General features: G+C 46.0%; 5 protein-coding genes across 9 annotated transcripts in view; 2 read left to right on the forward strand and 3 right to left on the reverse strand.

Moving 5' to 3' along the window:
- Positions 550–42,031, reverse strand: TMEM253 (transmembrane protein 253). 3 transcript variants are annotated; one of them, XR_002345950.1, is made up of 9 exons: positions 41,304–42,031; positions 41,068–41,184; positions 40,562–40,672; positions 40,427–40,483; positions 40,052–40,162; positions 39,792–39,938; positions 38,402–39,453; positions 28,999–29,109; positions 550–1,864 (listed from the first exon to the last, which is right to left on the reverse strand). XR_002345950.1 is itself a non-coding variant. In XM_003362095.3 (7 exons), exons 2-7 carry the CDS (start codon positions 41,146–41,148, stop codon positions 39,373–39,375), a joined length of 588 nt encoding a protein of 195 aa, XP_003362143.2. In that variant the 5' UTR covers positions 41,149–41,184; positions 41,304–42,031; the 3' UTR covers positions 36,037–39,372. The 3 variants fall into 3 exon arrangements, 1 of the variants encoding a protein (XP_003362143.2); XR_002345949.1 differs by lacking the exon at positions 550–1,864 and having other exon boundaries at positions 28,483–29,109; XM_003362095.3 differs by lacking the exons at positions 550–1,864; positions 28,999–29,109 and having other exon boundaries at positions 36,037–39,453.
- LOC110261607 (olfactory receptor 5AU1) lies at positions 1,846–6,947 on the forward strand. Its single transcript, XM_021099311.1, is given in 2 exon segments — positions 1,846–5,596; positions 5,598–6,947. Coding segments are annotated over 2 exon segments (1,212 nt in total). The 5' UTR covers positions 1,846–5,390; the 3' UTR covers positions 6,604–6,947.
- On the forward strand, positions 37,445–52,376 carry ZNF219 (zinc finger protein 219). Of its 3 annotated transcripts, none has more exons than XM_021099309.1 (5): positions 37,445–37,765; positions 48,798–48,889; positions 49,173–50,580; positions 50,889–51,020; positions 51,289–52,376. In XM_021099309.1, exons 2-5 carry the CDS (start codon positions 48,884–48,886, stop codon positions 51,891–51,893), a joined length of 2,151 nt encoding a protein of 716 aa, XP_020954968.1. In that variant the 5' UTR covers positions 37,445–37,765; positions 48,798–48,883; the 3' UTR covers positions 51,894–52,376. The 3 variants fall into 3 exon arrangements, with proteins under 3 accessions (XP_020954968.1, XP_020954969.1, XP_020954967.1); XM_021099310.1 differs by lacking the exon at positions 37,445–37,765 and adding an exon at positions 43,541–43,667; XM_021099308.1 differs by lacking the exon at positions 37,445–37,765 and adding an exon at positions 44,104–44,173.
- On the reverse strand, positions 52,880–76,431 carry ARHGEF40 (Rho guanine nucleotide exchange factor 40). Its single transcript, XM_021099307.1, is given in 26 exon segments — positions 52,880–53,613; positions 54,034–54,164; positions 54,674–54,817; positions 55,058–55,162; positions 55,900–56,077; positions 57,434–57,604; positions 58,302–58,517; positions 59,645–59,731; positions 60,094–60,328; positions 60,459–60,669; positions 60,672–60,776; positions 60,779–61,067; positions 61,813–61,956; positions 62,061–62,183; positions 64,156–64,282; positions 64,983–65,025; positions 65,028–65,097; positions 65,189–65,284; positions 69,943–70,059; positions 70,189–70,269; positions 70,400–70,496; positions 71,111–71,231; positions 71,368–71,535; positions 71,683–72,928; positions 73,552–73,749; positions 76,311–76,431. Coding segments are annotated over 26 exon segments (4,548 nt in total). The 5' UTR covers positions 76,314–76,431; the 3' UTR covers positions 52,880–53,571.
- Positions 101,541–103,572, reverse strand: part of LOC100626020 (ribonuclease 7) — a 3,438-nt gene continuing 1,406 nt past the window's right edge. Inside the window, exon 1 of the mRNA XM_021099313.1 lies at positions 101,541–103,572. This exon is cut by the window's right edge and continues 1,406 nt beyond it. Coding sequence (XP_020954972.1) covers positions 102,599–103,069 — 471 coding nt within the window. The 5' untranslated portion in view covers positions 103,070–103,572 and the 3' untranslated portion in view covers positions 101,541–102,598.

Genomic DNA, 103,572 nt, shown 5'->3' on the forward strand with positions numbered 1-103,572 from the left:
GATTTAAACTCCTAAATTTTGAGATAATTTCTTGTGTGGCAATGGATAACTAAGCTAGTGACCAATTAATTTAGCTACCACTATGAACTTGTGGAATTAAATATATATGATAGACTTTGTTAAATTAAATATTAAGTGTTTAAGGATAGCTACTAATAGAAATAGAGGAACCAGCAATGGGGGAAAACATAAATTGAAAAACAAAGAAAATTTAATCCAAAAGGAAATAGAAATAAGGTCAGAAGGTGGGGGAGGGATGTAAATAGGAAAAATATGATAAATGGAAAAATCAAAGTGAGAAATCAAAACAAATTCAATATACCAGAAATCCCCCAAAGTTATTTTTTTTATTTATTTTATTTTATTTTTTATTTTTTTTGTTTCTTGGGCTGCTCCCACGGCATATGGAGGTTCCCAGGCTAGGGGTCAAATCGGAGCTGTAGCCACCGGCCTACGCCAGAGCCACAGCAATGCGGGATCCGAGCCGCATCTGCAACCTACACCACAGCTCACGGCAACGCTGGATCATCAACCCACTGAGCAAGGGCAGGGACCGAACCCACAACCTCATGGTTCCTAGTCGGATTCGTTAACCACTGCACCACGACAGGAACTCCAAAGTTATTTTTTTAAAAGAAAGAAAAGCAAAAATCCAATGCCCCCAAATATCACCTATATAAAAACAGAAGTACTCTCTGATTGATTAAAAGAGAATATTCTAGATAGATGCTGCTTATAAAAGCCACACACACCTGAAATTTTGACTGTTGGTTTACCAAAGTGATTTTAATGTGAAACAAGCCAAGAGACAGAAATAAAGGGCACAAATTCCTCTACTGTAAGTAAAGGATATGTGAAATCAATGGAATAAAGATGCTGCATAGAAAAGACACAGCATCACTCTATTAATGGGACAATTATTTCTGACTTTCAGGACTACACAACAGCATTCAGCTGCCTATGATACCATCTAATTGGGGTGAGGATCCCATCCCATCCTTTGCAAAGTTGCCTTTCATGGGGTTGGTTTGATTTCCTGCCTAGCCCATACCAGCTCTTCTGATAAAGTCCTCAAATATTCCTGAATGTTCACTTTGAATGAAGTTACATCTGAAATCAATTTTCCAGGCATATTATCATCCTAGAAGACTAGGATTTCAGATCTGCTTGGGGAAATTCTGCAAACATAATTGTGCAGAGAAGTTGAGAGTAAAGGGTTAACAGTAAAGAGATGAAAAAAGATGTACCATGGTAAAGCAATCAAAATAAAATGGTAGTGAAAGTATTAATTTCAGAAAAGTATATTTCAGATCAAAATATTAGCAGGCCTAAAGAAAGTAATTTTATAATGATAAATGAGGAAATGTATCAAGAGGATATAGCAATTTAAATGTTTATGCACCTCATAACAGACTTCAGATACATGAAGCAAAACTGAAAAAACAGCAGGAAAAATAAATTCACAATTACAGTTAGAGATTTCAATGTATTCCCCTTTCAATTCTTTATAGAACAAGTAGGCAGAAAATTAGAAAGGATATAGTTGACCTGGGTAACACTATCAAGCAACATGACCTAATCCACAATTATAGACTACGTGAATATATATTCTTTGGTCATGGAACATTCACCAAGATACACCATATTCTGGACCATAAACAAGTCTCAATAAATTCAAAAGCATTCAAGTCATACAAAGTATGTTCTCTGATCACATGCTATTAAATTAGAAATCAATAACTGAACGATCCCTAGAAAATCCCCAAGTATTTGGGAAGTAAGTCACATACCTCTAATTTTATTATGATCTTGATGGGCAGAGAGGACCTCAGCTGTAATCCAGGTCACAGTGTACACTGGGAAACTGGCATAAAAGAAAGAAAGACTATAAAAGCTTGGTTTTCCAGCATAGAAAAAATATAGATAACAATTACACAAAAGTTTGGGGGTGAGGCAGAGAAGTCCTTTGGGGCTAATAATCAGTGTATTGGCAGAGATCTGGTATGGATCCAACCTCTTCATCCACAGTTTCCCAATCATCTTATTCCTCAAGGGTAGAGACTCTTGGAGATGCCAGTAGCTTTGCAAACTCAGTAATGGGTCTACATGGGGCCAATTATTCTCACTTCTTCACCTGCCTGATTAGCCCTCATCAGTGAACCCAACATCCTCCCAGCTGACAGCTGATGGGCCACCCAGGGAAAAAGATGGCTCTGCGATGTCTCTCTTCAGCACGGGATCAGTTGTGAGTGCCTCTCAGGGAGGGGGCTGCCTCACTCCCCTCACCACGTGAGAGGTTAAAATCAGTAGCAGGCTCTGATCCCCAGATTCAATCTATGGATCCAATGAGCCTGGTTTTGTCTTAACTGTTTTTCTAGTGAAACTTTGCTCTGATCACCAGAGCAGCACTCTGCCACCAAGTCACTTGCCTTATTGGAATCATGGTTTGCTTAAGAACATCTCAAGCAACCTCAAAGGAGGAAATTCACTGGTGTTTGATTATCATCAGGTAATACTCAGATTTCTGGGAAGTGTTAACTACTGATATATAATCTGTAAGGAAGGGAATGTCCAAGACAGCAATCCTACCCATAGGCTGATTTGCCAAGACATGGAGAATTCTAGTAACTTAGAAAAGGATATTTGTGGCTCAGGAGGAAGATCTGTTTGCTCCTGAAGGTACCCGATGGTTTAGTGTTTTTCAAAGTACTCAGAGACCAGCAATTTCAGATTCACTAGATATGGGGTCTGGCTGTAGACTTACTAGACCACATTTTCTCAGGTTGGGACCTGGAATCTGCACATGCAACAAGCTTCTCCAGTGAACCTTCAGCAGGGCACCTTAATGTTTAAGAACCATTGTTTGGGATCACTCTTGCTCAGAGATACTGGCTGCTCTCTTTGGTTGTAGCTGTACTTCATTGTACTCCCACTCTGCTATCCTAAGGAGGAGAGCAAAGAGGCAGGCAAAAACAAGCCACTTGACTACTCATTCCTCATCTACAGGCCCCAGGCACCTGCTCTCACTCCTAGACTCTCCACAAGCTGTTTTCTTATGATAGGACTACTCAAGTTTTCTTCCTAGTTTTCATTCACAGGTACAGACTGCAGCCAACAGATCTAGTGGTTACTCCAGCATCCTTTGAAAGACTGTCAGAGATGTTGGTTTTTCCATAATCCCTTGCTTCACTAACGCTCTATAGTTTGAATAGTTTTGAGTTTAGTGCAGACCGGAAAAGTGAGACGAAAGGGGAGGAGAAGAGACAGAGAGAATGGATTTAAAGCAAGTAATGAACCTGGAGGCTTTGCTCAAATACCCATTGTGTTATCCATCACCCTACCCTATACCATCCCATGTCCGCACCTGAGTGTTGGCCCTATTCCTACTCTTCTCTGTTTTTGTCCATTCTTCTAATTAGAGAGATCCTTAAAGACCTTTTACCCACGCTGAAATGGTCTATTGAAAGAAGATGTGAAGCTGGATCTAAAGAAGTTCTACTTTACTTCTACCATTCCCGAACTTCCTTGAAGTTCCTGTAAATTATTGCATCCTGGGATTTGTACAGTCAATTCTTAAAAGTTCTTATAATTTGCCTTGAAGCTGAGTTTGCTTTTGACACCAATAGGGCCAATGATATTTGCAACCCAAATCTAGGGCTATCCACATTCTTGCACTGATGGGATTTGTTATAAACTAGCAGCTGTTGGGTTAAGAATGGCTGACTGTTACATCTCAGTGTTACCAAATAAATCACTTATGCTCTATGTGCTCTAAAAGAAGTTACCAATGCTCTGTGTTCAGATTTGCTCTCTCATATTTTAAGTGTCTCACCTTCATTAGGGCAGATTACCTCTTTGAGCATTTAGTGCTTTCTTCTTGTCATTATTCACAGTGTTCTATCAACAGCCACAGCACATTCACTACCTACTTGACAGCTAAATTTAGTTATCCATATGTCCAGAGTCTTTTATCTGACAGTTTGCTGATTCTGGAAACTGCCAGTAGGATAAACCAGAATCTTTGCCTGTTTGATACAGCTCTTTCCTCTCTGGAATCCTCCCAACACTTTTCACAGCTATGTTATTCATTTACTCTCCTGAGGGCAGGAGAAGGGGGCTCAATTTCGTCCTTTTCTATCTCACCCCAATCACATCTGCTGGTTTCAAAGTCTTCACAACATAGAGTTCCCGCCGTGGCTCAGCAGACTGACATCATTGAGGATGCAGGTTCGATCCCTGGCCTCACTCAGTGGGTTAGGGATCTGGCATTGCTGTGGTCTGTGGTGCACGTCTCAGATCCCATGTTGCTGTGGCTGTGGTGTAGGCCATCAGCTACAGCTCCAATTTTATCCCTAGCCTGGGAATCTCTATATACTGCAGGTATATCCCTAAAGAGACCAAAAAAAAGAAAAAAAGAAAAAAAGAAAAAAAAAAAAAGAAAAAAGTCTTCACAACAGAAGATCCTTGCCAAAGAGCACAGGGTATTTAACAGACTCCAGAGCCCAAAAGTAATTCAGCAACAGAGCAGCCAATGGAGCAGAAGGGAGTGTGGTGTTTAATTGACGCATCCATGGTTTTGTTCATTATCTCAGTAGAAAAGGATTTTTACACAGCCCTAGTCCTGGGGAGGGGCTGTTCCTTCCCCGCTGTCCCCAACAGCCTTTGAGAATAAAGAGAATCCATTCACTAGAAATGATGGTGTCTTCATGAAGGATGGATGACATTTTCCCCTTGGTTGATGCTCCCAAGTGCAAGATCGCAGTCTGCTGTGTACAGCCTCATACCATTCCCATCTCTCCACATTCCAACCCCCATGACCTTTAGAGCCGACAGTAGTGCCTGGCTTGTGCCAAGTTCAGAGAAACAATTTTATAGCTGAGCCAATGAACCATCTTCAACTCCTCTAGAACATTCAGGATCCTCTGAAGGCCTGTTTAGTCACTCTTGTTTAGTACACCTGTCTCTGTCAGATATACTAAATTGTTTAGTGGTAGGTTGCTAGCCAAATTTTGTCATTGTTTCATTTATTTATTTTATCATTGTTTCATTTTGTGTTGTCTATCTCTCCGACAAGAGCAATCAAAGCTAACATTCTTAATGTGTCATGCTTTGTTCAAGTGCTTTATGTGAATCAACTCATTACAGTTTTACAATCTTTTGAGATGAGCGCTATTATCCCTATTTTGCAGATGTGAAAACTGAAAATGAGAGAGGTTAAGTAATATTTCAGGTTACACAGCTAGTTAGTGATGAGGCTTGGAACCTTGATGGTCTGATGCCATAACATATGTGCCTAAATACAAAATATACTGTCTCTAGAATACAAACTTTCTGAGGTCAAACACTCTTGAATTCCTGACGCAGAGAACACAGAGCTAAGCCTATGGAAGATGGTCAATAAATATTTGGTAAGTAACTATTTCATTATTCAGAAATTTTTAAGATCCTTAAAAGACCAAAATGTGTATATTTCCCATTGCTGCCAAGTAATGTTTCCTAATGAATCAACCAGCCAAGCAGAGGAGACCTTCTTTATGACAGAGTTCCATCAACAAAGCCAGACTTCCTCAATGAGAACAATCTTCAGCTGAAGATTGAAGAGCCCCTGGGAGTTTCACCTTATTTTCTGTGGTCCCTTCTCTCCACATCGCGGAGCACTGGAGAAATATGGAAGGGGCAAACCTGAGCCAAGAGATTGAGTTTGAGCTGTTGGGACTCACCAGTAACCCCTGGCTCCAGACGCTGCTCTTTGTGATGTTCCTGGGCATGTACATCATCACCCTGGTGGGGAATCTTATTATGTTCCTTCTGATCCATGTGAGTGCCACCCTGCACACCCCCATGTACTCCCTCCTGAAGAGTCTCTCCTTCTTGGACTTCTGCTACTCCTCCACAGTTGTCCCCCAGACGCTGCTGAACTTCTTGGCCAAGAGGAAAGTGATCTCCTATCTTGGCTGCATGGCTCAGATGTTTTTCTATGCAGGTTTTGCCACCAGTGAGTGCTATCTCATTGCTGCCATGGCCTATGACCGTTATTCTGCCATTTGTAACCCCCTCCTCTACCCAATCTCCATGTCTCCCGAGGTCTGTGTCTCTCTGATTGTGGGCTCCTACAGTGGGGGATTTCTCAATTCTCTAATCCATACCAGCTGTATCTTTAGTCTGAAATTCTGTGGTGCTCACGTGGTCACTCACTTCTTCTGTGATGGACCTCCCATCCTATCTCTGTCTTGTGTGGACACCTCACTGTGTGAAATCCTGCTCTTCATTTTTGCTGGTTTCAACCTTTTGAGCTGTACCCTCACCATCTTGGTCTCCTACCTCTTGATTCTCATCACCATCCTGAGAATGAACTCAGCTCAGGGCAGGTTCAAGGCCTTTTCCACCTGTGCTTCCCACTTCACTGCTGTGTGCCTCTTCTATGGCACAACTCTTTTCATGTACCTGCGCCCCAGGTCCAGCTACTCCTTGACCCAAGACCGCACAGTTGCTGTGATTTACACAGTGGTGATCCCAATGCTGAACCCCCTTATCTACTCTTTGAGAAACAAGGATGTAAAAGAAGCTTTAAGAAAGGTCTGGGGTAGGAAAATAATGGAATGATCTCAATTCAACACCATATATCTTTAGAAAGCTGAGGGAAATTTATATAGGGTCAACCTGAACACAGTCCCATGGTTGCCTGTTTATAGGGAGTACTCTTGGGTCTGTGGATGCTTCTGCATCTACCTGCCACAGGAAGAACTGATGGCATCACAGAGACTAAAAAGAAGAGAGGACTATCTTCTTGTTGCATAATTGGGCCATTGGCAATATTTACTCACAACTTTGTTCAGAAGTTTCATTTGTATTTCCAAGTTTGTGAATATTTTATTACTACAAATTGACATATATACACACACACACACACATATATACATACATACATGCACACACACACACACACATATGCTTTTTAGGGCCGCACCCTAGGCACGTGGAAGTTCCCAGGCTAGGGGTCGGATTGGAGCTACAGCTGCCAGCCTATGCTGTAGCCACAGTAATGCAGGATCCGAGCCTCATCTTCAACCTACACCACAGCTCATAGCAACGCCGGATCCTTAACCCACTGAGTGAGGCCGGGGATCGAACCTGCAACCTCATGGATAATAGTCAGATTCGTTTCCGCTGCACCACAATGGGAACTCCACATTTATATTCTTTATAATGAAGTTCTCCCCTTAACTAATTTGAAGACCTTCACTGCTTGGAGGAATCCTCCCCATTCTGTACAATCTTCTCTTTGTAAAAACCGACTCCTTAAAAATGTTTTTTGATTGTCTAATTTTTTGAATGATACTGTAGCAACAATTGCAAGAGCTTACATGATGTTCTATTATCTTTATTGACCTTTTTTCCTGGCCAATAGCTGCTTAGTTGCTTGCAAACTGGATAAACTTGGGCAAGTTACTTAGCTTTGCTGAGCCACAGATATCTCATTTATTAACTGGTGTGAGTTTTTTTTTCTTTTTATAGCCACACCTGAGGCACATGGAAGTTCCCAGGCCAGAGATCAGCAGCACAAGTTGCTGCAGTGACAACACAGGACACGTAACCCTCTGTGCCACAAGAAAACATCAGGAATATCTGTTCTTTACAAATTACATATACGCAGCTATAAAGCCACCTGAGACTGTTTTTTATTTATTTTTTATTTTTTTTAACTCTCTCTATCTTTTTTTTGTTTTGTTTTGTTTTAGGGCCACACATGTGGCATAGGGAAGTTCTGAGCTAGGGGTCAAATCAAAGCTGCAGCTGGAGCCTTGCCACCGCAATGACAGATCTGAGCCACATTCGAGAACTACGCTGCAGCTTATGGCGACCCTGGAGCCTTAATCTCCTGAGCAAGGCCAGGGTGGAACCCGCATCCTCACAGACACTGTGTCAGGTTGTTAACCCGCTGAACCACAATGGGAACTAGTGCATTTTAAAAGGTAGATCTTGGAGTTCCTTTGTGGCACAGTAGGCTAAGGATCCTGAGTTGTCATTGCAATGGTATGGGTTTGGTCCCTGGCCTGAGAACTTCCATAAGCCACGGGCATGGCCAAAAATTTTTAAAAATAAAAAATAAAAGGTAAATCTTTAGTTACTCTTCCAATTTCATATATGATTATTGGTTTCAGTTGAGGTTTTTCCCTGCTTAGTAAATAAGTCAGTTTGGTCATTTGTATTTTGCTCAGAAATTATTTCCTCTTCTAGATTTTCAAATTTACTGCCATGAGTTGCACATAGCATTCTCTTATAATTTTTGTATTTGTTCTCTAGGTCAGCACCATCTATACTTACTCCTGTAAGTCTCTCCAGAGAGTTTGTTCCATTTTTTAGGACAACCCCCCAAAATATCCTCTACCATAAAATGAGAGAAACGGATTAAGTAGTCTGTAAGGATCTTCTGGGCTCTAATATTTTATGAGATAAACATTTGAGGAAAGACAATGTGGAGGAATGATTAAACATGCCTAGATTCCAATCCCAGCTTTGTCACTCACAGGCAATGTAAACTTCAGGAAGTTCTTTTACCTCTCTGTGCTAAGTTTTTTTATTTGGGAAATAGGGATAACAATAAAATCTATCTCATGTATAAAACTCCTGTGAAAATTAAATGGCACAATACTTATCCTTGGGAAAATTAAATGACACAATAATTAGAACAGTGTCTGAATCCTCATAAGTCTGTACTAGCTACTTTTTTTTGTCTTTTTTTTTTTAGGGTCACACCTGTGGCATATGGAAGTCCAGGCTAAGGGTCGAATCCGAGCTGTAGCCAATGGCCTACACCACAGCCACAGCAATGCCATATCTGTGGCCTACACCACAGCTAACGGCAATGCTGGATCCTTAACCCACTAAGTGAGGCCAGAGAGGCCAGGGGTTGAACTTGCATTCTCGTGGATACTAGTCAGATTCGTTTCTGCTGAGCCACAATGGCTGAGCCACAGTGGGAACTCCTGTTACTTCTTTTGTTTCTATGGTTATATACCTGATGCATTTTTCATTATTTTCCTTAATACTGCTCAACAGAGGCCTTTTTTTCCCTGCTTTTTAGGGCCTCGAGGCATATGGAAGTTCCAAGGCTGGGGCAGATCGGAGTTACAGCTGCTGGCCTATGCCACAGGAGAAACAATGCCAGATCTGAGCCACATGTGCGACCTACACCACAGCTCAGGCAACACTGGATATTTAACCCACTGAGCAAGGCCAGGGATCAAACCCGTGTCCTCATGGTTCCTAGTCAGGTTCATTAACCACTGAGCCACAAAGGGAACTGCTTTAACAGAAGATTTTATCAAACTTTTAAAACATTCTGTTTTGGTTTTTTCTTCTTATTTCTACAATGTATCAGTTCCTCATTTTACTAATGTCAGATTTTTATTAAATCTTTTTTGTTTTCTTTTCATTTATTTTTGTCAAGTTATTAAATACTGAAAATCTACAAAACTTTTATTTTTTATATAAAAATATTTTAAACATTTTATGTCTATCTAACAAATAATGATTAAAAATAAAATGCAATACTCACAATCAGTCTACCTAAAGAGATAATATTACCAGTGCACTAGGAACTATTCTTGCTTTATATTCTAGGGGGTGCTTATTCATAGTCATCTTTTTTTTGGTTTGGTTTGGTTTTTGGTTTTTCTGTATGCTGAAAGCTAATCTTTTGTTGATTAAATGTATGACATGTATCTTCACCTAGTTATGTCTTTTTAAAATGTAATTCATTTTTACTTTCTTTATGATGTGTTGATTAACAGAAAGTCTTAATTTTAACATGAGCAGATTTAGCAATCCTTTCCTTTCTGGTTTGAATTATAAACTATAATTCAAAAACTATAAAACTATAACACTTTTAAGAGAAAACCTTTGTGACCTTGGAGTAGCCAAAAATTTATTAAATATGACACAAAAAGCACAAATTATAAAAGAATAAATGATAAGTGGGGTCTCATCCAAACTAAGACACATTAAAAGACACTTAAGAGAGTGAATAAGACAAGCCACGGGATGGGGGAAATATTTTCAGACACATATGTGATACATCACTTGTATGAAGAATATACAAAGAACCCTCAAATCGCAATTAAAAAAACAACAACCCAATAAGAAAAATGACCAAAGATTTTAACAGACACCTCACCAAAGAATATATACAGCAGGCCAAAAAAGCTTGAAAAGATGTTAAGCATAATTAGCTATTAAGGAATGCAAATTAAAAATCACAATGAGATACCTCTAGATAGCTAATGAAATAGATAAAATTAACAAAATTGACCTTACCAAGTGTTGGCAAGAATGTGCAGCAACTGGAACTCTTTTTTTTTTTTTTTTTTTTCCTTTTAGGGCATATGGAGGTTCCCAGGCTAGATAGAAAAGGAGTTGTAGCTGCTGGCCTATGCCCCAGCCACAGCAACCCAGGATCTGATCTGAGTCTTCCACCTACACCACAGCTCATGGCAATGCCAGATCCTTAACTCACTGAGCGAAGCCAGGGATCAAACCTGCAGCCTCGTGGTTACTAGTGGGATTCATTTCCACTGTGCCACAAAGGGAACTCCAGCAACTGGAGCTCTTATACACTACTGATGGGAATGTAAAACCACACTGGAAAACACTTTGGTAGTTTCACAAAATTCTAAATATATACCTACAATTGCTTTGTTTAAGAAAGTGTTGCTTAGGAGTTCCTGTTGTGGCGCAGCAGAAATGAATCCAACTAGGAACCATGAGATTGCAGGTTCCATCCCTGGCCTCACTCAGTGGGTTAAGGATCTGGCATTGCCGTGAGCTGTGGTGTAGGTCACAGACATGGCTTGGATCCCACGTTGCTGTGGTGTAGGCCAACGGCTGTAGCTCCTATTCAGCCCCTAGCCTGGGAACCTCCATATGCTGAGGGTGCAACCCTAAAAAGCAAAAAAAAAAAAAAAAAAAAAGAGTGTTGTTTAATTCCCACATATTTGTGAGTTTCTCAAATTTTTTTTGTTATTTATTTTTAATTTTATTCCATTTTGGTTGGAAAACATACTGTGCATTAATTATATCCTTTTACATTTAATGAGGTTTGTTTTATGACCTAGCATGTCATCTACCCTTAAGAATGTTCCCTATGCACTTGAGAAGAATGTATATTCCAAAGTTGTTGGAGTGTTGCATAGATGTCTGTTAGGTCTAGTTGACGATAATCTTCTATTTCTTTGTTGGTCTTCTGCTTAGTTGTTCTATTATTGAAAATGGGGTATTTAAGTCCTCAACTATTGTTTCTCTTTTTTTTCAGTATAATTCATCTTCTGGGAAAGAGACACACAGATTGTATGGTAACATATCTAATACCCAAAATATTACGTACCCTTGAGAAAGGAAAAAGCATTATATGGTGGTGTTGGAGAGTCTGCCTTAATGACAATTTAATTATCTTTCAGATTCCTGTATTTTTACTTTTTATTTTATTTTAATTTTATTTTTTGGCCACATCTGTGGCATATGGAAGTTTCTGGTCCAGGGATCGAATCTAAGCTGCAGCTGTGATCTATGCCTCAGCTGCAGCAATGCTGGATCCTTAACCCACTGTGCCAGGCCAGTGATTGAACCAGCATCATTGCAGAGACAACACTGGATCCTTAAGATGCTGTGCCACAGGGGAACTCTCTACTTTTACTTTTTAAAAGTAAAATGTTGTTAAGGACAAAAGGAGAAGAAATGTGCATTTATACTGCCTCTTATAATTACATAATTACTTTTACTGGTGATCTCTGTGCTTTCATGTGGATTTGAATTCCTGTCCAGGGTCACTTGCTTTCATTCTGAAATTCTCCTTTATCTTTCTTGTAGGCAGGTCAACAAGCAACAAATTCTCTCAGTTTTTGTTTCTCTGGGAATGTCTTTGTCTTGATTTGACTTTTGAAAGATTGTTGTGTTAGATATAATATCCTTAGTTTATAACTTTTTTCCTTTTGGTATTTTGCATAGGTCACCTGCTACCTCCTGGCCTCTTTTTTTTTTTTCCCTGATAGCAAGTCAGCTGTTAATCTTATTGGGGTTCCCTTGATTGTGATGATTTCTTTTTCTCTTGCTGCTTTCCATATTTTCTCTCTGTCTTTGTCTTTCAACAGCTTTATTATGATGTGTCTGTTTGTGAATTTCTTTGCTCTTATCCTAGTTGGAATTTTATTAAGCTTCTTGGGTGAATAGATTAATATTTTCATCAAATTTGAGAATTTAAAAATCATTATGTATTTGAATATTTTTTCTTCTCCATTCTCTCTTCTCCTCTGTTTGTACTCCAAATATGCATATGCTGGTGCCCTTAAGTATGGCTTGGGCTTCTCTAGTAAATTTTTTATTTCAGTTATTTTACTTACCAACTTCAGAATTTCCACTTGGTTCTTTTCTGTAATTTCTATTTATTTATATTCTCTATTTGATGAGAGACTATCATCCTATAATCCTTTACTTCTTTAATCATGGTTTCCTTTGGTTCTTTGAATATATTTATAAAAGCTGCTACTAAAACTGTGGTTGCTATGCCCTCTATTTGGGTCCTCTCATAGGTAGTTTCCGTTGCCTCCCTCCATCTCACCCCCTGTGTAGGAGTCACATTTTCCTTTTTTTTTTTTTTAAGCATTTCTCATAATTTTGTTGTTTTGTTGAAAACTGGACATTTGAGATGATAAGTAATTTTGGATACTAATTTCACCCTCCTCATCCAAGATTTGTTGTTGTTTATTTATTTAGAGATTTGGCTGGATTATTTTAAGGATGCCTATATTCTCCATAGCATGCAGTCTTGAAGGTTCACTCCTTGAAGGTACAGACTTAGGAAGGTGTATAATCACTCTGGGAGTTTTTAGCCGGGCTCTTTTTGACAGTCTCTCTATTAAGCTGTCTGCCTCTGTATGTATCACACCCAGCTCTTAGGATTCACTAATTGGTGGCTAATTGCTTTATTGTTTTTGACAATACCCCAGGGCATAAATTTTTCTAGTCAATTAAGTTCAGGCCTCTTGTATAGGTGGTTTTGAGGCCAGTCTTTGGGTTTGTTTTCAAGACTCTTCACAGCTGTCTCTTTCTTTGATTCTCTCTGGTAAACTAACTGGCCTACAGTTTACTTTCTTCCTTTCATTTCCTCTTAATGGCTTACAATTTAAACCTCCCTTGTTTTTGACCCTCAGCCTTGAAATCCTTCCCATTATTTTTGATGCTATTGTGAATGGGATCATTTTCTGTATTTCTTTTTCAGATGATTCATTATTAGTGCACAGAAATGCTACTGACTTTTGCATGTTTCTTTTATATCCTGAAACTTTATTAAATTTGTTGATTACCTCTAACAGTTTTTTTTTTTTTTTTGGTGGAATCTTTAGGAGTCTCTCTCTCTAAAATCATATCATCTGCAAATAGGGACGCATTTACTTCTTTCCAGTTCCGATAATTTTTATTTCTTCTTCTTGCTCAATTGCTCTAGCTAGAACATCCGGAACTATGTTGAACAGGAGTAGTGAGAGTGGGCACTTTTGTCTCATTCCTGACCTTAGAGGAGAAGTTTTCAACATTTCACCACTAAGTATGATGTTACCTGTGGACCTGTCATATGTGGCTACCACACTCCTTTCAATTAAAATCAATTCACCTGGGGAAAGCTGTAGAGTTCTGTTCTTAAGAACCAACTCTGGGGAAATGGGATTAAGATGGAGGAATATAAGGACTGGAGCTCAACTTCTCTCCTAAAAACAACAAAATTCACAACTAAAGGCTGAGCAATCTTCACCCAAATGGACTGGAAACCTTAAAAAAGATATCCTACTCCAGAAGAAAATGAGGAGGACACATCAAGAGGTAGGAGGGGTGATTTTGTGATATAAACAACCCATACCTCCTGGGTGGGAAGCCTCACAGACTGGAAACCAACTAGTTCACAGACACTCACCTACAGGAGTGAGAGTTCTGACCTCCAAATCAAACTCTCATGTGTGGGGATCTGGCACTGGGAGAAAGAGCCCCTGGAGCATCTGGCATTGAAGGCCACTGGGGCTTGTGTGCAGGAGCTCCACGGGACTGGGGGAAATGGACAGCCCATTCTTAAAAGGCACACACAGACTTTCACGTGCACTGGGTCCCAGGGCAAAGCAAAGTCTCCATAGGAATCTGGGTCAAACCTGACTGCAGCTCTTGGAGGACATCCTGGGAACACAGGGGTGAATGTGGCTTGCTGTGAGGGAAGGACATTGAAAGCAAAGCTCTTGGGAATATTCAGCAGTGTGCCTTTCTCTGGAGGTGGCCATTTTGGGAACAGTCAGTCAGCACTGAGAAGCCCCAAGGCAAACAACAATCCAGGTGGGATCACAGCCCCACCCCTCAGTAAACAGGCTACTTAAAGACCCTCAGGCACACAGCTGCCTCTAATCTCATCCAGAGACTAAGCCCCACCCACCAGAGGGATTAGAATCAGCTCCACCTACCAGGGGGCAGGCATCAGCCCCTCCCATCAGGAAGCCTACAGCAAGCCCCCCATACTGACTTCAGCTATAGGGGGGCAGACACCAGAAGTAAGAGGGGTTACAACTCTATTATCTGTAAAAAGGCCACCACATCAAAAGCTTATAAAAATGAAGAGACAGAGAACTATAACTCAGATGAGGGAGAAAGGAAAAACCCCAGAAAATCAGCTAAGTGATGAGGAGATTCTTAGCCTCCAGGAAAAAGACTTTAGACTGTTGATGCTGAAGATGATGCAAGACATTGGAAATAAACTGGAGGCAAAGATGGATAATTTACAGGAAACACTGAGCAAAGAGATACAAGATATCAAACTTAAACAAGAAAAGGTGCAAAATACAATAACTGAAATAAAAAATTCATTAGAAGACGCCAACAACAGAATATAGGAGGCAGAAGAATGAATAAGCGAGGTGGAGGACAGATTAGTGGAAATCATAGATGTGGAACAGAAAAGAGAAAAAAGATTGAAAACAAATGAAGAAAGTCCCAGAGAATTCTGGGACAACATTAAACGCAGCAACATCTGTATTATAGGGGTGCCAGAAGGAGAAGAGAGAAAGAAGGGGACAGAAAAAATATTCCAAGAGATAATAGCTGAAAACTTCCCTAACAAGGGAGAGGAACCACTCACTCAAATCCAGGAAGTACAACGAGTACCATATAAAATAAACCCAAGGAGGAATACACTGAGACACATATTAATCAAACTGAACAAAATTAAAGACAAACAGAAAATCTTGAAAGCAGCAAGGGAAAAGAAACAAATAACATACAAAGGAAATCCAATAAGGTTATTGGCAGATTTTTCAGCAGAAACTCTGCAGGCCAGAAGGGAGTGGCATGATATACTTAATGGGATGAAAGGAAAAAACCTCCAACCAAGATTACTTTATCCAGCAAGGCTCTCATTCAGATTTGAAGGAGAAATCAAAACCTTCACAGATAAGCAACAGCTGAGAGAATTCAGCAACACTAAACCAGCCTTACAACAAATACTAAAGGAACTTCTCCAGGCAGAAAAGAACAAGAGAAGAAGGAAAGAAAAAAGAGCAACAAAAACAAACCCAAAGCAATGAATAAAATGGCAATAAAAACATACATATCAATAATTACCTTAAATGTTAATGGACTAAATCCCCAACCAAAATACATAGACTGGCTGAATGGATACAAAAACAAGACCCATATATTAGCTGTCTTCAAGAGACCCACTTCACTTCTAGGGACACATACAAATTGAAAGTGAGAGGATGGGAGAAATATTTCATGCAAAGAGGATCAAAAGAAAGCTGGAGTAGCAATACTCATATCAGACAAAACAGACTTTAAAATGAAGAATATTTTAAGGGACAAAGAAGGACATTACATAATGATCAAAGGATCAATCCAAGGAGAAGATATAACAATTTTAAATATCTACGCACCCAACATAGGTTCACCACAATATATAAGGCAACTGCTAACAACCTTAAAAGGACAAATCAACAATAACACAATAATAGTGGGGGACTTTAACACCCCACTCACAGCAATAGACAGATCAACCAGACAGAAAATCAGTAAGGAAACACAGGCCCTGAATGATGCATTAAACCAGATGGACTTAATAGAAATTTATAGGACATTCCATCCAAAAGCAACAGAATACACATTCTTCTCAAGTGCACATGGAACATTCTCTAAGACTGATCACATCGTGGGCTACAAATCCAACCTTGGTAACTTTAAGAAAATTGAAATCATATCAAGCACCTTTTCCAACCACACACTATTTGGCTGGAAATCAACAACAAGAAAAAAACTGCAAAAAAACACAAACATGTGGAGACTAAACAACATGCTACTAAACAACCAATGGATCACTGAAGAAATTAAAGAGGAGATTAAAAAATACCTAGCAGCAAATAACAACGAAGATATGACACTCCAAAATCTATGGGATGTAGCAAAAGCCATTTTAAGAGGAAAGTTTATAGCAATACAAGCCCACCTCAGGAACCAAGAAAAAGCTCAAATAAACAACCTAACTTTACATCTAAAGCAGCTGGAGAGAGAAGAACAGACAAGACCTAAAGTTAGTGGAAGGAAAGAAACCATAAAGATCAGAGCAGAAATCAATGAAATAGAAACAAAGAAAACCATAGAAAAGATCAATGAAACAAAAAGCTGGTTCTTTGAAAAAATCAACAAAATTGATAAACCCCTAGCCAGACTTACCAAGCAAAAAAGAGAGAAGACTCAAATCAATAAAATTAGAAATGAAAAAAGAAGTAACAACAGACATCAGAGAAATACAAAGGATCATAAGAGACTACTATATGCAACTATATGCCAATAAAACAGAAAACCTAGAAGAAATGGACAAATTCTTAGAAAAGTACAATCTTCCAAGACTAAACCAAGATGAAATAGAAAAGAGGAATGGACCAATCACAAGAACTGAAATTGAAACTGTGATTAAAAAACTTCCAACAAACAAAAGTCCAGGACCAGATGGCTTCACAGGCAAATTCTATCAAACATTTAGCGAAGAGCTAACACCTATCCTTCTGAAACTATTTCAAAAAATTGCAGAGGAAGGGATACTCCCAAACTCATTCTATGAGGCCACCATCACCCTTATACCAAAACTAGACAAAGATACCTCAAAAAAAGAAAACTACAGGCCAATTTCACTGATGAACATTGATGCAAAAATCCCCAACAAAATACCAGCAAACTGCATCCAACAATACATTAAAAGGATTGTACATCATGATCAAGTGGGATTTATCCCAGGGATGCAAGGGTTCTTCAATATCTGCAAATCCATCAGTGTGATACACCACATTAAAAAACTGAAGAATAAAAACCATATGATCCTCTTAATAGACGCAGAAAAAGCCTTTGACAAAATCCAGCATCCATTTCTGATAAAAAACCCTTCAGAAAGTGGGCATAGCGGGAACCTACTTCAACATGATAAAGGCCATATATGACAAACCCACAGCTAACATCATTCTCAATGGTGAAAAGCTGAAAGAATTCCCACTGAGATCAGGAACAAGACAAGGATGTCCACTCTCGCCACTACTCTTCAACATAGTTTTGGAAGTCTGAGCCACGGCAATCAGAGAAGTAAAAGAAATAAAATGTATCCAAATTGGAAAGGAAGAAGTAAAACTATCGCTATTTGCAGATGACATGATACTATACCTAGAGAATCCTAAAGACTCTACCAGAAAACTCTTAGAGGAGTTCCCGTCATGGCGCAGTGGTTAACGAATCCGACTAGGAACCATGAGGTTGCGGGTTCGATCCCTGCCCTTGCTTAGTGGGTTAACGATCCGGCGTTGCCGTGAGCTGTGGTGCAGGTTGCAGACGCGGCTCGGATCCCGCGTTGCTGTGGCTCTGGCGTAGGCCGGTGGCTACAGCTCCAATTCAACCCCTAGCCTGGGAACCTCCATATGCTGCGGGAGCGGCCCAAGAAATAGCAAAAACAACAACAACAGACAAAAGACAAAAAAAAAAAAAAGAAAAGAAAAGAAAAGAAAACTCTTAGAGCTTATCCATGACTTTGGCAAAGTCTCAGGATACAAAATTAATACACAGAAATCAATGGCATTTCTATACACTAACAATGAAAGAGCAGAAAAAGAAATTAGGGAAGCAACCCCATTACCATCACATCTAAAAGAATAAAATACCTAGGAGTAAACCTACCTAAAGAGACAAAACACCTGTACTCTGAAAACTATAAGACACTGATTAAAGAATTCAAAGATGACACAAATAGATGGAAAGACATACTATGCTCTTGGATTGGAAGAGTTAATACTATCAAAATGACTATACTACCTAAGGCAATCTACAGATTCAATGCAATCCCTATCAAATTACCAAAGATATTTTTACAGAACTTGAACATAATATTTTAAAAATTTTTTGGAAGCACAAAAGACCCAGAATAGCCAAAGACATCCTGAAAAAGAAAAATGGAGCTGGAGGAATCAGGCACCCGGACTTCAGACCATACTACAAAGCAACAATCATTAAAACTGTATGGTACTGGCACAAAGACAGAAATATAGATCAGTGGAACAGGATAGAAAGCCCAGAATTAAACCCATGCACCTACAGCCAACTAATCTATGACAAAGGAGGAAAGGATATACAATGGAGAAAGGACAGCCCCTTCAATAAGTGGTGCTGCGAAAACTGGACAGCCACATGGAAAAGAATGAGATTAGAACACTCCCTAACACCATACACAAAAATAAACTCCAAATGGATTAAAGACCTAGATATAAGACCAGACACTATAAAACTCTTAGAGGAAAACATAGGCCAAACACTCTCTGACATAAACCACAGCAACATCTTCTCAGGTCCACCTCTTAGAGTATTGACAATAAAACAAAAATAAACAAATGGGACCTACTCAAACTTCAAAGTTTCTGCACAACAAAGGAAACCCTAAACAAAACGAAAAGACAACCCACAGAATGGGAAAAAATCTTTGCAAATGAATCAACTGACAAGGGATTAATCTCCAAAATTTAGAAACACCTTCTGCAGCTCCATACCAAAAAAACAAACAACCCCATCAAAAAATGGGCAGAAGATCTAAACAGACAGTTCTCCAAAGAAGACATACAGATAGCCAAAAAACACATGAAAAGATGTTCAACATCACTGATTATTAGAGAAATGCAAATCAAAACTATGATGAGGTACCACCTTACACCGCCAGAATGGCCATCATCCAAAAGTCTACAAACAATAAGTGCTGGAGAGAGTGTGGAGAAAAAGGAACCCTAGTACACTGTTGGTGGGATTTTAAATTGGTGCAACCACTGTGGAAAGCAGTATGGTGATTCCTCAGAAAACTAAACATAGAACTACCATTTGATCCAGCAATCCCACTCCTGGGCATCTATCCAGAGAAAACCATGAACATGTACTCCAATATTCATTTCAGCACTATTTACAATAGCCAAAACATGGAAACAACCTAAATGTCCATTGGCAGAGGAGTGGATCAAGATGTGGTACATATTCACAATGGAATATTACTCGGCCATTAAAAAGAACGAAATACTGACATTTTTAGCAACATGGATGGACCTAGAAATTATCGTGCTAAGTGAAGTCAGTCAGACAATGAGACACCAACATCAAATGCTTTCACTGACATGTGGAATCTGAAAAAAGGACAGACTGAACTTCTTTGCAGAACAGATGCTGACTCAGAGACATTGAAAAACTTATCGTCTCCGGAGGAGACAGTTTGGGGGGTGGGGGGATGTGCTTGGGCTGTGGGATGGAAATCCTGTGAAATTAGATTGTTATGATCATTATACAACTAAAAAAAAAAAAAAAGAACCAACTCTGCCACTGAGAAAAATCTCAGCATCAGCTTCAGAACTTGGGTGGAGATAGTAGCCTGCTTCTCTTGGGAAGAATCCCCTGCTTTGTGAGCGGTGTCAGTAGGGCAGTAATCTCTGGTTTTCTTGGCTTGCCTCTCTTGGTATGGAATTCCATCCTAACACAACCTTTTGAGCACACTGGGGTAAGGGTAATTGGGACCCCAGTATTCTCAGCCTGCCATGCCTTAGGTAGAACCTCTGCTCAATGAGTGGCAACTAGGTGGAAGAAGGGAGACTTTGATGTCTTGGCCACATTTGCCTCAAATTTAGCCTCCACAACATGGAATTTGGAGAGATGAGAACTGCTGATGGCCTGCTTCCCAGAGAGATATTATAGCTCTTGGCTGGGATCTGGGGGTAGATGGTGCTTTGTCTTACCAGAAAAACCTGCTTGGAATGGACTTTCCATCATACTGAGCTGGGGGTTTAGGGAGAGAAATTCATGGCTCTGTGTGTTTTTTGTTGTTGTTGAGCTGTATGTGTTTTTTATGTTTTGAATATTAACCCTTTATCAGATATTTGAGTTGCAAATGTCTTCTCCCCTTCAGTTAGACTGCCTTTGTTTTGCTGATGGTTTCCTTTGCTGTGCAGAAGCTCTTTAGTTTGATGCAGTCCCATTTGTTTATTTTTAAGTTTGTTTACCTTGCCTGAGAAGACATATCCAAAAAAATATTACTAAGACCAATGTTAAAGAGCATTTTGCCCATGTTTTCTTTTAGGAGTTTTATGATTTCAGGTCTTACATTCAAGTCTTTAATCCATTTTGAGTTAATTTTGGGGTATGGTGTAAGAGGGTGGTCTAATTTCACTCTTTTTCATGTGACCGTGTGGTTTTTCCCAACACCATTTATCGAAGAGACTTTCCTTTCTCCATTGTATGTTCTTGGCTTCTTTGTCATAAATCAGTTGTCCATACACATGTGGGTTTATTTCTAGGTTCTCAATTCTGTTCCATTGATCCATATGTCTGTTTCTCTGCCAGTACCATGCTGTTTTGATTACTCTAGCTTTGTAGTATAATATGAAATAGAGAGTATGATACCTCCAGCTTTGTTCTTTTTTCTCAGTATTGCTTTGGCTATTTGAGGCTTTTTGTGATGCTATATAAATTTTAGAATTTTTTGTTCTATTTCTGTGAAAAATGTCATTGGGATTTTTGAAAGGGTTGCATTGAATCTGTAGATATCTGGGGGTTTTTTTTGTTTGTTTTTTGGTTTTGGGTTTTTTTTTTTTTTTTTTTTTTGGTCTTTTTGCTATTTCTTTGGGCCTCTTTCATGGCATATGGAGGTTCCCAGGCTAGGGGTCTAATTGGAGCTGTAGCTGCTGGCCTACGCCAGAGCCACAGCAACGTGGGATCCGAACCACGTCTGCAACCTACACCACAGCCCACGGCAACGCCGGATTGTTAACCCACCGGGCAAGGGCAGGGACCGAACCTGCAACCTCATGGTTCCTAGTCGGATTCGTTAACCACTGGGCCACAACGGGAACTCCTGTAGATATCTGTTTTAGGTAATATGAGCATTTAAACAATGTTAGTTCTTCAATCCATGAGTAGTTTCCATTTCTTTGTGTCTGTTTCAGTTTCAGTTTCAAAAATGTCCTAGGCTGTCAGTGTACAGATTTTTCACCTCCTTGGTTGAATTTATTCCTATGTATCATTCTTTTTGTTGTAATTGTAAATGTGATTGTTTTCTTAATTTCTTTTTCTAATAATTCATTGTTAGTGTATAGAAATGGAGCTCATTTTTGTATTTTGTCTTTGTACCCTGCAATTTTACTGTGTTCATTCATTATTTTACTAGTTTTTGATGGAATCTTTAGGATTTCTATATATAAAATCACGTCATTTGTTAACAGTGACAGTTTTATTTCTTCCTTTCCAATTTGAATACTTTTTTATTTCTCCTTCTTGTAAAACTGCTCTGGCTACGACTTACAATGATACTTTGAATAAAAATGGTTGTATCCTTGTCTTTTTCCTGATCTTAGAGGACTAGCTTTGAGTTTTTCACTGTTGAGTATGATATTAGCTGTGGGCTTGTCATAAATGACCTTTATTATGTTGAGGTGTGTTCCCTCTGCACCCATGTGATTGAGAGTTTTTTAATCATAAATGGGATGTTGAATCTTGTAGAATGCTTTTTCTACATCTATTGAGATGATCATATGATTTTTATCCTACATTTTATTAAAGTGGTTATCACATTGATTGATTTGCAGATGTTGAGCCATCCTTACCTACCTGGAATAAACCCTAATTGATCATCTTTATGATCCTTTAAATGTAGTATTGTATTTGGTTTGCTAATGTTTTGTTGAGGATTTTTATATCTATATTCATCAATGATATTGGCCTAGAATTTTCTTTTTTGTGTTGCCCTTGTCCACTTTTGGTATCAGCATAATGGCCTCATAAAATAAGTTAGGAAGTATTGCCTCTTCTTCAATTTTTTGGAATAGTTTGAGAAGGACTGGTATTAAATCACCTTTGAATGTTTGGTAGAATTCACCAGAGAGGCCATCTTGCCCTGGACCTTTTTTTTTTTTTTTTTTCTTTTGGGGGTCTTTTTGCCTTTTGTAGGGCCGCTCCCTTGGCATACAGAGGTTCCCAGGCTGGGGTTTAATTAGAGCTGTAGCTGCTGGCCTACGCCACAGGCACAGAAACGCCAGATCCTAACTGTGTCTGCAACCTACACCACAGCTCACAGCAATGCCAGATCCTTAACCCACTGAGTGAAGCCAGGGATCGAACCTGCAACCTCATGGTTCCTAGTCGGATTCGTTAACCACTGCGCCACGACGGGAACTCCCTTTCCTGTGTTTTCTTGTAGCTTGTTGAGTTTCTTCACGGCAGCTATTTTGAGTTCTCTAACAGATTACAATCTTCTGTGACTTTAGTTTCTGTACAATTGTCATTTTCTTTTTGTGATACTGGGTTACCATTTTTTAAATGGTGCTTGATGATTTGGTCTCTACTAGTGCATTTAAAGTAGTGAACACCTTGCTTATTTAGGTAAAGCTTTGTTTACTTCGATTTTAACAATTTAACAGATTGATCACTAGAAGACCTTTCTTTTATTTTTCAGTAGGTGGAGCTATAGTACAAGTTTTTGGTTTCTCTTACCTGAGCTGCTGTGGCTATATTTAAGAATCAGCACCTTCCATCCTCCACTGCCTCTGCTAGAGGTATCATTTGAGACCTTGTTATATAGCGGATTGCATTCCTGGGATTATTGGTGCCTTGCTGCTGCTTGTGATGCTGCTGTTGCTAGAGTAGCCAGCAGGGGCCCTGGGATGGTGGGCACCTTTGCCATATCCAAGGTTGCCTGGGTTGCAGGCATTGTCACTGCAGTGAGGGGAGGGAATGGGTTGGGGCAGCTAGGGTCATGGGCACCTCCACCATGTCTGGCTTTGTATGGCTTGAAGGCTCTGCTACGGTGGATGAACTGGGGAAGAGTGTTGTGGGTACCACCACAGTTAGAGGTTCTGAAGTCTTGGTCACATCAGTGCAGCTGGCCAGTTTCCTATGCCCATAGATACTGATGTGGCCAGGAGGCTGAAGTCATGTCTGCTGCTTCTCCTCCTGCCACTGGGCTCTCTGGAATTCCAAGTTTAGCTGCTGCAGCTAGGGGGCTAGGAATATACGCACAGCCTCTGCTGTTTCTCTCCCCTTCCACCTCCTCTATGTGTTCCAAGCCAATCTGCCTTCACATGTACAGATGTGTAGATATCTCCATCATCCTGGTGTGTTGGGTGGGGAACTTTTCTTGAGTTATGGATGTTTTACTAGTTATAGATTGAAGGGGAGAGACAAAGGGAGCTTATCATACTACTGTGATGCTCATGTCTCCTGCAGGAAAATGTTAAAGTTCTACTTAAAACTCAGATTGTGAAGATTTTACATGTATATTTACTGGAAGAATTTTGAAAATGTGTTTTTAAAAAGTTAATAAAATTGGAGTTCCTACTGTGGCACAATGGGATCGGCAGCGTCTCTGGAGTGCTGAGATGCAGGTTCTATCCCTGGCCCAGCACAGTGGGTTAAGGATCCCAAGTTGCCATAGCTGTGGCTTGGCTCTGTTCTTCCTATCCCATGAATTCCATATGCCGTGCGGTGGCCAAAAAAGAAAAGTAAGTGAAATTCACCTATAATCACCCCATTGAAGTATAGCCATTAAGCCATTAATATGTTGACATATATACTTCCAATTGGTTTTTGTCCCATGCAGTATATGTGTTTTTACAATAAAATTGGGATCATTCAAATATGCTGGTTTGGATGCATCCTAATGTTCATAGCAGCATTATTTGTAATTTCCAAGATACAGAAGCAAACTAAGTGTCCATCAACAGATGAATGGATAAAGATGTGATATATATAATGGGATACTACTCAGCCATAAAAAATAAAAATAAAAATTTGTCATTTGCTGCAACACGAATGGATTTGGAGGGCATTATGCTGAGTGAAATAAGTCAAGCAGAGAAAGATAAATACTGCATGATATTATTTATATGTGGAATCTAAAAAATACAACAAAAGTAGTAAAAATAACAGAAAAGAACCAGACTCACAGACATGGAAAACAAACTAGGAATTACCACAGGGGAGAGGGAAGAGGAGAGGGGCAAGATAGGTTAGGGGATTAAGAGGTACAAACTATTAGGTATAAAATACAAGGTAATATTGTACTACACAGGGAATATTGAGAATATTTTATAGTAACTATAAATAGAATATAAACTTTCAAATTGTAAATTACTATATTGTACACTTATAATTTATATAGTATTATACATCAATTATACTTCAATAAAAAAGGAATTCCCATCTAATTCCCATTGTGCCTCAGTGGGTTAATAACCCAACTAGTATCCACAAGGATGTGGGTTCAATCCCCAGCCTTGCTCAGTGGGTTAAAGGATCTGGCATTGCCACAAGCTGTAGTGTAGGTGACAGATGTGGCTGGGATTTGATGTTGCCATGGCTGTGGCATAGGCCGGCAGCTATGGCTCCAATTCGATTCCTAGGCCGGGAACCTCCAAATGCTGCAGGTGCGACCCTAAAAAAAAGAAAAAAGAAAATAAATTCCTTTTAAAAATAAATAAAAATTAAAAATAAGAAAGAATTTGAGGTATAACTGACATAACAATATATTAGTTACAGCTGTACAGCCTAATGATTCAATATTTGTATATATTGCTAAATGATCACAACAAATCTAGTTAACATCTGTCACCATTAAAAAAAAGTACCATTCTGGTGAATGATGTTAATAATGGAGGAAGCTATGCATGTGTTGGGCAGGGAGTATATGGGAAACCTCTGTACCTCCCTCTTGGTTTTGTGGTAAACCTAAAATTGCTCTTAAAAAATTGAGTGTTTTTAAAAAACAAGTATACTGGTTTGATTAAATAATATATGAATATATGATGAACATTCCTCTATTTCATTAAATATTGTTCTACAGCATGTTTTGTTTTGTTTTGTTTTTATGGCTGCACCTGTGGCATATGGAAGTTCTCAGGCTAGGGGTCAAATTGGAGCTGCAGCTACAGGTCTACACCACAGCCATGGCAACACTGGATCTAAGCCACATCTGCGACCTACACCTTGGCAATGCTGGATCCTTAACTCTAGAGCATGTTTTTAAAAGGGCTCAAGTAATCTAGGATTATTGTAGAAAAATTAGAACATTAGTCCTAAATGACACCATAAACAAACAGAATAGATTGATATTTATCTTTCTCACTTTTCTTCCTATGCATATACATCTGGAAAAACAAAACTAACTATACCTATTATTTTGTAATGTGCTTTTTTATTATAGTAAAATTCACATAACATAAATTTCATCATTTTAACTATTTTAAAGTGTACAATTCAGTGGCATTTAGTACGTTCACAGTACTGTGTAATCTTCACCACTATCTAATTCCAGAACACTTTCAGCATCACAAAAGGAAACCTCATAATCTTTAAGCAGTCATGCCCATTTCTCTCCTTCTCCCAGCCCATGGCAACTATGAATATGCTTTCTATTTCTATGGATTTACCTATTCTGGATATTTCAGATGAACATAATCATACAATACAGGCCTTTTGTGTCGGGCTTCTTTCACTAAGCATATTTGCTGGGTTCATCCGTGTTATAGCACACTGGAATAAGAAGTGTTCCATCATATGGATATATATACCACATTTTGTTTATCCATTTATCACCTGATGGACATTTAAGTTGTTTCCATCTTTTGGCTATGAACATTCATGTGTAATTTTTTTACCTAAGAGTGGAATTTCTGACTTACATGGTAATCCTATGTTTCACCTATTGAGGAACAGCCAAGCTCTTTTCCACAGCAGCATTTATGTTCCTACCAGCAATACATGAGCATTCCAACTTCTCCACATCCTTGCCAACACCTGTTATTTTCTATTTCTTGCTGTTGGTTTTATAGCTATCCCAGAAGGTGTGAAGTGGTAAAGTGGTAGGTAGCTCATTGTAGTTTTGAATTGTATTTCCCTAATGACTAATGATGCTCAACATCATTTTCATGTGCATATTGGCCACTTGCAATTTTTTTGAGAAAATATCTATTCCAGCCTTTTGTCATTTTTTCACTTGGATGCAATCTGCTCTTTTTTTTTTTGTAACTTAGAAATATACCATGGACATCTTTTACTCTTTTTATGCCAGGATAATGCAGTATAATATTTCATTCTCTAGGTTTATTACACTTTAACTATAAACTACCATACTATTAGACATCTAGAACTGCTTGCACTTTTTTTTTTTTTTGTCTTTTTAGGGCTGCTCCCATGGCATATAGAGGTTTCCAGGCTAGGGGTCAAATTGAAGCTGTAGCCACTGGCCTATGCCACAGCCACAGCAACAGCAGTATCTGAGCTGCAGCTGCAACCTAGACCACAGCTCATGGCAATGCCAGATCCTTAACCCAATAACTGAGGCCAGAGATTGAACCAAAATCCTCATGGATGCTAGTCAAGTTCTTTAACATTGAGCCACTACAGGAACTCCTAGAGCTGCTTGCACTTTTAAAATTAATGCTGTAATGAACATTTCAATAGGTAACTCCTTATACAACTACTGCAAAAAATTCCTAGAAACACAATTGCTGGGCCAAGGGTAGGCATTTTTTAACCTGTAGATACAAGATGATAAGTTGCTTTCCATTACAGTTGTACCAATTCAGAGTTCTACCAGAGGTATAAGGAAGTACCTATTTCCTTGCATACTCATCACTGATGGGTTTTATGCACTTTAAAATGATAACAACACAATTGGCACAAAATGGCATCTTATTGTTTTATTTTTTTTTTTCTTGGTCTTTTTTAGGGCCACTGGATCCTTAACCCACTGAGTGAGGCCAGGGAGCAAACCTACATCCTCATGGATATTAGTCAGATTCTTAACCCACAATGGGAACTCCAGCATCTTACTGTTTTGTTTTTATTTTATTATTGCTATTTAGGGCTGCATCCGCAGCATATGGAAGTTCCCAGGCTAGGGGTGGAATCGGAGCTATAGCTGCTAGCCTACAACACAGCCACAGCAATGTAGGACCCAAGACTCATCTGTGACCTACACCACAGCTCACTGCAATGCAAGATCCCTGACCAACTGAGCCGAATCCAGGGATCAAACCCACATCCTCATGGATACTAGTTGGATTTGTTTCTGCTGCACCACAGTAGGAACTCCCACCATCTTACTATTTTAAATTGCACTTATTTAACTACTATGAATATAAATCATCTTTCATAGATTTATTGGCCATTTAAATTTCTTAATTTATTTTTGGTAAATTGGCTGTTTTATCTTTATCAATATTTCTATAAGAAAAGAGTCAATATTAATACTAACAATCTTTTAGTTATATGTTACTTATACATAAGTAACATCCTTTCTTAACTTTTCATTTGAAATTTACCTTTATTGGGAGTTCCGTCGTGGCGCAGTGATTAACGAAGCCGACTAGCAACCATGAGGTTGCGGGTTCGGTACCTGCCCTTGCTCAGTGGGTTAACGATCCAGCGTTGCCGTGAGCTGTGGTGTAGGTTGCAGATGCGCTTGGATCCCACATTGCTGTGGCTCTGGTGTAGGCTGGTGGCTACAGTGCTGATTCGACCCCTAGCCTGGGAACCTCCATATGCCGCGGAAGCGGCCCGAGAAATAGCTAAAAAGAGACAAAAAAAAAAAAAAAAAAAAGAAAGAAAGAAAGAAAGAAATTTACCTTTATTTATTGTGATTTTTTGGATAGAAGGTTTAAATTTTTTAATGTAAAATCACTCTTTTTCTTTTTAGTTTCTGCTACTGGTGTTATAATTAGAATCTGCCTCATGTCATGTAAATATTTACCTACATTCTCACACTTTTATGATTTTGATTTTTCCATTTGTCATTAATTTTTTTTGTATTTATTTGTTTATTTATTTATTTTTAGGGCCTCGCTTATGGCATATGAAAGTTCCCAGGCTAGGGGTCTAATTGGAGCTGCAGCTGCTTGCCTGCACCACAGCAGCACAGGATCCAAGCTGTATCTGCGACCTACACCGCAGCTCACAGCAATGCCATATCCTTAACGCACTGAGGAGGGCCCGTGATTGAACCCACTCATTGATACTAGTTGGGTTCATTACCACTGAGCCACAACAAGAACTCCTCTTTAATTTTTAAAAGTTAAGTCTAGAATTAATTTTGGTGTATTTTGGTATGGTGTATGATAGAAGTGTAACTTAATTTACAAGCAGCTATGCAGTTTTTCCAATAATTTATTGATAAAAATCAGTTTATGATTAACTGTCTGATAAGAAATAGTGCCATTAAAATATATTACATTAAATCTTTGTATATACTTAAGCCTTTTTTTAAATGATTTTTATTTTTTCTATTATAGTTGGTTTACAGTGTACTTGAGCCATTTTTGACTCTATTCTGTTCCCTTCATCTATCTGTCTATTCTGATGTCAATACCACAGTTTTAATTTTTTATTTTTATAATATACGTTAATAGCTGATAGGCCAAGTCTTACCTTATTATTCTTCTTGTTAGAAACCCTTTCTTCCTTCTTTCTTTCCTTCTTCCTTCCTTCCTTTTTCTTTCATTATCTTCTATTTATTCTTCTAGGTGAACTTTAGACTAACTATTGAAAACAAAATGAAAAACAAACAAACAAAAAACTTGAAGCAGCATTTGTGGAAATTGAGAACTGCCAATAGTAGTATTAGGCCATTGCCTTTAGGATCTAGTTGTAGTTTGGGATCATGAGTTTGTTGTGGCATGTGCTGTATGTTTGAATGATTTCCCCCAGTGGCACCATTATTGTTAATGTTTTAGCAGAGATCAAATGACTGTCAGAAATATTGCACAGGAGTTTCTATGTTCTGACATCCAATGCCTTCTAAATTTCCTTCTGACTTAGTCTGTTTATTCATTCATTCAGTAAACATGTATTGAATGTCTCCTATATACCATTCACTTAGCTAGGTTCTGGGGTTATAAAGATGAATAAAACACAATTCTTGCTTCAAAAGTGGGTACATAAGTGATAATTTCAACTGTATGGGAGAAAAAAAAAACAACCTCTTCTTTAAAAACAAAAACAAAAACCTCTTCTTTATCCTGTTAGGTTTAGTAGCTGGAGCTTGCAAATAATAAATTAACAAAAGCCAAACTAACAGGAGAAAAGGCATACTACATCTTACTTGATGTTACTATTTCAATTTTTATATGCACAGAGGAACTTCATAGAAAAGAAATGAAGACCCAAAGAGGTGATTAGACACAGGGGATTATATACCATTTTAACAAAAGGTGAGAAATTGTAGAGACGTGACAAGACAAAGGAAAAGCATTTTGAGTTTCTAGGGGCAGTAGATTGCAGGAAAGTAAGTATATCGGGAAAACTGACGGACGATAAGGATAATTTTTTGTAAGGTTTGTTTGTCTAGACCCATCATGGTGCTGACTGTCTTTCAGCAGTGAAATGGTTGTTTTTCTTCCTCCTGCTACAAGAGAGGGGAGAGGGAAGACTTCACAAAGGGAAATTTATATTCCACTTTTAGGCAGACATGAGGAGGGCAGAAAGCTCTTTCTGAGTCTACTGCTTCTTATTTGCTTCCAGTTCAAAACAACCCCATGCCAATGAGGCACATCTTGGGGTGGCACATTCTGATACGCTTCACAATAAGCATAGAACTATGTGTAGAGCACTGTAAAAGTACAGTTTGAGTGGCAATGGGAGAGATCAGGGAAGCTTCCCGAAGTAGCTGAAGTAGGTGAACTAAGCTGAGTCTTAAAGAATCAGTAGCAGTTAGCAATATGGGGCTAGGCCCTGATACATCAGCTTGAATAAGGCATAGAAGTAAGAAACATGTGCCGAAGTGAGATGTTTTCACTTAACTCTTTTGACATGATATGGCTTTGACTTCCTCTTGATGTTTTAATTGTTCTGACTTCTCATTAATGTGTGAAAGAAAAAGCCCTGACCCCCATCCCACCCATGACTGAGTCACTGCTGTCATCATCATGATCCTTGGGCTAATCAAAAAAAAGAAAAAAAAAAAAAAGAGAGGGAAAAGGTAAAGCTCAAAGATGGAGTGGGGATGTTTATCATACATATTAATAATTTGGAGTTCCCGTCATGGCGCAGTGGTTAACGAATCCCGACTAGGAACCGTGAGGTTGTGGGTTTGGTCCCTGCCCTTGCTCAGTGGGTTAACTGATCCGGCGTTGCCGTGAGCTGTGGTGTAGGTTGCAGACGCGGCTCGGGTCCCACGTTGCTGTGGCTCTGGTGTACGCCAGTGTCTACAGCTCCCATTCGACCCCTAGCCTGGGAACCTCCATATGCGGCGGGAGCGGCCCAAAGAAATAGCAAAAAGACAAAAAAAAAAAAATTAAAAAAATGTAAGGCTGCATGCCAATGCCACCTTCCTCAGATTGCTGTCACTGAAGAGTGTACTGCAAGGAAGGGGATGTGGGAGATGACACTGGAAAGGCAGAGGCCAGATCACTGAGGTCACTGCACAATTTAAAATAGCTTGGACCTGATCTTTAGATAGAGATACTAAAGGGCTTTTAAGGTGGGAAGCTATTTGGTCACTTTGATGTGGTTATGTGAAGGATCTTCCAGGATGATAATTCTGGAGGTACAGAAACTATTTAGGAAGCTTTTCTGTGGTAGGTAAGAAGTGAGGGCCTGAACTAGGGCAGGGGTGGAGGTGAGGTGGAGAAGAGGATTGATTCAAGAGAAGGAGGAAAATCTATACACGATGTATAGATTTTAGGGTGAGCATTTGGCTACAGGAAATGAGGGAGAGGAGGTTAGCATTCAGCTTGTGTGACCAAGCCATATCACCATGTAAGACGGACAATTCAGAAGGGAGAATACGGGCACAAGGAGAGGATTTCAGGTTTTGGATGTGCAGTGTGGCTCTTGCAGGTCTTTGTAGGCTCTCTTTAAATATAAGAATCTTGGAGAAGTTAAATACTAAATTCTTGAAAACTTTCTAATCATATTTCTCTAGGGTATTGGTTTTCATGCCCTATGAGGGGGCTATTTTGCTCCCTGGGGAACATTTGGCAATGTCTGGAGACTTTTTTTTTTTTTTTGGTCTTTTTTTGGGTGTTTTCCTTGAGCCGCTCCCTCGGCATATGGAGGTTCCCAGGCTAGGGGTCGAATCGGCACTGTAGCCACCAGCCTACACACCAGAGCAACAGCAATGTGAGATCCGAGCCACATCTGCAACCTACACCACAGCTCACGGCAACGCTGGATCGTTAACCCACTGAGCAAGGGCAGGGATGGAACCCACAACCTCATGGTTCCTAGTCGGATTCGCTAACCACTTCGCCACGACGGGAACTCCTGGAGATATTTTTGTTTACAATTAGAAGGAGGAGTGCTACTGGTGTTTAGCGGTTGGAGACCAGGGATGCTGCTAAGCATGCTACAATGCAAGGGACAGCCTTCCACAACAGAGTTATCTGGCCAAATGTCAGTAGTGCCACAATTGATAAACACTGTTTTAGGGACTAGAGGAATACTTTATACTTTTGCTTGGGGCTAGTCATTCAGATTAGAGAGTATGGTCTGTTAAAAAAAAAATATCACCACTGCTGAGAAACCAAATCTTAGTATTGGAGAAGAAATTAAAAGTCATCTATTTCAGGAATTCCTGTCGTGGCTCAGTGATTAACGAATCCGACTAGGAACCATGAGGTTGCGGGTTCCATCCCTGGCCTTGCTCAGTGGGTAAAGGATCTGGCATTGCTGTGAGCTGTGGTGAAGGTCGCAGATTCGGCTCGGATCCTGCCTTGCTGTGGCTCTGGTGTAGGCTGGCAGCTGCAGCTCCGATTAGACCCCTAGCCTGGGAACCTCCATATGGCGCGGGTGTGGCCCTATAAAGACAAAAACAAAAAACAAAATATCCAGAAGTCGAGAGCCTAACCTCAAAGTAGTTAAGCAGTTTATCTTCTTTTTTTTTTTTTTTTTTTTTTTTTTTTTTAGGGCTGCACTCACAGCATATGGAGTTTCCTGAGCTAGGGGACTAATCGGAGCTGCAGCTGCTGGCCACAACCACACCAGATCCCAGTGGCATCTGTGATCTACACCACAGCTCACAGCTCACTGCAATGCCTGATCCCTAACCTACTGACTGAGGCAATGGATCAATCTGAAATCTCACGGTTATTAGTTGGGTTCATTACCACTGAACCACAACAGAAACTCCCAAAGTAGCTCATCTTTAGAAAGCTGTTTAGTTTCTCTTTTTTTTTTGGTGTAAAACTGCTTCTCTAGGAGTTCCCATTGTGGCACAGTGGAAATGAATCCAACTAGGATCCATGAGGATAGGGTTCCATACCTGGCCTTGCTCAGTGGGTCAGGGATCCAGCATTGCTGTGGCTGTGGTGTAGGCTGACAGCTACAGCTCTGAAATGACCCCTAGCCTTCGAACTTCCATGTGCTGCAGGTGCGGCCCTAAAAAGCGGGAAAAAAAAGTAAAACTGCCTCTCTGACATGTAACCACTGGACCCAGTTTCACTACTTAGGTTCACAAAGAACAGTTTCTCTTCCTCATAATTATCTGTGAGTCACAAAGACATCAATCCTGTTTCTCTTATGCCATGACTTCCTTCACTTTACCTAAAGTATAAGAGTGGGTGCAGAGCATTTTTCTTTCTTCTTTTCTTCTTTTTTGGCTGTGCCCATAGCATGTGGAGGTTTCAGGGCCAGGGACTGAACCTGAGCTACAGCAGAGACCCAAGCTGCTGCGGTGATGCCTGATCCTTAACCCACTGCACCACAAGGGAACACCTAGAACATTTTCTTTGTACATAAAATGAGCACATAGTTATAAAGAAGCAAAACAAACCAAAGCTTGTCTGGGGAGCTTAGACTTGTGGAAAATATTTTAAACAAGAAAGCTTTACAAAGGCAAGGAAAAACAGACAAGAATCAATAAAAACAACTCATTCACTCTGGACAGAACATAGGAAACATTTCTGATAAGAAAAATAAACCAAAGATTCAGATGATAAATAGAATCAGGAATAACATGCAACATAAAATATAAATGAGGAGTTCCCGTTGTTGGTGCAGAGGTTAGCGAATCCGACTAGGAACCATGAGGTTGTGGGTTCCATCCCTGCCCTTGCTCAGTGGGTTAGGGATCCAGCGTTGCCGTGAGCTGTGGTGTAGGTTACAGACGCGGCTCGGATCCTGCATTGCTGTGGCTCTGGCGTAGGCCAGTGTCTACAGCTCCAATTCGACCTCTAGCCTGGGAACCTCCATATGCCGCAGGAAGCGGCTAGAAAAAAGGCACAAAGACATAAATAAACAAATGAAATCAGGCTGAAAAAAAATGTAGGCAAAGAAGGATAAAATGAAAGAAACACAGGACAACTCCCATTAAATAAATGGCATTTGAATTTTAGAGAGTAGCATCAGTTTAGTAGCCTAGGAAATTATATCAGGAGGCCCTTCTCCCTAAATTTTTATACAAATTAAAAACAAACACCAAAGGTAGTGGTTTCTCCTCTCCGTCCTCCTGCTTTTTCTCCTCCTCTCTTCCTCTTCCTCCTCTACTTCTGGAGTCTGGGGTAATGTGGACATGGTAGAATTGGGGGCTCTCCAAAAAGATGGGACATTTTAAAGCATACAGGATGGGCTAACAACTGAGGTAGTTCTACACATTTACTTTAGCAAGTGGAAGGTATTTTGGTTTGTTCTGTTTTGGCCACCTGGCAGCATATGGAGTTCCCCTGCAGGGGATCAGATCCAAGTGGCAGTTGTGACCTAAGAGCAGCTGCGGCAATGCAAGATCCTTTAACCCACTATGCCGCCAGGGATCGAACTTGCGTTTCAGCGCTCCTAAGATGCTGCTCATCCCATTACACTACAACAGGAATTCCAGATGGAAGGTTTTAAACACATTATTATAATGGGAAAAAAAATTAGCACCAATTAAAAATTTTCCTGCCTTCACCTCTGCATGAGTCACTCACTTCTTAGTCACCAGTAGCCCACTTCAGGGAAGTCTCCCAGATTTCCTGTGCCCTGGAGGCAGACCTCTGACACTACAGTGCTCAGATCCTGCCGTATTTATAGGAAACACTGACTCATAGTGACACCCTGCCACTGTTCTGTTCAATTCATCAATCAAATATCAAACTCGGGCAGCACCAGCAGGGCAAGACAAGAATAAAGGGCGTGGACACAGAGAAACACCAAATGGGCCTAGACAAGAAAAATGAAATCCAGAAACCTGAAGGAGTAACCATCTTCTCTCACTGAGATGATGAACATCCCAGGCCTGTGTGGCAAGTGGTGAGAGTCTTTGGGGCATTCATTGGGCCAAGCAGGCGAGGTCAGCTCCAATTATTCCTGGGTAGTTGAATTTACTGATTTTGGTGGCTCCAATCCAGGATTGCATAGAGGCCCAAGGGGCTGAGATTGACCCTGAAGGGACCTGCGCCTCCTGTCTGCTGGTGGAAGCACCAAGCCTGTGTGCTACCGCCTGGGTGGACTCTTGGCAGGGAAGGGATTTGGGGCGTGCCCCTGAGCAAGCATTGATTCTTTCTCCAACTAAGCCACTGGCATACGCCATTACCTTGTGAGAAGGCTCTTTGTGAGACTGCCACTAGGGCAGCAAAGGGACCACAAGATGGCAGCAGAGGACACAGCCCAGGACACAAAACCTGAACCATCTGCAAAAGTAGATATTCCATTTGGGAAATGTCATCAGTTGTCCATAATCATGTATTTGAGGCCAGAATAAATGACTGAATTTCAAAGAAATGAGGGTAAAATTCATCAACATGGAGAATTTCCCAACCACCACAGAATTCAGCTGCATACAAAACCACATATTTCTCCAGTGCTTACAGCAAGGGATGGGGTCAAGACCTTTAAAAACTGACGTCAGCAGTAACCTTGTCCCAGTCACTTCTTTCTGTGACGTTTCAACGGGCAGCAATTCAAGTAAAATATGAGTGACTTCCACAGAGGCTGCCAAACTGATGAAGGGGTAGATACAATGATTGCTGGGAAGCATTATAGCAAAGCAGAATGATTTCATGGAGCAGCCAGGAACTCTGGCTGTGTGTGTGCGTGCAGGCGCGTGTGCGTGTGTGTGTGTGTGTGGTGTATAATGAGGACCACAGGACAAGCCTAACAGTCTTCAGTAGCAGCTGGCAGAGGATAATGCACAGGAAAGGAGCATTAGGAGCTTTGGGACTGAATCTCTGATCTTCCAACTTATCATCTGATTCTCCTTTGCTTACATATTCCTCCTACCCTGAAGGTGTTACTACCAAAAACTGCCAAATAAACCCTGGGGGGCAAAATACCCTCTCCCTGATAACCAATATGAGAACCTAATGTTAAATCTCTTCAAGATTTGAATTTTAGAAGCCTTGAGGGCCAACGAGAACTGCACATCCAAAACCTGAATTTATAGCTTATTTTTGTATAATGAGAGACAATAACTGAAGGACCATAGGCCGAATCTGTTGATTTTTAAAATTGTAATCATCAACATTTTATTTTATTTACTTTTTTTTTTTTTTTTTTTTTTAGAGCTGCACCTCCGACATATGCAAGTTCCCAGGCTAGGAGTCAACAATTGGAGCTGCAGCTGCCAACCTATACCACAGCCACGTGAGATCCAAGCCGCATTTTTGACCTATACCACAGCTCAAGGCAACGATGGATCCTTAACCCAATGAACAAAAAGGCCAGAGATCGAACCCACATCCTCATGGATATCAGTCAGGTTCATATACAAAAGGAACTGCCTCAGCATTTTAAAATCAGATGATTCACATTTAAAAAGTCAGAATTTCTGACCTTTATAGGAAAATTGGAACAATGGCAATACCAAGCCCCCAGTCCCACATGGGAATAATTGGGTAGAATTGGGTTAAAGTCTTTAAATAGAATGTGGGCTCCTCTAGTTTTCCATAGTTCCTATGACTCCCTATTAACTCATACCTAATCTGCTTCACTCCTCTTCCCTATCGGAAAAACCTCCAAAGTGTTTAACAGTTTTAAAGTTTTTTTTTTTTTTTCATGTGTAATTTTATTTGAGCCTTGGTCCTCCAGTTAGGTTGAGGGTAAATACTATAACCTCCATTTAAGCAAAATGTAGTTCATAGAGGTCTGACTTGCCCAAACTTACACATCAAATTTCCTGTCTCCCAGTCTTACCATTATCCTGGGGGAGGGGGGGGGAGTTTCTATTGAGAACTTCATTTAGTGGAACAAAACCAAAGAACAAAACCAAAGTAGATATGCGCATAACTGCTGGAACAGATGAATACCAACTGCTAAGCTGTTCAACAAATCACTGCAAATGGCTACCTCCTCTTCCTTTAATGAAGTATTTCTGCTTCCCTTCCCCTTCCAGGCATATGTAAAGATTGCCCTTCTGGCCATCTTGAAGTTGGATATGGCTATATGGCTTGCTTTGGCCAATGAAGTGTGAGCAGAAGTGATATGTATCCCTCTGAGGCAGAAACATTTAAAAGTCTATGAACAATTCTTCATGCTTACTTCACAACTGGGCAAGCTGGTGGTGGTGAGGGGTATTAGTCTCATGGTGTCATGGTAGGATCTCAAAATGGTAGTGCTCCATGGGCTTGGGTACCTGCGTAACTTACAATGTTCAGAGTACCCTGCCAGACTCCCTAAACCTTTGGGGCTTTAGGTTTCAGGGCACTGAAATTTTGGCATTGTTACCACATCATAATCTCACCAAACCTGACTGATATAAGGTTCATCTGCATGGTGACTGAATTCTCCAAGAAGTAAAATGCAACTCCTAGACATCTGATTATATCACTAAAAGCTGCTGCTTCTATTTGGAATGAATTGCTGATTTTTACCCTCAGCTTCCTCATCTACTATCACCTTCTGAGTTTTAAGAAAATTATTTTGAGTCCTTCACACATGAGCTCTCCATTATTCTAGATTGGGAGGAGGCGGCGAAGGGGGAGGCCCAGATCTTGTTTTCTCCATTTCAGAACCTAATCCCAGAACTGTCCCCACCCACAAATACTCACACAATCTTGTCATAGGGCGACTATTACCACTCCCAAGGTGTCACAAACAGAAAGGAGCTGCCCCTGGCGCCACTGCAATGTCAGGGCAAGGCAGCCAGGCTGCGCTCTTTCCTTACTGGTGCTTGGGCTTGGCTAAGCCCGGAGAAGCAGCATTCTCTAGGGAAAGAAGCCTTCTCAAGTGGGAACAAAAATGAGTGTGAGGCGCACACCCATCCTGGGCACTTTGTGAATTTGGGGTGAGTTCTCATAGTAATGCAGCTCTGGTCAACTTCTAGTTTCTCTAGCGGCTAGTAAGCTGTCGGGCTGGTACAACTGGGTGCTCCCAGTTTTCCTGGGCTTTTCTCAAGCCCACCTGAGCTCGTCATCTTTGCACATTTGCAAAGGTCATAAACGGTGGGGGTTGAGCGCAACCAGAGCTTCAGCAACCGCACCTCAGCAGCCGGGATCGAAGGTCGGCGGGGCTGCTGAGAGGCTGAGCCTGCGCAGTCCCGCTCCCGCCTTGGAGAGAAAGGGTGGCGGCGACGCGGGCTCGTTACACCGGCGTGCTCGCAAGAGGCGGGAAAGCCTTAGGTCGGGTCGCCGTGTCCCTCCTCTTCCTGCCCCATCCACCCGTCTGGCCAGCCCGTCCTCCTCAGGCGCCTAGGCCCGGGGGGAGGGGGATGAAAAGGGCCCTGGGCTTCTGACTCATCATCTCCAACCCCTTTCTCGCGCGCGCTCCAAGTCTCAGGACTTTGAACCTGGGCACTGTGGGAGGGGGCACGGCGACAACATCTGTGGAAACCCCAGCTCTGCTGAGGGCCAGCCCTCCGCCCCTGCCCGTCTCCGAAGCTGTCAGAGGGAGGACTGTGGACCCACAGTCAACTCTCAGTTACCGAGATTGGGGTGGTGGCGGCCCCTCTCAGAATAGCCCGCCCGGCTCCTCCCTGCACACGGGGCCAGTGGTCGCGTCCGAGGAAACTCTCGGCTAGGCCCTGACTTCCAGCGCTTGGCGTCACTCAGCAGATGCACAGCGCCCCCACCGCGGAGGAAAGGCTCTTTATTTCCCAGCAGGCCACGGGGCAGCGGGGCATCCTGGGACTTGTAGTCTCCGCTAGAGTAGAAAGGAACCGCCTCTGACTGAGAACTAAAGCACGAGTGAATTGACTTCAGAGAGTAGGCGTGTACGGAAACCCGGGTTTGGAGTGGTTGGGACTGTGAAAGTTGGAAATCTTGGAAATAGTGAGATGAGGCAAATGTGAAGCTGTACTGGGAGGCAGTGGGAAGGAAAGAAAAGTTGGAAGGAGGGTAAGGACAGATGGGAGGAAATCAGTCTAGCTGATAGCTGTTTAAGGATATCTTGCAGGCGGGCAGATTTTTAGGGTAGTGAGGTGATGGAAGACTTGGTCTGGGTATTGCTGTCTCCAGAAGGGAAGGGAAAAGAATGGGGCCCTGGTCTGACTGAAAATTGAAGGCACTCCACCAAACGTCTTGTAGGTCTTTTTTTTTTTTTTTTTAAGGGCCGCACCAGCAGCATATGTAAGTTCCCAGGCTAGGGGTAGAATCGGAGCTACAGCTGCGGTCCTAGGCCACAGCCACAGCAACGTGGGATCCCAGCCACATACGGGCCTACATCACAGTTTATGGCAACACCAGATCCTTAACCCACTGAGAAAGGCCAGGGATCAAACCTGCATCCTCGTGGATCCTAATTGGGTTCGTTAACTGCTGAGCCACCAAGGGAACTCCTTTTTAAGTCTTAAGGGACTCCATCTAGTTTGAGTTCTGTGGGGATGGGGTGCAGGAGTGTCTGGAGAACGCTTCTGTAGGGTAGGAGAGCAGCACCTGTACTCTTCCCCTTGCCAGTTCACTCATTCGTTCTGTTTGCTGTGCTAGTCACGGTGGGACCATTCTCCAAATCAGGAACTTCCTCCAACTCTGAGAGACCCTGAAAACCAGACAAGTGTGAGGAGTGCAAACCGAAGGGATGAGAAAGGAAGAATCCCAGACAGATGCAACTTTGTCCTCTGCCATTTTTTCCCCATGTTCCCATAGCCCTTCCAATATTTAGGCAGATTTCTATTGCTTCTCACATTTCTAACCCCAACCATTTAGATACCCAATTCCCTCTTCCCCACCTCTAGAGGAGAAATGTCCAAAGCCAGAAAACCAATCACTTTCAGTCTAGTACCCCTTCTTTCTGCCCTGTGCCATTGTTTTCCCTTAAGTACCGCCAACCAGGATAGCCAGTGAAAAAATATTTTCCTCCCTGCCTTCATTCAGTACCTCTTGCAGTTCCTGGTAGTGCAGACTCTGGCTCCTGCAGCATCCTCGCTTCCTCTGGCTCAGCAGGATCAGGGAGTATGCTGAGACCAGCACTCCCCCTAGAGTGAAGGCTTCAGCGCTGAGCTCAAGCACCAGCAAGCCCTCTAGCTGTAGGTAGAAAGGGCTGAGGATGCTGCAAAGGACCCTGCACCTATTTGCCCCTGCCCTTCCCCCTCCTCTTGTCTCCTCATCGTCCCACCTTCTCTTTTATTCACTTGTACCTGGGAGGGGATATTTGGGGCAGACATCAAGGCTGTCTTCATCACCTCAATCACCAACGCGATGAAGCCCAAGATCAGATTGAAGAGGTTGAATATCATCATGGCACGCACCTGCCAGTGAGTCAGTTCAGCTCTGCCCAGCCTGGGGGACTCAGTGCAACCCCAAGCCCCACCTGCAGCCTAGCTGAAAACCAAACTCAGTTCCTATTCCTCCACCTCCAAACAGGGCCATCTAAATGTCTTCCTTTCTCAGTCTTTTAGGCCATTCATGGGCAGAGAGCAGAGAGCTGACAGTCGACAGTTAGAAATCCACTTCCTGGGCTGAGGGGTGTGTGTGTGTGGGAGGGGGACAGAATAGTTCTCTTCTCCTCTCACCTTCCAGAAACGGGGTGCTCTGCGCAGCTCAAGGGTAACAATCCCAGTGAGGAAACCCTGAGTGATGAGAAAGGCACGTGGTGAGCTCTGACCCCTCAGGACCTTCCTTCCACCCTCCCATATGGTAGTTCTTACCAGTACTCCAGGCCCAAGTGGCAGTGCTGTGGCCATGTGACAAGCAGAGTTCAGGCAGGCAACTGAGATAGCAAAGGGCACCACAGCCACTGCCAGCCATAGCTGGCTCACCTGGAGACCAGATGCAGGATAGGTGAAGGGGAACTGTCAGGGATTCCCTTCCTTTCTCCCAGCCCCTGCCTCTTTTAGAGATCAGCAATTGGGAGGAAGGTGTAGTGGCAGAAAGTAGTCAACTAAGGGCTGTTGAAAGAAGGGGAAATCCTTTAATTTTTTTCTGTCTCATGTCATAGTTCAGTCACTTACCTGTGTGTTTTCCTCACATGATGGAAGAAGCTACATGGAAATTAAGGGTCTTGCCTTGTTTAGTCTATGCTTCCTCCACCCTCCTCCCACTCAGAGCCTAGCACTGTTTCAGGAACATGATGGGTTCTCACTAAACATGGATGGAATTGAACTGGGGTAGAAGTGAACATGCTGAAGCTTGGGATGGAGCAGCCTGGCCTCACCGCCAGCACCAAGAGGTGCCCACTCTGCCTGTGCCTCGCCCAGTGCTGTAGCTTTTCCAGACGACCAGCTCTCTCCTCCATGGCTTCCTTGACCACGAGAGCTCGGTACTTCCCAGCCTGGGAAAAATGTATTATGGCACCTATCAGGAGACAGGATATACAGCAGCATCTCTTCCAGCTACCCCTCTGCCCACTTCCAGTATCCAGGGAGTTGAGGCTCAGGTCCTCACACCTACCTAGTCTGAAGCAGCTGCTCCAAAGGGATGGGTCCCAGCTGAGCCTGGAGCTCCTAGCGGGGCTTGGTAGCTCAGAGCAGCCAACGAACTTGTCCTGGCAGAGACAGGCTATCAGGATTGGGGTGTGGTGGGGCAAAGGTCCCTATGAGGACCTAAGGATCCAGGGAGTGGCAGTTAGCAGGCACCAGCCTCAGTTCTCTCCTCGAGACACCCAGCCCTGTCTCATTCTGTTCTTGTTTCCTATTGTCCCCATCTCTGCCCATCCTGGGTTCCTCTTCTGATCACTCACCTCATCTGCATGAACACTACCATCCTGGGCCTCAGTTTCCCCCTATTTTCATCTCATGTTTCTCCTTTTGCAGGGGAAGATTCCTCCTGAAATTATTTGCTATTCCCTACAGAAATCTCACATTACTCTCTGGATTAGTCCTGTCATTACTTCTTAAAGATTTGTGCCAAGACCTGGCTTCCTGTCTCTCACTTTCTGGACAGTTTCTCCTCTCTCATTCCTTTCTTGAAGGATTTACTCTGGATTGGACACTGACTAAGTGGATGGAGAGCTCTATTTATAGTGGGGATTGTTTTTGACTCAGTGATAACCCACAACTAGACATGTATAGAAGATGGTCCTTAAATGGTCAGCCTTGGGAAGGACACTATTGAAGTAATTAATTTTTTTTTCTTTTGTCTTTTTGCCTTTTCTAGGGCTGCTTCCTGCGGCACATGGAGGCTCCCAGGCTAGGGGTTTAATCAGAGATGTAGCCGCTGACCTACGCCAGAGCCACAGCAACGTGGGATCCGAGCCGCGTCTGCAACCCACACCACAGATCACGGCAATGCCAGATCCTTAACCCACTGAGCAAGGGTAGGGATTGAACCCGCAACCTCATGGTTCCTAGTCGGATTCGTTAACCACTGCGCCATGACCGCAACTCCAGCAATTAATATTTTTGAAGCACAGGAGTCACCTTGTAGCCAGGCAGACCTGGACTAGAATCAGCTTTGCCACTTTCCCAGCTATATGATGACCTTGGATACATTATTCTACTAATTCAAATCTCAGTTTGTTGAAACTGAGTGATAAAAAGGGGGCTAATACTATGGCTGTGAAGGGTTGTTGACTCAGGCTGGGTGACTAATAACCATTAATGGTGCTGATGAGGTCATACTGATGTGCCTGATGCCCATATACTAAAGGGCTTATTCAGAAGCTAAGCTGGGGTCATTTATTCTTACAATAAGAAGCAGGACCATCTGGGCCCAATTATATAGTCTATATATCAAAAATAGGAAAAGTCCATCCTGGTGCAGAGCCAGTCAGAAGTCCAGAGGCAAGCAGTCCTGTGTTCAAATCCCAGATCTACCTGGGTGACCTTGGGCAAGTTACTTAATCTCTCTGTTTCTTTGTCAATAAAGGGAGGTTAATACCAATCTTAAGGGATTGCCTTAAGTATTAAAAGACAAAATGCATACAAACCAATTCAATACATGCTCCATAAACGTTAGTAGCTGTCATCATTATTATTACTGATGACAGAAGAAGACTGAGCCAGAAGTGCCCGAGGAGTTAGTATTAGAGACAGGGTCCTGGGAGGCAAGTGGCCTTCTTTGTAAACCACTTCTGCTCTGCTCAGTGCTGGGTCAACCCTCACTGGAGCATTGTGCCCACTCTTCTTTTCTGGGGACTGGGAAATTAAAGAGATTCTGAGAACTGTTGTATGTCTACTCCCTCCTCCATCCCCATGTGCATAAATTTTATTTTTGTGGCTAAGGCCTGATAGAATGTGAGATGTTTGGCTTGCTTAACTGGTAGGCCAGTGGAAAGTCTCTTTATCTTCATTTTTTTTACCTGTAAATGCAGACTAATTATATTTCAGAGTGTTATTGCAAGAATTATGTACTACTAGTATGTGAACAGGCATTCGCTAAAAATTGGTTAAATCTAAGTAACCTACTTACAAATTTGTAGCCCCTGTCTAGATTACAATCTCCTCGGGGGAGGCTACTGTATTCCCCTCATCTGTTCATCTCCCAGGGCGCTGAGCATAGTGCCTGGTACTTAGTAAGCACTCAGAAAATATTTGTTGTATTGAAGAGCCATTAAAGTGACTTAAGGAATGGAAAATAGAATTCGAGAGCAAGGAGCAGGAATTGTTTATCAAGAACAGAAAGGACCGTAGAGTAACTTTAATAATGTTTCTTATACGGCAGACATTAACTATCTCTATAATCGCCCCTCCTCCTCCTCCCCCAAAAGAGAGACAGAAATTGTAAGGGAGAGGCTTTGAGATAAAACCCCAGGAAGAACTTCCCGAGTCTGTGCATGTTGGGGCAGAAAGAGCGGCAGAGCCAGCTCCTTCCCTGGTATGTCCGGGTTTAGGGTGGGAGGGGCAGTCCTGCTTGGAGGCTGGGGGAAGGACGAGATGACCTTTCAAAATCTCTTCCAGTCTCCTGTTGGAATCATCTGTGTGCCCCACCCCCGCTCCCTCCCTCCCTCCCTCCGACAGCGCCCCCAGTCTCCAAACGGCCCGCACCCCGCCCCTGGCGGCCGCCTCTCGCGGCTCCCGGGGTCCCCAGCTCCCTGTCCCCGGAGCCAGAGCCCCGCTCCCGCTCCCGCTCCCGCGCGGCTCCCAGCCCCGCCGCGCCGCCCCCCGCATGCTAATGGCCGGGCCGCCTCCCGCCGCACACAATGCGGGCCAGGGCCGGGGGCGGGGGACCGGGGAGGGGCGGGGGCCGGGCCGGGGGCGGGGGGGCCGGGGCCCGGCGCATCTCCCCCGGCCCCACGTAACGCTGACGCCCGCGCCGCCGGCCCGCCGCCCGCCGCCGCCGCCGCCGCCGCCGCCCGCTCCGCCGCCGCCCGCCCGGGGCTCGTGAGTAGCCGCTCCCCCCACTCCCGGCCCCCCTCCGCCACCCGGCCCCCGCCCCCGGCCCCCGCCCCCCCTCACGGAGGGGGGGCCCTCTACGCGCGCCCGGCTCGGAGCAGGTGCAGGGGGCGGGGGCGGGGGAGGGGCGCCGGCTCGGCCCCAAGCAAACTTCGCCCAGAGCTCCTGGGGGGGCGGGGTGGGGGCGGCGGCTGCAGAAGCCTGGAGAGCTAGGGGGGCCTCTAGGGAGGGGGGCAGGTGGGGGAGCTGAGAAAGCGGACAGCAAAGGGGAAAGGCCAGCGGGGGTGGGGGGGGCGGCCGTCTTTGTAGGGGCCCGAAGGCAGGGCGCGAGGGGCCTGGGGGTGCGGGGCGGCGGAGCTGGGAGTCTGAGGGGATGAGTGCCCCCCGGCCCAGGTAGGGCTGATGCAGGAGGAGGAAGGGACCTAAACTCTCCGGGAGCAGGGGTGGGGGAGGGGAGAGGATGGGGGGTGCTTCCCTCTCTGCGTCCCAAACAAAGTGTCACAAAGAGCTCGGCCGGCGGCAGCAGCGGAGGCGGCTGCAACTCAGCTTTTGTTCTCCCGGGCCTGGGTAGCTGAGCCCTGGCCTCCCAATCTCCCAACCCTGCCCCCCATCATCCTTCTGGTTTATCTTCCCCCGGGAGGGGTCTGCAGTGCTGCTGGAAGAACCTCTTGTGCAGGATCAAAGGTCTTGCACTACTTGCCAACCTACTTCTGGGAGGGAGATTTTCCCAGAGGCTCTCCTTCTCACTCCCCACCCCTTAATCTAAGAACTGAAGCTCATATGGGTGCTAAGACTCTGACCTTTCTAGGGTCAGTTCCAGCTAAGGGGGTTTAGGGCTGGCTTCAGGCCCCCTCCCCCAAATCCAGGTCCTCCAGAACTTTCAGAAGAGGGGTCAAGTAGGGACATGCCTCTGGGATGATTCACCATGGTGGGGTGGCAGTAGGTGAGCAGGTGTACCTTGTCTCGCCCCATGCTGTACATTTGGCATCCATGATGAGGTCTGTAACCCCAGCTCAGGGCAGTGAGGATGGAAGGAAGGAGGCTTTACCAAGAGGAGGCTGTGATGTGGGGTCAGTTTGAAGTAGCCACTTGAGTAGTGAGGTTCAGAGGGCCATGGAGAAGAGACCATAAAAGGGAACTACTGGCATGTCTGTGTGATAAAGGTGGTCTTGACTCTAGACCACCTAAGGAGTTCCCTTTCCTTTTAACCCCATCTAGTGCAGCATTAGTCGTTGTTAGGATACTTGGAAGACGTAAGGATTCTCAGAGGGAAAAACATCAAGTATTAGAGCTGACCAGAGACAGAAGCCTAGTCACAAGCATACTTCAGAATTCCTGAACCCTCGCCCCTTACACTTTGACCTGAAAAACTTTTGAACCACAAAGCTTGAGACAATCTTCATGGTCCTCCATTCGGCACATGCGTCTATGTACCTGTCCCTATTGTTCCTAAGAGTCTTCTCACCAACCCTTCTGTCCTTCCCTACTCAGTAAGGTTTGATGGTCCACATCCTTTTCCCCATCAGCTCTCCTAGCACCTAAAAGAAATTGGCCTGTTGCTTTGGAAAGATTTCGAATCCCTATCCCTGGCCCTGCATTCCTATAGAACCCAAATAAGGGCACAATAACCCTTGATTCCCACTGAGGGTAGAAAGTAGGTCAGCACTACTGTCTGGCTAAGTCTCGTGGCTGGTGTTTAGGGCCTGACTATAGAAAACTCTAATTATTGCTCACAGGCAATACATGCATGACCTGGGTTCCAGGTCAGTTCATAAAACCTGGGGCTCTGTCAGTGTATTCTCCTATTGAGAAAAACTCAAGAGATCAGATTCTTGGGACCCGGTTTAGTGAGGAAATGACTCAAGAGATTTTGACTGGACCCAGAAAGGTCTTTCAATGCATTTTGTTGATTTGAGGCTACCCTCTGGGGAAACTTTCCCTGCTCGGGAATTCAGCTTCAATTTGGGCCTTTTTGTATGTCGCTGTCTTTCCATCCTGGAAACTGCTATGTGCAAAGCACTTTTTTGGTTTTGGTTTTGTTTGGGGGGAGAAAGCTTTGCCCAATTCCTACTCTGCTCGACTCCAATATGAGGTCAGCCTTCCATGAGGTATTTTGTTTATGATCCTATAGGCAGTGTTCGGGGCCCTAGAATCTTCTCAGAATCAGAGTATGTGCCCATAGGTTAGTCAGCTATGACCATGCAGTATTCCCAGCCTCCCCCCTCCTCCCCCACCATCTGCTTCCTCTGAATATACCAGATTGGCTGTACACCAGGATGTTCCGGGAATCCCCAGGAGAGCAACAGAATGTGATGGACCCAAATACGATGCCTCAGTAACTCATTCCAGGATGTACAAACTGTAACTGTCAGGGCACTCCTTATAGCTAATTAAAATTCTTCTAGTTACATCTATTTTCTATTACATCTATCTATCTTTGGTGACATCCAAAAGGCCAAAATAATTCCTCTGGTACCTCTGCTTTTTTCTCCTGCTGTGGTTTTCAGATAGGAATTTTTAAAAATCCTGTGACGTTTCTCAGTGCCTTATCTATGGCTCTAAAATGGCAAATGTGGCCCCTCTAGCACTTCATAGCTCTATCTATGGTACTGAGGTGGCCAAAGTGGCTCCTCTGGTAGCCCACTGCACTCTCCATGGTACTGAAGGAATGACCATTTGTTTTAATGTCTCTCGGGGGTCCAGAAGAGTCCTATGACTCAGAACCACAAAAGTTTCAAACTGGAAGGGACCATCAGTATAAATTAGTCCAACCCCCTTATTTTACAGATGAGTACAGTGGGAGGTTAAATGACTTACTGAAGGTTGCAGGGCTACTGATGGTCTGACTAGGCCCATTATAGTCTTGCACCCCTCAGTCCTTCCCTAATTCATCTTTCATGATACTGCTCAGTGAACCCCGCTAAGCTCTTGGCCCCAGGCAAGGGGTTTATTTGGGGATCCAGAAAATGAGAGTGGATGCCCTAATTTGGAGCTGCAGAAATATAGATATTAAAAGTAGTGGCGGCGTTTGTTTAGTGACCCTCGAACAAAGACATTTTGTTAATCTCCTGCTAATAAAATTCCCGTAACCCGGATTCCACATGTAACAGGTTCCATGCCCCTTCATGGAGACATATCTCCATCTATGAAATGTCAAAAATTAAAGAAGCCTTGGACCTCCAGAGCCTTTTCTTTTTGCAGGGCTGTCTCCTGACTCAGTTCTCTTCTATTAAAGATCCTTAAGCAAAGTAATGCTGAGTCCTTTTCTTTTTCAGTAACCTATTTCAGTTTCACAATGCCTATTATAAGGAAGTTCTTTATATCTCAAATATTCTATCTCAGGAAAAAAAAAAAAATAGCTTAGGCCCACATTTGTCTAGCCTTGACCAGATACAATTCTGTATGTAGGCAAGAAAGGTAGACTGGACTACTTCTGGTCATTCTCCTAGGCCTATTTCCATAAACCTTAATTCTGGGGTTGCTTCTCAGTCTTAATGCTAACCTCCTCTGCAGCTTAGAATCAGGAGATCTGCCCCCCCACCCCCCCAGTCCTTTTCCTCTCAGTGCTCTTGTCCTTCCTCAGACCTGGAGCTCTGCACATCCCAGGCCCAGGGAATTTTAGCCTGGAGAATGTTAACCCTTTCCTGCTCAGAGCATGTGCTGAGCCCCTATCTGTGCAGATGGCCCAGCCCCGCCCCCCGTCCCTCACTCCAGCCTCTTGAGCTCAGAGCCAGTGTAATCCTCCTCTTGTGTGAGGGAGCCTCTCCCCTGCAGAGAGGAGGAAAGCCTGCTTCGGAACAGCCCTGGACAAAGGGGCTGAGATGCCCCATCAAACTGCAGGCTCCAAGGTTTGAAACAAGGGGATGAATCCTGTCCGGTATTTGCAGTTTTTAACCCCTTCCCAAGGCCTGCAGCGCCCCTTAACTTCCACTCCTCCCCCAACTCTCTCTTCATTCCCTCTTCCTCTGGCTCTCTCCCCCTTCATGCCCCTCCCCCTCTGTCTGTCTCCAGACTCTGCTGCTGGGAGGTGTTTCTCTCCCATGCATGAATGAGTCTCTGTAATGAATGGAAATGAATGGATCAGGAATCCAGGCAGAGGGAGGAAGAATGAGGGGGAAAGACAGAAAGACAGGGTAAAGGCAGAAGGAAGAACTGTGGAGTCTGGAAGAATGTTTGGCTGGCTGGTCAGTTAGGGGTCTGAGAGCAACTGGTCCCGCTTGGATAACTGAGGAGCCTGGCAAGCCTACCCCATTTGCTCTTCAAGCTGCACAGCCCAACCTAAATAAGAGAAGGGTATACTGTGATGGTCTCCCCCACCAACTCGGTGGGGTTGGGGTGGGGGTGGGTTGTGATGGTGGTGGTGATGATGGTGGTTGTTCTGGACAAGGCATTTAAAAAGGAATAATTTGGGGGAAGAAATCTGGGTTATCAGGGAGCTTTGTGGGCAAATAAAAGAGCACAAGTTTTGAAGATAGCAGCCCCCTCCTGTCTCAGGATGTCAGGAAGAAGGGATAGGTTTCAGCGTGCTAAGAGTCTGGGGTTGGGAGTGACTCTTTCCACTGCTGAAAATCAGGGCTCATCTTTTCCTCCAAATCTGTCTCTCTTGCTTTAGCTCTTCAGCACCTGTTGCCTTCACTAGCAGCTTTTCCTCCTCCTCTTCCCTGCACTCCCCAGAACCAAAGAATGTGAAGGGGGTCCATGGAGGTGAGTGAAGCAGGGGCCTGAACCTACAAGTACCTGCAACTATGCTTCCTCCCCTCCCTACCTCTCTCTCTGGCCTCCCATTATTAGAAGTTATTTCTGTAGCCCCAACAGCTCAATTCCCAGTCATCCCCCAACTTCCTGAGGTGAGTGGGAGGGGCACCCAGTGTTCCTGGTTCAGGCCCCGACCCACCCTCCCTGGGGTTCTTTTGGCTCTCCATGCCCTTGCTTCCCCCACTGCGCTCCATTCTCCACCTTTTTGCCCTACTCACATCTTTCTCCACAGGGTTCACGTCCCCGCGCCCCGGGCGGCCACCTAGCGCCGTCGCCACCGGCCTTCGACGGCGAACTGGATCTGCAGCGCTATTCCAACGGGCCAGGCGTGAGCTCCGGGTCTCCGGGGATGGGAGCAGTGGGCTGGTCTGAGAGTCGCGCGGGCGAACGGCGATTTCCCTGCCCTGTATGCGGGAAGCGCTTCCGATTCAACTCTATCCTGGCTTTGCACCTGCGGGCGCACCCAGGCGCCCAGGCCTTCCAGTGCCCGCATTGCGGGCACCGCGCGGCGCAGCGGGCCCTGCTGCGCTCGCACTTGCGCACGCACCAGCCCGAGCGCCCGCGTAGCCCCGCCGCTCGCCTGTTGCTGGAGTTGGAGGAGCGGGCGCTACTGCGGGAGGCCCGGCTGGGGAGACCCCGAAGCTCAGGGGGCCTGCAGGCCACCCCTGCCACTGAGGCCCTGGGGCGGCCCCAGGCTCCTTCATCGTCCGCTTTCCGTTGCCCCTTCTGCAAGGGCAAGTTTCGCACCGCGGCGGAGCGCGAACGCCACCTGCACATACTGCACAGGCCCTGGAAGTGCGGCCTGTGCAGTTTCGGCTCCAGCCAGGAGGAGGAGCTGCTGCACCATAGCCTGACGGCCCACGGAGCTCCTGATCGCCCCCTGGCGGCCACCTCGGCTGCGCCCCAGCCTCAGCCTCCACCCCAGCCTGAAGCTAGATGCGTCCCGGAGCCCGACCCGGAGCCGGAACGTGAGGCAACACCCGCCCCTGCTCCTGCTGCTCCCGAGGAGCCCCCAGCGCCTCCGGAGTTCCGCTGTCAAGTGTGCGGCCAGAGCTTTACGCAGTCCTGGTTTCTCAAGGGCCACATGCGCAAGCACAAGGCTTCCTTCGATCATGCGTGTCCTGTGTGTGGCCGCTGCTTCAAGGAGCCCTGGTTCCTTAAGAACCACATGAAGGTGCACGCCAGCAAGTTGGGCCCACTGCGTGCCCCGGGGCCTGGTTCTGGGCCTGCCCGGGCCCCCCAGCCTCCTGACCTGGGCCTGCTGGCCTATGAGCCTCTGGGCCCTGCGCTCCTCTTGGCCCCAGCGCCCACACCGGCTGAGCGCCGCGAGCCTCCAAGCCTCCTGGGCTACCTGAGTCTGCGAGCCGGTGAGGCCCGGCCAAATGGTGAGGGCGCTGAGCCTGGGGCTGGCCGCAGCTTTGGAGGTTTCCGCCCACTTCCCTCTGCTCTCCCGGCCCGGGCTCGCCGGCACCGCACTGAGGAGCCAGAAGAGGAAGAGGAGATGGTGGAGACAGAGGAAGAGACCTGGGCCCGGAGCAGGGCGCTGGGCCCTCTGGCCTCACTGCCTCCGCGCCCAGGTGAGGGCTCAGGGCACAATGCGCCTGCTGCGGGGGCCCAGGCAAGGTCCACGACCACGCAGGGTAAGTAAGGGGCCTCCTCTCTCCAAGGTTTTCTGCATCCTGGGCCCACTCCTATGCCACCACCGCTCTTTTGTCCCCCCTTTTAAGAAAGGACCTTTTATTTCTCCCGTCATTCCCCCCTCCCAGTTTTATCTCCTTTTGAGGGTACAGCTCAACTCCCAACAAATCCAACCCTTCAGGTTCCTGCTAACATACTGTGTCCCCCTGGGCGCGGAGGGGAAGCGGTCCTGTGGAGTGGATGTAGGGGCACATGACCCAGATACGGTTAGAGCAAAGTCCCTTTGATTTCCCTTATGTGTGTATTGCAGAAGAGAATGGGCTGTTAGTTGGAGGGACCCGGCCTGAAGGAGGCCGAGGGGCCACCGGCAAGGATTGCCCGTTCTGCGGGAAATCCTTCCGCTCAGCGCATCACCTCAAAGTGCACCTGCGAGTGCACACAGGTGAGGGGGCAGCCTCTGAGGTGGGGAGGGGACTGGAGGGCAGGAAGAAGGGGGTGGTGAGAGGCCTCCTGGGAACGTTGGGAGATAACGTTCGACAGCCTTTAGATTTTTATTAAATCAGAGGGGATGAGAGAAGCAGTGTTTTGTTTTGTTTTTTTGGTTTTTTTTCCTGGTCCAGAGGTCTGAACATGAAGGGAAATGCGAGTTGGGGCGGGCAGTGATCCTCTCTGGCCCTGTCACCCACCGCCTCCGCCCCCCCTCTTTCCAGGCGAGCGCCCCTACAAGTGTCCACACTGCGACTATGCGGGCACCCAGTCCGGCTCGCTCAAGTACCACCTGCAGCGTCACCACCGGGAGCAGAAGAGCGGGGCCGGCCCTGGGCCGCCCCCCGAGCCGCCGCCCTCCTCCCAGCGGGGTTCGGCCCAGTCGTCGGGACCTAAGCCGGCTCCGCAGCCTGCGACCTGGGTGGAGGGCACGGCGAGTCCCCGGCCTCCATCAAGAGGCGCCGCGCCGGGGTCCCGTCGGAAGCCCGCTAGCCCTGGGAGGACCCTGCGCAACGGGCGAGGCGGTGAGGCCGAACCCCTGGACCTGTCCCTGCGGGCAGGGCCGGGAGGCGAGGCTGGGCCGGGGGGTGCCCTCCACCGATGCCTCTTCTGCCCTTTCGCCACTGGAGCCCCTGAGCTCATGGCCTTGCACCTGCAAGTGCACCACAGCCGCCGGGCTCGAGGCCGCAGGCCTCCCCAGGCCGATGCATCCCCGCCCTATGCCCGACCACCGTCAGGGGAAACCCCTCCTAGTCCTCCGCAGGAAGGGGAAGAGGGCCCTGGGCTGTTGAGATCTGGAGAGGCTGGCCTAGGGGGACAAGAAAGGTAGGGAGCCCTCTTAGGGGCCATTAGCTTAGTGAGTTTACCCCGCAGGAGCCGGGGAGCGCTAGAGGTAGTTGGGTAGAGCAGCCAGCAGGGGGCAGCGTGGGACCCATATCCCAGCCCCAGGAGGACCAGAGGTGGAGGGGGGCCCGAGGGCGTTAGGAGGGTGGGCGGGCCGTACCCACCCAGCCCAGGGGAGAGTCACAGTGCCTTAGAAGTGGCAGGGGTGAGGATCAAAGAACGGGGTCCCAGGGCTGGCAGAGAGGAGTGTTCCTGTTGAGGGGCAGCTCTGCCAGTCTTTGCTGGTCCATAGGCGTGAGAGTTTATTTTTGTACAATGGGTGGGGGTGGGGGGCGCTGTACCCTTCTGGCCCCTTCAGGGGCCCTGTAGACGTTGCTATTTTTGGTACGATTCCTGTCATCCCTGTCGCAGAGTTGTGTCCCCAATAAACAGGTGTCTTGAGGCACAGGGCACTGTGTGTGTCTGCCTATGTCCTGCTCTCCTTGGGCCACTGTGTCCAGAAAACAGTAATCTCTTCAGGCACTTTTTGTCACCCAAAGAGCTTGGTAGAAAATGCAGAAACTTGGGCTTTACTCCCAGGCTTCAGCTTCAGTAGCTCTGGGGTGGGTCCCAGATATTAGCATTTAACAAGTAGTCTAGGGGATTCTCAGATACTGTGGCCAAAGGCCTCATTTTGAGAACTGCTGGACAGTGCTGGACCCAAGCTTGACTGTGACCAGCCTGGTCTCAATAAGTGGGTTCAGCATGAAAGGAGAACCTTCAGCAGGTGCATTGAGCCTCTGGGGCCACTCGTCTGGAAGGGTACACATTGGCCCAGGCCCAGGCCCAGCTTTTGGTGGGTAAGGGGTACAGGGTACCTTGCAGCCTTGATTTTATTTTCTGTGTTATAGTTAATGGGTGGGTGAAGGGAAGTATTCAAGTAAGTGGTATCACCTCAACCCCGAGGTCTGCTCTAGCTCTTTGGAGACAAAGTGTGAGTAAATATATTTAATATATCAATAGTATTATAATAATAACAGTAATTACATATATAAAAGTTTTCAGTTCCCTGCCCCACTCTTCTGTAATGGTTTGCATAGCTTCGTTTCCTATGACACCCCAGAATGGAGTCACCAGGAACTAAAGTTGACCTGGCAGAGATGAGTCTTCTCAGGGAGAGTCGGGGGCGGGACCCAAGGGAGAACACAGGCCGTCAGGGAAGGGCTGACACGGAACGGTGTCCTGGGAGTTGGTAGTGGCCCAGGATGGGGAAGGACTGAACGGGGGATACATTCCCCACCTCCAGGGTATGAAGACAAGCAAGTGTGGTCACTCTGGTTCCTGCAGGAAGGCACCTGGCTGGGGAGAGCTAGAGATAGCAGTAGCAGGGGAACACACTGGTCCTTTGACCTCCTCTCTGTCCAGGAAGCAGAGGGAAGGAACTCAATGCGCATCCAGTCCTTTACTACGTCCCCCTGCCCCACCTCCCCGCCATCCCAGCCTAAAGTGTGCTGAGAGGAGGGGCTGTACCAAGTTCTGGATCTTCTTTAGAAGTCGGGAGAGAAGAGGGAGATGGGCTGGGAGAGGGAAGAAGCTGACTCCCAAGCAGCTGGGGGAAGGAAGGATGGTACATGCAGGAGGGAAGGATGCTGGATGTTGCAGAAAGAGGGCACCGACTCACCCAGTCACAGAGGCGTGGTGGGGTCACTCAGGGCTCGGGCATGACTCTAAGGGAAGAGAAACTGCAGTGAATGTAAAGGATAAGAAATATTCTCTTCCATATATAACCTCTCTCCCACTCCCAAGCCTCTCCATTAAATTGCCCCGCTTTCTTCCCCAGAGTTCTTGAATTTTGCTGATTTAATCTAAGTCCAAACCAGGCTGTTGGCATTCTCCCCTTTCTAGCACCCTTGCATTACGCTCCTTATTAAACATTCCTTTTTACTTCTAATCTTGATCTCTCTCAGCCAGGCCTGGGGGAGAGGAGAAAGGCAGACCAGACAGGATATCCATCCAGCCTTTAGCATTGCTGGGAGCACAGGTTCACTGGTCCCCCTGCCCCTTATGGATTGAATGGTCAGAAGAGCCCGCCCGCCGAAAGTGGCCCAAGAGACCACCCCATTTTCAGCCCTGTTGCAGGGACTCACCTGCCGGGATAGCCCTAAGATCCCTCCACTGGCCAGAGTGGGAGTGCTGCTCCCAGGGTGTGGGGGTTGCAGGCTGGGGCTGTTTCTTGGTCCTGGGGACACATCTCCAGAAGAGTCAAGTGTTTCTGGTGCTGGAGGGGAAGCTACGGTGAGAGCAGGGAATAGGACCCCTCTAGATTACCTTAAGCAACCAAGCTGCTCCATCAGGGAAGGAAAAGCTCCATAGCAACAGGAAGCTGTAAGTCACCATAGCAATCCAGTTGCAAGAGAACCCCCCTACCAAGAGGCAGGAAATTGTCAGCGGCATCATTAGAGCAACCAGGGAAGAAGCGACAGGAAACTATAAAGATTGCCGTGGTGAACCAGGAGGGTACAACAGGAAGCTGAAGCAGTTTCCATAGAAACCCAAGAAGAGCTAGAGAGAGAGAGAGGTACAGAGGAAGTGCTTCTTAGCAACAGGCTGCTGTAAGCATTACCCTAGCAACCAAATGGAAGGCTCTTTTAGCAATGGGGAAGCTGTACATAGTTGTCATGGCAACCGGGCTACTTGGCTAGAGAAAGGAATTGCTCAGCAGCAAGCAGCCTGAACATCACCATGATGACCCAGCTGTTGGGAGCCACCCCTTGAGAGGTGCCTCACCCAGGGAAATTTGCTTGACGTCCAGATCCCAGGCCTCCTCCTCGACGCGGGCAGGCAGGGAGCAGGCTCCCGGGGAGAGACCGGGAAGGGAGGGGCCGGCATGCTCAAAGGAAGACACGGCCACCGAGGCCCGGGTGCGGGCGGCTGCAGAGAGTGGGGGGTTGAGGGGTGGGGTGCTGGTGTGGGAAATGACCCTCATTTCATAGAGGGCCTGGCTCCCTGAAATGACCCTCATCTCATAGAGGGCCTCCCAGTCAGTCCCACACTTGCTGGGAAGACATATCCACTCATGACCCTTCCTCACTTTCCACCACGCCTCTGCACTGTGCCCTCACTCTCAAGGCTTTGACCTCTAGGGCCATCCCCCAGCACTCTGGCCCTCACCTCTTCCAGTGAGCAGGGCACTCAGCGTCCGCTCCCCAAGGGCTTTGATGTCCAGGAAGGGTTTGTTCCCAATGCCCATGGAGACCATCTGCTGCACTCGGAGCTCTAGGGAACAGAGACCCTGTTACCAACCCCTTTGTTCCTTCGAACTCTCATTCCTCCCGCTCATTCCTCTGGTCTCCCTTGTTACTCTTCCTGTTGACTGTTAGGACGTGGATGGTGACAGTGGTCCTCGACTTGCCCCTCACTTCTGTCTCTTCTCTCCTATATGCTGTATCCTGCCCATCTGGCATTCCAGCCACCCAGTTTCTCTTCTGATACTCACCTTCTTCTCTTTAGCTTGGGCATTAAGAGCAAAACCCACATTTTTATATACCTTTACAGTTCATCAACTGCTTCCATATATATCACCTTATTTAATCCTCCCTATCACACTGAGGTATAGATGTTGCTTTCCATTTTTCAAATGAGTGGAATGGGGTTCAGAGAATAAAAAACAAAACAAAGACTAGCAAAAAACCTCCCCCAAAACAAAACTAACAAACAAGTCCTGGTAATACAACAAATAAGGTCTGGCAGGTGGGTCCAAGGAGCACCCTCTCACTCTCTCTTGCCCAGCCATTTGCTCTTACCTCCCTGAAATTTGCTGGTTTCCTTTCCCCTTTTGATGCATCTTAGATTAATTTCTATCTCAGCAATCTCTCTCAAATCAGATTCTGAATCTTCTCAGAAGTCATTGTCCATCCTACACCCTGTCTTCCCAGGCAGTCTCCACACTCTCCAGCTAAACTTCTGCCATAACCTTGACCCCAAGCACACCCTGTCCAGCTCTGTCCCAGTACCCTTGTTGTGGGCTGCCTGTCTCCACAGCAGCTGAGCAATGGAACTTGTCCACTTGAGTTTGATCTCTGGTGAGGCTGCCTGCAAAGTGTACGCCTCTCGTGCACGACGTCGCCGAAACCACAACTCAAAGCAGAGCCCACTGTCCCCAATGTTTTCTGTTAGTCCCATGTCGGCAGTCTGAGAAAGAGCAGAGGAGAGTGGGTGAAGATGGAGTGCATCCTGGCAGGATGGTACCACGTGGAAAAGCTCTCCACTTAGCCTGGCATCTGGTAGATGATCCGTAAATGTTTGCTCAACACCTACCATGTGCCAAGTACTCTACATTTAGTTTTCATAACAACCATGATTTACAGAAGGGGGCTGTGCCCAGACACACAAAGCAACTTGTCCAAGGCTTATCAAAGCTTAGCAGAGAAGGAAAGTTTAAACCCAAGGCTATGTTATTCCAAACCTAGGCTCTTTTCTTTATACTAGGACTGCTGTGACTAGTATAGAGGTACAGAGTCTAGAAACCCTTGCACCATTGATGTTCATACCACACTGGCTGATCTAGGACTAGACTGCTGGTGATGTTTATCTGGATAGCAAAGCTATTTCTCTAAAGCAAGGCCTCCCTCTCTTGGGTTCTTCAGTTCCATCACGTTAAGCTATGTTTATAGTGTCCTTTACCCCCCAAGGACATTCCTAACTCAGAAGGCATGTGTGTTCTCTCTCTCTCTTTTTTAGGGCCCCACCTGTGGCACATGGAGGTTCCCAGGCTAGGGGTTGAATCGGAGCTATGGCTGCCAGCCACAGCCACAGCCATAGCCACAGCAATAGCAATACGGTATCCAAGCCGCATCTATGACCTACACCACAGTTCATGGCAACATCATATCCTTAACCCACTGAGTGAGACCAGGGATCGAACCCTCGCCCTCATGGATACTAGTCGGGTTCGTTACCACTAAGCCACAGTGGGAACTCTGACATGTGTGTTCTTAATGGAAAAGATCCTCCTCCTTTCTGGCTTAGAATGCCTCATGAATCTCCTGCATGAATGACAAGGAAAACCCCATGGAGTAGACTAATGACAAGGACTTCTGTCACCTCACATTCTAACCTGACGTTTGATTACATGCCAGAGCCTGTTGTAGATGATACAGATTCTGAAGCTGGGTTGGGACTGAATTTTTAGAACATCCTGAGTTTCCAAGAAGAATATGACTTCCTGGAGTTCCTGTCGTGGCCCAGTGGTTAATGAATCCGACTAGGAACCATGAGGTTGCGGGTTCGATCCCTTGCCTTGCTCAGTGGGTTAAGGATCCAGTGCTGCCGTGAGCTGTGGTGTGGATTGCAGACGCAGCTCGGATCCCGAGTTGCTGTGGCTCTGGCGTAGGCCGGCAGCTACAGCTCCGATTAGACCCCTGGCCTGGAAACCTCCATATGCCTCAGGAGTGGCCCTAGAAAAGGCAGGAAAACAAACCAACAAAAGAATATGACTTCCTATCCCATCCCTGTGGCTCCTCCCACCCCTGCCCTTAGGCACTGTACCTTAAAGGCCTGCTTGTAAACAAAAGTCTCTGGCCCCCCTTCAGGACCCTTGAGCTTGCTGAACAGAAGGAGATGCTCAAAAAGAAAGACATGGCGAAGGCACTTTTTCCGGCCACAGATGACTGTGAAAGGGTCCCGATGCAGGAGTTGCCCCTGCTCCTTCAGATCTATCTGGGAAAAGAAAAAGGAAAAGAAAAGGTGATTGGCTACAGGGCTGTCTGTGTCTATTATACAGGGAGTGAAGATGGGATTTATAGCACAAGGGGCCTAATCCACTGGTTCTCAGGCAAAGTCAGGAAGTCAGAGACTTCAGCCTAGAATCCATGCATGGCACACCTGGCCCCAGCAACACAGCCCTCCCTCTGAAGACGGAGGGCACATCACACAGTAGGATTTACAGCCTTAATGGGTAAGCCTTTGCAATGCTGGGGACCAAGGTACCATTTTGCCCCAGGAGGAGAATCAGCAAAGAATTAAAGGAGAGAGGTCAGTCCCAGAGGAGGTAGGTTTCCAACCTCTTCTGGAACCTCAGGGCAGGAAAGAGACTAAGGAGAGGAGAATAAGGCATGTATTAAGGATTGAGATACAGGATAAAGTTCAGGGTAGATAGTGATAAGAATTAGGAAAAGAACAGGAAAACACAGGCAGATATGGAGTTATGGAATGCTGGGCAGGACACAGCTTCTTTATGTATAGATGAGGAAATTGAGGCCCTGTGAAGTTCTTGATCAATGCTATCCAGGTGGTTAGAAATTACAGCCTGGGGCCCTCTGACCTTGAGTCTACTTGTCTGGTCACCAGCCTACACTGCTTCTGAGGTCACAGGGATAGACAGCCTGAGCTGGAGTAACTGGAACCACAGCCTCACCTCACAGCCACGCACCGCCTCCACAGCCAGCAGGTCTTTGCCACGGGTCTCTTGTTCTCGGAGCAGCTGCACGGCAGCCCCAAGAGCTTGGCGCTCAGAACTTGGTTCAGGCCCAGCTTCCCTTAGGAGCTCCTCCAGGAGCCGCCCATACCTGGCCAGCTGCTCCAGGGGCTGCTGCAGGGCCCGGGGCAGGTGAGGGCCCCCCTCCACGGAGCCCTAGTTTGAGGAGGAAACAGGTAGGAATGAGGGGAGGGGATGGAGCTGGTAGGAGATGAGCTCTTTGGGGAAGATGGGTGGTCCTTTTGGTTTTTAGGGGCAGATCTAGCCCAGATACACCCAAATGTAAGGTGAGAAACTTTCCCCCAGAAAGAAAGGAGGCAGGAGGCTTGCCGAGGAGTCAACCATCTGCTTTTTTTTTTTTTTTTTTTTTTTTGTCTTTCTGTCTTTTCTAGGGCCACACCCATGGCATATGGAGGTTCCCAGGCTAGGGGTCTAATCGGAGCTGTAGCTGCCGGCCTACGCCAGAGCCACAGCAACTCGAGATCCAAGCTGTGTCTGCAACCTACACCACAGCTCATGGCATTGCCGGATCCTTAACCCACTGAGTAAGGCCAGGGATCGAACCCCCAACCTCATGGTTCCCAGTCAGATTCGTTAACCACTGAGCCATAACGGGAACTCCCTATTTTTTGAAGAATGGAAGAATACAAATAATCCTTTGTATTCTCTGACTTTTAACTTCTGAAGTCCCTTTTACATCTTTTGATGTGGTGTCTGGATCCTCAGAGCACTTAGTTAGATATAGTGAATACTGCCCCCATTTACTAGAAAGCAGAGGCCCAGAGGAATCAAGATTCTTGTGCAGAGTCCCTTAGGTGGATTGGATGAGAACCCACGTTCACTTGGTTCCCAGTCTGGTGCTTGTCCCACCCTCAGCAACTCTGAGAGATTATTGGTAGGTGATATTTCTGGGCACATCCACCAAGGGAAGCTTTATTTTTTTCACTTTTTAGGGCTGCACCCACAGCATATGGAATTTCTCAGGCTGGGGGTTGAATTGGAGCTGCAGCTGCTGGCCACAGCCATAGCCATAGCCACAGCAACGTGGGATCTGGGCCACGTCTGTGACCTACTATGCAGCTCACGGCAGTGCCGGATCCTTAACCCACTGAGTGAGGCCAGGGATTGAACCCACAGCCTCATAGATAACAGTCGGGTCCATTACCACTGAGCCACAATGGGAACTCCCAGGAAAGTTTTTTCACCGTGAGAGATTTTGAGGTTGGGTGGATTTCAGGTCTTCCTGGCCCCTCCCTTCTCATGAGGGATGGAGAAAAGGTTACCTTGGTTAGGGGGCCAAGGGCAGCCAGACCATTCTCCAACTTGTGCCGGTGCTTCACGTACTGGGCGTAAAGGCTGAACTGGTCCCCCTGTACCGGTAGGAAAGCAGTAAGTCATCCTTGGTGAGGCCACACAGACAAGCTCTCCCTTTCCTCCTGCACATCCTGTGCAGCCCAAAGGAGGGACAGGCCACTGGGGAGCACTCAATCTGCCTGGAGAAGGACAGGCTCCCATGGAGAGAGCGCAGGCCAGGCAGCATTTGACATCAGGAACACAGTGGCTGAGTAGATCCAGAGGAGCCCAGCAAATAGCACTAGGCCCCAGCTTCTTGGACCACGCATTTTGGTGGGGGGTGGGATTGGGGGACGGATCCTGGGAAGGAGAGACAAGAGGATGGGGCTGAGACATGTGAAGGCAGAAGCCCTGGAAGGTGTCTTAGAGGCTCACTCACATGGCGAAGGAAGCAGGCCCCAATGCGCAGGGGGTGTGTGGCACACCCCTGAAGCTCCCGCAGAAAGTGCGTCCGGTGGAAACTGCGGAGCCTCTCCCGGGCACTCAGGGCAGCAGCCCAGGTGCCCCGCAGTTCAGGGGTCAGTTCAGGCCCAGGGGGTGGCACAGGCTCACTCAAGGTACCCACGTACTCCTGCTCGCAGGCAATCAGCTCAGACACCAGGCGCTGCTGGGCGCTGCAAGCACAACAAGGAGTGACAGTGGGTTGGGTATGAGAGGAAGTCACCACCCCAACAATGTCATATGCTTTCCCTGATGGGCAGCTGGGGCTGCCTCTTGGGCACCAGCGAGGCTGAGTCTCCTCACCTGATGCTTCGCTTGCGCTCCATCCGGGGGGTGCCTACTCCCCAGGGCCCTTCCGGCGCCCCGGCCCGGCCCAGCAGCACATGTTCCCGGGGTGAGCACGTCCTGTCTACCACCTCGGTACTGGTGACCTCCAGGCCCCGGATCAGCACGGTCCTCGGCGGTCTGCCCTCTGCCTCTGGAGTCAGCTCAGGGCCCTCTTCCTCATAGTCCTCCCACAGGGGGCCAGGGAGCAGTGGGACGGGGCTGCCCGTGGCCCAGGACTGCTGGGGAGCAGCAGGGAGCTGAGACTGGGTGAGGGGCTGTGGGGGCCCCGCTGGGCCCTCCGCTGCTGGCGCTGTCTGCCCGTCGTCGTCGGTGGCCCCGTGGACTCGCCTCCTCTCCCAGCTGTTGCTGAATCCTCCTCTCCAGCTCCTGGCAGCGGGCCCGGCAGCGGCCCCATTCTCGTAGGGCTGCCGGGCTGCCCAGGTCCAGTGCCAGGGCCCGCATCTCCTGGAAGGTGCCAGCGCTGGGCTCTGGGGCCCGCCGCAGGGCCAGGGCTGCCAGTACTGCCTCCCGCCCTGGCCCTGCTCCTGCTAGCCTCGCGGAACCTTCGTCCACCCATTCATGTGCCTATAAGGCCAAAGAGGTTGAAAATGGGGAGAGGAGGGAGTGAGGTCCTGCGCTGCTCCCACACACTGCCTGATGACAGTTCCTGTCCTCCTTTGCCGATGGCTTCCCAAGGACCATCACCCCCAGTCCTCTCAGAACACCTCCCCTCACTGTCCCAGCATCACATGTCATTCTCAGCTGGTCTGGAGACACAGAGGCCTGGATAAAATACACAGAATGTACAAGTGGCAGGCTCTGTGTTAAGTACTTTTTATATACTGCTTACATAATCCACACTCGGCCCTGTAAGGTAGGTGCCACAAGGCACACTCATATTTCACATCTTGTTCCAGGTCATTCATCAGGTAGGTGGCAGAGCCAAGAGTCAAGGCCCAGGAGATGGCTTCCCAAGTTCCCCCCCACCGCTTTTATGTCTTTTTAGGGCTGCACCTGAGACATGGAGGTTCCCAGGTTAGGGGTCTAATTGGAGCTGCAGCTCTGGCCACAGCTACAGCCACAGCCACTGCAACATAGGATCTGAGCCTCATCTATGACCTATACCACAGCTTATGGCAATGCCAGATCCTTAACCCACTGACCAAGGCCAGGGATGGAACCCACATCCTCATGGATACTAGTCAGGTTCCTTATCACTGAGCCATGACAGGAACTCCTCCAAGTCCCTGCTCTTAACAACTATCTGATCAGCTTCTCCAGGCAGAAGAAAGGCAGTGGTGGGCATAGAAGGAAGAGGCTCAGCACATACCTGCTGGAAGAAGCGCTGTAGCCGCAGAGCCCGATGGAGGCCACTCTCAGCCTGCTCTAGGCGCTGTTCAAAAATATCCAGAACCCTCTGGGAGGCAGTTTCCTCCTCCAGGGTCAGGGCCTCCCGTGCCTGAGCCAGGCGCTCCTGGAGAAGGGAGGCTGCAGTCAGACCTGCCCCCCTACCCCAGTCACAGTCAGTCTCCCCTCCCTCCCCAAGTATCCCCCCATCACCCATCTCCCCCTTCTCACCTGAACCTCAGCGCTGAAAGCCCGAAATCGTAGCTCTGACTCCTGCAGGGCAGACAGGGAGTCCCCGGGTACAGTGAAGCTGGCCAGCTGCTCCTCCCCTGGGCCTGAGAGCCACTGCAGCACCTGAGGCAGACAAGGTGGGAAAACAGAGCCATGAGGGTGAAGGGGGCTGTGCAGTGGAAAGAAAAGCTGAGATCCAGCTCAAACCCAGCACCGCAATCTGTAGAACCTGGGTGAACCATTTCATCTCAGGTGTAAGGTGAAATGATAACAGTGAATGGTGGTAGTTTCCACAAGGGTCAAGTGAGAAAGTGAGTAAGAGATCTCTGCAAAGCACCAGGGATGGGGAGGCTGGGCTGGAAGGAAGCCCTGAGCATTTTAGGGCTATGCCTGGAGGTGAAATAGATAAAAGTGGTGTGAGCCAGATGCAGGATGAAGGGGTGAGGGTGGTTTGGATACCGAGGGCCAGGAAAAATTTCACATTCATAGAGCCTAGTAACTGGTGGGCAGGGGTCCCAAGGATCAAGCCTGGACAGCCCAGGACATGTGTGTGTGTGTGTGTGTGTGTGTGTGTGTGTGTGAGAGAGAGTGTGTGTGTGTCTAGCTCTAGTTGCCTATTATGGGGCTCGAGGAACTGTCGTGTTGGTTCTGAGATGTTTGACCAAAAAGGGATGGTAAGTCTTTACTCTGAAGAAAGGCTGGAAGCTAGGGAAAGACAGCCTGAGGACAAGAAGTCTGAGAATGTTCCAATAACCTGTGCCAACAACAAACCACTTCTACAATCCTTTGCTGAACTCATTTGATCATTTTAACACCCTTGTGAGGTAAGCCTTACTATCATCCCCATTTTGCAGATGAGGTCTTGGGAACTCAGAGATGCTTCAATACTTGACCAACGTCTCCTAGCAGAGCAGAACTCAAGCTGAACACCTGAGACGCTAAATCCTGTGTGCTGACAGTTTTTAAATAAGAGGAATACAGCTAATAAGCAAGTAAGTAAGCAAACAAACAAACAATAGGAGATATAAACCCTTGGGTGCTAGGTAGGAGGAAGCCACTATGCAGAAATCTCATGAACAGAGATCTCTGCCCTTATCCCCTTTGACATTGACCCTGAGATGACCCTTCACCTGAGCCCACACGCAGGTCCATGAGGTGTTCACTCGCCTCACTTAGAAGCTGTGGAGGAGCAGTCAGATTTCAAAGGCCCCTCTACCCACAAGGTAGGGTGGAGAGCAAATCCCTATGGAGCTCATAACCCAAGAGAGAAGAACCGAGGTTCAGAAAAGCCAACCTTATCCTTCAATCTTCCCCACAAAGAGGCCTTGGTTTCCAAGACATTTAGTGGCTTCCACTATCCTCTCCTTCCAATGTGGAGGAGTGTGGGATCTTTCCAGCCTCAGGTTTGGGTATTAGATTGCATAAGTGGTGGAGGGAGCTGGTATCAATAGATGTTTGTTATTTTTAAGCTAAAGAGGTAGGTACTCAGAATCAGTCGGCTCTTCCTAGAATCCCCTGGGGTACTGAGCATCTCTCACAATTTCTAAGGATCCTTGATCAACATCAACAGTGGGAAGGGGAGAAGTTCCCGTTGTGGCTCAGTGGTAACCAACCTGACTAATGTCCATGAGGATGCAGGTTCGATCCCTGACCTTGCTTAGTGGGTTAAGCATCCAGCATTGCCATGGGCTGTGGTATAGGTTGCATGTGTGGCTCAGATTCTGAGCTGCTGTGGCAGATCTGGCTGCTGCAGCTCTAATTCAACCCCTAGCCTGGAAACTTCCATACACCGCAGGTGCACCCCTTAAAAACAACAACAACAACAACAACAAAAAAACCCCAAAACAAACAAACAAACAAAAAACTGTGGGAGGGGGAGATATGGCCTCTCTTTGCTCATACTGAGATGCTATCTCCCTGTTATTGAATCTCACATGGATCATGATCAACCTCTAGGGAAGATGAGGAGAAAAGGAAGGTCATTCAACACAGCCACATTAGGAGAACACCATCAACTCTAAGTATCAGTGGGAAAGAGGGTGCTGGAGGCCAGGCCCCCAGTCTGAGTAAGAAGCATAGGGGGGTTCTGACTTACCTGCTGGAGTTGGTGCAAGCGTTGTCGCTGCTCCTGCTGTTGCACATGTAGGTTGGAGAGGCGCACGAGCTGATGAATGGCTTCATCCACCTCTTGATACAGTGTAGCTGGGCCTGGGCCCTCCAGCCTGGGGAAGGAGGGGGCTAGAATGAACCCCTTCCCTTGTCAAGCCTCCCCTAAACCCCATCCCATCTTGGATACATGAGAGTATGTGCCTGGATTTGAGTCCTGACTCTTTGATTTACTGACTAGCCTTGGCCAAGACCTTGAAATTTTCTTTTTTTCTTTTGTCTTTTGAGGGCTGCACATGCGGCATATAGAGGTTTCCCAGCTAGGGGTCGAATCAGAATGCCAGATCCTTAACCCACTGAGGAAGCCCAGGAATCAAATGCACATCCTCATGGATACTAGTCAGGTTTGTTAACCACTGAGCCATGAAGGGAATTCCTGAACATTTCTGACCCTCCAAATCAACATCTATTTTTTGTCTTTTTTTTTTTTTTTTTTTTTTTTTAGCTGCACTTGTGGCACGTGGAAGTTCCCAGGCCAGGGACTGAACCTGGGCCGTAGTTGTAACCTGCGTACAGCTGTGACAATGCAACCATCCTTAACCTGCTGCACTACACAGGACCTTCCACCCCAGTTCCCATCTGTAATTGTAACTGGCACCTAGGGATGTCGTGAGGGTTATGAGATAAGTGGGAAAGCATGATACTTTTCCAGATACATGCTTAGTAAGAATTATCTGGCAGCTAAGGTATATTGGCAGCCCTCTGCTGTGTCTCCATCTCCCACATCCACATGCCCTCACACACCACCCCTCATACTTGCTGCTGTGAGTGGAGCGCAGCCTCATCAGGATAGCTCCCCATCCCTCTGCAGCTCTGTCAGCCGGGGATCTGCCAGTACCTTCTGTAAGGGCTCAGGCATTCCTACCACCTCCTGGGGACAGGGAGAAATTGACAGTTGGGATTCCACCAGAAAGCCCTCAGCTCAGCCAACCCATCCCAACACATCCCATCTCATTTCATACTTCTCCCTCTGGCTCTGCTGCTCCCTCCAGCTCCTCAATGGCTTGCCGTATAGAGCCCAGCACACCTTGGCACAGGCGGCACAGCCTTGCCACTTCCTGAAACAAACACACAGGGGTGGGGTCCAGGGACAGAGTTTAGGATAAAGAGCCGAAGCCCTAGGCTGGAGGTGGGGCAGCCCCAGAGATTTTTTATGGGGCCAAAGCTGGATTCAATTCTTTACTTTGTTTCTTTTTTTTTTTTTTTGTCTTTTTGTCTTTTTGTCTTTTGTTGTTGTTGTTGTTGTTGTTGCTATTTCTTGGGCCGCTCCCGCGGCATATGGAGGTTCCCAGGCTAGGGGTCCAATCGGAGCTGTAGCCACCGGCCTACGCCAGAGGCACAGCAACGCAGGATCCGAGCCGCGTCTGCAACCTACACCACAGCTCACGGCAACGCCGGATCGTTAACCCACTGAGCAAGGGCAGGGATCGAACCCGCAACCTCATGGTTCCTAGTCGGATTCGTTAACCACTGCACCATGACGGGAACTCCTACTTTGTTTCTTGATAACTGTATGACCTTGGGCAGGTCCAGAAACCTACCTGAACCTCGGTTTCCTCAATTGTAAAGTCATGATGAGACACCAGATTTCAAGGTTTAAAGAGATGATGCTAGGTAAGCAGCTAGCTAGGCCTGGCACATTTTACAGCTTAGTAAACATGAATCTCCTTTCCCTCATTTGCACTTGATCTTCACCCTATAAAACTCTCCTCCCTGCCTATTCAGATTCAGTTCTCTTTTGAGCCACAGTTTAGAGACCATGTTATAAACCAGTTTTAATACTCAGGTCAGATCATATTCGTATCTTTTTTCTTGAATACTTCACAGCATTTAGATTCATAGGATAGGAGATTATATCACAATTGGTATACTTCACGGTCGAGGATCTTGAGGCTGGAATGTTGGTGCAGGGAGCAGGTACAGAAAGGCACCATCTCCAGAAATAAGTTACAATAGCTTGTTCAAGTTCACGTGGAACCAGAAACAACCTTTCTTGACTCTCAGTTCCTTCTAAAACTTCAGTGACACTATTTTGCACTCTTCTCTGGTTGTTTCTGACTTATCTCCCACCAAAAATATGCCATTTATTAAGAAGCAAAAGTAGAAAATTACAAGCCAACATCACTGATGAGCATAGATGCAAAAACACTCAACAAAATATTAGCAAACCAAATCCAACAATACATTAAATGAGTCATATGCCATGATCAGGTGGGTTTTATTCCAGGGATGCAAGGATGGTTCATCTGCAAATCAATCAACATGATAGACCATGTTAACGAAATTAAGGAAAAAAATCATATGATCATTTCAATTGATGTGGGAACAATTTTTCAAAAAATTCAACAGCCACTTATGATAAAAACTCTCAACAAAATAAGAGGGAAAGTACCTCAACACAATAAAGGCCACTTATGACAAACCCACAACTAACATACTCAATGACAAAAAGCTGAACACATCTCCTCTAAGATCAGGAAAAGACAAGGATGTCCACTCTTGCCACTTTTATTCAAAATAGTTTTGGAAGTCCTAGCCACAGCAATCAGAGAAGACAAAGAAATACAAGCCATCCAAAATGAAAAGGAAGAAATAAAGTGGTCACCATTTGAGATTATATGATACTATACATAGACAATCCTAGAGACACCACCAAAAAACTAGTAGGACTCACTAAAGAATTCAGTTAAGTTGTAGGATACAAAATTAATAAACAAAGATCATTACATTTTTATACACTAAACTATGAGAAAGAATTAAGAAAACAATTTCATTTATGATTGCATCAAAAAGAATAAAATACCTAGGAATAAATCTAATCAAGGTGGTGAAAGACCTATACTTGGAAAACTATAAGACACTAATGAAAGAAACTGAAGATGACACAAACAAATGGAAAGATAAACCATGCTCATGGATTGGAGGAATTAATATTGTAAAATGACCATACTCCCAAGACAATTTACAGATTCAAGGAAATCCCTATTAAAATACCAATGGCATTTTTCATAAAACTAGAACACATAATTCTAAAATTTGTAAGGAAATACAAAAGACCCTGAATAGCCAAAACAATCTTGAGCAAGAAGAATGTTGGAAATATCATGCTCCTTGATTTCAAACTATACTCCAAAGCTACAGTAATCAAAACAATATGATACTGGCATGAAAAGAGACACAAAGATCAATGGAACAGAAAAGAAAGCCCAGAAATAAATCCACACACATATGGTCAATTAATCTATGACAAAGGAGGCAAGAATATACAATGGGAAAAGACTGCTTCTACAATAAATGGTGCTGGGAATACTGGATAACTACACACGAAAGAATCAAACTGGACTACTCTCTTATGCCATGCACAAAGCTAAATTCTAAATGAAGACTTGAATATAAGATCTGAAACCATAAAACTTCTAGAAGAAAACATAAGCAATATGCTCTTTGACATCTGCCCTAGTATCATTATTTTTTTTGTGGTGCCCACAGCACGTGGAACTTCCTGAGCCAAGGATTGAACCTGAGCCACAACAGTGACCCAAGCCACATAAGTGACAAAGCGGGATCTTTAACCCACTGAGCTACCAGGGAATGTCACATTTTTTGGATACATATCCTTAACAAGGGAAACAAAAACAAAAATAGGCAAATGGGACTATATCAAACTAAAATGCTTTTGCACAGTGAAGAAAATAATCAACAAAACTAAAAGACCACCTACTAAATGGGAAAAGATACTTGCAAACAATATATCCTATAAGTGGTTCATATCCAAAATATACAAAGAACTCATACAACTCAACATCAAAAGAACAAACAACCCAATTAAGAAATGGAGAGAGGATCTGAATAGACATTTTTCCCAAAGAAGGCATACAGAGGCCAACAGACACATGAAAAGATACCTAATGATATTAATCATCATGAAAATGCAAATCAAAACCACAATAAGGAGTTCATGCCATGGCACAGTGGGTTAAGGATCCGACTGCATCACCTCAGATTGCTGCGAGGATCAAGGGTTCAATCCTGGGCCCGGTGCAGTGTGGTAAGGATCCAGTTGTGGCATAGATTGCAGCTATGTCTCGGATTGAATCCCTGGCCCAGGAACTTCCATATGCCTCAGGTATGGCAAAAAAAAAAAAAAAAACCTGAAAAACAAAAAAGCCACAATGAAATATCATCTCACATCTATCAGTATAACAAGTGTAGGTGAGAATGTGCAGGAAAGGGAATCATGTAGTTGGTGCAGTAGGGAGATTCCTCAAAAAATTAAAAATGAACTACCATATGATCCAGCAATTCCACTACTTAGTATTTATGCAAAGAGGATGAAGACACTAATTAGAGGAGATAGATGCATCTCTATGTTAATAACAACATTATTTATAAGAGCCAAGATATGTAAGGAACTTAAGTTCCCATCAATAGATGAATGGCAAAAAACTATGTGGTACATACATGCAGAGGAATATTACTCAGCCACAAAAAAGGATGAAATCTTGCCATTTGTGACAACATAGATGGACCTAGAGAATATTCTGCTAAGTGAAATGTCAGAGAAAGACAAATACTGTATGATTTCACTTATATGTAGAATCTTAAAAACAAAACAAATGAACAAACATAACAAAACAGAAACAGAGTTATAAATACAGAGAACAGTTGGTTGCCAGAGGGGAAGTGGGTAGGGAGAGAAGGAAACAGGAGAGGAAGAGTACGAGGTACAAATTTTAAATTGCAAAATAAATGAGTCATGGGTACAAAATGTACAGTGTGAAGAATATAATCAATAATTATTAATATCTTTGTATGGTGACAGATGACAACTGGACATCATGGTGATAATTTTGAAATGTTTAGAAATATCAAATCACTATTTGTTTCCTAACACAACAGGAACTAACATAGTGTTGTAAGTCAATTATACTTTAAAAACAAATGAAACAAATTCATCAAAAAGAGATCAAATTCGTGATTACCAGAGGTGGGGAATGAGGGGGAGGAAGAATTGAATGAAGAGAGTCAAAAAGGAATAAACTTCCAGTTACAAGATAAATAAGTACTACGGCTGTGATGTACAACATGATAAATATAATTGAGATTCCTGTATGTTATATATGAAAGTTGTTAAGAGTAAATTCTAAGAGTTCTCATCAGAAATAAAACTTTTTTTTCTATTCTTTTAATTTTGTATCTACACATGACGGAAATTTACTAAATTAACTGTGGTAATCACTTAATGATACATGTTAAGTCAAATCATTATGCTCTACACCTTAAACTTGTTCAGTGCTGTATGTCAATTATATCTTAAAACCAGAGGGAGAAAAAAGAACTTATTTAACATACCTCTCCCATCTTCCCAGTAGCTCAGGGTACATGTATAAATACTTTGTTCATAAATACTTGTTTGGTTTTATTGCTTGTTTGTTTTGTTTTGGGGGAGGTTTTTTGGCCATACCTGTGGCATGTGAAAGTTCTTGGGCCAGAGATCCAACCCTCGCCACAGCACTGACCTGAGCTGCTGCAGTGACAGTGCTGGATCTTTAACTCACTGAGTCACCAGGGAACTCCAATACTGGCTGAATTGAATGGAAGGGAAACCACTTTTCTCAACTCCTTGGTTATGTCTCAGATTGGCCCTCTCTCCTAGAATGTCCTCTGGTGGGTCAGGTCTATTCCCTGTGTCCTGGGTTGGGGAGGTGAAGCTTACCTGGTGTGTCTCTACCCAGTGGCTTGGAGAGGGCTCCCTGTGACCTCCCAAGTCCCACTGCAGCTCCTCTGGCCTGGCCACTCTTTTCAGATCACTCTCTGACAGCAGCTCAGCACCCTGTAGACATGTAAAGGCAAGGGAGTTCTGGCCTGGGCACATAGGGACTTGGGGACTGGCCTGGGGCCCCAACCATTCTCTTCTCTCGCTGCTACTGATTAGCACTAGGTGGGAGGGAGGGGCTCAAACCTGAAGTCCATGGAGTTCAGTTGGAGGGTTATCATGAGTGAGAAGCAGCAGCCGATGAATGAGGGGAGGATCTCCTGAGTCCTGAGGCAGAGAAGAATAACCCTAAACTGTGGGGCAACTGGGTGGCCTGGAATGACCACTAAGGAAGAGTCACTAAGGAAGAGGACTGATGAAGATCCAGAAGAAGTCACTGTCTCAAAGGGTTGATTACCTGAAGTCGACTCAGGACAGAAATGAGTGCTGGAGGCAGTGGGGGTGCCTTGCGAAGGTCCAGCAGGACGGAAAGCCCCAGTATCTGTAGATCAGGCCTGTGGGGGAAGGAAGAGCCAAGGAAGGGGTGTGTGTGTGTGTGTGTGTCTGTGTGTGTCTGTGTGTGTGTGTCTGTGTGTGCGTATGCATGTTGAGGGGATAACAGCATAGAATCTGGTTTGAGTGTTATTCATCCTCAGAAGTTAGTTCCTGGCAATGGGCAAAGGGCCAAAGTCTGGGATGTGTGTCCAAGAGGTGGTGACCTAGCAATTGGGAGTCTATAATCACATGGCTACTGGGTCATGGGATCAGGGTTTAAGAAGTTAGGAATTCTGTGCTCTGGAAGGGTATGAATTCAATGCCAGCACGTAGCTGCCATTGCTGCACATGCTGCCTAGTAGGTTCTGGTGCTCAAGTAGTCATTGAATGAGTAAATCAACGTTCTGATCATCTAAATAGTGTCTTAGAATATTGAAAGTCAGCACTGTTGATTTGGAAGACTGATGAAGATATTCTGCAAGTCAGGGGTCAGTAGGTCAGATATCAATGACTTGCAAATCTGAGGGTTGAAGAAGTAGGTGTCTTAGAGGTCAGTGTCCTGAGGAGAGAGGACCTTAGTAGTCCTCATGGTCCATAGTTATTGTGCAGGGTGCTAGCGCTGGGCCTCGGTTACCTGAGCAGTGAGTGCAGGTAATGAAGAGCAGTGCTCAGCGCCTCTTGGGAGGGTGGGGGCTCCTCAGGAGAGCACGGTGGGGTAATGGTCAGCAGGGCTCGCCCACTCTGGTCCACCCCTCCTGAGGACACAAAACGGCCAGGCTGTCCTGGCTGGGGGCAGGCCTTGGCTACCTCCTGTCCACCCCGCCTCCCTCCACAGCCCACCCCAGAGGCCTCTCTTTCCTCAGCTCCCTTCAGCCATTGCTGCCCACTGACCAGTCAGGATGAGGAATCCAGAGGCCATCAAGTCCCAAGCTACACCAGGGTCATCAGAGATGGAGCCTGGAGGAGCCTCTTCTGGGATGCTGTCCCCTTTTACTTCCTGCACAGTCTCGAGGGATGGTGCTGGGGGGTCAGACGGGAGCCCTTCTGGATCGGTGGGTCCTGAAGACACAAGCAGAGCTATGGGCCTGGGTTGAGGATGGGTCTGGCTGTTCTGCTCTCAGGCTCACTTCTGCTCTTCCTTCAGCCCCCTTCCCTGGGCCCCCCGCTACCCCAGCCCTTGCCCTACTGGCCTTGGTGTCATCTCACCTGCCACACACACCAGGCTGGGTCCCTCCTGCTCTCTTTCTCTGGTCCTCTCTTCTACAGGCCCACAGTCTTCCAGGGGCCGAGGCTCTTTTTCCTCTGCTGGTTTGAGCTCCTCTTTTGGCTCAGACTCTGGCTTCCCTGAGCCTTCCTGCTCTTCCTTAACTGGGTTGCATCCTGGAAGCTCGTGTTCATTTGGTGGGGACAGACTGACAAGAGCTTCCTGGTGGCTAGTCTCTTCTTTGTCCCCAGGACTCAGTGGGGCACTGTCTCCTCCTCGGTTGAGAGCCCCTCTGCCGGCAGCTCGCTTCTTTCTCCTGTTTCCTTTGCCTGTTCTCCGAGGGGTGCCAGGTGGCCCTTCAGCCCCCTGGCCTGCTCCTCCTCCGACCTCCCCTGGCTTCAGGGGGCAAGACTCAGAGGCTTCCCCCAGTGTCTCTTCTGGGGGCTCAGATAGCTCCAGGGCTGCTGCCTCTGGGAGAGCCTCAGCTCCTGGGGGAGACCCAGGCGAGGCTCCAGTGCTGCTCCCTTCACCAGGTGGGCGTGCTCCATCCTGGTCCCGAGACACCAGACCCTTCTGGTGCATCCATGCCCGGTGTCTCCGGTGTCGGCCCTTTCCTCCAGCACCCTTGCGTGTGGGTACCGTTCGGGTCCTGGAGAGGCCTGAGGAGCCTTCAGCATCCATGGGGCTCCCCCTTGAAGGAAGTGTCACCTCCAGTAGTTCCACGTACTCGCCCTCAGGTCCTTCCGCAGGGGCATTGTGCCCATCCCCAGGACTCCGGGTGCCCAGGGCCTCCTCAGGGAGTGGAGGGCTGGGGAGCCCTGGAGGTCCAGGGGGAAGTTCTGGGGGTAATGTGCTTGGCCGATGTCCAACCATGAGGCCCCCTTTGTGTACAAATCGAGGGCAGATGAGCTCAGCCCAGGGCAGCCGCTGAATCCCAGAGGGTGCAGATAGCAGACAGGTGCTGAGGCGACCTGTTGGCCGGTCCTTATTGATGCCTTGCAGCCACTCAGGTGTGAACAGGTAAGCACAGGCCTCATTGGGCACAGGCAGCTCCTGCACCCGCCCACCCCCTGGGGCCAGGCACTTGAGTGCCAGGCGGGGTGCTTGGGCTGCTGAAGGCACCACTTGCAGGTAGAAGTCTCCTGGGCGCAGCAGCTGCCAGGGTAGGGCTGCGAGCTGCACCACCACCTGCTCGTGCAGGCAGAGGGGCCAGCCCTCATGGAAGAAGAGGAAACCGCTGTACTGGGCCTGGGGAGAGAGGTGGCAGGCTGCGCTCAGACCCCTGCTGATGAAACCAGCAGGAAGGGAAAGTTAGAATGAGCATACCCTAGGCAAGAGTGGCCTTATGCCTGGTGGGTTAAAATCCCAGGAGGACAGGAGGAAAGATCTTGGGGTGTGCATGTGATAGGGGAAAGGATTGGGACAGATACATTTTCTGGTGGTAGAAAGCTTCTCTAAGAAGTTAGTTCCATGAGGGGGAGGGTGAGAACTGTGTCACTACAAAGACACAGACAGCAGATGCCATCATCTTGGAGGAGCCAGAGACTCTTAGGAGGTCTTTATATCTGTGGAATTGACTCTGTTGAGTCATATCTGGGAGAGTCAGTAATTTGAAAAGCTAATACAAGGGGGGAAATATCTGGAATGGGCCCGGAGGGTGAGGGTCTTTGGGAGTTTACATTTCTTAGAGGTTAATATCTGTGGACGATGAGTGTCTCTGTTAGTATCTGAATGGTGAGTGCCTCTGAGGAGATCAGTATGAGGGGAGGCAGTATCTCGGTTGGGGGCGGGGGGGAATTAGTCGGTCTGACTGGTGTCTGGGGTGAGGCAGTGGATCTTAGGGGAGATGAAATAGAGATGCATTCACTCACACAGGCTTCCTGTTGGACCTTGGCAAGCAGGTGCTTGGCGGGCACCAGGAAGTCCAGTGTGTACCTCAGCGCATCCTCCCGAAAAGTCCTCTCCACCACCTGGAACACCTGGCCCAACAGTGTGGGAGCTGTTGCCTCAAAGGGAGGGTATAGGGCGGCCAGAGTACTCTGCACACAGTCCTCCACTGGCTCAGGCTCCTAAGAGAGACAAGAGGAGGCTGCAGATCCCTAGAGATCACCCAAGCATGCATGGCTCCTTGGAGGCTGGCTGAGTCCTCCTGCGGCCCCATTGCATAGAAAGTATGTGCAGAGAGACAGCAGGCAGGAAATGCTGGCTGATGAGACTGGGGCTGAGCCAGTCAGCTCGGAGACCTTGGCTTTGGAGATCTGAGGAGACTTTTTCGTGAATGTGTCTGATCTGGGCCGAACCTGTTTCTTGTAAATTGGAGCGACTGCCTAGGCCCTCCTCAGGAAGAAATAGGCCCCTCGCCATCAGGACAGTCACTGATGTCTCAGCTCGGGAGGGTGGAGCCCTTTTTTATAGCCATCCTACAAGTAAGTCCCTGCTCACAGGGCCTACTATCCAGGAACCCCCATTTTAAGGGAAGATGTCATCACCCATGAACAATCACATGCTAGAGATGGTCATTGGGTGGGAAGAAGGTGGACTGAAGGGCTATCTGCTTCGAGTCTTTCTAGCACCCGCCCTCCCTCTCCAGACCAGCTCTAAAGCAATCACCCATTCCCAGAGCATGTGGGATTGGGTTACAAAGACCTGGGTGGGTGGGGACAGTTGAAAGAGGAGAAAGTCACAAAAGGAACTTGTAGGAAAGTGAGGAGAAGGGCTTGCTGGTAAGTATTAGAACTGAAACATTTTCTGATTTCTGTAGGGCCTCTCTGCCAACCTGCACTGGGAGCCACCCTCTCAAAAGTCAGCCTTGCTTCCTCCAGACTCACTTCCCTAAGTGAAACAACTGGATATCTTTCTCCATTTCACACCCTAAACAACCACCCCTCAGGCTATTCCTTTGCAAACTTATTTCTCTTACAAGGTGGCTTTGAAATTCCTTTTATCAGATTTCTTTGCTCTAACTGCCCAGTGAAGTGTTTATCTAGTTCTCTACTCCCCTTTGCTCCCCACCCCCACCCCGCCGTCCGCCGCCTTTGCCTTCAGGACAAAACTGCACGTTTTCCTTTGAGTCCCTCCAGCCCAGAGTGTTGCCCGCCTGTGCAGACCGACTGAGAAGCGAGGCGGCCAGTCCAGAGACCGACAGTCAGTGCGTCAGCACAGAGACCCGGCCCCAAGGTGTGTGGGCGAGCAGACAGACCCCCCAGTGTTCCGGGGACCCGGCCAGCGCTGGGAGCGTGGGTGGGGGGAGGGTGGAGATGGGCGGGGGGTGAGGCAGAGTGGGCCGTCCGCTTGGAGGCCTGGAAGGGGGAGCTAGAGCTGGAGCAGCGAGGCAGCTGCAACCCATTAGGGGCGGTGAGCTCATGGCTGAGCGAGAGTCTCAGCCACAGGAAACGGCAGCGGCAGGAGGGGAGGAGGGGTCGGGGTGGGAGGCGGCGGGCAGGAGCTCAGAGACCGGGCCTTCAGCCGGCCGGGACCAAAGAGGAGACCAGAGAGACTGAGTCAGCTCTCCCTGGCTCGGTTCCTCTTTCTTCTCATTCCAGCCTCTCGGCCAGGGGGTGCCCTTCCTTCTGTAAAGAAGCAGCCGGGGTGGTGCTCCTCCCCCTCCTCCACTCCCTCCGATGAGCGCCCCCTGGCAGGGCCTCTCCCGCTCCACTCCCTGCTGTGAGCGCCCCTTTGGCCGCGCCCCCCCCAATCCCTCCCGCAGTGGGCGCTCTCCCTGGCAGTGCCCACACCTGCAGTGACTCTTCAGAGAGTACTTTTGGAGTGAAAGTTCACAGGATAGTGTCCACTCCGGTTGGTATGGGCTTCCCTTAACAGGGCTCTCCTGATTCCTGTGCCCTGAGTTGCTGTTGCCTGGGTCCCCAGCTGGCTGCAGGGAGCTCCCGTCAGTTCTCCCTTCCCTCTGCAGCTGCGACTCCTGGAGACAGCGCTTCGGTTCCCTGCAGCGTGAGCTCAGGGGCAACTCCTCGCCCCCACCGCATCTCTTGTCTGATCTGGCAGCGTCACGCCCCCTGGCACTGTGAGCCCCCCTCCCCATTCTGTCCACTGTTCTGAGGCAGCCTCGCTTTCTCCGCGGGAATTTCCCTTTTTGGCCAGGTCCCTGGCCCCAGCCCAGCCACAGCTGTGGCGGTCCCCCAGGGCCGGATGGGTGGGCCCGGCTCACCGGGCCTGGGGACTGGGATGGAAAATGGTGGTTCCAAGCAGGTCAGTTCTCATGACCCGAGGCCGGGCCCCTTCTAGGGCCGCTGCAGCACGAACCCGCACGGGTCCCCCGCGGGTAAGGAGCTGGGACCGGGAGGGGGAGGGAAGATCCTGCAAAGGAAGGCACAGGTCAGGACCGAAGAGGGCGAGAGGAGGTGTGTGGATTTAGGGGGAGAGACCTATGGAAGGTTGGGGGAGGGGCGGAGAAAAGGAGGAAGAAAGGAGTGAGGGCAATACCCAGTGGGGACAGAGCCAGACTGTGGGGCAGACAGACAGATCAAAGAAAAGAAGGGGGGATGGGAGGGAGGAGAGTCCCAGGGCGCTCAAGAGTTCCAAGAAGGAGCAAGAGGCACCAAGCAGGGGACTGGTGATCCCGAGCGGGCTGCGCGAAGGCGGAGGGGACACAGGGTTGCGACGGGGGACTCACCATGGCTCGGCTCCGGGCCGCGTCCGACGCTGGGGCGGGCGGGCGGGGCCGGGCGCGCCGCCGCCTCCCTCCCGCCGCTCGCGTCTCGCCGGGTCTGGCTAGGGGACAGCTCCGGCCGCGGTGGCGGCTCGGCCCGCTCGCGCTCCCAGGCCGCGGGGCCCCGCCAGGGAGGGTCGAGACGGCCGCCCCTCCCCGCCCCGCCCTTCAGTGCCCGCCTCTGCCTCCGCGCTGGACCCCCTGTCGGGACTGCCACTCCCGCGCGGAGCTTCTGGCCTCTCCCCCGACGCCCCCAGCGGATCTGCACCGCTCTCCCGCAACTCTCTTCCTTCTCCGCCCCGCCCTCCAGTCCGTAGCCCGGACCCTGACCCTCGGAGGCCCGTCCCGCCGAGGATGCCCCTCTTCCCGCCACCGCCGCGCTCCCTAAGGGATCAGTTTAGTCTCCCCAAGGGACAGTCCAAAGGCTGGAGCGTGCGTGAATTCCCTGGGGTCCCCAGCCTAGGCCTGGAGCCTTTTGGTGGCCGGAAGCCTCTAGATTCTAACTCGCCCGGGAATCTCCTCTCCCCTCCGTTGCCAGACTTCGGCAGCTCCTGGAGTTCAGAAGAGACCCCCCTCTCCCATCCCCCAGGCCCCTGCCCGCCTCCGGTGGAACAGAGGACAGGAAAATCGGGGGATTCCTCCCACTCTCCAGGGACTTGTCCGCCCTCCTCCTTCCCCTCCCATCTCCTCCAGCCTCGAGCCTTCGGGCTCCGACAATGGGCTCCTCTGTGCTGCCTGGGGAGGGCGGGGGCGTGGGGGAATTTGGGAGCGGTGAAGGCTTGGGGTGAAGGCTTGAGGAGGGGAGTGGACGTCCAGGCTGAATGCGCGCAGGGTCCCAGGATCAGGATCCTCCACTTAAGGCGTGCACTCCGGGGGACGTTTTCTGAGTTCTTTCCTCGCTGCCCCTTGCCCTCCGCATCCCCGATCTCTCCCTTAGTTAGCAGAGGGAAGCCACCGGATCCTCATTCAGCCCCGTGATCCAATACTGGATGCCAGACCCTTCCTTCTTGTGGGGTGGCGTTAGAGAGTTTCCCAAGGCCGCTAGGGCTCCGGGCGATGGGGATGGCTATCTGACGCAGTAGACAAAGGAGCAGGCTAGTTAAGAAAGTTCTAGCTTCAACCATCCTCCGCTGCGTCTGGATGGGAAACGAAGCCCTGGCGAGGGTCCCCCAGGAGGCCTAGGGGAGCCTTAGGCATAGGAGGGAGATGCCTTGCCTCTCCTCTGAGCTGGCAACGGGAAGCCCTGCAAGGGTGGGGAACATGGGGAGGGGCGCTTCCAAAGGGTGGACATTTGAGAAGATCGGAAAGCCGAATAGACTCCGCAGTGGACTTGAAGGCAAGTGCCGCTGCGGGGCTGGAGGGTGACGTTTGGAAAACGTCGTGCAGTGGATACAGTAGTTCCTACGAAGCCAGGAGGCCAGAGCCTCAGGGCAGTCTTTGGAGAGGCAGGGGTGGGGTGGGGTGGGGGGAGTGGAATTGGGGGAAAGGGGCGGGGGTCGCCTAGGTGTTGGGCTTCTTCTCTCACCTCCTCAGGATGCTAACCTCCACCCTTTCTCCACTCCACGGGGTCTGGAAAAGAAGAGAGAGAAAGTGTTCATTCTTCTTGAAAGCAAGAAGATTCCTCTGCTCCACAGCGTCAAAAAATAATCTAGGGCAGCAAACCTCAGTGACCATCTTCCCAGCAGAGTTAGAGGCAGGGAGCTGGAGCTCTTTTCCATCAATGGTTTATGGGCCCTCTAGTCCTCCAGACTCTCCAGCTTCCCTATAATTAGTGCTGAGAACCGTGAGAGCGAGATTTTGCTACCCCCTGGTGTCGGCTCTGTAAATGCTGCCCAGAGGCTGGTTACTGAGGCCAGAATTTAGGAAACTTTCTTGAGGATATATTGTCAACTTTATTCACTTGTTTGAAACACAGCTCATCCACTACCCGTGTTGACTGAAAATCTGAACCTTACCTCACCAAGTCTTACATTCTTTATACTCAAGCAAATTGGGGAACAGGTGGTAGAATCAAAGGTACCCACAACTGGGAAGTGGCATATAAATTAAGCTGGCTATAGGAGTAACTCCTGGGGGGAAAAAGGAGTGGAGCTTTTTTTCCCCCCATTGGGAAAAAGGGAGTCATTGAAAGTTTTTGAGCTTATGGGGTGAGGGATTTTGGATTTGGGATCTGGGATCCAGTTATTCCTTTCTGGGAGTTTTAATCTGTGCTAATTTAGAAAGGTTTATTTTGTTAAGTAAGGTAGCTTATAGTGGTTAAATGCTAGTTTCTCCAAGAATGCAAGCCCTTACCTAAGAGTGGATGTGTGTGTGTGTGTGGTTGGTGTGTGTGTCTCTACAAGGGAGTGTGTGTTGATGTGTTCATTTGGGGGAGATATGAAGTGGACAGATTATAATGGAGAGATTAGAGGCTGGGAATAGAGCAGGCTTAGAAGTTCTCTTGTGCATTCACAAACAGTTCTCACTATATTTCACCAACTTCAGATTCTTTGGAGTTTATTAAACTCCCATTTGACAGATGAAATTCTGACTCTTTTTTCAGGCTAGAGGTTGAATAGGAGCTGTAGCCGTTGGCCTACACCACAGCCACAGCAACATCAGATCTGAGCCGTGTCTGTGACCTACACCACAGCTCACAGCAATGCTGGATCCTTAACCCACTGAGCAAGGAAAGCCAGGGATGGAACCTGCATCCTCATGGATGCTAGCCAGATTCGTTAACCACTGAGCCACGACTCCGAAATTCTGGCTTATCAAAATTTAAAATCATGGAGTTTCCTGTCATGACTCAGTGGCAATGAACCAACTAGTATTCATGAGGATGAGGGTTTCATCCCTGGCCTTGCTCAGTGGGTTAAGGATCAGACGTTACCATAGGCTGTGGTGTAGTCTACAGATGTGGCTAGGATCCCACAGTGTTGCTGTGGCTGTAGTGTAGGCCAGCAGCTGCAGCTCTGATTGGACAACTAGCTTGGGAAGTTCCATATGCTGCGAGTGCAGCCCTAAAAAAAAAAGAAAAAGAAAAAAAAAGGCGGAAAAAAACAGAAATTTAAAAACTTGCTGTAAACTACACAGTGAGTGGAGAAGCCAGGATTTAAACCCAAGCTGTCTGACACCAGAGCCTTCATTCTCAACAACCATGTTATAGGGTTTCATTTAAGCTGTCAAGCGTCCATTAAAGAAGCGCTTTGAACACTACATCACCTTTTCCACCACCTACCCATCATGTTAAAAAGTGTTAACTTTATTTTCATAGTAGCCAGTGCTAAGAGTTTTTAAAAGTGATAAATATGTCACTATAGGTCAGAAATTGAAACCATTTTCCCCTAGATTTGTTCTAGAATAAGTAACAGTTAAAATAATCCCCAGGAAACTTCCAATATGGTTCTCATGGAGAAGTAGTGTAATATCAACATGAGAGATGGTGAAAGAAACATTTGTGTCTGTAATGTTTATTACCTGGCTTATGTGCACCAAGAGATGTAATAGCCATTCCATATAGGGTTGAAGCTTTAGACAGCTCACTAATTGTCGCCTTGGAAAGTAGCAGAGACTAGGGCTCTGCTGAGCTCCATGCCTCAAGGTAAGGACCACAAAGGGGAATTTGGGGTACAGGAGGGGACAGACTTGAGAAAACATGTTCTTGTTACTCATGCCTTCCAAGGAAAGTGGGGGACAAACCTGAGTTATTTTACTTATTTATTTTTTTAGGGCTGTACCTGTAGCATATGGAAGTTTCCAGACTAGGTGTCCAATCAGAGCTGTAGCTGCCAGCCTACACCACAGCAACAGCTGCCAGATCTGAGCAGCATCTGTGACCTAAGCTGCAGCTTGCAGCAACATGGGATCCCTAACCCACTGAGCAAGGCCAGGGATTGAACCTGCATCCATATGGATACTAGTTGGGTCCTTAACCTGCTAAGCCACCTCGAGAACTGCAAAACTTAGTTATTTTAGGATAAGAAATCTGTGTGTTTTATATACATATATTTTTCTATTTTTTAAATTTCCCCTTAGTTTTGGTTTTATTAATATTCCTTTAAGCATTTACAGCTTGTCTTCTCTGAACTAGCTGTTACCAAAGCCCATACCACCACCATCTTGCCAGCACAGAATGCACTAGTGCATTAGTTTCCATACTGATCTACGTGCTCCACTCTGGCCACCTGAGGAGACATTCCCTGCACCCTTGCCAGAATAATCTTCTAAAAACACCAATCACATCAACCCCTTCTAATGGACTCCCATTTGCATTGTAACTCCTCTACTCCTGTCTCTCCGGCCTCACCTCTTACCACTCCCCTAATGTGAGAAGCCACTAGTGATCCTCCAGTCATGGTGGCCATCTTGCAGTTTTCACACAGGCCTTGCTTATTCCCAATTTGAGGCCTTCTTACTCTCTTTTCCTTTTGCCTAGAGGCTTCGCTTCACAATTCTAGAGAGTGGCTCATCCTTCAGGTCTCAGCTAAAGTACTGCATTCTTTTTTTTTTTTTTTTTTTTTTTTTTGTCTTTTTGCCATTTCTAGGGCCGCTCCCTCGGCATATGGAGGTTCCCAGGCTAGGGGTCAAATCGGAGCTGTAGCCACCGGCCTACGCCAGAGCCACAGCAATGCCTGCGACCTATATCACAGCTCACAGCAATGCCGGATCCTTAACCCACTGAGCAAGGGCAAGGATTGAACCCGCAACCTCATGGTTCCTAGTCAGATTCGTTAACCACTGAGCCATGACGGGAACTCCTAAAGTGCTACATTCTTGAATGCCTTCCCTGACCCAGCATGATTTAAAGTGGTCTTTTACCTGTTGTTCCTCCCAACAATGTATGCTTTTTGTTTTGTTTTCCTCACAAGGTTCATGTCTATTTGATTATATATTCATTTCTTTGGTTACTTCCTGTCTCTCATAATAGGCCCACTTCTGCCACACACATTGTTTGAAAATAAGCTCCATGAAGTCAAGGACCTTGTCTGTTTGGTCGCTATTGTATCCTAGATAGTGTCTAACTAGGTCACAGAAGATGTCACCAATCCAGGTGAAGACTGCAAGGAGAGCAGAAATCCCCATATAATAGAAATGGTGATGGGAACAAGTGAGAGGTAGAAATGAGGAGGGGATGGGAAGGTCAAGGTGTGGACTCCTCTGCTTAGTTTTCCTTTTTTCCTGGACTTAGCCCTCACAAGTTCTTTGTCTGTCAGTGGAAACTTGCAAGTGGAAAATACACAGCGCGGAATTAAAGGCAAACATAGGGGGCAGCTCCTATGGAAAACAATATGGAGGTTCTTCAAAAAATTAGAACTTCCATATGATCCAGCAGTTCCACTTCTGGGTATTTGTCCAAAGAAAATGAGAACAATAGTTCAAAAAGATATATGTATCTCCATGTTTATTGCAGTATTATTTACAATAAGCCAAGCTACAGAAACAGTTCATTGACAGATGAATGGACAAAGAAAATGTGGTGTGTATATATAATGAACTATTATTCAGCCATAAAGAGAATGAAATCTTAATTGTTCGCAACAGCACAGGATGGATCTTGATGGATATTGATTATGCTAAGTGTATCAAGTCAGAGAAAGACAAATACCATGAGATCTCACTTATATGTGTGTTGTTGGTTTTTTTTTTTTTTTTCCTTTTTAGGGCTGCACCAGTGGCATAGGGAATTTCCCAGGCTAGGGATTGAATCTGAGCTTTAGCTGCAGGCCTACTGAGCTGCATCTGTGGCAACGCTGGATCCTTAACCCACTGAGGCCAGAGATCGAACCTACATCCTCACAGACATTTGTCAGGTTCTTAACTTACTAAGCCACAACGGGAACTTCTGGATTTTTTTTTTTTTTTTAAGCTAATAGGTACAGAGAACAGATTGCTTGTTTCCTTGCCAGAGGCAGGGAGTGAAATGGGTGAAAAGTATCACAAGATACAAACTTCCAGGTATAAAATAAACAAGTCATGAGGATACAACATACAGTATGAAAACTATAGTTAATAATACTGTATTGATTATTTGAAAGTTGCCAATAGAGTAGAACTCCATAGGAACTCCTGAAAATACAGTTTTATGTTCTCTTTCTTTCATGTAGCATTGCCCACACACATTTCCATATGTGAATATAATTTTTGTGTGTTTGTCTTCAGTTTAAGTGGTGACTTAATGCTTTAGTTAAAGCACTATCAGTAGTTGCCCCATCATTTGTTTAGTCACTCTCAATTTTGGGGAATTCGTATTATTTCTAAACTTTTTTTGGTTACACAAAGAAAAGTATAAACACATTGCCCAAAAGTACTCCTCCTCACTTTGAGTTATTTCTGTTTAGCATATTTTACCAAGTGGAATTATTGGATCAAACAGTAGGAGCCATTTTATAGCCCATGTTATTGTATGATGATGCACTTTTGGAGGGCAAGGGTCATGAAACACTCTGAAAATATTTAAAAAGTTGAACATGAAGAGGAATTTGATTTATTCTGAATGGTGGCTCAAAGTGATAAGGCATCAGTGGATTGCCTCAGTGACAGATATATAGATTAGGTTCTATATAGGAGAATTTTTGATATTTAGAGCTGCCAGAAAATGGCACAGACCATCTCCATAGGTTGTAAATACCCCCTCTCTGGAAATTTTAAAGTATAATGAGAGAGTTTTAAAATAAATTGTTTTATAATCTCTCCAGAGTTGTGATCTGTATGTTTTCCTTGCCCCATTTGTTTGCTCCTGAGAACAAACTTTGTTCAATTACATTTACTAAGACCTAAATGTGCCAGGTATATCTAGTGGCAGCTGGAGCTCTCATTGGCAGACTCCCAGCAGGGCCTCCAGGGGCAGGCAATCTGGGAATTACAGCAGCATGAAGTCATACCTCCATCCCCAACCCCAACCCCCCAATCTTTAGAACTGCTAAGCAGGTGGGTACAAACTCTAGTTCCTTGACATCTTGTTTTCTGTGTTCATTTTCTACTTTCACTTCTCTGCCCATATTCCACCAGTTCTCATGACCTTTATTACAAAACGTTCAATACTCTATCCTATGCATTGGAATGCTCCAGAGCCAAACACAGCACCTAGGTGATCGATTCCAAGTACTTGTTATATTATCTTGTTTTTCATTTCTGCCAAAAGGTATTCGTACTTCATGTGGTCCCCAAAGACTCTGTAATTGGTGGAATATAGCACTCCTAATTCCACTAACATAACCTCTCCTCCCCACCATGAACATATGTGTGTTTACACACACACACACACACACACACACACACACACACACACACACACACTTCCAGGCAAGCAGCCTGATATATTGGAGGAACCAGTTGCTTAACAATCTGTTGTTTGTTGTTTTTTGTTTTTTTAAGCCACCTTACTTGGAAGTATGTAGGCTCAAAACTACAAGTTTGGCCAAGGAGGAAAAGTCCCTATTGAGTAATAGAGACTTGGCTACACAGTCTTTTGAGTTTTACTTTGACCTGAAGTATACTTTGCTGAATTCCTCTGTCACTAACACACTGTCCTCAGGGAATCCCTGCTCCCCTTTCTCAGTTCCTCCAGAGTGCAGTGGGAAACCTTCTTCAAGTCAGCAAATAACCTCCCTGGAGAGGGCACAATGCAGAGGAAGGAGGGAGCTGAGGAGAGAGACATTCTGGGTTGAGATCCGGTGCTACCACTGCTAGCCTGGTGCTTGTAGCCTGAGACTCTTTCATCATCAGAGGCCACTCTCCCTTTTGAAGGCTCAGTAAAACCAGCAAACAGGGAACACCAGGAAACACTATCACCAAAGATACTACGTGTTGTGTAGGTGAAAACAGTGCAGAAAATGGACTGGTCTTGCAATGTCAATGTAAATTTTTGAAATGGCTTCTTTATGCCCAGAAAAAAAATTTGGAGGGCTACTTTAGTTTTTTTAAATTTATGTTCTTATGTTAAAGATGCAAATCAGAAGCTCAGTTCTTCCTTAGGCTTTTATGTTTAACTTACAAACGAGTATATTTTAATAATCACTTTAAATGGTTGTATTTGATGACTGTTTGGTACCATTTATAAATGGTTAATAAGACTCCTTTAATATTAAAAAATATACCTTATAAATTTAACATATTCCATGTCCTTGCAAAGTAATTTGATCATCTGAGATAACCAACAACACATGCCTGAATACCTAAAATAACTCTTAGAAATCTGATAATATTTGAAGATGGTGATTCAATTTCTAAGTTTTCTTAAATGTTCCAAAACTGATTTTAAAAGAAAATTCTATTTCAAACCACACATGTAAATTAATTGCACATTTTAACTTAGAATCACAAGTTCAACTGGTTTCTATAACAGACTAAATGCTCTTAAATACTGCAAATATCTAAAATACCAAATATCTACAAATTCCTCAATAGAAACATATTAATGCTATGTATTTGATTCTCTTAAATATTTCTATACTTAATTAAAATCTTTTATAGATACTAAAACTTACCCACCAGGAAATAATTATGTCATCCTAAATATCTGAGGAGTTCCCTCCTGAGTGACTTTTTGGAAACACATTCTCAGTGGCTCAGAGAGTATAACCAGCAGGGATTTTTGTCCCAAGGCTTTTGGGAAGCTCTTCTCAGGCCCCCAACTCTCCCACTGGGCCCTGTTTTATGGGTGATGTGGATGGGCCATGGCTCCTAGATTCAAGTTACACTCCATCTAATTCTTCAGCCTACACACGGAAGTCAGAAACTCCTACCCAGGTTGCTATACCACTTGTGTGGATATAATTAATCTATTTAAGGATCCGTTCTAGTCTGTATTCTTTCCACGCTGTTTTTGTTTTTGTCTTTTTAGGGTTGCACCCATGGCATATGGGTCGAATCAGAGCTGCAGCTGCTGGCCTACACCACAGCTCACAGCAACGCTGGATCCTTAACCCAGTGAGTAAGGCCAGGGATTGAACCTGCATCCTCATGGATATTAGTCAGGTTTGTTGACACTGAGCTACAATGGAAACTCCCTCTTTCCACACTCTTCCCATCTTCTGGAGCCACAGACTCTTACAGATATTGAGTGGTTTAATTTCTCTTGGTGTTGCCTGACTCTGGTCACAGATATAATATTATGTCAGAGACATGTATTGCCAATATTAACATTTAACAGAGAACAAACTTTAGGTTAGGATGAATGAAACCCTGGGGGAGATTAGAGAAAAATGTTACAGGATCAATTGATTCCTTATACTCTTCTGTTGTTGTTTTATTGTGTTTTAAAGGAATGCTTTTTTCCCCCTCCTAAGCTAGTAAATCATTGATTTTACAACCACTTGATTTGTTTAGCCTCAAATCACAGCCCCTCCAAAGCCATAATGTGTGTTGGACCCATGTTAGGAACCGAATGATATTTGGGAAAAAGAAAACCCAAGAACTTGTATGCCCTCTTAAGGTGGTACCTGGAATAGATGGAGAATTACTGGAGAACAAGCAAGCTAAGAAGAATGAATAGACACAGGTGTCTCTTAGATTAGGACCTTGAATGATTGGCTGTGATGTTTCCCCTAATTAAGACTGAGAGGAGTTACCATCATGGTGCAGTGGTTAACTAACATGACTAGCATCCATGAGGACTCAGGTTCAATCCCTGGCCTCGCTCAGTGGGTTAAGGATCTGGTGTTGCTGTGAGCTGTGGTGCAGGTTGCAGATGCGGCTTGGATCCTGCGTTGCTGTGGCTGTGGTGTACAGCTCTAGTTTGACCCCTAGCCTGGGAACCTCCACATGCCTAAACACACACACACAGACACACACAAATAAGACCGAGAGATGGCAGGAAGAAGGGCAAGTTTGGCAGCCAAGCAGATCTGAGCCTGGTTCTGAGTATTTTTGTTAAGATGTCTGCAGGACACTGAGTGGGCTAATAGCAGTAGGGAGGTGAATATATGTGCCTGGTACTTGGGAGATCAGGGTTGGAGAGATGCTTTGGGGAGAAGGTAAATGACAGTTGAAGCAATGCAACTATATCAAGCCAGTGCAGCATGAGAAGAAAAGAAAGCTAAGAAAAGGACCCTGAGAAACACCATAATTTAAGGTGCAGACAGAGGAAGTGGAGCCTGCCCACGACTCTGGGGAGAAGCCAGAGGGGTAAAAGGATGTTGTTTCCCTCTCATTTCTGACCATGCATTCCTTGGTTAGAAACACAGGGTGGGCAAGATAGTGATAGTGATGGGCAGAGCGTGGCATGGCAGGGCTGCCTCAATGCTGTGGGGGAAGCTATATTTAGGGTAGGATAGTGTGGGTGTGGTAGGTAACAGGAAACTCTACCTTGGATCTCTTTCTAGAAATCAGAGAAGGGTCTGGGAGTTGGAATTTTGGGATTCTCTGCTCTTCCTGCCACTTCACATTTTACCAATCCTCCTTTCCTTAGTCTGTGCAGGAAAATATCTTTCTAAATATAAGAAGGGAGGTGTATGGGGGAGGCAGAGTCAGAAGAGGGAAGGAGAGTGGCTGCTTTATTGTTGAGGGTGTGTACTTGTATATGTGTGTTTGTGCTGTGTGCACACATGCACATGTGTGAGTATGTGTCCCTCTGTGTGTGTGTGGGTGTATGGGCATGTGTGTCATATGTTAGCATTTAACTTATATGTGTATATTCTCCTGTGTATATCTGTCATGACAAGTATAGGAATTGAGAGGAAGCATTGAGAAAATTTATTCCAACTTGATACACTGATTTTATGATCATTGAATCTAATAATAAAAAATTTTGGGAGTTCCCATCGTGGCGCAGTGGTTAATGAATCTGACTAGGAACCATGAGGTTGTGGGTTCGATCCCTGCCCTTGCTCAGTGGGTTAACGATCCGGCGTTGCTGTGAGCTGTGGTGTAGGTCACAGACGCGGCTTGGATCCTGCATTGCTGTGGCTCTGGCGTAGGCCAGCGGCTACAGCTCCGATTAGACCCCTAGCCTGGGAACCTCCATATGCCGCAGGAGAGGCCCAAGAAATGGCAAAAAGACAAAAATAAATAAATAAAAAATTAAAAAGAAATTTGCCTTGTGTTTTTATATGTTCTATTTCATTTTTTCTAGTAATTTATTTTATTGTATTTTTATAAAAGTGGTAGTCTATGGCAGATCGCATATAAAGTTGCTCCTTGGAGTTCCCATTGTGGCCCAGCAGGTTAAGAACCCAACTAGTATCCATGAGGATGCGGGTTCATTGCCACAAGCTGTGGCATAGGTTACAGATGTGATTTGGATCCTGCGTCCCTGTGGCTGTGGCATAGGTTGGCAGCTGTAGCTCTGATTGACTCCTAACCCGGGAAGCACAGCGCTAAAAAGAAAGGAAAAAAAAAATGCTCCTTCAGCACAGCTCCTTCAAGATTCTTAGAAGGTCCTGTGCAGGGAAATCCACTTCAGAAGTCTGAAGTTCTGCCGTGGGCCATACCATTAAGGCATGAGGTTAGGTCATGAGCATAAACAAGGGGCTCTAGCATCGGGTCTGACTGGCATCCTGGGGCTCAGCCTTGCTCCCCTTCATGTGACATGGGGCCACAAGGCGGTTCTCAAGGAGGCAGGAAGGCAGGAGGCACCAGGCTGCTCAAAGGTGCTACCCTCCCTTCTACCTAAGGACACGTGATGCTGAGGCTTCTTAGAGATAAGGAGGGGTTTCCAAACCTCCATAATTTCCCTGAAAAGTAACACAAAAATCAGGAAAGCAGGTCTTTTATCAAAGCAAAATCAGACACATTCTTTTGCTCCAGTACAAGGAACTCAGCACAGATTCTCCTGCCCTCTTTCCTTTGCAACTCTGAGGCCTGGGCTGCATGTTTCAAACCACTGAGCTGAGGTCATGTGTCCGGGCTTGGCACTGACTGGGTCCTTGGCCACCCGCTGCCCCAGCAGCTGGAGCAGCAGAAGCCAAGGCCAGAATCCTGCTCTGGCTGGTGCCATCTCTCCCAAGGGGCACGATGACACAAAGGAAGTGGGAGGTGGGTGAGTATGTCACCATAGGGACACCCTGATAGCCCGTCTAAGAATTTCATACCTTAAGTCCATTATTGCCAGGCCCCTGCAGCCTCAGATATTTAAGAACACTACTGGCATTTTATTCTTTGGTCCCAGCAGATAATGCACATTCTTATGCCCCCAATAAATACTGATACTGTTTTTCCCTCACAAGCGTTTCATGAGGTAAGATTAATTTTTTTATACATGAGCAAACTGAAACTCAGAAAAGTTAAGGAAATTGCCCATCATCACACAGACTGTCAAACGCAGGATTTTAATCAATGCTTCTCAAGCCCCTATTCTTTCCACAATCCCGTGTTTCTTGTTTGAAACTCTGAGAAGTCAGAACACAAAAGGAAACTAATCTTGGAAGAAGAGTTGGCAAAGGATCCATACCCTGCTCTCCCAGGCTAGCTCAGTCATTCCTGAAAGTGAGTATATATATCTATTTGCTTTTTAGGGCCACACCCGTGGCATATGGAAGTTCCCAGGCTAAGTAGGGGTCCCAGGCTAAGTAGGCAGCTGCCGGCCTATGCCACAGCCATACCAGATCTGAGCCTCATCTATGACCTACACCACAGCTGACAGCAACGCCAGATCCTTAACCCATTGAGTGGGGCCAGGGATTAAACCGGAGTCCTCATGGATACTAGTCAGGTTTGTTACCACTGAGCCACGACGGGAACTCCTCTGAAAGACAGTATTAAGGTGGTGCTGTCAGGCTAATTCGTCTCTGTTCTGTGGTCCAGTTTCACACCAAAGCTAGAAAAACCATCACTTCCACTGCTCCAGCCAGCAAAGCAGCATGATGTGTTGGGTTCTTTCCCAGGCTGATAGCCCTAGTGGAGAAAATCTTGGAATGTTAGAGGGTCAGAGCAGAAAATTCTTTTGAGACCATCTCAATCAACTCTATTCTACAGATGAAAGAGCTAGAGGTCCTAAAAGAGCAAGTACCCTTCCCAAAGCCACCAAATGAGTGGCAGAGTAGGGGCTGGGTCTTCCTGACTCTCAAACCGTCCCTTTGGTCTAGTGCCAGGCTGAAAAGGGAAGGAGAAAGTGTTTGCCACAGAGGCAGGGCATATTGAATGTGTCTGTGATTTAAGTGTTACCTAACATCACCTTCAATAATTCTCTTCTAGGAAACTCCCTTTTGGCAAAGCTGGCTAAGGATCTGGCATTGCCACAGCTGTGGTGCAGGTCTCAGTTGCAGCGTAGGTTTGATTCCTGGCCCAGGAACCTCTACATGCCTCGGCTGTGGCAAAAAATAAAATAAAATAAAATAATCTTTTATAATCCTTCTGACGTTTAGAAGAAAGTCAGAGCAAGAAATTTAGAGCAAGAGAGTAAATTCTTTTCTTTTCTCCCCCCTTTCCTAGGAGACACCTCAGACCTCAGGCTGAGTTTTCAGCTTAGAGCTAGATCTGGATAGAATTTTTGAAGATTAGATGACTTTCATTCAATTTATTTTTACTTCTGTTTATTAGGTGACCCTGGTATTGTTTGAAATATGATGTTAGTTTCATTTTCAAAGAAAGATTTGAACTAAGTGCATACATATATATTTAGTGAATTATAATACTGGCAGTATTGCAACAGTTGTCAAGGGAGGAAGCAAACAATTTTTTAAATTTTTATTTATTTATTTATTTTTGTCTCTTTGCCTTCTCTAAGGGCTGCTTCCTGCAGGTCTAATCAGAGCTGTAGCCGCTGGCCTATGCCAGAGCCACAGCAATGCCAGATCCAAGCCGTGTCTGCAACCCACACCACAGTTCACGGCAATGCCAGATCCTTAACCCACTGAGCAAGGCCAGGGATCGAAGCCGCAACCTCATGGTTGCTAGTCGGATTTGTTAACCACTGCGCCATGATGGGAACTCCCGGAAACAAACAATTGAAGTGGGGCATCTTTCTTTGGCTACAGCCTCTCCAGCCTGTGCTGAGCCCTACCCAGCACATTGACCTCTGTGCAGTGTCACTACCTTTGAGATAAAATGCTCTTCAAAGCGGCAAAAATCACTTAGGCGCCTATGATCTGCATTGCCAGATGGGAAGCTTCTGAGATGTCTGCCCCTTTAGATCCAAGGTGGAGCCTGGCTTATCCACAGAACTCACTCTTTTCATAGTAGGGATCTTTTCCTGAACTTCTCTCCATAAAACTAATAAAATATTGATTTTTGAATCCAGGAGAACATTGTCCAGCAAGCAGTTGACTTGGGCCTCAGAGAGCAAATATATATATATATTTATATATAAATACACACACACACACATATATTTAATCCAGGAAGTCATTTCTCTTTTGCAGGCCCACATCTAAGCCTTTTCCGTTGGGATGGAAGGATTACCATGTGATTATTCATTAACAGTTGCAGACCTAAGCCTCTGGGCTTTTTTTGTGAGAGGGTAGGGATAGCAACAGGAGCCCTGGGTTGGCATATGCCGACAAAGATGATTGACCACAGACTTTGCAAGCTCTGAATCCAATTAAGTTGCAAACATGCTTTTCCTCAAGTAGGTGCTGACCCTGCAGCTGGCCACCCCACTCAGGGAGGCCTGGGGAAGGGGTTCCTTCCATTGTATAGTTGACCCTAGTTATTTATCACAAGTCTTCCCAACTGCCACAGTCTCAGGGCTGTTTATCCATTAGGCACCAGAAGCCCAGTGTCTAGGGTCTGGGAGGTTTTCAAGGGCCTACAATATTTGAGACTAGGAAAAAAACACATTGGCTCCAATATAGGAAAAGTCAAATATAAAATCAAATTTAAAATATTTACTTACCTGCTACCACAGTAACGTAAAGTTGATGTCACTTATTTTGGAATTTGGCCCCCATAAGAAGTTTATTACATTTGGAAATTATCTTAGGTTAGATTTTTCTCATTTTACAGGAATGCCCGACACTATGGTGGCAGAAGGGGAAGTGCCAATGCCAAAGTCCTTGGAATCAAATAATTTCAGAAGTAAAAGTTTTTTGTCTTTTTTAAGGCCACATCCATGACATGTGGAGGTTCCCAGTCTAGGGGTCTAATCGGAGCTGCTGCTGCCGGCCTACGCCAGAGCCACAGCAATGCCAGGTGGAGCCGAGCCTGCAACCTGCACCACAGCTCACGGCAACCCGATAGGCAAGGCCAAGGATGGAACCCCCAACCTCATGGCTCCTAGTCAGATTCATTTCCCCTGCGCCACGAAGGGAACTCCCAGAAGTAAAAGTTTTAAAATCATTTCAGATACATTTCTGCAAGAATGAAATTGAATGAGAAATGTATATATATTATATATTCAATGCAGTATGATGAGATGTTAAAATGGCTACTGTGGTGTGGGGGTATTAAACATTTTCCTTGACATTGCAGGGCCAGTTTCCTTGAGTGTATCATTTACTACTTTCCTAAAGTCAGCCAGGATAACACAAGATAGGTTACTTTAGGGCTGGGTTAGCACAGCAATAGGAGGAAAGGAATACTACTAACCACCATTTACTGGACATGTAATGTGTGCTTGGCACAGGGCTAGGTACTATGTTAAGGATTATGGTCATCACTTAAAAGGTGCTTACTGTGTGCCAAGGCCTTGTGCTTTATATGCAATTCTATGTGCAAAAAAATATCATGTGTTCCATGTTGTTATCTCCATTTTATAGAAAAGGAAACTAAGGCTTGGAGAGGTTAAAGTCACAGATGCAGTAAGTGGCAGACCCAGGATTGAAAATGAGGTAGGTCTGGTTCCAAAGTTATGTTGTTCCCTCTCTGCTTCACTGCTTTCCTGATAGTTACCTTATGGGCTGACCGTCTCCTTGTGACCAAATTCTGTTCTAATCGATTGGTCTCTTTTTCTCCTGGCTGTGTTTTGCTTTCTTCAAATTTAATACTGTTTTGTTTTCTCTCTCCCCCGAGAGCCCTCCCTCAAATGTTACTCATCCTTCAGAGCTCAGCTTGATCCTATGAGCTTGCTCATGACCACATGCATGAACCTCCTGTACAATTCCACTTCAGGTGTATCCCTCCTGAAAATAACCTCCTTCAGCATTAACCCCTGGTACCACTCATTTGGGTGCCCAATTATGTACCACTTTTCTTGTTATTCAACTCTTACATGTGTATCCAGTCTCCTCAAATAGATAGTGGACTCATGGGACAGAAATCGGGTCCTTTTGTGCTTCTCTATCTCTAGAGTGCCAGGCATATGAATAACTCAGAGGGACACTTGGGAACCGTGTGTTGAATAGAATCATCACTCTGGTCCTCCCAGTCTCCTCATATTTGTAACCCAAAGAGTTTCCGTGAAGTAATTTCCAATAAACCCCCCTAGTTCTAACAGTATGAAGTAAGAGGAAACATCTAAGTGTTAGCAGCTATTCTGGAATGTGAGGGGAGGCCCTGTAGGAAGACCCTGAAGGTAGCTCAAAAGAAGGGGAGTAGAGGAGTTCCCATTGTGGCTTAGTGGGTTAAGAACCTGACATCATGCCTGTGAGGATGTGGGTTCCATCCCAGCCTTGCTCAGTGGATTAAGGATCCGGTGTTGCTGTAAACTGTGGTATAGGTTGCAGATGTGGCTTGGATCCGGTGTTGCTGTGGTATAGGTCTCAGCTGCAGCTCCATTTTGACTGCTGAACTTCTATATGCTGCAGGTCCAGCCATCAAAAAGAAAGAAAGAAAGAAAAGAAAAGAAAAGAAAAGAAAAGAAAAGAAGAGAAAAGAAATCAATGATCCTGTGGAGACCAGTTTTTTCAGGATAGACTTGGAGGCACAGGTGAGGGGGCCAGAAAAGTCCACCTGATATGCTGGCTTGAAATACTCTTTGAACTAAAAGGACCACCTCCAGTACAGTTGTCAGGCTCCTCCCTGCAAGCAGCCTCCTGGAGGCAAGAGGCAGCCTCTTTAGGAAGAAGGGGGTTCTGGAAGAGCAGGGCTCTGTAGGGGCCGGGGGGCCACTACAAATGACCAACACTGGCGAAGAGGAGAATGGGCTATACAATTTCTGATCCCCTGCTTGGGTGATGAGAATATCCAGAACTGGTTCAGGCTCCTCAGCAGAGGGCACTGGTGGGATCTGTTCATAGACGTTGTGTCCGAGGACAGGTTCAGCTATGAGTAACCAGCTGGAAGCTCCGCTGCTCTGATGAGTTACTTACCAGGTGTGAGAAGAGCTGGTGCTGACACCACTTTCTGTAGGTGCCAACGCTGATGGACTGGGGTGCAGACACCTCGGAATAAAATTCACCAAGAGACAAGCTGAATGAAGGTATAACATTAGCTTCAGGAAGCAGGTGGCTGCAGAGAGTATTCTTTTTCTCTGGGCACAGCATAGAAGATGTTCTGCTGACTTTCGGCCAAACAGCTCATACATCCATGAGGACCATCTGGGGCCAGGACAGGTGACTGGAAGCAGCACTTACTCCCAACCATGGATGCCCTGCCGCCCTGACATTTGATGAGCTCTGCTGTGAAACACTACTGCGGTGCGAACTCAAAAAAGACTGAGATTGTGAATATTCAGCTCTTCAATTACTTTGTGAGTATATATAAAGATATCCCCAGGAGAGAGAAAAGAGGGAAAAGAGAAAAATTCAAATAGAATGAAAGTCCAGGAAGCTGGGTAGAGACAAGCTCAGGCTGGCAAAGCCCAGAGGAAAGCAAGAAGGATGAGCAGCCTGCAGGGCAGCATCCTGCTCCAGAGCAGCTCTGGAAGACAGCAGGACTACCTTGTCCCTGCTTCTCTGAACAACCTCCTTGGTCTGCTCGCTGGGACCTGGGGTCTTGGCAGCGAGTCCACAGCCAGGCCAGAGGAGTTGGGTTGGTCTCAGATGGAGGCAGGAGCCTGGCCAGAAGCTTCCACAGGGAACCTCTCTAAGAGGGATTCTCCTTCAAGAAGGGTCCCTGGCTCTGAAGACCTGTGGCCATGAGATGTCCTGGGTCCTGATTTCTAAACTCTGAGTCTCAGAACACTATCGCAGGAAACTTGGCTGCTGCACTCCTTCCAGGAAGCCTTCTCCTTCTTCTTTTTTTCTTCTTCTTTTTTTAGGCCCGTGCCAGGATGTTCCCACAATAGGGGTCAAATTGGAGCTGAAGCTGCCTACACCACAGCCACAGCAATGCCAGATCCAAGCAGTGTCTTCAACCTACACCACTGCTCACAGCAATGCCGGATCCTGAACCCACTGGGTGGGGCCAGGGATCAAACCTGCATCCTCATGGTTACTATTCAGGTTCGTAACCTGCTCTGAGCCACAATGGGACCTCCCTGGGAAGCCTCCTTCTGTTCCCAGCAGCTGACCCTGCCTCTTTCCAGGTCTGTTTTTCTTTACTGTGTAGTTCTTTGGGACCTTCTTGGGGAGCACAGAGCCACCACGATCTTGCCTCTGTGGGTGGACTGCCTCCCTTTGATCCTGACTATAGGATCCATCCTCAAGAAGGGGAGGACGTAGGCTTCAGCCCAGCCAGAGTGGAGGCATGTGGCTCCCCTCACATGGTTTTGTGGCTTTCGACTTTCTTCAAGTCTGTGTTCAGCGTTTGGATCCTCCAGGGAGGATGGCATCAATGATAAAAACAATCAGATGGGAGTTCCTGTTGTGGCTCAGCGGCTTAGGAACTGGATATTATCTCCCTGAGGATGTGGGTTCGATCCCTGGCCTTGCTCAGTGGGTTAGGATCTGGCATTGCCGTGAGCTGTGGTGTAGGTTGTAGATGCAGCTCGGATCCCGAGTTGCAGTGGCTCTGGCGTAGGCCGGCGGCTGCAGCTCCAATTAGACCCCTAGCCTAGGAACCTCCATGTGCCGCAGGAGAGGCCCAAGAAATGGCAAAAAAAAAAAAAAAACAAAAAACAAACAAACAAAAAAAACAACCTTGAGTAGAAGTATATTGGCCTGGAGTTCCCATCGTGGCTCAGTGGAAATGAATCCGATTAGGAACCATGAGGTTGTGGGTTCGATACCTGGCCTTGCTCAGTGGGTTAAGGATCCGGCGTTGCTGTGAGCTGTGGTGTAGGTCGCAGACTCGGCTCAGATCCTGGGTTGCTGTGACATGCTTGACTAGTTTACCATCAAGTTCCTAGTCGCATTCGTTAACCACTGAGCCACGACGGGAACTCCACTTCTACTCTAGGTTGAATACAGATATGTGCAAAGTGTACACAAAACCACAAGATACATGTCTTCTTTCCCAGTTTTACCAAAACTATTTTAGGGGGGAAAGGAAGTAATTTAAAGCATTGTTTTTACATAAAATAAAACTATGATAGAGTATATTGAAAAATTCAAATAAATTACCTTTTTTTTTTTTTTTTTTTTTTTGGCTGAGCCTGCAGCTTGTGAAATTTCCCGTGCCAGGAATCAAACCCACACCACATCCTTAACTCCTAACCCACTGTACCTCAAGAGAACTCCCAAGTAAATTTCTTATAAAAATCATTTAAAATGCTTCTGCTTTGAAATAATTTCAAATATATACGTTTCAGAAATAGTATAAAGAGCTCCTCCACATACTTCACCTAGATTCCCTAATTATTAACATTTTTGAAATATTTAAGAATAAGTTACAGACATACTGCTTCATTCCTCCTTCATACAAAAACAACTGTGTCCTAATTACAAGTACCCTTGCCTACATAACCACAGCACAGCCATCCAAATCAGGAAATTAATATTGATCCATTATTATCACAAATGAAATTTTAAGATAACATATAAAGCATCTATGCACTTGGCTATTTTATAAATATTAGTTAAGTGAAAGAAAGAGGCTTCAGAGAAAGGTCATGCCTGCTGGGCACAACTTTGGATCTTTTAACCAATTCTCCTCTGCCATGACTAGCACTTCAGGGAAAAGCCTGAGAAATGCTGTTCTACAGGCTCTAGCTGACCATGAAAACCCAGCCCTGGATGTGCCAACTTTGAGGGTAAAGAATGATGACCCTTAACAAAGATAAAATATTTCAGATGTTTCAGGCCCATCTGGAGGTCCACCAAATGGGATCTGTGCAATATTTTCACCCTGGCCCCAAACAGCAGATGGGAAGTGAAAATCTTTGCTTGCTGCGTGTCCTTATTTATGTTTCCAATAGCCAATGGCATGGCCCAGGGACATGCTTGATTAGTTTACCATCAAGTTCTTGGGTGCTGTTTTTTCCCCCATCTCACTGATACAATGTGAGCATTCAGGTACAGGGGATGTGGTCCGCACTGAAAGGCAGAAATGTAAACATGACAGGATCATGGGCACTGAACACTCTTTTGGATGAACATGCTTTTGTTTCAGTCTTGGGAATCTGCCCATTTGCAGATTGATTTGCCAGCCATCTACAGTGAGTTTGACCTTGGAGGATGTCTGGGATCTATTCGGGACCATTAACTAGAATGCTGCTTTGTCAACATCACCTGACTGGTTCAAGAAACCTGAATTTTTGCTTAAACTAGCCATGTGATCTTGGGTCCCCTGGGTCCTATTTCTCTCATTTGTAAAATGCAGAGAGCAGGACTAGATGATCTCTGAGGTCACTGGATGTAATTGCTTGTAACATGATTTTATGAATTCTACTGAAAGAGCCTAAAACTATGCAGGTGGGAAGTTCTGTCTTGTGCTAAATGCCATGGCCCAAGCAGGAATTTGAACTGATTCGCACTAGGTCAGTTGATGGTTTTATGTTTTTGTTTTTATTGAAGAATACTTGACTTACAATATTGTGTTAGTTTCAGGTGTACAATTTATGTTTTAAATGTGTAACTTCAACTAAGCTTCTATGTGAAGCCACAGAAGGTAACAATTGTAATGTTTTCCCATGGTAACCAATCCATTGGAAAACAGTGGAGGACCACTGGTGATGGTTTTGGTTAATGGAAGACAAACTAGGAAATGGAGCTGAATCAGAGGGTGGGAGAAGTATAAGAGGTCTTCCATGAGGAGGTGAGGGGACAGGAAGTTTACCCAAGGACTTGTTTAAATGTCTCAGGAGGGGAGGTTGGAAATGTCATGAGAGCCCTCTCTCCATCAACTGCTGCGATAATTGAACCCTTTGGAGAGGAGCTAGTAAGGAGGACACTTTCACATTTTAGCGGCCCTAGATCCTCTGCCTTCTCTTCATGTCTTTGGATTCATGGAGTGTAGAGATGATTTTTTTTTTTTTAAGCAAAACACTTAAGTAGTCTTAACAGAAATACTCAGTAGCCTTTTTTTTTTTTTTTTTTTTTTTTTTTTTTTGCTCTAACTGAATGCATTGCCCCCACCCCAGCCCACTCCAAATGACTTTACCTAGAGGAATTAATGCATACTGTTCTTTTCGTCTGACCTTGAAATTTACCTGATTTACTCTTAGCCAGGAAATTTTCTTTGGCAAGGGAAGGCTGAGGAATCTGGCCTCCTTTGTTTAAACCCTTTGTTCTTCCATCATGGAAACTAGGCCAGCTCACTAGGCCAGTTCTATCCATCACAGATTGGCCACTCGACATTTGACATCACAGTAATAAATATAAATGATTGCATCTCTCAAGATTTTCCTACACGCCAGCCATGGTACTAAGTGCTTTACATATGTTGTCACACTTAATCTACATAATACTCAATGAAATAGGTGACCTTTATATAGATGAGGAAATTCCAATCTCTCTAAGTCAAGAGGATTTTCCATCATGATATGTATTTCCATGATGGGCAGATATCCTTTATTACCTCCCCTCTTGTGAACTATGGACTTCCTACAAGGCCTCATTAGCAATGTTTTCTTACGCCCTCGTGGCCTCAAGGATGCTCCCAAGCTAACTGGCTCTGGAGTCCTGCAGAGCAAAACGTTCTGGTAAGAGCTGTGACTGCTCTCTCTACCCCTCTATGGTGGAATGAGGGTAGGAGGAGGACTTAAAATTAGGATCTGAAGCCTTCAGAGCCCTTTTGGAGGCCCAGTTGTACAGGAGCATAGGATAAATGTGATGAAATGGGCCAAGGTTCTTAAAGAGAAGGCTCCCTGGATATTGTTGCCATTGGTATGTTTTCTGCTGCTGTAGCTCTAGGGTCATCCCCTAGAACCATAGACACTACAAAAAGGGCCATTTGATTCAATGGGAGGAAAAGGGTCCTAGCCTAAAGGGCATTACACCCTGCCCTTGAGATAAGGACCCTTTTGGAGTTCTCTTGTGGTACAGTGAGTTAAGCATTTGACATTGTCACTGTTGCTGCTCAAGTTGCTGCTGTGGTGCGGGTTGGATCCCTGGCCTGGGGGCTTCCACATGCCATGGGAACAGCCAAGAGTTAAAAAAAGATTAGGACCCTTCTCTTCACATTGACTCAGCTGGACCTCTTCATAGTGTCTATGGGTCATTTTCTTCAGAGCATGGAGACTCTGGGGACATGAACTAGGGTCATGTAGAGGTTTCCTACCTAGTCTATCGCAGTTAGTCTCACTCCTAGGAAAGCAAGCTCACACTAGCTCCAGTTCTTGGGTTACTTTCCCTACTGAACTCCAATTCTGCTCCTTAGGTCCAGGTTGAAACAATTTTCTTTTCTTTTTTTTTTAATTTTTATTATAGTTGATTTACAATGTTCCATCAATTTCTGCTGTACAGCAAAGTGACCCAATTATACATATACATACTTTTCTTTTTCACATTATCCTCCATCATGTTCCAACACAAATGATTAGATATAGTTCCCTATGTGAAACGATTTTCTTTAGAGCCATCTACATAAGGCAGGACCATATGCCCCTGGACACCCTCCTCCCCTCTTCAAACTGCCATCCGCCAACAACAGAAATCTCATAACTAAATCAATCTCCTTTTCCCCATTTTTCAGCCTTCAGGTAGGAATGTATCAAGATGCAGACAGCCTTGGTAATTGGTCCAAACCTGTTATTTGTTTTGGACTTCAACTTTAGCCTTTGAAAGGCTGACCAGCCAAATGCTTGTTTCAACATAATTTTTGGCATTCCTGAACTTGGCTGTGATCGTGATCATGTGAAGGAATGGGTGACTGTCAAATCAGTAAAACATCAGTATAAAAACAAGGCAGCTTGTTTGGGTTCATAGCTAATATTGGAATAATCACTTTCAAATATTGATGGGTACTCTGAATATAACCAGAAGTGAAATTGTCTTTATGAACTTTAAAAATGTTGAGATTCTATCAGTTAATGGAAATATACATGCCCATTTATTATTTAAAGGAAAATGTTGTAATAATGAATAGTTGTGAAAGTTTATATTATATGAAAAAATTGAGAATTTTCACATAGTTTAAAAATAGGAAAACTAGTTGAATAAATAATAATTGAAGTTATATAAATAACAGAACAGCATGAATTAGTTGGATAACTTTAGAAATTTTTTGGCTGTGCCTGAGGCATGTAGAAGTTCCCAGGCCAGGAACTGAATCCCAGCTGAAGCAGTGATCTGAGCCATAGCAGTGACAACACTGGGTCCTTAACCTGCTGAGCCACCAGGGAACTCCATTGAGCCCAAAGTATTTACAGTAATTTAATAAATAATATGAATACTATTTATTTACCTGTTTGTTTGTTATTTTAAAATTTTATTTATTTGTTTGTTTTAGAGCCACTCCTGTGGCATGTGGAAGTTCCCAGACTAGGGGTTGAATTGGGACTGCAGCTGCCAGTCTATGCCACAGTCACAGCAATGCAGAATATAAGCTGTGTCTGAGACCCACACCGTAGCTCATGGCAACTCTAGATCCTTAACCCACTGAGCAGGGCCAGGGAACCCGCATCCTCATGGATACTAGTTGGATTTGTTACTGCTGAGTCACAACAGGAACTCCCAGAAGGATTTTTAAATTGAAGTATAACTTGCATACAGTAAAGTGCATATATCTTAAGGGTATAGTTCTAGATCTATCCAGATCAAGAATAGAACATTTCCAGCTTACCTCCTATACCTTCCCAGTTAGTACTCCCCAAGGCCATCTATTACCATAGATACTCTAGAATTTTGTTTAATTTTTTTCAGTTATTTAATACTATTTAGATCATGAGTCTTTCAAGAAAAAGTCACATTTGGAAATTCTTATTTTGAGAGGATGCATTAAAAGCATAATTTTAGCCACTTTAAATTTTGTGAGGATGTTTCCAAGACCATAATATCCATAAGAAAAATCATCAATAAAGAATATAAAAAGAGTTGTGGAAAAAGTATACAATGAAAAGAAAAATCAGCTACCCATAAGTATCCTGGTTTTGTATGTACCTCAGTTGAAAACCATCTATTTAGGATGATAAATGTGTAGTAAAGGGACCACAGGATATATAGATTTTCCATTCAGTCATTTGGCATTTGGTCAGAAAGTATATTTATTGTCCCTCTACTTTCAAGACTCATCAACATACTGGCCCCACATTCTGCTCGAATTGTTCAATGTTCTGCTCCCCTTCCTTTTCATCATCCCTTCCCTACCTCTCTTCTTACCATCTCAAACCATCCAGCCTACCTAGCAGGACTCTGCCTGCAGACTTATACTCTAACCTGCTCATGAACATCACTCCAGCAGAAGGAAGCCCTCCAGGAGATCTGAGTGGGGTGTTGGCCTTGGTCTATGTTTATCAAGGCAATCTATAGCTGGATAGGGCTGTTGCTAGCCATCATTATTGAATGTCGACCAGTGCCTGGGGCTGACTAAGGCTTCATAGATGTCATTTCTAAATCTTCCTGCAATCCTGTTGGGTAGGTCATATCACTACCATACGTGGAAACATAGTAGCAAAAATGTTCAGCAGTTTTCGGGAGGTCCAGTAACCAGAAAGGAGGGAGCCATGATTTACACCAAATTTTATCTGGCTCCAAAGCTTACTCCGACTCTGGTAAGGAATAGAGGAACACTGGAGGGTCGGGGGATGTGGGGATGGGTAGTAGACCCCTGCATCTGGGAAAGGAAGGTCTGACAAAGTAGTATTTCGGTGCTGAAGTAGGGTGGGCGTGGGGCAGGCATGGGCGTGGTACAGCTTGTCTGGGACTGAGATTAAGGAAGAGAGAAGGGACTGGTGACTGTCAGGGCTGCAGGCAATGCCAGGCAGGGGGCTAGGGGGTGAGGCTCTTAGGATGGAGCCACCCCAAAGCCACAGCTTCTCCAGCTCTGCTCACCAGGGAGGGAGAAGTGGTTTCTGCAGCCCAGGGGGACGGAGAGATGGCATCTCCACATCTCAACCCCTCCGGCCTGGGCGGACTGCCAGAGCGGAGAGCCAGGGAAGCACCGAGGCAGGAGAGATCATTATCGAGAGGAAGGAAGCTCTGGCAGCTCCCACCAGCTTGTTTGTGACAAGCAGGCACTGAGCCACGGAAGTCCCTTGAGGTCAAGGGAAATGTGATCCTGGAGCAGGGGGATAAAGCTGGGACACTCCCCTGACACTAGGCCTTCAGTCCTAGACTGTCAAGCCAGAGTCAAGTCTGGGGCCCAGGGCGGGGGAGCAGTGGGCTAGTGAAGGAGGAGGGCTGAGAGGTGGGGGTCGGGGGGTGGGGAGTGAATTAAGATCCCCGGGGCACCTCATAAATAGTCCCTTGGCTACAGAGCCAATGACCTTTCCTGCAGCCAACACAGGGTAACCAGCTCTTCAGAGCTCTCAGTACATTTCTTCACGGATGAACTCTTACCTAGTTTCCCTCTGGCCCCTGCAGAAGTCTCCCCCTTTTTTGCCCAGCAGTAAAGAAAGTATTTAGAGGCAGGAGACCTGGTTTCAAGTCCAGGTTCTGCTACTAACAACTTGACAAGCTTTTTAATTAATCAAGCTTTCTGAAGTCTCAACGTCCTCATCTGCAAAGAAGGCAAGGGATCCCTGTCAAGTCTATGTCTCAAAGGACACAGGGGGAAAGGTGTAAAATGCTGTGTCAATATGAAGAGGTGACTCTTGGCCGTCTTTCCTTCTGGTTGCCTCTCTGAACTCGGGCCACTTCACGACCACATCACAGCTGGGAAAGGGGCCTGGTTTAGGGACAGCCATAACTCTTTCCATAAATCCCACACACTCCTTTTCCATTTCTTTCCTTTTCTTGTCATGGTGCCATGAGAAGAGGGGGCAGGGGAGAGATGTGTGAGGCACAGACCAAGGAACCCACACCCCTAAGCTTCCTGGGGGTAAGCTCCTGGGAAAACAGCAACAAAGAGTTGAAACACCATCTCTTCTGGAGCTTAGACGACTAAGGTATCAGCCTCAACCCTCCACACCCCTCAGAGGAGCCTGAGCTAAGAAGGGCCCCAAGAGATGTCAGAAGGGAACCTTCTGGGCATAAGAGTGATCCAGAGTCCTGGAGAGGGAATTAAGGCATGGCCCAAGCACGAAGAAGGCTAGAAACCTAAAGGACTTTGTCCAAGTGGACAGGAACCAGCTGGAGTTTCCCAGAGTCCTCTTTCTGGGGAGGTTCACAGGCTACAATATAAGGAGCAACCAGTTGCTTCTCTTTGTACCTGCAGTCTGGGTACCTCCCCGAGGTAAGCTTACACGTGGTCAGGGATACAGGCTTCTGGCTCTGATGGCAGTTTTCATGGCCATTCTTGCAGGCTATGATGGAGGTCTGACAAGTGGTGGCCACGCTGGAGAAGGATTCATGCAGGAAGGTGTTGAGGGCTTTGCAGCGTTTTGAGTACTTGTTGATGGCACCCATCGCAGTGTTGCATCCCTGAGGTCTGGGCTGCACGTGCTGGGTTTCAAACCACTGAGCTGAAGTCATATGTCTGGGCTTGGCACTGACTGGGTCCTTGGCCACCCACTGCCCCAGGAGCAGGAGCAGCAGCAGAGGGCAGAATCCTGCTCTGGCTGGTGCCATCTCTCCTAGGGGAAACCGTCAGAACAGAGGGCTGGGGTCTCTGGGGACAGAGAGCAGGAAGGGGGAAATTAGCCTGCCTAAGTCTGCTCCTTCTAGCTAATCACCAGTCTCCCTCCTCTACGGTCTTCTTCATCCCTCACCCTATGTCTTGTCCCTTCCTTTCCCTCTGTGTGCCCACAAATGCTATGGGCTACCACCAACTGTATGGCCCCACCGCCCTCATCTTGTAACCTCATCCTCCTTCATTCTGTCCCTCTTGCCTCCCACGCCTTGTTCCATCTCCTCTCCCTCAAATCCTATCCCTTTGTGTCCCTATGCTCCTACCCCTTTCGCTGTGTCTCGTCCCCTCCATGACTTCATCACCCTTTTGTCCATATCCCCACTTTATGCCTCCATCCCCCAGGATCTCTCTCTTCTCTCCCCATGTGTGTCCTCATCCCCTTGACATTGCGTCCCTCCCTTGTCCATGTTGTCACCCACCTGAGTGTCCTCTTATCTGCCAG

The sequence above is a fragment of the Sus scrofa genome, chromosome 7 (genome assembly GCF_000003025.6).
Source record: "Sus scrofa isolate TJ Tabasco breed Duroc chromosome 7, Sscrofa11.1, whole genome shotgun sequence".
NCBI classification, from domain to species: Eukaryota; Metazoa; Chordata; class Mammalia; order Artiodactyla; family Suidae; genus Sus; species Sus scrofa.

Excerpts from the sequence above, each read along its gene's own strand:
- ZNF219 (XM_021099309.1), top strand. Across the intron at positions 50,581-50,888 it reads AAGGTCCACGACCACGCAGG|AAGAGAATGGGCTGTTAGTT; the intron begins GTAAGTAAGGGG and ends TGTGTATTGCAG. Across the intron at positions 51,021-51,288 it reads GCACCTGCGAGTGCACACAG|GCGAGCGCCCCTACAAGTGT; the intron begins GTGAGGGGGCAG and ends CCCTCTTTCCAG.
- TMEM253 (XM_003362095.3), bottom strand. The coding sequence starts at position 41,148 with ATGGAGGAGAGAGCTGGTCGTCTGGAAAAGCTACAGCACTGGGCGAGG. Across the intron at positions 40,673-41,067 it reads GGCACCTCTTGGTGCTGGCG|GTGAGCCAGCTATGGCTGGC; the intron begins GTGAGGCCAGGC and ends TCTGGTCTCCAG. Across the intron at positions 39,939-40,051 it reads CCCCAAATATCCCCTCCCAG|CTAGAGGGCTTGCTGGTGCT; the intron begins GTACAAGTGAAT and ends TTCTACCTACAG.